Source organism: Phacochoerus africanus, chromosome 3, assembly GCF_016906955.1.
Source record: "Phacochoerus africanus isolate WHEZ1 chromosome 3, ROS_Pafr_v1, whole genome shotgun sequence".
In the NCBI taxonomy this organism is placed as follows: domain Eukaryota; kingdom Metazoa; phylum Chordata; class Mammalia; order Artiodactyla; family Suidae; genus Phacochoerus; species Phacochoerus africanus.
The window spans coordinates 11,005,862-11,148,569 of record NC_062546.1 but is presented as its reverse complement, the minus strand read 5'-3'; the positions used below and the strand labels follow the sequence as shown (position 1 = coordinate 11,148,569).

General features: G+C 46.8%; 2 protein-coding genes across 6 annotated transcripts; one reads left to right on the top strand and one right to left on the bottom strand.

The window, feature by feature from the left end:
* Window positions 1–32,203: 32,203 nt before the first annotated feature.
* On the top strand, window positions 32,204–101,849 carry PTPN1 (protein tyrosine phosphatase non-receptor type 1). Of its 4 annotated transcripts, none has more exons than XM_047770877.1 (10): window positions 32,211–32,437; window positions 77,680–77,770; window positions 82,132–82,232; window positions 85,913–86,011; window positions 92,162–92,299; window positions 95,465–95,674; window positions 96,080–96,241; window positions 96,620–96,843; window positions 97,763–97,813; window positions 98,386–101,849. In XM_047770877.1, exons 1-10 carry the CDS (start codon window positions 32,375–32,377, stop codon window positions 98,570–98,572), a joined length of 1,326 nt encoding a protein of 441 aa, XP_047626833.1. In that variant the 5' UTR covers window positions 32,211–32,374; the 3' UTR covers window positions 98,573–101,849. The 4 variants fall into 4 exon arrangements, with proteins under 4 accessions (XP_047626835.1, XP_047626833.1, XP_047626834.1 ...); XM_047770880.1 differs by having other exon boundaries at window positions 32,229–32,437; window positions 77,680–77,750; XM_047770879.1 differs by lacking the exon at window positions 97,763–97,813 and having other exon boundaries at window positions 32,204–32,437.
* A 1,332-nt stretch (window positions 101,850–103,181) lies between these two features.
* RIPOR3 (RIPOR family member 3) lies at window positions 103,182–136,392 on the bottom strand. 2 transcript variants are annotated; one of them, XM_047770875.1, is made up of 22 exons: window positions 136,279–136,392; window positions 132,108–132,226; window positions 122,892–123,038; window positions 120,770–120,848; window positions 119,996–120,019; window positions 119,629–119,682; window positions 118,874–119,023; window positions 118,644–118,707; window positions 118,260–118,303; window positions 117,949–118,074; window positions 117,723–117,868; window positions 116,259–116,388; window positions 114,226–114,798; window positions 111,152–111,282; window positions 110,246–110,369; window positions 109,597–109,732; window positions 108,805–108,966; window positions 108,000–108,161; window positions 107,321–107,523; window positions 106,292–106,375; window positions 104,650–104,740; window positions 103,182–104,226 (listed from the first exon to the last, which is right to left on the bottom strand). In XM_047770875.1, exons 2-22 carry the CDS (start codon window positions 132,215–132,217, stop codon window positions 104,123–104,125), a joined length of 2,844 nt encoding a protein of 947 aa, XP_047626831.1. In that variant the 5' UTR covers window positions 132,218–132,226; window positions 136,279–136,392; the 3' UTR covers window positions 103,182–104,122. The 2 variants fall into 2 exon arrangements, with proteins under 2 accessions (XP_047626831.1, XP_047626832.1); XM_047770876.1 differs by lacking the exons at window positions 132,108–132,226; window positions 136,279–136,392 and adding an exon at window positions 127,726–127,840.
* Window positions 136,393–142,708: the final 6,316 nt, after the last annotated feature.

Genomic DNA, 142,708 nt, shown 5'->3' with positions numbered 1-142,708 from the left:
CTAAGGGAGAGATGAGGGGGACTGGACCTGAAGGAAGCAGTGGAGATGGTGGGGAGAGGATGGGTTTAAAAGAAAGTTTGAAGTTGGAATCCATGGGTTGATACGGCATCAGAAGGGGCAGTGAGGCAAAGGGAAGATCATGGGGTGGGGGGAGCACTGACTTCAGGCTCAGGTACCATGTGGGTGGCGACAGTGTTGACTGAGCTGGAAGACTAGGGAGAGGGCACTGAGGTTGGCTTATGATAGGGTACACTCCAGGGTGGGGCATATCAAAGTCGAGGGGTCAGTAAAACGTCTAAGTGGCAACATCAAGTAGGCAGTTGGGTACTTGAGCCTGCGATGGGGGAAGCCAATAGGAACTAAATGTAAACAGAACCTGTATGGATTCCAAATTGGGGCCCCATGCCTACCCTAGAGACTTGGGGGTGTATGTCCACCAAAAGGCATGTTCAAGAATATTCATAGCAGCTTTATTCATAATAGCCAAAGCCTGGAACTCACTCAAGTATTCTTCAATAGCAGACGGATAAATAGTGATGAATGCATAGATGATGGATAAAAAGAAATAGAAGGTATATGTTAAAATAATGAAAAAGAATGAAATACTGATACACACAACATGAATGAATCTCATAGACATTGTATTGAGTCAAAGGAGCCAGACACCAAGGAATACATGCTGTGTAATTCAATTTACATCAGGTTTTGGAATTGGCAAAACCAGCTTATAGTGATAAAAGTCACAGTAGAAGTTACTTCATGTTGGGGAGTAGAGGGAATAGGCTGGGAAAGAAACAGAAGAACTTGGGAGAGAGGGTTTTGAAATGTTCTATATGTGCATCTGGGGGAAGATTCCCAGGCATGAGCGTACATAAAAAGTATTTTAGATACGACTGGAAATCAACAACAAGAAAAAAACTGCAAAAAACACAAACACGTGGAGACTAAACAACATGCTACTAAACAACCAATGGATCACTGAAGAAAGCAAAGAGGAAATTAAAAAATACCTGGCAGCAAATGACAATGAAGATACGACACTCCAAAACCTATGGGATGCAGCAAAAGCCGTTCTAAGAGGAAAGTTTATAGCAATACAAGCCCACCTCAGGAAACAAGAAAAAGCTCAAATAAACAAGCTAACTTTTCATCTAAAGCAGCTCGAGAAAAAAGAACAGACAAGACCTAAAGTTAGTAGAAGGAAAGAAATCATAAAGATCAGAACAGAAATCAATGAACTAGAAACAAAGAAAACCATAGAAAAGATCAATGAAACGAAAAGCTGGTTCTTTGAAAAGATCAACAAAATTGATAAACCCTTAGCCAGACTTATCAAGCAAAAAAGAGAGAGGACTCAAATCAGTAAAATTAGAAATGAACAAGGAGAAGTAACAACAGACATCACAGAAATACAAGGGATCGTAAGAGACTACTATATGCAACTATGTGCCAATAAAATGGAAAACCTAGAAGAAAAGGACAAATTCTTAGAAAAATGCAATCTTCCTAGACTAAACCAAGATGAAATAGAAAAGATGAATGGACCCATCACAAGAATTGAAGTTGAAACAGTGATTTAAAAACTTCCAACAAACAAAAGTCCAGGACCAGAAGGCTTCACAGGCAAATTCTATCAAACATTTAGAGAAGAGCTAACACCTCTCCTTCTGAAACTGTTTCAAAAAATTGCAGAGGAAGGGATACTCCCAAACTCATTGTATGAGGCCACCATCACCCTGGTACCAAAACCAGACAAAGATTCCACAAAAAAAGAAAATTACAGGCCAATTTCACTGATAAACACCAATGCAAAAATCCTCAACAAAATACTAGCAAACCGAATCCAACAATATATTAAAAGGATTGTACATCATGATCAAGTGGGATTTATCCCAGGGATGCAAGGGTTATTCAATATCCGCAAATCCATCTGTGTGATACACCACATTAACAAACTGAAGAACAAAAACCATATGATCCTCTCAATAGACGCGGAAAAAGCCTTTGACAAAAATCCAACACCCATTTCTGATAAAAACCCTTCAGAAAGTGGGCATAGATGGAACCTGCCTCAACATGATAAAGGCCATATATGACAAACCCACAGCAAACATCATTCTCAATGGTGAAAAGCTGAAAGAATTCCTGCTGAGATCAGGAACAAGACAAGGATGTCCACTCTCGCCATTACTCTTCAATATAGTTCTGGAAGTCCTAGCCACAGCAATCAGAGAAGTAAAAGAAATAAAAGGAACCCAAATTGGCAAGGAAGAAGTAAAACTATCACTATTTGCAGATGACATGATACTATACCTAGAGAATCTTAAAGACTCTACCAGAAAACTGTTAGAGCTCATCCACGAATTTGGCAAAGTCGCAGGATACAAAATCAATACTCAGAAATCGACAGCATTTCTATATACTAACAGTGAAAGGGCAGAAAAGGAAATTAGGGAAGCAATCCCGTTTACCATCGCATCCAAAAGAATAAAATACCTAGGAGTAAACCTACCTAAAGAAACAAAAGACCTATACTCTGAAAACTACAAGCCACTGATGAAAGAAATCAAAGATGACACAAATAGATGGAAAGATATACCATGCTCGTGGATTGGAAGAGTTAATATCATCAAAATGACTATACTACCTAAGGCAATCTACAGATTCAATGCAATCCCTATCAAATTACCAAGGACATTTTTCACAGAACTGGAACAAAATAGTTTAAAGTTTGTTTGGAAGCACAAAAGACCCAGAATAGCCAAAGACATCCTGAAAAAGAAAAATGGAGCTAGAGGAATCAGGCTCCCTGACTTCAGACTATACTACAAAGTAACAGTCATCAGAACTGTATGGTACTGGCACAAAGACAGAAATATAGATCAGTGGAATAGGATAGAAAGCCCAGAATTAAACCCATGCACCTACAGCCAACTAATCTATGACAAAGGAGGCAGGAATATACAATGGAGAAAGGACAGCTTGTTCAATAAGTGGTGCTGGGAAAACTGGACAGCCACATGGAAAAGAATGAAATTAGAACACTCCCTAATACCATACACAAAAATAAACTCAAAATGGATTAAAGACCTAGATATAAGACCAGACACTATAAAACTCTTAGAGGAAAACATAGGCCAAACACTCTCTGACATAAACAACAGCAACATTTTCTTAGATCCACCTATCAGAACATTAACAACAAAAACAAAAATAAACAAATGGGACCTAATCAAACTTCAAAGTTTCTGCACAGCAAAGGAAACCCTAAACAACACAAAAAGACAACCCACAGAATGGGAGAAAATCTTTGCAAGTGAATCAACTGACAAGGGATTAATCTCCAAAATTTATAAACACCTTCTGCAGCTCCATACCAAAAAAAAAAAAAAAAAAAACAACCCCATCAAAAAATGGGCAGAAGATCTAAACAGACAGTTCTCCAAAGAAGACATACAGATGGCCAAGAAACACATGAAAAGATGTTCAACATCAGTCATTATTAGAGATGCAAATCAAAACCACTCTGAGGTACCACCTTACACCAGCCAGAATGGCCATCATCCAAAAGTCGACAAACAGTAAGTGCTGGGGAGGGTGTGGAGAAAAAGGAACCCTAGTACACTGTTGGTGGGATTGTAAATTGGTGCAACCACTGTGGAAAGCAGTATGGAGATTCCTCAGAAAACTAAAAATAGAACTACCAGCAATCCCACTCCTGGGCATCTACCCAGAGAAAACCACAACTCACAAAGACACATGTACTCTGATTTCATTGCAGCACTATTTACAATAGCCAAGACATGGAAACAACCTAAATGTCCATCGACAGAGGAGTGGATCAAGCAGATGTGGTACATATACACAATGGAATATTACTCAGCCATTAAAAAGAATGAAATGCCAGCATTTTTTGCAACGTGGATGGACCTATAAACTATCATGCTAAGTGAAGTCAGCCGTACAACGAGATACCAACATCCAATGCTTTCACTGACACGTGGAATCTGAGAAAAGGGCAGACTGAACTTCTTTGCAGAACAGATGCTGACTCTTAGACATTGAAAAACTTATGGTCTCTGGAGGAGACAGTTTGGGGGGTGGGGGGATGTGCCTGGGCTGTGGGATGGAAATCCTGTGAAATCAGATTGTGATGATCATTATATAACTACAGATGTGATAAATTCATTTGAGTAATAAAAAAAAAATTTTTAAATGCATTTTAGCTCCTCCAATGTGCATGTTATACCTCAATATTAAAATGCTGTTTGGGAGTTCCCATCGTGACGCAGTGGTTGACAAATCTGACTAGGAACCATGAGATTGCAGGTTCAATCCCTGCCCTTGCTCAGTGGGTTAGGGATCCGGCGTTGCTGTGAGCTGTGGTGTAAGTTGTAGATGTGGCTTGGATCCTGTGTTGCTGTGGCTGTGGCGTAGGCCGGTGGCTACAGCTCCAATTAGACCCCTAGCCTGGGAACCTCCATATGCCACAGGAGCAGCTCCAGAAAAGGCAAAAAGACAAAACAAAACAAAAATATTGTTAAAGAGTAAATATGGGGAATTTGGGATTAGCAGATGCAAACTATTATCTATAGGATGAATAAACAACAGGATTCTACTGTAGAGCACAAGGAATTATATTCAATATCCTGTGATAAACCATAATGGAAAATAATCTGCAGAATATATATGTGTATATATGTACACATATATATGTATAACTGAATCACTTTGCTATACAGCAGAAATTAACACAAAGTAAATCATCTATGCTTGAATAAAATTTTTAAAAGCTGTTAAATAACCAAAAAAAGGATTAATTTCATCTTTGTAAAAATTAGCATATTCATTTAAAAACAGAAATAAATAACCAAAAAATAATATTTAAAGCATCTTAGTATTTTCATAATTACTTTCCTTAACTTTAGGAAAAAAGACTTGAAGTAAACTAACACTTTTAGGAATGGAATATTCTTTTTTGAAATTTGAAGATTCCTTTAGGTTTTTTTTTCATTTCTTTTCCACCTGTTAAGTGAATGTAAAATTAAACTTAAGTATTTCATTCAATCATGTCTACCATTTTAAAAAATGTCTTGGTGGCACCAGATGCCGCTGAGGGTTGGGGAGTAGGTTGGGGCTGAGCACAGGGGCCTTGGTTGGAAGTTGGTAAGAAGGCCCACAGGCCCCTCTGCCGGCCTGAGTAACTAGGTGACTGCCCCTCCCACCCTGGCAGGGGCTGGGGGTTACTTTCAGGAGACATTGGGATAGAGAGGAGGTGGATATTAGGGATATCAGATATTGCAGAGGCTGGGGATGAAGCAAGGAGCTAAAAACAAAATGGTCAGACCCAGATCCTTTCCCTACCTTGGCTTCCAGAACACAGGCAGCCTGGAGCAGGCAGGACCCCTGGAGAGTCCTCTATAGAGAAGTAGAAGTGGACCACCTTGGCAGAAAGATGGATTGATAATGACATGAGTCCCAAAATGAAAAAGCTGGCTCACTGCCCAGCCACATTACAGAGAAACACATGGAGCTTCCAAATAGTTGTTTAGTGCCTGCCTCTCCAATATGACTACAGGCCCAAAGAGCCCCTGACATCTGAGAAACATGTCCAACATGAAACACAGAGACGAGCATCAACCACCGTAAAAGAGATCTGGGAACAAACTGAGATGGTGCAGGAAGCAGATGGAGAGGCATCCAAGTGGGAGACTGGAGACCACGATTTTTGCATCCCAGTCCTGTCACTAACAGGGCTGCCCCATACAGTTGTGAAGGTTGTGGACTTCCCAACTCTAAAAGGCGCCCTTCATTTTGAGGTCTGTGTAGATGGTGCCTCCTGGGGTTGTACAGCGTACCATCATATATGGGACTTTGGCCCAGTGTCTGCCCCTGGAAAGTAATAATAACAGACCCTCACACTGGAGGGCTCCTGGAGGGCAGACAACCTTCTTGGCTGTTTTCATGGCCCCCAAGTGTAACATAAGCCTATGTATGAGTTGGCTCTTAGTAAGTATTTGTTGACTACATAAGGGAATTAACAGGTGAATGAGTAAGTGAGTAAGACGGTGACTACACCCCACAGGAGCACAAAAAAGCCGGCAGCACAATGTAGTGACCATGAGTCCTGACGCTGGAGGCAGACTGCCTACTCCAAATCCTAGTCACTTAATCTCTTTGAGTCTCTGTCCCCTCGTCTATAAAATGGAAGCGATAGTGATGATGCCTGCCTAAAAGGGGTGTTGGGAGGGTTAACCAAGGTGCATAATAAACGCTTAACATGGGCTGGCCAAGTCTTGTCAGTCAGAATTAGATTTGGCTACGTAAAAGAGAAAATCCAAATAAGTGACTTAGACAAGATAGAGCGCCCCTCTTTCTCTCCCCCTCTTCTTTTTCTCTCTCCCTGCCCACCTCCCATGTTTCCCTGTGCGCACTTAAGAAATCAAAAGGTGTGGCATCCAGGCTTAGAATGGTGAATAGACAAGCATCAGGGTCCTAGATGTCTATCTTTTTGTTCCACCAGCCTCAGAATTGCCTCACAGACCAAAATGCTTGCCAGAGTACCAGCCATCATGTCCACATTCTAGGCAAGAAGCAGGAGGATGTGAGGGGGGGAAACAGGGTGTACCTGCCAACTACCAGCTCCACCCAACAACCTCTGCTTGCTTCTCCCCTCACTGCTTGGGAGGCATATTGCTGCCCAGAATAAAATCAGGGTCTGTTAATAAAGAATAGATATTGGGAGAGCAACCAGTCATCTCTGCCACATGAGAACACAGTAAATGTTAGCTGTTATTTTATTATTATTGCTAACCCAATTTTAGAGAGAGGAAGAGTGAAGCTTAGAGAAAACTGGAAAATTTGCCCAAGATCTTTATTCAATTCATTTGACAAGTCTTAACTATTTGCTTACCATGTGCCGGCCCCTTAGGACACAAATGCTGAATAGGATGTGGCCTCTGCTCTCAAGGACATGAAATCAAGTAATTTCAATGAGCACTGAATTTGATGGTCCAAAGGAAAGGGCCCTCAGCCTGGGCCGAGGGTATGGGGCCAGAATCAGGGAGGGCTTCCTAGAAGAGGTGGAAATCCTTGTCATGAGGATAATAACCATACCTACTACCTAAGGCTATGGAGAAGGCTAAATGAGATATGCTAGTGACAAGCTTAGCATGGTGCCTGGCACACAGTCGAGGCTCAAATCAAGGTAGCTCTTACGCTGCTATGATCATTACATCCTCATCATTATTATCTTCACCATTTTGCAGCAATAAAAATGACCACTTCTCAGAGTTCCCGTTGTGACGCAGTGGTTAACAAATCCAATTAGGAACCATGAGGTTTCCGATTCCATCCATGCCCTTGCTCAGTGGGTTAGGGATCCAGTGTTGCCGTGAGCTGTGGTGTAGGTCGCAGATGCGGCTCGGATCCTGTGTTGCTGTGGCTGTGGTTTAGGCCAGCAGCTACAGCTCAGATTAGACCCCTAGCCTGGGAACCTCCATATGTGGCGGGGGCGGCCCGAGAAAAGGCAAAAAAAAAAAAAAAAAACACTACTTCTTAACTTTGTATGTTGCAAATGAAATTATTTTCACAGAGTGCCACTCTCCAATATGTATTTGAAAAGCAGAACAACAGGAAACAAAAATTCCTCATCTTCCGTTGACTCCAGGCCAGAAACTGACCTTGAGAATGTTAAATTTGTACCCTCTCAGGAAGAACTGGATTTTAAGAGCTGGCATCTTAAATTTTTATCTCAACCACTTAACTGTCATCCTCTCTACTCAATAATATGAAAGAAACAGTAAGGGATTAAGAAAAAATTTTTTGCTTAAACATCAAGAGAGTTTGGTTCTCCTGAAAAGGCCGGAATTGAGGGTAATTCACATTTTCCTCAAGCGACCCCAGGAGAAACCAAGTTTCCTGGGAAATCAAAAGTCAAGGCAGGATCTGTTGAAAAGCAAACTCAGAGTGAAATCAAATTATGTGGGGGGTGCAAGGCAACCTTTAAGCTGAACCTCAAAAATAGCATCTGTCCCCTGGATATTTTGGGAGTGTCCTTGGCAGAGCACGGTAGGAACCCGGGCCTGTTTGGACATCTCCTCCGAGGGCACACCTAAAGAATGCATCACCCGGCCTCTCCTTGACCCCAAACCCCACCCGGGCCCCACAGAGCTGGGTCAGCCGCAGTATAAGTGGTACAGAGATAAAGGGAGATATTTAAACACCCAGAAATCATCTTCTAATTTAGGAACCAAGCTGCAAAATATCCTTCTCCCTTAATGGCTTGAGCTGAGAATTTGGATTTTGAACCTCTTCTCCTGCCAGGCCACCAAAACGTCTTCGTGTATTAACAGAAGGCAAGTGTAAGGCTTCGGGGACTGGAGGGCCACGGGTCTTCGATTGTCTGGCATCAGAAGATTACGACCATCAGAGCCCTTTCTGGGCCTCTTTGTTTACTCCCTGCTTCCGCTGGGGCTTTTAATCACCTCATCGTTGCTGCTATTGTTGCAGTAATTATTAAGCACTTGAATACTTGCACAAGGAGTGTGCAATCCTTTAATTACATTCCTCCCTGCATCATTGTTGGAGGCGAGTTGGAATTGTTCTCCCTGTTTTGCACAAAAGAAAATGAAGGCCTGGGTGAGTGAACAAGTCCAGGGTCAAAAATTAGTCAGCACGAGGGAGATGCAGGATGTGGGTGGGAATGAGGCAGGCACTGGTTCCAGCCCAGCTTAAAATGCTTTCAGGTCTAAATTCAAGATGTATGCTTTATCCTTGAAGAAGTGGTTGAGGAGTGTGTGTGTGTGTGTCTGTGTGCTGAATGTCTGGTGCGGTGTTTTCTGAGGAGGTCTGTATGTCTGTGTGTCTGTGTGTATTCCTGTGTTTGTGTGTTTGTCTATGATTCCATGAGTATATCCATATATCTGTCTCTGTCTATATGCGTAAAAGGAGGGACAGGGGTGGGGGAGGGAGGGTGTCAGGAGATAGGGATCAGTTAATAAAGCTTAGAATGGCAAAGCTGGGCACAACCATAAAAATCATCTGACCAACTAATATCTCACTGTTAACTTTGGTAGGTATGATAATAGCTTGGGAAATTCATTTTTTTAAAGTGATTATCAAGTATTTACTGGGGAAATTAGAGGCCTGCAATTTGATTTAAAACACTCTAGCAGAGTTCCCGTCATGGCTCAGTGGTTGACAAATCCGACTAGGAACCATGAGGTTGCGGGTTTGCTCCCTTGCCTCGCTCAGTGGGTTAAGGATCCTGCCTTGCAGTGACCTGTGGTGTAGGTTGCAGACGCGGCTCAGATCCTGTGTTGCTGTGGTTGTGGTGTAGGCCGGCAGCAACGGCTCCGATTAGACCTCTAGTCTGGAAACCTCCATATGCTGTGGGTGCAGCCCTAGAAAAACAAAAACAAAAAAACAAAACAAAACAAACCCCCCCCCCCACAAAAAAACGAAACAAAACAAAAAATACTCTAGCAAAGAAAGCAATTTGAAGGAAGATAATAAAATGAGATTCACAAAACATGGGTAATTGTTGACAATGGAGTCCCAGGTACTTATATGTTTCTCTCTTATTTTTGTACATGTTTAAAAATAAGTTTTTAAAAAATCCTATATACCAGTCATTGCAAACTAGCATCCTGTAGGTCAAATATTATTCATTAAAATCTTTATAAAAATTGAACTCATTGCCAATATTTAGAAATGAGAGATTGCAGAGCAATGTCTCAATTTTCAGCTTTTCTTGAGAAATCAGAAGCTCTAGTAACTCCAGTCCTACAATCCTTTTGGGTAACAAAGCTGGGAAGCAGCTGAAAAGCACCCGCTTTTGAACTCTGCCATAGTCCCCACCATTCTCTTTTACTCCTGACACTAAGACTGTTTATCATTGCTCTTGGGTCACTGTTTCATTTTAGTAGGAATACTAGGAAACTGAATGAGTTCTCTTGGAGCAAAGATTGTTATTTGCCATCCAAACGTATCTTCTCTACTTCTTTCTTACTAATAGAAACTCCTACACCAGTGGGGCTAGCAATATATTTTTAAAAATCACATTTCCCAGCTCTTCTTGAGTCTGAGTACCCTAATATTTTCCAGTCAGGGGCAATTTTGTCCCCCCAGAGGACGTTTGGCAGTATCTGGAGATGCTCTTGTCTGGAGATGGAGTCGTAGATCTACAACTAGAGCGGGCAAGTACTGCTGACATCTAGTGGGTAGAGGCATGGATGCTTCTAAACATCCCGCAGTGCAGAGGACACCCTCCCACAACAAAAGATTATTCAGTCCAAAAATCTCACTAGTGCTGAGATTGAGTGGCCAAGGCATTGTAAGTGAAAGTTGATGGTGGGGCTTCCAAGAAACTTTTTATTTTTTGGCTATGCCCATGGCACGCAGAAGTTCCTGGGCCAGGGATCGAACCTGACTATAGCAGTGATCCAAGCCATAGCAGTGACTGACATCACCAGATCCTTAACTGCTAGGCCACTAGGGAAACCTCTCAAGAAAGTGTTTTGGTGCCTTGCCATTCTCCTTCGTTTTCCCTGCAATGCAAACACAATGGCTGGAGCTTAAGTAGCCATTTTGTGACCTTGAGGAGAGGGGGTTCTGTACTAAAGATGGAAGGAAATAGACTCCCTGACAGCATCATGGCACTAAGGTACCTGTCCCTTGGAATGCCAACCTCCAGACTGGTTTTATGTGTAAGAAATAAATCTCTAATGTGTTTAAACTGCTGCATTTAAAGCTCTTACTGTCAGACAAGTGAAATTTCAAATGATTTATCTCTGTGCCTAGTTCTCTATGATAGTGAGGAAAGGAAAGATAGACAAGGGGGCCAAATCCTTAAAGTAAAACAGGGGAAAGCATATTTCTTTGTGGCAATGACACAGTCCACATCCCCTATTTATGTCAGTTTTTGTCCGCAGTCATTTGAGCTTGTAACTCTTGGTCTGGTCCAACCCCTTCACCAAAAATATGAGGAACTGAGGCCCCCAACAAGTTAATGATGTCCTGGGCGATAATCCACAACCTCATACTTCTCTTTTCACATTTCTAAGAAGCCAAGGCCTGTGCGGTAATAAAGAATGTGGTTTCTGAAGTCAGACTGCCTTGGTTCAAACACGGGGGCCACCATCTACTAGCTCTGTGACTTTGGGCAGCTCACTTAACCTCTCTATCCCTCAGTTTCTCATCTATAAAATAGGGACAATGATGAAGGCATCTATGACCTTTGATTGTTAGGAGGATTCACATCAGGTAGGGGCCCAGCAGGAGTAGTTTTATGAATGGACTGTTTATAAAGGTGTGGGCAGAGTGTAGAACCCACAGAGGCTACAACACCACAAGGTTAGTAACAGAGGGGGTGTTACCACTAGGTAGTGGTAACAGGGGGGCATTCCAATCTCTAAATAGTAACAGTGGAAGAAGTGATAAGCCTCAAAGTGCGAAGCCTCAAAGTGCAAAGACGAAAGTAGTTGTCAGATCTGGAGAAAAGAAGCCCTATGAAAAATCTGTCTGAAAGAGCTATGACCTTCAGTCGAAGGACATAGTGGCCCAGGGTCCCAGCAGAAGAGCTAGGGGAATAAACAGGCAGACCCACTCCACTCCCTTCGTGCTGTCTCCTGCCAATGTCTCTCATTGGTCAACCCCAATCAGAAGCCAGAAGGCAAGAGAGCCTTTTGATGATGTCCGCATAGGTCACAGTGGCTGGAGGAAGCAAGAGAGGCCAGAGATCAGGGCTCGAATCCCCAACTCTGTGACCACAAGCTTCTGGATTGCACCAGTGGAAGGAACGGAAGGGCCCTCTCCTCTTTTCCTCTTCCCACTTGCAGGAAGGAATATGGTAGGTCCTAAAACAACACATTTTAGACTCAAAGTGGAAGCCACATGTTGAGGGTGCCAAGCAACAAGATAGTAAAAGTTTGAATCCCAAAGTGGAACCACCATGGCCAAATGGATGCTAACCCTTGGGCTGTTCCATGAACAATTAAACTTTTTTTTTTCAAGCCAGTTATTTTGCTTTTATTACCGCAGTTGAACTGATATGCTGATCAATATAAGATTTAAATCAGGGATTTGCTCAGATTTTGGAACTATTTTAGGCTGAGCTTTTTAAAACAAGCAAAAGTGACGGGAAAGTTACAGACTCTGCTCAAAAATACTGGTAAGGAATCTGCTCTCCAGGGAAATTCAACATAGTACAATGGGTAGCAGTGTTTGGGGGAATTTTTTTTTTTAACATTTAAATTCCTGTGGAATTGAGATATTCAGTTAGCCAAGTTTATTTGTCTGTGACCCAATCACTTGGAGTTCATGAAAGTCTGTAAGACAGAGCTTCTTCCTAGCTGCTACCAAACAAATCCTGAGATGAACCCTGATTGGACTAATTTGTACCACATGCCCATTCCTGAACCAATCATGGTAGCCACTGTACTTTGGCTGCTCTGATTGGCTAGTGCTAAGTCACATGGTCTTTGTCAGGGAGAATATCACTGGAACCTCCTGGCAGAAGGTGTGGTCCCAATGGAAATACAGTGTGCCTGGCACAGAACAGAGTGCAATAGATGCAGGAGGGCCCCAAATTAGCAAACATCGTTTATACTCACCAGTATGAAGGGAAAGGAAATTTAGAGAATAACATAGAGTGTCAGGTTCCCCAGGGTGGGGCATAGGGCTGTAGGATTTCTGATCAGCTACTCTGCAAAAAAATTTTGGCAAGTGAGAGACTTGAGCCAGACTGATTGTTCTCTGACGACATTCAATATATGTGACTCTCCCCAGAAAGTAACTAAATCAATGAGAACAAGAAACACCCCCCCCTCCACACTGGAGACCCAAGGGCTACTTCTAAAGCTGCTAACAGAGCATCCTCTGTGTTTCAGTTTGTGAAAGACAATAAATGGATTCAAGTGATTATATACCAAAGAGTAGGGTATATTTCTTGCTAATGCCATGAGAAAGATGAGGTCCTTCCACCCACTGAATAGGAGTCATCTGCTTTGGCTTCAAATGGAGTCATTACAGGAATGCTGTTTAATTGGACAATAGCATGTTCTCTGGGGATGGGGGGGGTTAAAGCTAGACTGCAGTTGGATTTAATTGATATCTTAGTTTGGAAACCCCCTATAGCCAAATTTGTATCTTAGTTTGGGTTTCCCCAGAGGCAGAGCCTGAGATAAAGATTCAAGGACAAGTATTTTATTCAGTAGGGAAGGAGAAAGGAAGGGAAGAGAGAACAACTGAAATTAAGCAAGTTATCAAGACAGTTACTGCCACGGGTAACAGGAGCTTCGCCTCACCAGTGTAGAACATGTGTTTCAGAGTTATCCTACCTGAGGGACCAGGGAGCTGGGGTATTTATATATCACCTCTTACTAGGCACAGGTTGATGGCTGCATCTGGGTGGAAGGGAGAGAGTCCTAATTCTCCAATACTTCCAGTCTGCGAGGGAGGTCCAACAGCCAGGAAAAAAAACAAACTCATACAAAAAGATGAAGACGCTAGCGGCTATTAGTTGGGCAAGTGAAGTTGGGAAAATGATAAAATCTGAGGCTCGCAAACTCAGTAACAACTGCTACTCCCTAGGTGCAAGTAGTTTATTTGGGAGACAACCCCAAGAAGAAGAACAAAGGAGTGGGAAAATGAGGTAGGGAAGGGAGGACCAGAATAAAGGGTATGTCAGTGAGTTGGTTCCCTTTATGTGCAACTGGGGCCCAATCTCAGTGGGAACCTCTGGGACATTTATCCACAGCACCCATCTCCCAGTGGTTGAAGGTACTGCCTAGGGCTATCAATTCCCAGGCATTTCCCTTGTGACCTGCTGCGTACACACTGAGCACACGGGCCCTGGGCAGTGATGCAGATGCTGGAGGTTGGAAGCCATAACCATGTACAAAACTGTCCACCAAGCTTCAGGCAGTCCTCCAGGATGGGCTGAAAGCGACGATCATAGGCACCAATGCTGGTCAGGAAACTCAAGAAAGAGGGAACAGAGAAGAAGGTACAAAGCCAACGTTTACAAAGTACAGGGCACTGACATGCGTTAGTACATTTAATCTTGTTTTTATAATTCCCATTTTACAGATGAGAAAACCGGGTTCAGAGAGGAATGTGACTTGCTCTTGGTAATGTGGCAGTTAACTGGCTGTGCTGAAATTCCAGCTCAGATTTAGTCTGCAAAAACAATGTCTACCAGCCCCCCACCCCCACCCCACACATCTACTTTTTCCTAAATGATGTTTAGGAGGTTATCAAGACTGAGGTTGAGAGAAGCCTTATGGTGTCCTTAAATTTTTTTTTTGGTGTCCCTAAATTTTAAAGATACTTTACGAATTTCATTTGCACTTTTCATTCATTCAGTACATTTATTAAGTAGCCAATATATGGTGAGACAAGACAGACAAAATCGTTTCCCCTTAGAGTTTATGTTACAGCAGGAAAAGAGACACTAAACAACTAAACAACACATGTGGGAGGCATGGAAGTATAGATCTTTAGAGTGGGAGCGAGAGGGAGAAGAGAAGGCCACCAATGAAAGGAAATTATTTGATCACAGCTGAGATGCAGATTCTCAATCTCAGCCTGATGGATATTTTGGGCTGGATTTTTCCATTTTTGAGGACAGTCTTATGCAAGTAGGATGTTTCATATTGAAGAACTGGACCCTAAATATAGACATTACTATAGATGATGTCTTCATGAAAAAGAGTTTAAAAAATTATTTCAGAAGACTCTACAATAGGACTATCAGTTGGACATTCAAGGGGAAATCAAGTTTGGTCAGAACTTAAACAGTTTAAGTTTAAGAGGGCGTGAGAATCCAGGATGGGTGGGACCACACTTGCATGTAAGCAAGTGGGAGAACTTTATGGAAATGCAGGTGTTTGGTGTTGGAGGTGAGGAATGACAGTTTTCTACACATAAGCAAAAGATGGTCCAAACAGGTCAATGCCAAAGCTGTCTGGAGACAATGCTGTACTTCACACCAGTCTGTGTGAGCTTAGTTCATGGATCAATCAACCTTCCCCTCAGAGGGGGAAATTCCACTAAATAGAAAAGAATCTTATTTGCTCATACTCTTGGCTATCTTCAGATTATAGATGCCTTTAGGGCCCATTTAAGAGGTCTTATAGCGCTTCTTTAACTGTTATTCAAACCAGGCTCAAAAGCAGGAGATTGACATAACAGTCAAGATTCAAGCGTCCTTCAAAATTACATCTGGTCCACCCAAACCCCAAAGTGAATTGGGATTTCAACTTTTTAAATGAGACACTTTAGTGCCAATAGCAATAAAGACCAATGAGTCAAAAGCTCATGCAATTTCAAAACTGTGGTTTTCTTCTGATGGCTGCTGGGGACTTCCACAGAAGTCACGACGTTAATACAGGAACAAACAATGAAAAAAAAATGGCAACATGACAGAGGCATAGACCAATGTCTGTATGTTTACCTGAGTCCAAATAAATCCTATACTAGTGGTATTTATATGTGTAACCATAAATGGCAGGGCCAGTGTGGGTCCTTGACTCTGCCTTTTAGTAGCTCTGTGACCTGAGGAAGTCCCTTCGGCTTTCTGAGCACCAGCTTCCTCATTTCTAAAATGCAGGTGGTAGTAGAACCTGCCTCAGAGAGTTGTTGTGAAAATTAAATAAGATATTGTGTGTTAAATGCTAAATAAGGTGCTATGTTAGTTTCCTATAGTTGCTGTTTCAAATTATCACAAACCTAGTGGCTGAAAGTAATGCCAAGTTATTGTCTTATAATTACAAAGTCAGAAGATGGGTCTTATGGAGCTAAAAAAAAAAAAAAAAAGGCGTTTGCAGATCTCCATTCCTTTCAGAATCTCCAGGCAGGAATCTGTTTCCTTGCCTTTTCCAGCTTCTTGGCTCATGGCACATCCTCCGTCTTCAAAGAAAACAGCATGGCATCTTCTGACCACTCTCTTAGACCCTGAATCCCTATTTATATATTTACATCGTTTTCTCTGATTTGACCCACCTGCCTTCCTTTTATAAGGACCCCTGTTGCTCCATTGGGCCCACGGAGATAATCCAGGATAATCTCCCCATCTCAATATCATTAACCTACTCACGAAGTCCCTTCTGCCACATAAAGTAACACATTTACAAGTTCTGAGGTTTAGAGCATAGATTTCTTTGTAGGGACCATTATTCTATCTACTGTAAGTGGCTATTTATAGCATTATTCGTATGGGTTGCTGGTTACACATACTTGAAGGCAATGTAGAGTAAGGATGACATATTGTAAAGGGGGAAAGACCCAAACCCTAACCCTAAAATCCTAAGAGTGGTTGTGATTGATGTTAATTCGATGTAACTAAGATGTTTCTTTTCTCCATTTTTGGTAACACTTATATATTACTTTTATTTTATTTTATTCATTGTCTTTTTAGGGCCTCACCCATGGCATATGGAAGTTCCCAGGCTAGAAGTCAAATCGGAGCTACAGCTGCCAGCCTACACCACAGCCACAGCAATGCAGGATCCGAGCTGCACCTGCCATCTACACCACAGCTCATGGCAATGCCGGATACTTAACCCACTGAGGGAGGTCAGGGATCGAACCTGTGTCCTCATGGACACTAGTTCACACCACTGAGCCATGATGGGAACCCCTTATGTTACTTTTATAATAAAAATATTTTTATTAAAATGTTAGTAAATATGAAAATAGAAATCTCAATTTTATATGATAGTATTTTTATGTATTGTTCTAGCTATCGGGTGATGCATGACAAACCAGCCCCAAATTTAGTGGCTTAAAAACAGCAGTTTATTATTCTCATTGACAGTTTTATGGGTTGACTGGACTCGGCTGAGTGAGTCTCATGCCGTTGCAAACAGATGGCTACTGGGCTTGACGTTATCTTGACCTGAACTGGACATTGCAGATGGCATCTCAGGGCTCTCCCACTGGAGTAGCCTGAACTTCCATGGTGGCTCAGGGCTACACAAAGCATGAAGCCTAGAACTGGTCCAGCAGCACTTTCACCCTGTTCTATTGGTCAAACAGACACAAGGTCAAGGCCAGTCCAGATTCAAGGGGGCAGAACAATAGAGCCCATATCTCAAGGGAAAGAATGAATAACAGCCATCTTTGAAGTCAAGCTAACAAGTATCCTGCTCTTTCTCCACCCACTCCTCCCCAATATCATCCCGGGATGTTGCATGCTTCCCCCTGCCCTATTTCATCCTGGGATGTCTCTCTCTTCTTCTTTGAGGGGAGTATCACTGCAAAAGCACATCACAGTTTTATGGGTTTTCAGTTAGGACATGAACCTTGCCCCCCCCCACCCCCCGCCAGCAGCATCAAGAGCTTAAGCTCCTCAAGAAGTTGAGGTGGACTTTCTTGTTTTCTTCTGCTTGTTTAACATCCCTTCCCACTTCCTGTGCCAGAATCTTCCTGTGGGGGAACTACTGGTCAACCACAATGCCTTAAACTCTTTTAGCCTGTGAGTGGCTAAGTCACCGGGGCCAAGCCAAACAAACCCTCTCTGAAATCTAAATTTCCAACAGAGTGACAAACTAATTCTGAAAAATGTTTGCAGTAGACATTGTGACTCCCCACCAACTATTACACCCCAGGGGCAAGAAGGCCTAATTAGTCTAAGCCAGGATTTTTCAACCTCTGCTGACACTTCAGAACACAGAATTTTCCTTTTTTTTATTTTTATTTTTATTACTCAAATTAATTTATCACATCTGTAGTTGTATAATGATCATCACAATCTGATTTCACAGGATTTCCATCCCATAGCCCAAGCACATACCCCCACCCCCCAAAATGTCTCCTCCGGAGACCATAAGTTTTTCAATGCCTTAGAGTCAGCATCTGTTCTGCAAAGAAGTTCAGTCTGCCCTTTTCTCAGATTCCACGTGTCAGTGAAAGCACTGGATGTTGGTGTCTCATTGTATGGCTGACTTCACTTAGCATGATAGTTTATAGGTCCATCCACGTTGCAAAAAATGCTGGCATTTTGTTCTTTTTAATGGCTGAGTAATATTCCACTGTGTATATGTACCACATCTGCTTGATCCACTCCTCTGTCGATGGACATTTAGGTTGTTTCCATGTCTTGGCTATTGAAAATAGTGCTGCAATGAAATCAGAGTACATGTGTCTTTGTGAGTTGTGGTTTTCTCTGGGTAGATGCCCAGGAAGAATTTTCTTTCTTTTTTAAATTAAGGTATAGTTGATTTACAATATTGTGTTAGCTTCAGGTGTACGGTGAAGTGGTTTGATTACATATATATATGAATGTATATAATGTATATAATCTTTTTTCAGATTCTTTTTCTTTATAGGTTATTACAAAATACTGAATAGAATTCCCTGTGCTATACATAGGTCCTTGTGGTTATCTATTTTATCTATAGTAGTGTGTATAAGTCAATGCCAAACTCCAAATTTATTCCTCCCCCACCATTCCCCTTTCAGAATCAGAAGTTTATTTTCTATGTCTGTGGGTTTATTTCTGTTTGGATATAAATTTATTTATTTAGATTCCTAATGTTTGTCTTTGTCTGGCTTACTTCATTTAGTATGATAATCTCTAGGTCCATCCATGTTACTGCAAATGGCATTATTTCATTTCTTTTTTATGACTGATCCATTACGGTTTATTACAGGATATTGAATATTGTTCCCTGTACTGTACACAGAACAGAGAGTTTTCTGTAGCACATGAAGGGGTAAGCCTAGGCATTGTAGCTGCAGCTCTGACTTCTACCCATGAAATGCCACTGACATCCCCCTAGCTGCAATACCCTCACATGTCTTGTGACATTGCCAAATGTCCAAAATCACCCTCCTGTGCCCCCTGCTGATGACTGGTTCAGGGCGAACAGACCCAAGCTACTTTTCCTGGGGACAGATTTCCTGGGGGACTTCTGGCAGCCGCACTTCCTTACTCTCAAGAGAGAACCAGGGAAAGCCACTTTCTCTCTTTCTTCTCCCTGAATGTTAACAATTTAATAGCCTGATTACTACTGCCACCGCTTTGTAGCCACAGAGGGAACCGGCTTTCAGTGGAGGCCAACATGCAGATGGCGGAAGGAAGAGTGAGAACCTGGGTTTTCAATTACATTCTTGAACCTCTGAGTCAGCCCACTGCAGAGCTGATCTACCTGCCAGCACCTTCCTGCCGAAGCCACCTTGAAGAACAGAAACTGTTCTCTGCTACTTGCAGCCAAAGTGTCCTAAGTGACACATGGTCAAAGCTAGAGAGGACACTTGCCAGCTTAATGCAAGCAAGATCCTGGGCCATCCTGTTCCCAGTCCTTTTCGAACTTGCTTCTGGGTCCTTCTCTCTCCATCTCTATGAAGTGCCTTACATTCTTTTCACAAATTCTTCTTCTGTTCTGCTTGGCCAGAACCAATTTCGTGATTTGCTGTGGGAGAATTCTCTTACTTCAGTTGACTAATTTCAGCCCCATAAAAACCAACATTCCCAGCTACCATACCACGACTGCAGGGCTACCTTAGAACCTGTTTGCTGAGTATGACTGACTCATCTGGTAGTTCATAAAGTGCTGCTTATGAGACCTGCAAGAAAAATTGAGCCTCATGTCAACAGGTCGATGAGAAAATCAATACAGAAAACATTCCGGTAAGTTCTAAAGGCAGCACCACATGGGGGAGGGCTCATGCCAAGGGCAGCCCGGCAGGGTCACCCCAATGCATCCTGAGGACTATGAGATCTAGAAGGGATGAGAAGTAGGTAAAAGGGCAAAGAGAAGCGCGGGATTCCATGGTCAGAGAGGCCCCGCTCCACCACCGCCTCCGTCTGTGACCCCAAAGGTCACAAAGGAGCTGCTTCTCCCTCCGAGACTCGGCTGCGTCATCTGTCACATAAACGGGATCATCCTAACCTCTCAGGGCTGATGTGCGCTTTACCTGAGGCACACGCCTCACTGGTTTAGGGCTACGTCTCAACTAGTCGAGGTGCAACTGTGAAATCATTTTATTATAACAACTACTACCAAATAGCCTCTGTTGAAACCTCCCCTTTTCCTTCTGGGTAATAATACAGAAGAGCAGAGGTAGTATTCACAGTAGAGGCAGCACATGCTCTCACAGAGCGCCCCCCAGGGGCCGGGCCCTGCGCTACACTCCCTGCAGACATTAATTTAGCGAATCCTCACAATGACCTTGGAAGTAGGAATCTCTACTCCTAAGACAGTAGACTTACCTAAGTAAGTCGAATAGGTAAGACTACTGTCTTAGGAGCCGTTCCTCCAGACGGCAAACTCTGAGGCAAGGGTTTGAACGCAAGTAAGCGACTTGGGAAGAGCTCTTAGGAAGCACCAGTCCAGCAGGGGACAAGAGACAGGAACAGGAGCACCTGGAGCAGCTGGCCTCCATGGGCAAGTGGCACTCAGTCCCACTGGGGACATGCAAGAGCCCGGGAAGAACAAGACCCCAGCTACCTGAGGAGCAGGAACTGAGGTTCACACCCCCCAGCTTCCGCTTGTCATTGGTCTAAGGCTGCTTCTGAAGGCACACGTCCCTCGGCGCTCCCGGAGGGACCCTGAAGGGAGCCAAGCCCACTCTGGTGGCCAGTGAAAGGTTTCAGCCAGAGAGCTGCAGGTGTCAACACCGCAGGCTGAGGGGATGCGCAGGCCATCAGCCTGATGAGGGAACATCTGTCCCCAGACTCCCCGTCCTGTAGGGGAACGAAACGCTGACCTGCTGAAGCGTCTTCAGCTTGAGTGTTATGCTGGGCAGAAAGCGTTCCTATCGGATGTGGGAAGAGCAGGGGAAGCTGGAGCTCGACTGGAGTAACCGTTTGGAGCAAGAAGAGACAAGTGATAACTAGAGTGTGAGGAAGCGGTATTCAGATTTCTCAGAAAGTGTTGCGGGGCCAAGAACTCGATTTCCTGCTGCATCATGAGATGGGAATTAGATCATGCTGATTATTTATTAAAGGGGGGATGACCCCCTCTGAGGGTGAAGAAGTCGGAAGCATTTACGCTTGATAAAGGAGAGACAGAGACCTAGAGAGAGAGAGAGAGAAAATGTGAATATGAGAAGGGCTGAGGTAGAGGGGAAGATGGAGGGGGGGACGAGACAGAGACAAAGCAACGAAACGTGGAACTAGGCGCACCCAGTGTCATCATCATAAGCAGTGAGACTGAGACAGTAAGTCTTCTCTCTTTCATATGTGCTTTTCGAGAGTTCGTCATTAAACATGTTTTGCTTTGGTGATTGGAAAAAGAATTGAGAAAAAAAAAAGGTCCCACCTCCCATGCTAGAATTCCTAACTCCGAGTGGAGAGAATGCCCACCTTGAGTCACTTCTCTCTTTAGTTCTTTTGCGTCTCTTGAAATGTTTTAAATACAGTTTCCTTCCTTCTCTCCCTCCTTCCTTCTTCCTTTTTTTGGAGATCTGGGTCAACTCAGGCCTGAACCAGAGTTGAGGCTGTCAGTGGGTGGATTAAAGGTAGTTTGAGGAGAAAAGGATTAGAAGGTGCTTTGCAATTGAGAATTGGATATGCTTCTTTTTTCCTGGCTTTACCCCTGCAAGAACTGTCTTGTCCTAGAGTAAGGTAGGAGGGCAATAGGGAAGGAAATTGGCTCTGTTGAGGAAGGTGATAAAATTGGGTTTAGATGATTCATTCTTTCAGATATGTATTCAACAAGCGTTCTGGGAGCACCTCCTCTTGTCCAGTCCTGAGCGACCTTGGGGATATACCAAGATGAAACCACACAGGCCATGTCTCAGAGGAGCTCCCAGTCAACTGAGAGAGACACACATCCGGACTGATAAGACCAATATAAGAGGATCAACGTGTGCCCAAAGAGAAGTTTGCACAAAGGCTGAAGTTCTGCTTTCACCCCACCCAGAGAGAGATCTCAGTCCTGAAATGAAGAAGTAAGAAGTGACAAGGGAGATTCTTATTTAGAAGAAACGTCGTGATAAGTTGACTCAGGTGGATTCCAAAATCTTGACTTCTAAAGCAACTGGGGCTCTGCGGAAGGAATGAGGCAAAGCTTGAGACCCACACGGCTGGAGGAAGGTGGAGACAGAAGACAAAGACAGGGTATCAGTTAGCATGCTTTTGGCTGCAAGTAACAAAAAAGCATACCCAAAGAGGCTCCAACAATTAAAAAAAAAAAAAAAAGATCTTTACAAAGTCCAGAGCTGTGTGGTTTCAGGGACAGTTCAGTAACTCAGTGATCTTTCCCCAGACTCAGGTGCTATCTCTGTGCTCCTGCATCCTTAGCCTGTTGAGGTGGAGGCATAATCTCTTCCACATGTCTTTCTTACTCAAGGGAGAAACCTTTCCAAGAAGCTCCTGGGCAGATTTTGCCTCACATCCCATTGGCCGGGATTGAATTATATGTGCATGCTCTAACTGCAAAGGTGGCTTGGAAAAGGAATAGTCACTTTTCCAGCCTCCATTATAATGGGTGGGTTGAGTCAGCCAAGAAGAAGGGGGAAGAGAATAATGGGTAGATAGGCAACCAAAATATCTGCCTCAGAAGGGAATTAACATTCTCTGGGCACTGTTTCTCACCCCAGCTGTCCCCAAAATTTCCAGCTTCCCCTTTAATATCTAACTAACAGTCAGACCCCATGACTCTAACAAGACCAAACATTTATCAGGTTCTTTCTGCAGGATATTACTCAGAATCTCTGGGGGATGTTCGCATGTCCCATGGACCATACTGTGGCTGCTTGGCAACCACAGTGAGCCACCTTTCCTGGACTTCTACTGCCCTTGTCTGCCTTTTCTTAAGCAGAAGTTAAGAGAGAAGACAGACAAGAGCAGTAGAACACCAGAATGCTGCTCCTGTCCCCAACACTGTCTTGATCTGGAGGTGGGACACAGTCCTCTTCCTTAACAGTGCCCCCCCCCCGAAAAAACATGGCTGTGTTAATTAGACTATAGATTCAATTGCTGTAACTGAGACCCCCCCCCCACTAACAGTGGCTTAAACAAAGCAGATGTTTATTTTCTTTTAATTTTTAAAATTTTGTCTTTTTAGGGCCGTACTGGTGGTATATGGAAGTTCCCAGGCTAGGGGTCAGATCAGAGCTGTAACAGCCAGCCTATGCCACAGCCACAGTAATGTGGGATCCCCAACCCACTGAGCAAGACTAGGGATCGAACCTGCATCCTCATGGATACTAGTCAGGTTCTCAACCTGCTGAGCCACAATGGGAACTCCAGAAATGTGGTCTTTAGCTGCACAGCCACAGCCCAGGTACAATCCTATTTCTATGAAGGGAGAGGAAAATTGGTATCAGGGACAATTAGCATCTGACCCCAAAGCTAAGATGAGCCCATAGCAGGGAACAACATTTTATTGAAGCCTTGGGGATAACTGGTGGGGATTATGATGCAGAAAAGGAAAACTCAAAGCGAAATGGTAAGCAAATAGTTCCTAGAGCCCATGTACCTGCATCGTGCTTTCCCTTGTGCCCGTCTCCATCCTTCTTTCTCTCCAGCCCACCACCGTGTTGTGGGAGAGAGGCTCTCTCCCATGGAGGGGGGCTTCCTGACCCCTTCTCTCGATAATTTAGAGCCCTACCCTTCCTCGCCTACCCTAGATGTGGACAATGGGAACATCCAGGTCCTTCAGAGGAAAGCTCCATCCACTGTGTGGTTCCCCATTGCCAGGTGAGGGCAGCGTGAGAACTGTAAACACATTTCCCCAAGTCTGGCTGCCTCTGCTTTCAGTCACTGCAAGTGTGGGTTCTCTCCTTAGATCTCCCTCCGGCACAAGGAGAGGGAGAGTTCAGGCCAACTCCTTAGTCTCTGCATGGTCAGTTTTCAATGGAGGCCCATGTCCATCTTCAAACACAAAACTACTAGAACAAATACTTGATCAAAAAGACAGACGTTTGGGGGTAACCACTGTGGCTCAGTGGAGACGAATCCATCTAGTATCTGTGAGGGTGTAGGTTCAATCCCTGCCCTTGCTCCCTGCGTTAAGGATCTGGTGTTGCTGTGAGCTGTGGTGTAGGTTGCAGACATGGCTTGGCTCTGGTGTTGCTGTGCCTGTGGTGTAGGCTGGCAGCTGTAGCTCCAATTAGACCCCTAGCCTGGGAATTTCCATATGCTGCGGGTGCAGCCCTAAAAAAAGAAAAGAAAAGACACATGTTTCTCCCCAGGATTCCAGGAACACTTCTATTTAAATGTAAGCTTAGAAGTTAATTCCTTTTCTCTAAAATGCTGCCATCTTGCTGCAGAGCCACTCAAGTCATAGGCATTATGCCAACCCTGCTGTGTGATAGTGGGTAAGTTACATAACCACTCTGTTATAAGGTTAATAATAGACCCACTCATAGGGTTGTTGGGAAGATCTAGAAGAATGATGGTGCTAAAGTGCTGGCTTAGCATGGAGTCTGGCCCATTGCTAACATCCAATACATGTAGCAATTATAATTACTATTACTAAACAATAGTATCAGCTCAACCTGGGAATCTGTATCTGAATACTGTCACTGTTTTAAGACTTCCCCCAAGAGCAGTAGTTCTTCCCAGAATAAAGGGGAAAACCATTTCCATCTTCAAAGACAGAAATTGCTTCTAACTCACTTTAAGGTTTTGAACATCCAGAGTCACTTTCAGAACTGGTTATATAATTTGCAAGATCCAGTGCAAAATGAGTATTCAGGGCCCTTTGTTCAACAATTAATAAGAATTTCAAGATGGTGACAATAGAGCCTTAAACCAAGTGCTGGATCCTTCTGAGCGAGGGTCCCGTGTGGCTGCACATGTTACAGACATACCCACAAAGCTGGCCCTGCTTACCTCCACCAGCAGGACAAACATTAGAGATGTAAAACAGGAGGTTGCAACATACACTGTGAAAATATCTGGGGGCAGGTGGTAGCCTGCTCTTTCCTCTTAGCAACCTACACAATTGTAATAACAACAGCCACAGTTAGGAAGTCCTTGCCCCGAACTAGAGACGAGGCCCAGAAACCATCTCATTCAACCGTCACATCCCCATCTTAACGTAAAAGACAGTAAACTGATGATAAGGGAGGCTAAGGAACTTGTCCAAGGGCACATAAACCCAAGCCGGCCAGATTGCAGAACCTACGCCCTGAGGAGTCATGGTGTGTGCAACCCAAGGGTCCCCCCAGCCCCTGAGCTGGAGGGTGGGGAAGCAGCAGCCTCTGGAAACCCTTCTTTGCTGAAAGCATGGGGCCAGGTCTCATTTCCATTCTTGAGCCAAACTTCCTGCTTGAAGGTTCCCATCTTGAGCCTTCCCCCAAGCCTCTGACCTTCCTTTCTCAGAACCCACGTGATTCCCCCTAGTTCCCCCTGAGCGCCCGCTCCTCCCTCCACCAGGCAGTCACCCTTGCAAGACAGGCAGCTCCAGATCAGAATTACGTATTTTTTGTTTTTACTTTTAATGGCTCGGAGTTAGGTCTAGAGTATTTGCTGGGGGTGGAGGGGCGGGAGAGTCTTCACGAGGATGGAGAGGGGCCCTGTGAGGCTGTGAGTGATGAGCTTCTGGGCTGCTGACTTTCCTGTGAGTTCTGAAACAGTGCAGAACCCACATATATTGATAGACTGTTAGAACTAGGAGCAGTTCTAAAACTAAACTGGGTTCAGATGCTGGCTCCACCATTTCTTAGCTGTGCGACCACAAGCAAGCTACTGAATCTTTCTAAACCTTAGTTCACATAGGGAGTAGCAGTAGTAGCAGCTTCACCCTGTTGTTGTAAGTGACAATTATTATACTATTACTATGTCTTCACTGTTGTTATTATTTGTTTAGAGCCCATGGCAGTTCTTGGAGAAACTGTGTAGCATCATGGCTGAGAGCAAAGATGCTGAAACCAGACTGCTTATATCTAAATCCTACCTCATACTTACAGTTGTGTGTACGATTAAGAAAGAAATTGCCCTCTCTCAGCCTCAGCTTCTTTGTTTGCCAATATTTTCCTTGGTCAAAGAGACTGGCTTAGAGATGGCATGTGAGACTCAGTTGGACCAATGAGATTCGAGGCCTGGACTTCTGTTGGGACCATGGGGAAAAGAAGCACTATTTCTATGGGAGTTGCTAGGCTGGCAAGCTGTGAGCCTGGAGCTGCTGGGGCCATTCCAGTTCCCTGGGGAGGAGAGGCTGCCTGAGAATGAAGCTAACACAGGGAGAAGCACTAAGACAGCTGGAGTGAGAGCCATGACAACACTGAGCCTTTGGACGCAGCCATGCCTGAAGCAAGCCACCTTTGGTCTTTGCAGTTTCATGAGCCAGTGAATTCCCCATTTTGCGAAACCTACTTTCAGTTGGGTTTTTCTCACTGGAAAGCATCAAGGCTGACACTAGGAGGTTAGGCAACTTCTCCGTGGCCTGAAAGCTAGTAAGTAGCAGACCCAGGATTTAGAAGGTTCTAATCTGCTGGGCCTGGACCAGCGTTCTGTATTTGGGTGTTCACTGGTTTCACCTCTTTACCCATTTTCTCATTTGCAAAGTGTGCTAATACCAGGCTTGTAGGAAATATAAAATGCGAGATCACACCTAGTGCACTGTCTGGGGCTAGAGGCTGAAGCTCCATTTATCCAGGTTCCGGTGCCATGGGCCTGGGTGTTGCCCCTGGTTAGTTCCTCCCAATTGAGCCAACCAGTCACGGTGCTCAGACTTCACTAGGAGACCAGGTTGGATCTCAGAGGGAAGGGCCATTTCCTTTCCTGGCTGTGTGTCCTCCCTGGTAGACAGAGGGAGCTAGGTGACCCTGAGGACCCTCGAGGTCTGAGTCTATGAGGCAGAAGGAAGCCCTGTCATCTTGATTTCTAGAAACTTCCAGGGACTTTTGGGCCCATCTGGGAATGACCTGTGGCTCAAGGAAGACAGCATTGAACCAAATCGACTCAGTCTCTTTTCTTCATGAAGTTTATATTCGGTGGTAGAGACGGATGATAACACACAAAATAAATACATAACATAATGCCACGTGCTAGCAGCAGGGAGGAAATGTGTCCTCAGATGTCTGATGAGTGCTGAGAAGGAAAAGCACAAGAGATTTGGGAAACCGTTCAGAAGGGGCCTCTCCAAGGAAGACATCAGAAGGGGCCTCTCCAAGGAAGTGACATCTCAGCAGAGACTAGTTTGGTCTCCCTCTGATTCCCAAGCTCTTGAGGTAGTGCTGTCTCCCAGAAAAAAGACCAGGATGGATTTTTTACCAGGAAACTTGCTGACACTGCTAAGTTAGGAGTCGATGATCCATCAGAGGTTTGATAAACAGCCATCCTTCTCTACTGACAACTCTTTAGGACATTTTAAAAAGTTTAATGGGTCATTGATTTCCTCCATTAGCTAAATATGTAAAGGGAAGGCCTAAGAAACCACGTGGGACCACTCCGCAGTCAGGCCTGCCAGGAAAAGGCTTTAGCTGTCATGACACATGGTCATCTGTTTATTTTCTAACCAGTCATCACTAAAAGATTCCCAGTCACCACCATCACATCTCTGAGGGATACCACGGCTTGACTGGTTCTAGGCCAGGACTTGGCAAGGAACTGGCAGAGCTTTACAGACAAGAGCCATGCCTCAGAGAGCCCTGGAAGATTCCAGCACCTCGAGTCCCTCCTCCTGATCCAATATCCGGGGCTTGGGACACAGACAAGAAGCTGAGGCCCCTACTCTCATGGAACATTATAGTGGGGGCAGGAAAAGGAAGCAAGCCAAGAAATAAAGAGGGGGGATTTTAGCCAGAGATAAGTACTGTGACGCAAAAAACAGGGGCACTGGCAGAGGGTGACTGGGGGCTATTTCTTAGAGACTGTAGAGGTGACATCTGACCTGAGACTTGAAGGGTGAGAAGATGTACAAGAAGAGTGGTCCAAGGAGCAGGAACAGCTGGTGCAAAGGTCCTGAGTTAGAAACTAGTTCAGGAGTTCCCGTCATGGCTCAGCTGTTAATGAACCCAACGAGTATCCACGAGGACGTGGGTTCAATCCCTGGCCTCATTCAGTGGGTTGGGGATCCGGCTTTGCCATGAGCAGTGGTGTAGGTCACAGTTGTGGTTTGGATCTGGCATTGCTATGGCTGTGGTGTAGGCGGGGAGCTACAGCTCTGATATGACCCCTAGCCTGGGAACCTCCATATGCCACGAGTATGGCCCTAAAAAGAAAAAAAGAAAGAAACTAGTTCAATGTGGTGGAGGACTCATTGAGCATAGAGTACAAGGAGAGAGGGGAGGGAGTTCCTGTTGTGATTCTGAGGGTTTTGAACCTTCTAGCATCCATGAGGATACAGGTTCAATCCCTGGCCTCGCTCAGTGGGTTAAGGATCCCACATTGCTGCAAGCTGTGGCAGAGGTCACAGATGCATTTCAGATCTGGCATTGCTGTGGCTGTGGTGTAGTCCAGCAGCTACAGCTCGGATGAGATCCCTAGCTGGGAACTTCCATATGCCATATGTGCAGCCCTAAAAGGAAAAAAAAAAAAGAAAGAAAGAAAAGAAAAAGAGAAGGGGAGTTCCCTGGTGGTACAGCAGGTTAAGGATCGGGCATTGTCTCTATAGTGGCTCTGGTTGCTGCTGTGGCATAGGTTTGATCTCTGGCCTAGGAACTTCCACATTAAGTAGGCGAAGCCCACCTGCCCCCTTCCCCCCCCAAAAAAAAAGAGAAGGAGAGAGGTTGGGGAGCTAGGGTTAGGACTTATTTGGGTTTCATTCTAAGAAGCATGGGAAGCTATTGGAGGGATTTTCATGATCCAAAAATTAAAATGGCACTCTGGCTGCTTCTTTGTAAAGACTGGATATGATGGTCATTAGCTGATACCTGAAAATAGGGGTTTCATTCAGGATCAATATTTGTGACAAATTTTACCCTCTGCTACTATAGTAGGTGGAGTGGGGGCCCTCAAAAATGTATGTCCAAGTCCTAACCCCCAGAACCTGGAATATAACCTGATTTAGAAAAAGGGTCTTTGCAGACATAATTAAATTTTTTTTTTCTTTTTAGGGCTGCACCTGTGGCATGTGGAGGCTCCCACACTAGGGGTCCAATCGGAGCTGTAGTTGCTGGCCTATGCCACAGCCATAGCAACACGGGATCTGAGCGGCATCTGTGATCTACACCACAGCTCATGGCAACGCCAGATCCTTAACCTACTGAGTGAGGCCAGGGATGGAACCTGCGTCCTCATGGATGCTAGTCAGATTCATTTCTGCAGAGCCACAGTGGTAACTCTGCAAACGTAGTTAATTTAAGGATCTCAAAATGAGATCATCTTGAATCACTTGGGAATACCGAATCATCCTGGATTAGAAAAGGTCCTTACCTTACCTGTCCTGGATCAAATGACAGGTGTCCTTGAAAGAGTGAAGCGGGAGGAGATTAGACAGCAGGAAAAGGAGCCACAGAGAACTGTGTAAAGAGACAGGGACTGGTTTTATGCTACTGGTTTTAAGCTGAGGAATGATTGAAGCCACTGGTCAAAGAGGCAAAGGATTCTCCCCAAGAGACCTCAAAGAGAGTGTGGCCCTGACAACACAGTGACCTCAGACTTCTGGCCTCCAAACTGTTCAAAAATATGTTTCTGTTGGTTTAAGCCACCAATTTGTGATTGATCATTTGTTATGGCCACTCTAGGTAACTAATACATCCATTGATTACACATGGACCCTGCTCTAGCCTCCTGCACCCCCCTCCCACTCCTCCACCAAGATCGTGTGCATAGCGTTGGCCCCATTCAAAGCCTGGTCCAGTCACTGGGTGGCACTCCCTGCAGGCATGAGGGCCACTTGGGCTCCAGATTAGTGTTTGATTTATTTACTTACTTAGCTCAGCTCACAGGGAGAGGAATGGACCAGCCCTGTTCTCTGTCCCCCTCAAGGAGCTCTCAATTCTGTGAGTTCCAGACAAACTAGCACTCGAAGAAATAAGGGCAGAAAGAGTACATGAACCTGGAGAGTCACTTAAATGGCTAAGACTTTAATTAGGCAGCTTCAAAGTGTGAGGTTTCCAAACTTTTCACCCAAATGGGCATCTCTTGTTAATTTCCCACTCCTTGGAATACTCAGTTTCTAAAGACATTGTCTGTCAAACCAATTGCATTTATCCAATAAGAATGTACCTCCTTGAGTTCCTGATATGGCTCAGTGGGTTAAGAAACTGACTAGTATCCATGAGGATGCGGGTTCGATCCTTGGCCTTGCTCAATAGGTTAAGGATCTGGCGTTTCTGTAAGCTGCAGTGTAGGCCAAAGATGGGACTCAGATCTGGCGTTCCTCTGGCTGTGGTGTAATCCAGCAGCTGCAGCTCTGATTCAACCCCTAGCCTAGGAACGTCCATGTGGCACAGGTGCGGCCCAAAAAAAAAAATTTTTTTTTTAAGGTTTTTTTTTTAAGAATTTACCTCCTGGAGTTCCCTGGTGGCTCAGTGTTTTAAAGACCTGACTTTGTCACTACTGTGGTGCAGTTTCCACCCCTGGCCTGGGAACTTCCACATGGTTATTTATTTATAAATAAATAATTTGTTAACTTAAAAAAATGTAAAATAAACTGGCCTTAAAAAGACTTAAAAAAAAGAATTTATCTCCCATTTGCTGTTAATTGAAGGTATATAATAATGAAGGGTCATATTAATTGATCAACTCATTATACTGAAAGCATTATAAATACTCTTTCAATCTTCACACCACCCTATGAAGTAGGTACTTTTTTTTTTTTTTTGTCTTTTTAGGGCTGCACATGTGGCATATGAAGGTTCCCAGGCTAGGGGTCATATCAGAGCTGTAGCTGCCCGCCTACACCACAACCATAGCAATGCCAGATCTGAACTGTGTCTGCAACCTACACCACATCTTGCAGCAACGCTGAATCCTTTAACCCACTGAGCAAGGCTAGGAATCGAAGCTGCGTCCTCACGGATGCTAGTCAGATTTGTTTCTGCTGAGCCACGACAGGCACTCCTGAAGTGGGTACTTTTATTATCTTCATTTAACAAAGAAGGGAAAGAAGGCAGAGAAGGGGTAGGTAATTTGCCCAAGGTTGCACAGCTAGTGTTTGGTTGGGTTGGAATTTGGAATCAGCCTGGCTCCAAAGCAAGCACTGCCCTGGAGACTACTTAGAATCCTGCCTTCCATACCAATATGCAAAGCTACACTGGACAAGTGATTTTGCCTCTCTGCACCTCAGTTTCCTCACCTGTAAAATGGGAATGATACCAGTGCCTATATTGTAGGGTTGTTGTAGAGATTAAATGAGAAAGTGTACTTAGAATGCCAGGCACAGTGCCTGCCATAAGCATTCAAGGAATGAGCTGGAATTCAACACAGCTGCTTCTTGGGAGGCTTGAGATGGGAAGAGTGAACAGAGATAATTCTGTCCTCCTCTAGGTCTCTGACCCCATGGAATTCGCAATCTCCACATAACGTGTCAGGACCAAAACTGGATGGCTTAAAGTAGAATCTGTGGGAAGGAAACCTGACCAGCCCTTCTCATATGTGCTTCAAAGATCATAGATATAGAATTAGCTGGAGTTGCCCGTGAAAAATACAGATTCCTGTATCCGAATCCTTTGGAGGTGGGCCCAGAAATCTGCCATTATTCAACACCCGAATGCACCATGGAATTTGTGCTCCACTGAGTCCAGTCTGAGCAGGTTTTCCTTCCTACTTTGGGAAAAAGTGAAAATCATTACAAGACCCCAATCCATTCATTCTTGCAATGCCCAAGATAGGAGACTCCAAACGGAAATCTTGAGTTTCAGACTAGGATAGTACATTCAGAGAGTAGGGGGCACCAGCAGCCTGGTAAATCAGGAAGCTCTAAGTTGTCATGAAAAAAACGCGCATATCTTGCTGGAGGCGGGAAGATAGAAGGGGAGCCTTCAGCGCCCCCCCCCCCCCCCAGCTTGGAGCACTTAGGCCTGGGCCCTGGAGCTGCAAGAAACAGGGATTATGCTTCAAAGTCACTCTCTGACTCAATGGACCACGTGGAGGCTTAAACTTTAAATCGGTGGGGGCTTTGCAAACCCACGCGCCGTGGGCGGGGCTCCCGGGGGTCGCCTAAGCAACCGGCGCGTGCCACGCCCGAGCCTGGAGCCCAGGATGGGAGGAGGAAGCGCACGCTGCAAGATATCTCGCGGGGCCGAGGCGGCTCTCCTCAGCACCTCCCCTGACTCCGCCCTGCGGAAGTGCTCGATGACGTTTTGAACTTTTATTGGTTCTTCCGCTTGAGGGGCGGAGCCCGCGGCAGCGCTGTGCGTACTTCCGGCTGCCGGGTTGACATGAAGAAGCAGCGGCGGCCGGGGCGGCGGTAGCGGCCGGAGTCGAGGTTTGCAGTGGGACTCCGGGCGGAGTGTGCGAAGCGGCCGAGAGAAACAGACGGCGCAGTGGGCCCAGGAGGAGGCGCGGCAGCCGCCCTGGCCGGTCATGGAGATGGAAAAGGAGTTCGAGCAGATCGACAAGGCCGGGAACTGGGCGGCCATTTACCAGGTGCGGGAGCTCCCCGGAGCGCGGCAGGCCCTTCGCTTAGGCCTCGTGAACCTTCTCTTCAGACCCCAGACCCCTTTCTCCGCCTGGGTCCCGCCCTCCGCTCAGCCCTACTGCTTGAGGATTCGGTCCGACGGCAGCGGAGGCCGGTCCCCTCTCTTTGTCCCCCGGGTGGGTCTGCGTCTCTCCCTGGCTTCGCAGTCCCCTTTGATTTCCCACCTACCTCATATCCTCCAGCCCGGGTGACCTCTCAGTCCTGGGCGCCGCCCGCCTCTGCTCTCCCTTGCACCCCGACCCCGCCCCCCTGCCTGTCCAGTCTTTGTCCCCAGGGGTTGATAGAACACCCCCACTACTTCCTTTTCTAAACTGGACCACCTCAAACTGTCTTCCTTTGTCTCTCTGGGGGAAAGGGTTGCTCTCCCCTCCCTCCTTTACATTTCCTTTCCCCTAGTGTGTGTCAAGTCCCAAGGATGACAGTCCCTTCCCCCTTCCTGTTCATTCATTTAATGGATCTGAATTGGCGTGCCTCTTCCGTGCTAGGCACTGCCTAGGCGTTGGAGGTAGTGTTTGCTGGACAAGACAGACAAGATCCTGTCCCCCGTGGAGCTGCGAGTCGAATAGGACGGTCAAACACAGAAGCAAATAATTTCAGATGGCGACAAGTGCTGTGAAGAAAACAAAACATAACGGGGTGAAGAGTAACTTTAGGGGAAAGTGGGCTACCTCAGAGAATGGGATCAGGGAAGATCTGTCAGAGGAAGAGACATCTGCTCTGTGAGCTAAGCCCTGAGAGTGTCAGACTCTTGCTTTCTAGCGGGGAAGCCTGTAGTACCCACTCCACTGGGCCAAAATATTACCCTGTGTCGGACAAGCACCAGGGAAGATTAACCTTTTTTTATCCCTCTCTGAAATAGTATCTTTCCTCCATGAGCATCTTATCCTTTGATCATGGTTGAGATGATCGTGTCTTCCCAGTCCTCATCTTCTTGTGGGTTCTGGTGGTTCATAAATGAAAAGTTAGGAAGGTGGGGGTTCTCACATATCTCCACATCTTCAGATTAAAAAGACCCAGAGGTCTGCTTTCCCAAACAGCTAAATCCTCTGAAGAAAATACGTGCTGCCTATTAAATGTCATTGTGGGGGTTGTGAGGATTAACCAAAACCACACTCGATGTTTTAAATAAGCGATGTACAGAATAGAGAGATGTTGTTACTTGTGTAAAGGGAGAAGGCAGTTTATTCTGTTTGGGGCTTATAGGCTCAAAAGGCAAATTGTGAGATCCATCAGCTGGTAGTATTAAAGTCTATTTTGAGCTCCACTTAAAAAGGAAAAAAGCTTTAAGCAGTTCTTTGGTATGCTTGACTAACAAAAGCCTTTTTTTGGCAGGCTTGGTTTCATGTGGATTTGCATCAAGCTTATTTGACAGGATTCTCTTTAGTTGCACTGTAATGTATATTAGCTTCTGATAGGCTAATATTTCTAACCACTTTAATCTGTATAAGTACGATCAATCAATATATAAAATTTGTATTCCGTGTCTAGTCTCTCTGAGTTAATCGAATGAATTCCACTAGTGACTTAGAGAATGTGTAGACAAATTTACTGCATCGCATTTAATACAGTAGACTCTAAAGTGGTTTAAATGAAACAATTCTCTGTCTGAAGTGTTGGGGTTGATTATGATATTCCGCATCACATCTGGGGGTGGCCTCCAGGAGGCACTGGGCAGTGTGGGAGACCAGTCACTCAAGCATTGTTAAAACTGTGTTCAGCAGGCCACTAGCATGGAACATGGTCTTCCCTTAATTTCCCTCATTGTTCTTATGTTTGTCTATCACCTTGGAACCCCAGGAGCTAGTTGAGGTTGCTGTACAGTTGATTTCTCTAGATTCTAGAGGTAGTTTCTTTTATCTTAGAGAATCGTACACCGTGAGCTTTCTTACCTCTGCAGTACAGATATTTTTCTTTTGCAGAGTTACAATCAGAAGTTCTTTTCTTTCTGGACATAAAAAGTGGCTTCTGGACATTAAAAGTGGCCAACTGTGACATTTTAAAAAATGAGGGGTTCAAACGACCTTGAGATCTAAAGTGGCACTTTTCCAAAGTGTGTGCCAATTTACCAAAACCATTATTTTTTAGGAATTCACAGAAATGTGTTTATGGTTGGTAGAAAATGGAAGTTAAAAAAATTAATATTTTATAGCATGTCACAGTGAGGGCAGCCTTATATAAAATCATTTTGAGCTTGCTGAGTCTGATGATTTTAAAAATAATATGTAATTTTTGCTTGACATTTTGTAAACAAAGCAGTGGTTATTTCTCAGTATACTAACTTCTTACTAGAATGAAAAGATGTAAAAACTTGGGAACAGTTGGGAAAAGAACAAAGGATGAAGTAGACTTGAACTCTGAGGAATGTGGTGGCTTAGAAAACAAATGTTTCAGGCAAAGATCCTCTGTTAGCTCCATTTAATAAAGTGAGCATAATTGTTTTTAATTGTTAATGCTTATGAATAGCATAGATACTAATACGCGTTTAGGTCTATAAAAAGTCAGCTTTGATAGCATGCATAGATGGTTTTAAAAATTGTTTTCTATCATTTAAACAATTGTATGTCTGGTTTGAAAAGTGGAAGTAATACTTAACAAGCCTGAAGTGTCCAGAAGAGAAGAGAGAACACAGATAGGGAAAGGTATTGGTTTTTGGAGCTAGAAAGAGAGAGGGGCGGGATTGAATGAATGAAAATAGAATAAACTACCCTCCATTTGTAGTTTAAGATTTGGGTCAGGTGTTTTACTGTTTCTCTCATCTCCAGTTCTTTGATTCTCTGACACTGTTCACTACTTTTCAGTGTGAATGATTTGATTGTTTCAGATAAAGGAGATTGCAACAATAGCTTGTGACTTGAAGGCAAGATTTATTCTCTGTTAGAGGCAGGCTTTGTAAAATGGGCCACTCTTCCAATTGACATTTGTTTTTATAGCTGCCTTCATTATGAAATACGACCTAATGCCTGACTACGTTAAAACCATGTTGTAACAATAGTTCACTAAAATCACTAAAATTCCTTACGGCTTATGTTGTTATAGTCCAAGGTGGATATTTTAAATATCCCAATGATTTTTATTTAAATACCATTCTCATCAGAGAAAACCTGTGTTTTGTGCAGAGGAGAAAGATCTATGCCCTGTGACTCACTTCACTTTAAAAAAAAAAAAAAAAGAAAGACAGACAAACGGAAATGACATGGAGAGGCTGGGAAGTTCTCGTCATCTTGAGTGACCCATTAGATCTAAATGTTCTTGTGTAGCCCTGGTTTAAGTAAACTAAATTTGGGTTTCTGATCCCTGCCTTGGAAATGATGCAGAGATATTTGGACTCAGATTAACTGGGGGCACAAGTAGAAATATTGAGGGAAGGACTTTCTTCTATCATTATTTGTTTGACATTACTGTCATATTTATACAAATACATAATGAAATGTATCAGATGGTTCCAAAAAGTCAGTTGGGGCGTACGGGTAATGCAGATGATTTTTTGGTTGCCAGTTATCTATGTACCTTTGGGCTCCATGAATTTCATGATAAGAATAAATTTTAAAACATTCCATAGGGTTTTTTCAGAGTATAGACTGATAAAATAACTTTTCTTTTTTCCCTTTTTTCTTTTTTTTGAATTGTCTGTTTTCTGATCTTTTAGATTTGCAGAATCCTTTTGGCAATTTTTGTCTCATGCTGTGGTTTAATTGGTACTTTTTCGTAAGCCTGCCTGAGCCCATGCTTTTTTGTTTGTTTGTTTTGTTTTGTTTTTGCACAAGCTAGCATCCCTCCCTACGGTGTTGATGTTATTTCATTCATGGTAATCAGTTAATACACACTACAAATAGGCTGGGCATGTTTCTTTATACTGCCCATGTTCAAGAAAATGGGAAGCCTAGCTGGGCCGTTGTTTCCAAGACGCTATAGTTTGGTACCAGTCATTCAATGTGCATGTTTTAAATATCCAGGAGGGAGTTCCCGTCGTGGCGCAGTGGTTAACGAGTCCGACTGGGAACCATGAGGTTTCAGGTTCGGTCCCTGCCCTTGCTCAGTGGGTTAACGTTGCCGTGAGCTGTGGTGTAGGTTGCAGACGCGGCTCGGATCCCGAGTTGCTGTGGCTCTGGCGTAGGCCGGTGGCTACAGCTCCGATTCGACCCCTAGCCTGGGAACCTCCATGTGCCGCGGGAGCGGCCCAAGAAATAGCAACAACAACAACAAAAGACAATAAATAAATAAATAAATAAATATCCAGGAGGGCTGGGAACTTTGGAATGGTTCTAGATTCCCTCTACCACATCTCATTGATTGGTCACCATGGTGTCCTTTCTGCCATCCTAGTGGTCTAGGTTCTCAAATTTTGCCTCTGATATCATGGTCATTTCTAGTTTCACGCTACAGGAATGAGTGAAACCAGAAACATATTAATATGGTCCCTCAACAGTCTCTCTACATCTACCCCTCCGTGTATATTCTTCACATTATCACTAGAGTAATTGTGTTAAAAGCAGACCTGAGCCTGGTAGTCCTGTTTAACTACTTTGTTTTCATTTATCTGTAAGGTCTAGGCTCCTTAGCAGCCAGATTCCAGCCATGTGTACCTTTTGTTCTAGCCACACTAGAAGGTGCAGAGTTCTTCAAATTCATCCCTTAGCTTTCATTCCCCTATGCCTTGTCTCAACACTTTATCTCAGCTGGCGTTCCCACATTCTTGCTTGTGGTTTCCAGCTCGAAAGCATGCCCTGTCACGCTGGATTTTGGCTCTCCTACTTGTGTGCTTCTGTACACTTTCCTGTTAGCTCTTTTAAAGCCCTGCTCTCATGGGAGCTGTTCCTTTGTTTCTGGGTCCATCTCCCATAAAGCCCAAACTGGAAGTCAGCTGTTGCATCTTCTTATTCATCTTGGTGTCCTCTGTACCAGGCATAAAGTGCCTAAGAAATGTTGGGGTTGAGTTGATTGTCAGCACTTTACCCAAGTCCTGACAACAGAAAAACAAGCCATGGTTCCCAAGGCCCATTCTGGGGGGGCTGGTAGTATAGACACACTTAGGTTAGCCTGCGTTAGTGCTCACAGCAGAGACACCCCACTCAGAGAAAACAGGCACTCTGAGCCATGGCTTGACCAGGCTGTTTGGTGTCACCTGCTGTTGTGGCTTGGAAGAGAAGTTTGGGTTCTTACCCAGTAGGAGTTAATACCACCAGTTTATTTCACAGGAACTTTAAATTTAACACCAAATTTGTACTTGGCCTGAGGCGAACTTAATAGCAAACTTGGCGGTGATATATCTCTAAGAATTATTGGATTACTCTGTTCTCATCACTCTTGACTTAATCTCACATGCCTTCTGAAAGAAGGGCTTTACATATAATTGGTTTGTAGGATTTTTGTTGTTGTTGTTATGGGATAAAGATATGGTTCTCCATAAAGTAATAACCCTTATAAAATCTGTGGTTTTCTTCAAAGTATAAATAGGAAAGGCAAACATTTTTGGCCTTTGATCAGATCACCCTTTCTGCCAGGAAGTAGTTTAATTTTTTGCTTTCTGTCTAGCCTTAGCTCTAACACTAACTACGCTGAATAAGTCCCTTCCTTTCTTTGGACATCAGTCCCTTCCTTCGTTAAAATGACCCTCGACTAACTGATCACTAAGTTCACACCATGTAATAGGAATCTTTAATGTGCTCACAAAGAGAATGTAATGTTCCTGAAGTAATCCTTGTAAACACTGCAGCGGTTACTCAGTTTTGTAAGGTGTGTGGGTGTCAGTGGGTACAGTTAGGCTCAAAAATGTATAGAAGTTTTGTGAGTGTAGTTAAAGATTAAAAAGAATTGAGCCTTTTTTTTTTCCCCCGAGAGGTATTGAACATTTTCAATAAGTAGGGTTCATTTGGTTTAGCATTGTGGGAAAATGAGTAGCGCTGACATATGAGTTATGCTTGCAGTTTTTCTCTAAGTAGCAATTGGGTGGTTTTTCCTGTAAAGATAGAGGAACTGATTCTTGAGAATTTACGAAAGATTCAACCCCAACTAGGTACATAAAGAGTAGCTGCCCTTTATGTTGTAATTTTAGAAAGAAACCTACATCTGGTCTAAACTTCCTTTGAAGACTATGATGGTTTACACAGCTGCCATGTTTGAGAAGAAAGTACCTAAGGCTCCAACATTTTTGAAATAATGCTTCACTTTGTAGAAGTGGGCTTCCTAGTTTTCTAGCTGCTGCTCTCTCCTTTTACAAGGCCACTTGACCTAATCACAAGTAACTTACTGACTGTAAATTTTGAATGTCTGAAAACTAGAAACAAGGCCATTTACCCTGGAAGATTTTTTTTCCCTAGAAATAAAATAGCCAAAGAGAAGTCGAGAGCCTCCCCTTCCCCCCAGAGCAGTCGGATCTTGGGAATGTGCTACACAACAAGTCACAGTGCAGGCAGAAATAACTACTGATAAATGATTTTCAGGTTTTTGTTTTTTTAAATGTGTGACCTGATTCATTTTGCAGTTCTGAATGCTTATGATTCTACCAAAGCTGTAAAGTTTTATAGATACCCCATGGTAATTAGATAGAGTTGGTGCTTAAGAAGTTCTACCGCATGCAGTCACACAGTAAACATGGCTTATTAGCAAAGGGACTCTTGAGGTCTGTATTTTATCTGGAAAATATACCTACTCTGTGTTACCCTTCGTCTAGTATTGGGCCAGGAAACTCTGAGTCTTTATTGAGGGTTAACTGCTTGTTGAAACAAACCTTTGGGCCCAAGTGGACTTATGTCCTGTGTTCCTTTCTCTTTTACTTGCAGAGCTTTCTTCCCAATGCCTGAGTAAGGCATGTTTTCTTTTACAGATGAAGAAGGAAAAGCCTCGGTTGTGTTTGTGGCTTTTGTGGGCAAGCGATACCACTTGCAAAGATAAGATGAGCATAGCAAAACTAGGTTTTAAAAACTGTTTTTAAAATGTATTAGTGATTAGAGAAGGAAAACTCTTCCTTAGTCTGTTCTGAACCATCCCCCCCCCCCAACTTTTTTCTCTTACCTAATGGCTCTGTTATTGGTGCATCTCTTCCTTTTTGAAGAATTTCATTTAAAAATTGCCATGCTAAGTTCCAGGGAACAGCTTAGCTAGTTTTTATTCCAATGAGTACTAATTACTCAGAGAATTTATACTATTGCGAATTGCTTACAGGAAAGTGAACATCAAGTAATTATTCCCAGTAGTTGGAGTTCTGTGAAGAACAGGGGGTTACATAAAAATGTCTGCACATGAAATCACTTCTCAATATAGCTTCACTCAAGAGAACAAATAGGCAAGCTGCATTTGGCCTAATACAGTAAATTAGCTTTAAATTCCCTTGGTGGTTAAACATTTGTCATTGTTATATTTATCTCTTAGATTTTTGTATTGCTTCACTATTCCAGTAGGGCTTACAAGGATAAAGGCGAAGTATGCCTCACTGGGTCATAAAAATTTGTGGCTCCCTTTTGCACAGAGAGAAGAGGCCTCTAAGAAGATATTCAGTGGTCTTTTGCAAGGGATGATATTTTGTTCTCTGTTTTTTGCTGTTGTTATTCTTATCTTCGTTTTGCTTTATTTTTACCATGATTCGAACTGTATTTTGACAGCATCTTAGAGTGAGAGCATTGCCGTTAATGTTCTCTGCTGCCTGGATACCACCTCCCTTTTACCAGGGTCATCCTCGGAGGTGGAGTGAGGGGGTGAAGCAGAGTGGTGCAAGATCAGGAGGTTGCATTAAGCCACATCAGGTTGACAGGCACAGAACCACATTTCTAGAGCAGTCTCCAGTACACCACCGAGCAGTTTGGCCATGCCTGAGGATCAGCTGGTCCACATCTCATGAGCGTCCATATCCCCATGATGTGCTGCATTTTAATAGGTCCTTTATTTACCTATCATGGTACCATTTCTAAGTGTATTTAAATATTCCTTCATGTCCTACTAACAGTTTTTCTTACTATATCCTAGGAATATTTGTGTCATTAGCAGGTTTTATTTCATCTGTTCTCATCATAGTACCCAGTCTGCTACTTGCCCTTGGTTTTCTACCTACTGATAAGAATACCTTTGAGAGTTTGAATAATAGTATTGAAGTATGCACAATAGCAGTTGGTAGGTGTTATAGATACATCTTTTCTTAACCACTTGTTTCATCCTTTTTGTGCTTGAACTTTCCTCAGAAAACTTACCAAAACATAGTCATCATGCAGAAAGAATCACTGTAAAAGCAGTTGAAGTTTAACAGACTAGTACCTTTTTTTTTTTCATGAACCCATACTTGTCAACTAAGTTTCCTTTTGCAACTTGTTCCACTCCTTGATGACAGCAAAGTTTTGTGTTTCCCAACAGACTTTGTTCTTTGAGCTGTTGCTTTTGAAAATAGGAAATAAATGGCTTGAGGAGATGGAGGGAAGCTTTGGTTTGAAGTAGGAGTCTGGTCTGTCCCTAGCTCTCTGTGTGCAGTGCAGCTGGAGATGGGTGTGGTCCATCATCTGAAATTTCCTATCTTCAGTTTGAGGAGGTGGTTACCATTCTAACCACTTAAAAACTGCACAGTGCATGCTATTTTATTTTCAGGGCAAACCTTAGCTCTAATGATTTCCCTTGTACTTGCCTTCAAATTAATAAAACGTCATTCTTTGGTAATGTTTACATGCCAGGTCCATTAAGAAAGAAGAAAGGATACAACTGAAATTAAAGGATTAAATTGGCATCAAACCTTTAGTTTTGTAAATGCCTTTGACGTTTGATTTTTGTAGGTTGATCATAAGGAAGTGATAAGTATGTTAGGTTATTTGTGGTTTGAGCTAATTTTAGTCTCCTGTTCACAGCTTGCTTTATATTCTTTGACATTAAAACATACTTTCTAGAAAGACAAACTTTGAATGTAGGACTCAGTCTATATTCTACCCTTGGCTACTTTTCAAAAAAATATTTTCTTGGCGCTTTGGTAGTTGGACAGTTTGAAGCATAGTAACATTCTTTTAAAATCATTGATTCCTTTGCTTAATGATGTCTCTACTTTGCCAGCAAGTAAATTAGATTTTTTCTTAGAGGCTTGGAACTCTTGCTCCAGGCTGGGGGCTGAACGACACTGTTGATACTAGAGAGTTTTTAAGAGTCTGACCCTGAGATGTACTGAAGCGAGGTTTTGATTTTGACGGTATAGAAAACCTTCCCCACCCTGTCCCCTTAGTTGATAGAGCCTTTTGCTTTTCAAGACTGGGTCTTTGTCTGTTTCCATTACTGATTAGTTTCACACAGAGTAATTTTATTTCAAAGCTTCAGTCCTGGAGCTGCCCTGCTACCTACCCTTAACCAGCCACCCTGGACACGAATCCACTCAGGGACTTGTGTGAGGTGATGGAAGAAGAGGATAGGGTTTGGGTTGTGAGTCTGCCTTTGACTTTGTGGGACCTTGAGGAAGTTAATGTGCAGGATCTGTAAAATAGCATGACTGAAATCTAACATCCTATAACTGCATGGTCACATGAGAAGCCAGGAGAGTGGGGCAACTTCTCTGGAAAAATTGGGGCTTCATGTCCCACTCATGCTAGATTTGGTAGCCTTACATGTTCCTGATACTCTTTACCTAAAAGTGAGACAGAACTTTAAATTTTCATATTCAAATTGAAACTTAAAAAATCCATTATGTTTTTAAAGATAATAAAACACCCTGTGTGGACATAAGTCGATTCTTTTCTAAAATGACTGAAGGCCACATTGATGAATGCAGTTTCCTGTTAAATTCTTCTCATGTCTAAAGAGGATTATTGGATTTTGTAATTGGACTAAAATTTCCCATTCAAGGGAGAGACACACAGTCTGATCCATGTTCTACCCTCATTCACAGTAAAACCCTATAATAGCTAACATTTATTGAATTCTGTTACGTGCCCCAGGCATTGTGCAAAGTGCTTTACATGCAGTGCCATTTATTACACACCATAAATTGGTCTTTAATAGCAGGAAATGTTTTAAGAGAACAATTAGGTGTCAGAGCCTTGATGTTCCTCTCTGCCCGAGATCTCCCATGTCCTGAATCCAGCTTTACAACGGCATTGTGGCTGTGCTCACACTGGTACACTACTGCACGGAGAGACAAGGAATTGCGCTATGCCTCTTGATTGATTAGGACGTGGGAAGAGAGAGTTTTTGAACATTTCCCATATTTCTGACCTTTTACCTAGATGTCGAAAATTGGCCACCCAATTATATTTTGCTTGGTTCACACAGTGCTTTTAAAAAAAAAAAAAGTATAATGCCAACTCACTGGAATATTTATATAATTCTGATAATTATTTTTTCTTAGTCATAGTATTTTAAACACAGCATATCAAAGCTATATTTCAATACTGGCTTTTATATCTCAAAAACCTAGATATAAATGATTTGGGAACTAAAATGAAATATCCAGCCAGAGGCAGGAGGAAAAAAGTGGATGCGTTTCTCAAGTCCCTCAATTTAATTTCTTTACTTAAACAAACAGCTGGGGTACCTTGCACCAATCCATGTATTAAAAGGATACAGTATAAACAAAACTTCCGGATATGTGACTGAATAAAATCAAAATACAAAAAAAAAAAAATGTTTAGCAGTTCTCTTGTGGTACAGTGGGTTAAGGATCCAGTGTTGTCTCTGCAGTGACTTGGAAGTTCCTGGCCTGGGAACTTCTGCATGCTCTGGGGGCAGCCAAAAAAAAAAACCTCTTTTGTCATTATTTATAAATCAGGAGAAATCACACACAAATCCGGATTTCTGGCTTCACTTGAAAAATCTGCAGCTCACAGTGCAGTCTGAGCCCACAGTGGCAGCCGTCTGCCCAGCAAGTGGAGGGGCACCGTTCCTGCTGGACAGACATGTGTCTGTTCTTCATACATGCAGCTCCACAGCAGTCTCACTGTCCTCCTTATATGAACCACCCAGACTTTGGACACACTTGAGTTTGTAGCCTCCACTCTAGGCTGGGTTTTTTCTTGGATTTCATTATTATCATTAGAATTAAGATGATTTTTAAATGATGTTTAGTCTTATAAGTAGTTGCTGTACTATCATTAGATAAATTCAAAGCAAGGGAAGGCTAGCTGGAGATATGGTGGCCAGTATGAAATGAAAGTGCCTGAGGGAGTGCCCTTGACTTTTAAATCTGGGATAAAATCATTAGTCCTTCTTTCCTTCCTGCATTGTCATCCTTAGCCCCCTTCTCCTGTTTTGAGGAAGTTGGAAGCTACTACCATTTTTTTCCACCTTGAGCAACTGAGTGTTCAGTGTCCTATGTTCAGTTATTTCCGGGAACTATTGTTGATGACCAACTTAGGAATTAAACAGCTGGTCCATATGGGCCTGGATAAGAAGAATGACTTGCTCAGATATGTTTGCACTGAGAAATCTAAGAAGTGTTTTTAATCATTTTCTTTGTGACCTGGTTGGGAACGATACCGTTTGCTGTGTGTCACAATTCATGATTAGATGGTTTCTCTGCCTTATCCTCTTTATCAATGGATGAAATAAATGATGGCCATGATATTAAAAAATATATATGGTTACAAAGAATATGTGTGAAAGGTCTCTATCCCTGTTTAGCAACAGAAGTATGCATTATATTGTAGGAGCTGCTGTTTCTTTGATCCCTCTTGCACATCTGTTATTCAGTAGAGGTATGTTGTATATGACAGAGCATAACAAGCAATTAGGAAGATTCTTTACCATTATAAAACATTCAGGATCTTTGTCCTAAGTTTTGTACTTTTTCCTTTCCTAAAGCTGAATCCCAGGAAGACAAAACCACCTCACTGGTTTATTTAGCACTCCTGAATCATGTGACATGATGACATTTGCCATTTAATACTTTTTTATATTTTTGAAACTAAAATCAAAAGCTGAAGATCAGCTTCTCCAAGAAGCCTTTCATCTATCTTTTATTTCCTCTTCTATTCTAGATTGTAAGCTCCTTTCAGGCAGAGTCCATTCATCTGCTCGTTCAAGTACACAGCAGCTGCTGGGTGCCAGACACTGCTAGGCATGAGGATAATTGGTGAGCGAGAAAGGCACAGTTGGTCCTTGCCCTCAAGAAGCTTAATAGTCCAGCCAACAAAGATGTTAATTAGAGACAGTACCAGCTCAGAGTGATGAGAGCTCTCATAGACCTAGGCCTGGATACCTGGGGACACTCAGGAAGGGAGAAGGAAAAGCAGGCAAAGGAGCTGTCAGGTAAAGAGAGTCTGTAAAAGTAATGTCCAAGTGGAGATTCTATGGGCAGGCAGGAGTGAGCCCCTTATGTTCTCTAGTCTCCTGATCTGGGTTCCATCCTCCTTGCCCTTCTCTGTTCATGTTCAGTGTTAAATCACCTAAGCTTGAAAGCGTGGGAGCGTATTGAGCTTTCTTCTTCTTTGGTCTTAACCCTCTTCCTCCCATTTCCCTTCCCCCCCAGTTCATATGCATTGTCTTTTATATTTTTTCCCCTCTCTCCCTTCTTTTCTCTTTCTTCTGCCACTGCTTCTCACCTTGACTGTGATAATGACCTCAGAACCCTTCTAATAGGATGACTTAGTAATGGCTACATCATGTCATTGATCTCTTGTCACTGTGATGTCATCTGTGTAGGTGTCCTCTCTGGTAAGATGATGTTTCTGTTATGCTTAGTAGGCAGGTGGTATAGTATTGATTGCAGTGAAGAATGATAGCTGTTATATAAAGATACTTTACAACCTACGTAGTCTGAATTATAGTATATTTTAATATACAAAGTAAAGAACTTTTAAAAAGAATCTTTAATATAAGCCCAACTTACTAGAACAAATTGAAAATATGTGGCTCTCCCTCTGATTTGCAGATGACAGTATGAGAATAAAGGTCTCGTTTATTCATTGTGAATTTTTTGTTTGTTTGTTTTTGTCTTTTTAGGGCTGTACCCATGGCATATGGAGGTCCCCAGACTAGGGGTCGAATCAGAGCTGTGGCTGCCGGTCTACACCACAGCCACAGCAACACAGGATCTGAGCCGAGCCTTTGACCTACACCACAGCTCATAGCAACACTGGATCCTTAACCCACTGAGTAAGGCCAGGGATCGAACCTGCGTCCTCATCGATGCTAATCAGATTCGTTTCCGCTGAGCCATGCTGGGAACTCCCTATTCATTATGAATTTTAAAGGGTATTTTTAATGGTATGGGCTGGCTTATCCCGTTATGTGATCTGTTCATTAGCAGTTCTTGATACATAGATAGCTTTGTTCGAGTAATTCTTTCAAGTCAAGTACTTTGCAAAATAGCAAGTTTACCAATAATTACCCTAATTTTGAATGACTAAGCGACAGGCTTTAATTTTTAGGCATTTTAACATGTTAAAATATGGTTACAAATTCTGAGACTTTATGATTATTTAAATTTAAACACAAAATTATCATCTCGAGTAATTCTGAATGATTTACTGATTGCTGCCTGTTTTCCATTCATATACTTACTAAACTCATTCCTTGCTGTGTAGAAACAGTAGGAATTCAGTATCTGCAAACCATTAAGGTTGTGAAATATCCTCTCTTTTTTTCCTTTTTCTAATTCTGGCTATGAAGATCATGTATAGAAGCAGTCCCAGATTCAGTTTTTTTAATTGTTGATTACTAGTCATTAAAGATTTGATAAGAGGAGAATTTTTTTTATCAATGGATGACAAAGTAGAGAGAGGAGAATTTTTCTTATCAGTGGATGACAAAGTAAAGAGGCTTAGACTATTTTTCTTTTAATGGTAAGGGAGGATGTTTAAGTGTGGGTTTTTTTGTTTTTTTTTTACCTTCTTCTGGTTTGGTTTTAGAGTCATTTACATGTCACTGAAGGGGTACTATATAACATTCATAGCAGAGGTAGATGTAAGGAGTTCACAGGCCTCTCAGCAGAATCACTAAACATAGCTATTAACTGGGCAGAATATTCTAGGTGGGGAAGCATGTTTTTAAGATGGAAGTGATTAAGAAAGCATTATAAAACGAGATCCTTTATAGAAGTCCAGACTCTGGATAAGACCGTGGTTCATGGATTATGCTTTGTCTTCAGATTTGCTGAAGAAAGCAAATGAAAGCACTTAGAACTGGAGGGGAGATATAGGTATGTGTTGGGGGTGGGGTATGTATCTTAGAGAGGATTCCAGCAAGCATTCCTAGTCAGTAACATGCTGGGGAATTGTTTAATTACTTGCCTGTATTGTGCTGGCTGTATTGTAGGTGGGCCCCTCTACATCCGTCCCCCTCATCTTAGTTTACCTGGCTCACGACGTGTCCTCTCCTCCACAGCTGCTGTCTCCCCTGGGCCATGTCAGTGTTCATTGGGGCAGTCCACCCACCGTCCTCCCCTCGTCCCCTGGAAATTTCACATCTCTCTCCTTTTTCCGTCTACCTCCCTTAGGCTCGCCCTGGCCCTTGAGATCTTTTGTCACTGACATCTCAGTAAACTCAGACCTGCCATTCTGATCACAGCCTCCTATGCGCCCACATTCTCTCACTCAGTACTTCAGTCCCCTGGGTTTACTCCTTCAGCCAGATTTCCAGCTGCTCCTCTCTAGCCCAGGTCCTCCCTTCCCTCCTTATGCAGCTGCTCAGTCCCCTTGAACTGCTGCCTCTCCAGCATTCCTACCTAGACTGCTGCCTCTCCAGCATTGCCACCTAGTGCCTTTGCTCATCTCTTGCCATCAGCATGCCAGACCACCTCTACCCTGGACCGGGCCAGCAGCCTGCCTTTCCCTCCCTGGGCCCAGGTTCCTAAGTACTGCTGGAGAAAATCTCCCAGTTTTACACATTTGAGCCACTAGAAGTCTGGTCAGTAACCTCAGGTCTGTCGCCCTCAGCTTCCGGCTGTCAGATCTGAAGTTTGCCTACCATCTTTTCTATCTCATTTCTCTCACAAGGGGGCGGCGCCGGGGGTGGAGGGGAGTCTCTATTCCTGTCTAAGGCAACTCTCATAGCTGTGCTTTGCACACCTTCCCATCAACCTGTTCAAGGCGTCTGGCCCTAACAGCTTGTGACTCTTTTAGGTCTGTGTCCTTAGCCTTCTTTCTGTGTTACCATCTTTCTCGAACCATTTAAACATTCTCAGGCTTCCTCCCTCTGCCTGCAACTCCCCCTCTAATCACTGCTCTGTAATTTCCTTCTCCAGTTGAAGTGTTTGAAATAAATAGGTCACTGTGTCCATTGTTTGCCTCCCAGTCACTCCTCAAACCGGGGAAGCTAGGCTCCACCCTACCATGCTACTTTACAAGGTCGCCGTTCGCTTCCTTGTTGCCAAATCCAATGGATTCTTTGCATCCTTATCATAACACCATTTAACATAGTTGACCTCTGTGTGCTTCTTGAATATTCTCTAATCCCACTTTCCATAACTCCCTTTTCCTTTTTCTTTCCTTCTAGGTCTCCTTCTTTCACTGATCCTAGCTGTCACTCTTGGGCTCCTCTGCTGGGGGAGTTCCCAAGCTGCACCTGCCGTCTGATTCTTGGTTCTTTCTGGGCTGTTGCAGAGCATGCTCATACACACGCTTGCACTCTGTACAGCTTCCAGAACACTTTTGGTTCCTGAAATGTAAGGCTCTCTGTCTCCCACAGAGCCTTCGCATATGCTTTTTCCTATGCCTACTCTTGCCAGTCCCATCTTATGCATCCTCTTGTAGGATGGCTTTCTCAGATTTCCCCTTCTTCCAGGTCCAAGGTAGATGCCTCTTACAGGTCTTCCTGTGGCCCCTGTTCTGCTTTTGAAGCACCTGTATTAAACTGTAATGATATCCATTGTTCTGTAATTGCCTGTTGACTCACCCATTGCCAAGTAATCTGTCTTAAAGTCTCATAAGTCTTGAAAGGGGCACCACTGCTTTTGTTTGAGTCCTTTCTGTCTCTTAGTACCACCCAATAGAGTGCCTGACATATAAAAGTACCCAAAAAGTAGTTCCCGAATGAATAGATGAGCTATGTTGTTTAAGTTCATGAATTGGAAACTGGTTGATAGGGAGGCGTTGAATTTAGTGTATTATGCAAACCATGTGTTACTGACCCCCCCCCCCATCGATTTGGCACACACGTTTTCTCTCTTACCCTTTATATTACTCTTCTGTGTATGGAACGGCTCCCTCCTCCAGTGAGATCAGAAGCTCTTCCTGAACAGGAACTGTGTGGAATTCTTGGTGTCTCCCTCACAGTGCCTTGCACAGAGCTGGACTTTATCTCAGTGGGCCTGATCCCAGATAGACGGACACATGTATACACACGATGGGAGTACGTTTCATCTGTAACCCAGCCGGCCCTACCTCTTTGCCGTGCACAGCCTGTGCCACTGTGGAGGGGCAGTTTCCCTGTGGTTTATTAGCTCTTGTGTTCCAGCGTGCCAGCCAAGTGGAGAGACGGTGGAATGAGAGTCTCTCTCATTCAAACTTGATAGGTTTGGTAGCTAGGACTGACCAATGCTGACAGGAAATAGAGACATTTATTAAAAGCCAGAGTTGTCACCTTGCAGGAAGCAGAGCTCTTGTTAGCATATGATTTTGTGGTTGGTTTGGTGCTCCTCCACTCAAGTAAAGAATCGGACAAAAGTGGGAGGAGGGTACTTAGGTCTCAGGTTCAATCCTTTTCCCTAAGTAATTTGCTTTTGGAGTTTCGTTTGTTTGGAATGTCCTAAGATTTTGATCTTGCTAGAAAGTTTCCAGCAAAACGAAATTCTGGGCAGGTAAAGCATTTGCATGTGAAACAGAATCATTGTTTTTGTTTTTAATTCTTAATGTATTATCCTTGGCCCAGCCCTGAAGGTTATTCTATTTTTTGTGGATCTCAACTTTTCCCTCATCTTCTGGCTCTTATGAAAGGAGTGGTATTTTTTTCAATGGAGAAGAGGAGGAGAAAAATAAAAATACATGTAAAAGCCATGGTCTTGCCTAGGCAGGCTTGGCTTTATAGCTTGGAGCAGAATGACATGTCTAGTCTGGTGCAGGAGGTATATTTCAGGTTGGTTTGGTTTCTTGTTGTATTTGATTTTTTTCCCCCAAAGGTTTGTCTTTTAACCTGGAATTTTTATGTGACTGTAATTGAATTTAGATAAATGCAAGTTAATTCCACAATTTACAGAGCACAATTCTGTTACATCTATTAAACAGGAGTCCTTGTCTTGAGTGACTTGGGGCAAAGGTTGTTTTTCAAATGAACTGAGATCTAGCATGATTAAATGTTCACAGAGCAGACCTGTGCCTTGAAGAGAATTCTCTTCTTCCTGGTCTAGTGTCCATTCCATCAGACATGCTACTTTCCCAGAGCCTTGGGATGCCTTTCATCCCAAGTAGCTGGGTTTAAATGGAATGGAGGTTTCCTGTTGGACTGCAGTTCTTGCCCTACTTCATTCTGTTCATCTTAGAGCAGGGGTTCTGAATCCTCAGTGTTATTTACTAAGATTTTTTAAAATATAAAAGTGCTTTTTAACAAGTTTGGAGGCCAGAAGTAGAACAGTTGAGAACAAAGTAGAAATAGTTAAAGACAGAGTTGTTGGCAGGAGTCTTAAAAAAAAATGTGTTGAAGACGGTGTGGGAAGAGTAAGCATTTGTATTCCAGTGTGTTGGGTTCAGACATACTTGCTTGGTCCCCCTGTTGTGGTCTCTGTGTACGACTGAGCTGCAGCTCCACCCACAGTCGTGCTCTTTGTCTCCTTTTCTCCCTTCCTTGCCTCCCCTCCTCACCACCCTCTTCCCCACGGCCGCCTCGACCACCACTAGCAATTACTGACGTGTTGGATCTTGAGACTGCTTCCCTAGAAGGATATGGGGCAAGTGGTGTTGGCCCTCAGCGTCATAACCAAGCTCTGTGGGTGTCCCTTGTGATGTTTGACTGGCTGCAAACTAGCAATAAACTGCTTCTGCTACTTAATCTGTCTGTAGTTGCTTTCTATCTCTGTATGTAAGGTTCCATCTATTGTCTGTCAATCCCAGTTGAAGAGGATGGGTGATAGAAGCAAGCATATGCTTAAGCAAGTTGGGAGAGGTGTTAAAGAGCCAGAAAACTAGCTACAGCTTCCCGTAAAATAGAACAGGCTCAGTTGTGGCAAAACTTGGTATTCGAGAGTTTTGGTTTTTGTTGGTTTTTCAGTGTTCCTGTATTGTCCTTTTTAAATTGACAGGCTTCAGATAAAAAGCTGTGGCCAATCTTGTATGTCATCTTGTCTTGTGTGAGGCTCAAAGTTTGTTACTATCCAGAGCATCCCCTTAAATCTTATTTGGGTTCATAGGAACAATGTTCAGATGGACTCTCTGGCTAGCAGAGAGTCAAAGTGGTAACCAAGCATAAAGTACAGACAGTCCCTAATCCATAAATATGTCTGCTTCACAAAGTTGAAAACTGTCTAGGACTCTGAACATATTTTCTATGGCATCAGTGCTGTGAGTGGTGGTCAGGTTCCAAGTGTACCCATGGTACCTCTTTGGTATACTTGAAGTATTCCTATTAATATGTAATTTTCCCATAGAATTACTATATATGGTAATGATTGCCATGTATAATATTTAATATTATACATAATAGGAGTTCCCTTTGTGGCTTAGAGGTAACAAACCTGACTGGTATCCATGAGGACGCAGGTTCGATCCCTGGCCTTGCTCAATGGATTAAGGATCTTGCTGCGAGTTGTGGTGTAGGTTGCAGACACAACTTGGATCCTGCATTGCTGTGTCTGTGGTGAATGCTGGCAGCTGCAGCTCTAATTCAACCCCCAAGCCTGGGAGCTTACGTATGCCGCATGTACAGCCCTTTAAAGCAAAAAAAAAAAATTACATATAATAGATTTTATGAATAAAAACTATTCTGAATTCATCTGGGGCAGTAGCGTGTGTGAGAGAGTGGGTATCTGTGTATATTAATACACCCCCTTCTTGGAGTTCCCACTATAGCACAGAGGGTTAAGAATCCAACTGCAGTGGCCAAGGTTGCTGTGGAAGCAGAGTAAGTTAAAAGATATGGCATTGCTGCAGCTGTGGCTCAGATTCAATCCCTGCCTTGGGAACTTCCATATGCAGTGGGTATGGCCATTAAAAAAAAAAAAAAAATCCCCTTCTCGTGCACCTTGGCATTGGAAGTGGTTTTTCTCCTAACTTCCAAGTAAGTATGGATTCCCATGGATTTTGGAGGAGAGTCTGGATTCAAGGGTGCCAGGAATAGGTTAGAGCCATGAGGATTGATTAGGCTGGTGTTTCTGGGGCTGGAGAGCAATGACAGCCCCCAGGATACTCCTTAGGCCTAGCTGTCTCTTCAAGACCTGCTTTTGTTTTCTTCTGGGGTCCCAGGCATTGGCTTTTTTTCCCTTGGTTGCCTTTTTGTTTGTTTGTTTGTTTGCTTTGACGAGGGTTTTTGCTTTTGGTCTACAACTGAATATCCTATCAGAGGCTCCTGTTTTTGAAATAAATATATAATCTTTTTGAGGTTTTCTAAATTAAATATTGTGGCAGAGTTATCACATGTTAATTTTGCTGTGAGAAATTGTAGACTCCCAAATGACTAATCTTTGTAAACTGTACCTATATTTCAATTTTGTTCTCCCCTGTTGCCATCACATTGCAGAAAATAATGGCTTTTTAATTAACATTGCCTCCCTTGATTATATTTCTCATTTAAGATTCATTTTCATATAAGACCTTTTCATGACAGTACACAAAACTTAAACCCTCTGAAACTGTCCATGGCTGTATTTCAGAGTCCAGGAGACTGGATAAACTTTTGGGTCCATCATCTCTGTGGTTTCTCATGGCTTAGTTTGCGCTTTACCTGGTACAAAGAAATCTTTTAGGGCAAGGACGGGCAGCATAAAGCGACCATAGCAGGCGGGACCTAGGAGAGCATCTGAATGGCACAGCAGGGCCTGGCCCTGGCAGCCTTGTAAAAAAGGGTTTGCTTCTAGGGCTATCATCTCCCCTAAATATCACATCCCTCTCACAGAACCCACAGGCTCTCAGCTTGTACCGCATTTTTATCCTCAGCCAAGCACTGCTGAAATGCTGGGGCATTGGACTCTTAGCTGGTGGAGATTGTTGGTTTGGTTGTTTCCATTTAGCAGTTGGCACTTTTAAAGGGGCTTGTGGAGAGCTGTAGGGCTGCAGGTTTCCTGGCAGTTCACATGCGGCTTTTGTCCTTAACTTGATGGCTGCTATTTCACTTGTCAGCTGAAAGGGACACTGTGCACACCCATACCCACCCAGAAAGGAGGGTTTGACGTGACACTTCTGAAAGGTTCAGTCTGGCATCATTGTAAACAAGGAGGTAGGTCAGCTGGGTTTGGGGGTGGAAACTGGCTGCTCCCCAGAACTACAGATCGTTCTGCAAATGCATTCTGGCATAGTGTGATGGAAGATTCTGGCATTTTATTCCCCTTAATAATCATGAGTACAGAAGGGGATGGGGGAGTGGGGTTGTCTGGTCATAGAAGCTGTCATATTAAATAGTGCTTTCTGCTTTTAGTGGATTTTATTCAAATTAGACTTTAGATTTTTCTCTTAAAATTAGAGAAAATTAGTTCTTCTGAAAATGTCTAATTATTTTGCCAGATAATCATTCAAGCCCTTAAGCCCTTTTCATTAACCTGTGCAAATATGTTGCATTCTTTTAAAATATATCAGAAATGTGTTACCATAAGATTTTATATATTTTCTAATGCATTTGTTTTTATTAAAGTGTTCTGTAGACTTTCTAATGCTTTTCTTTAGATGTATTTTGTAATATAGAGCTCTGCTTTATCTTGTCTATAAACTTGATATATTTTTTCCATTTTTTTCTGTGTTGTGAAATCCATTGAGTAATTATAAAATCAGTAGACGCTGTTCACACGTTAATAGGTGTATCTGTTCTTAGTTCATATATGTATCTATCCTTAGTTGTGATTTCTCCTTACTTCCAATTGATTGCCAACTCCTCCAACTTTATTCTTGAGATGTGGGTCTGAACCTCTTTCCGTCTCTCCTCACCCTCTTCCTGTGCCTCTGTTTAGGCCCTCCTCAGCTCTGGCCTTTTATGGTCACCTTCAGCCAATTCAGCTTAGGTTATGTCACTGTCCTACTTGAAAACTTCCAATGGCTCCCTGTTGCTGGGCCTGTCGTCACCAGATTCCTTGGCCTCACCTCACACAGGCACACAAAGCAGGTCTGGATAAAGGTGTTGGCCCAGCTCTGCTGGCCAGCCTGCCCCCACCCCCCACCCCCCACCCCCTCCCTGCATGTTCCAAACTGGGTCCTTATCAGGGCTGCCACCATTCATCCCCCCTCCCTTTTCAGCTCACAGGCCCTGCCTCAGTGGAGCATGTGCTTCCTGCCTCTGACACTGAGCTGACTTTTCCATTAAATTCTCTTTTTCTTGCACTATGGGAAATATTAATCTTCTTTCTCTGTTACCTCTGTGAACATATTAATTTGCCCAAATCCACCTGAGGAATCCACCTATCTAGGGGAAAATAAGGCTGCGGATGCAAGAAGAAAGCTACTAGAAAGTGCATATTCTCTCTGACATGTCAAATAGTATTTTTTTGCACACATCCTTTTTAACACTTAATAACGTTTCAGCTTATATATTATTTTCTTCTTAGCCATAATATGAATTCTCTAAGAATATGGGATTTGGGTCTTACAGATCTTTGTATCCTCAGTACCTAATGTACTGTAGTTTCTGGCTTAGTGTCACCTTGTGGACTTGTATCATATGCACATTTAACCTTGCTTAAACTAGCCATACTGCCGTGAAAAAAAAACTTCCCTTAACTACCACACTGTCCTATAAGACCACACCTTGATATCCTCTGTAGGGAAAGGGAGGCTACAGGTGAAAGAGAAACACAAGTTGAGATCGGGCTTTAAAATAGCTACGGCTTTGATGATGGCAGTTTAAGGTATTTTTCCTAAGGATTTAATCTTAATTGCATGCAATTTTTGCCTCATAGCTAACTGTAGAATTTAGTTGCCATATAAGATGGGATACTTCTGTAAAGTCTTCAGAAATGTTTGTGGAATTAAATAAATCATATTAAAGACTCAGTACTTGAGAATCTACCTAACAAATACTCTTGAACATAGGAGTGCTAATTTGCCCTATAAACCATTTTGATGGTCATCTATAAATTCATATAAGTTATGTTGGCACTTAACTCATTTCAGCTTTATTGGGTGCCTGTGGATGCCAGGCGGGGTGTAGGCAGTGACAAGTGCAGGGGTGAAGGTGATTGGGAACACCCACCTGTGTCTGTTTTATAGTCATAGGAGAGAGATGACACGAAGCAGTGACACAAGCAATGAATTTTACTCGCAGAGGAAAGAAAAATAAAAGGTACAACGAGAGCGTGTTGAAGAAGGGGCTTTAAGCTCATGTGAAACAGTCAGTGAATGCCTGAGCGAGGCCTGCAGGGTGGGCTGGGCTTAGCAGTTTTCAGGAGTGCAGGGAAGGCGTTCTTGAAATGCCTGGACACCAAGCATTGGTGTCTGTAGAGTGTGTCACCTCCTGAGATAATAACTCTCAGAGGTTACTCACTCACAGAATATAGTACTTTCCCTTTGTTATATACATTTTAAGAACTAAGGTTTTGTCTTCTATTAGAATCCATGATTTGTTGAATGGTCCTGTATTCACTTAACTCATATTCCTTGAGATTTTATAAGACATTATAAAAATACCTCAGGTCTTATTTATATCCATTCAACCTTTGTTAAAAATTCTTATTTTTCTAATTTATACTTTACTTCATTATACAGTGATATGTTTACTCTATAAAACAAGAAAGAGTAAAAGTTTTCTTTATCCCTATCATTGCACAGTTTAAGTACAATAAACATTTTGTCTATGTGTTGCCAATCTTATTTTTAATTGAAATTTTTATTTACATAATTGTAGATTGATGTGTGGTTGTGAGAAATAATTTACAGAGAGATCCCTTGTACCCTTTGCCCAGTTTCCTCCACCGTGATAACATTATGTAAAACTAGTATACTGTCACACCCTGGCTGTTGACGTTGATAGAGTTTGTCCATCTTACTCAGAGTTCCTCACTTTTACTGCTGCTCATTTGTGTGTGCATGATTTATTTTCCATAGGATCTTGTGTTAGTAATGTTATTTTTTGATGTTGTTTAATTCTAGTTTTTTTCCTCTTCTTCCCTCAAAAAGCATATCCTCTCCTAATCATGTATCTCTCTCATGCCCTTGTGTGTTTTCTCTAAATTTGTTTTAAAAGCAGCTACCTGTATAAGAAATAAATAGACTGCTAATAATAGAACCACCTGAATGTACCTTACCAGCTTGCTAATTGTTCATAGACAAGTTTAGCCAGTTTACAGTTGCTGGCCTAGCTGCTGAAAGGTACTCTTGGGTGGTTTCTAACCAACAGAGAGCCATTTAATGCTGTTCAAAATGGACTGAGCATCAGCAGTGTCTGAAAAAGATGTGATGGTGATGTAAATGTCAGGTTGCCTCTGATTTAAGCAGGACAGAGTAAGTAGAAGAATCAGCGTGCGGGAAAAGTACAGGTAATAAGGCAGGCTGTGAAATCTTTGCTCTCACTTCTTGAGTGAGTGTCCTTCTCGGGTGATAACAGATTGCCTGCCTGTCTGCTGACTGCCCTCTGTGGAACAAATAACCCAGAAGGTGTCCACTGCTTGGTTGCTGCATGTGTGGTTCATTGATTTTTCATGGGTTATATATGGTCTGGTTTTCTCAGTGAGAAAATAATACCTTTATAATCAGAAAATACCCCTAATTTTCAGTTTTGGAGTAGAAAGGAAAGAAACAGTAGACATATGAAAAGTAAAAAGGAAGTTGTTTGAAAGTAATTGAGCTCCGAAAGCATGAATAGAGCAGGAGTGAAGCCAGGATGCTAGATGCTAGTCATCAAGTTCCACGGGGTAGGTAAAGCTCATCCACCAGGTAGTCAGCTTGAAAAAATCGAAAAGCAGGAGATAACTGCCAAGAGATGGAAATGGAAAGGACAGGAGAAGAAAAACTTGTTAGGCATGATTGTCAGGTTAGAGTTTGGATAGTGAGAGAAGGCAGCTCTTTGTGTCCAGAATAGGCTTTCTCAGTGGAGATTAGGCTCTCACTTACGAAAAGTAACTGCCAGGTTCTGGCTGGCCTTATTCAACAGCTCTCTTAATAATTGATTTTTTTTTCTTTATGCCTTTTAGGGCTGCATTCACAGTATATGGAAGTTCCCAGGCTAGGGGTCAAATTGGAGCTGTAGCTGCTGGCCTATGCCACAGCAGTGCGGGATCCAAGCTGTGTCTGCAACCTACACCACAGCTCATGGCAATGGCAGTGGCAATGCTGGATCCCCAACCCACTGAGCGAGGCAGGAATCAAACCCTCATCCTCATGTATACTATTCGGATTTGTTTCCGCTGTGCCACGAAGGGAACTCCCAATAATTAAAATTTAATAGCATGAGAATAAATGGAAGCTACTTCAACAAGAGAACCTGTTTCTCAAACCTAGCTGTTATAATGCTAAAGTCGTTTTTAACTTAACCCAGCTTTTATTGAACATTATTTTGGAGTTTCTAGATAAAGTAATAAGATAAGAAAATTAAGTTATTGCTAAACACTTGGGAGAGACAGATTTGTTCTTTTTCCCAATGTGATTGATACACCTAGAAAACACAGTTAAAATAAATTATGTGAGTAAATGAAGATAGGTTAGAGGCTGATAACAAGATTATATTATAGAATAATAAAGGTGTGAGCATTTCTACATAAAAATAAGTAGTAATAATTCATAAATAATGAATTTGTTATTTAAGAATTCATTATTTCGCATGTTTGGAGGAGTAGACACTCTAGACTGTTTACATTGGTTAAATTTTCTCATTAGGGAGTTCCCGTCGTGACGCAGTGGTTGACGAATCTGACTAGGAACCATGAGGTTGCGGGTTCGGTCCCTGCCCTTGCTCAGTGGGTTAAGGATCCAGCATTGCCATGAGCTGTGGTGTAGGTTGCAGACGCGGCTTGGATCCTGCGTTGCTGTGGCTCTGGCATAGGCCGGTGGCTACAGCTCCGATTCGACCCCTAGCCTGGGAACCTCCATATGCCGCGGGAGTGGCCCTAGAAAAGGCAAAAAAAAAGACAAAAAAAAAATTTTTTTTCTCATTATGTCTTGGTATTGTATGCACTGGACATATATTATTTTTATAATTTTAGAGGAGGAATTTTATAAGTGATTAAGTTCTTTCCATGCTTAGGAATGTTTGTATTTTCTAATGATTCTAAGATTTACTAATGTCTTTATTACGTAGCCTTAGTACCCTCAGTTTTTGGTTATTACTGCTGATTCCTTTCTGTGAGCAGTGTTGACATCATCATCTAGCCTCCTTCCCTTCCCTCTCCCTCAGCATCTGATTTCTCAGTTGATATTTGAGGAGTCTCAGTTGAGATCCATAAAACTGATATTAGCAGGATTATTCTCCTTTTCAAAAACTTTCCCCAGAAGTTCCCTTCGTGGCTCAGCGGGTTAACAAACCCGACTAGGATCCGTGAGGAAGCAGGTTAAGGATCCGGCATTGCCGTGTGTGAGTTGTGGTGTAGGTCCACAGATGAGGCTCGGATCCCGCAGTACTGTGGCTGTGGTGTAGGCTGGCAGCTGCAGCTCAGCCCCTAGCCTGGGAACCTCCGTATGCCATGGGTGTGGCCCTAAAAAGCAAAAAAAAAAAAAAAAAAAGGCAACCTCTCCCACTGTGCCTTCCACTCCCTTTGGTGGTTACATTATGTAGTACACGGTCTCCCTCACAGCCATCCTGTTATCTTAGATCTACTAGGAAGCATTAACGTTCACTATCACTCGATTGCTAAATTTCTAGTCACTTTGGTTGCCTGATGCTCATTCTCTGCTATATTCCTCGGGAATGGTTTATAGAAACAACATTCCATGAGTTAACAGAGTATTTTCATAACAGTTTGTCTGCAGCCTTTGTATTTGAAGGCCATCGGTATATAAAAGTCTTTGGATCATGTTTTATTTCCTTAAGTAATTTAAATAGATTATTCCATTGTGGTATAAAGCATTGCTGTGGATGTTTGATGGTCTAATTTTTTGCCCTTGAAAATGACTTATCTTTATACTAGATTCCCAAAGGATTTTGTTTTAATCTTTTATTTCAAAGTGTACTCATTTATTAAACCATGTCTTGGTGTTAGCCATTTTGGGTCAAGATCAGTGTGTTCTTTCAGTGTATAGTTGCAGTCTTTTTTTTTTTTTTTTTTAACTTCAGGAGAGTCTTAAATTTGAGTTTTCAGCATTTCTTTTGTTATATGGCTTTGATTTCCTTCTCAGGGACTCAGCCTATTGTGGGTATGTTTGATCTTTTCTGCCTATCATCTGTTTCTTTCACTTCCTCTCAAAAATGTCAAAATCTTTCTAAATTTACTTCAAAAATAAATGGAAAATTATTAAATATAATTTCAGGTTAAAAAAATTAATTTCAAACTTACAGAACAATTGTAATAGTACAAGGGACATACTTCTGTTTGGTTATTTCTTTGTGAAAAAAATTTTAAGCTCCTCCTTAATCTGTTTCTTTTAAGGCATTAAATGTGTCTATTTGCTCTTGTGGTCCTCCTTCTTTTGTCTTCATTTCAGAAAATATTTTCGTCTTTTCTTTTGAATTCTTTCCTGATTTCTTTCACTTCTCTTTTCATATCATTCATTTTTCCAGTTGCCTTGTTTATTGAGTTTTCATTCTCATTTATATTGTTCTTCCATAGCTTCTACCATTTTCTTAATTTCTTTTAGCTTAGTTTCATCTTTTGTAGGCCTCTTTCTAGCTTACTTTTGTTTTCTGTAGGGATATTGTTTGTTCCTTCTTCTCTTTCATATATTAATGCTGTGTAGAACGCACCTGTTCCTTGTCTGCTGATCATTTTAAACTGAGTGGTTTCCCTGTAGTTTTAGGAAGGAAGAAGTGAGTCAGACATTCTAACCCAGAGCTCTCAGGCTCCCTCTTCAGTTGACTCTGTGAAGTGATTTTTAAAACCACCTTATGCTTTCCTAGATCTGCTTCCCCAGTTCCTCTCATTTTTGCCTATTATCTCATCCTTCTCTTTGCTTTGTCCCTTTTGTCCATATCTTGCTCAGTTTGTACTACTCCCAGAACCTTCTCAGGGCAGGCATTATCCTAGAAGGTCCTAGTTTTGAGAGTCTGTAGGGCCTAGGCAGTCCCAGCACCTTGGTGAGGAGAGCCTGGCAATGCCTGGGAACTGAAGCCTGTGGAATCTGCTCCCTGTTTGGCTGCTAAGAGGTTGGCCTGTCACACTTTCCAGTGAGACCTGATGGTGATTTCGGCTTCTCCTGATCCCAGCCATCAGAATGCCCAGTTGTTTTGATTTTCCTTCCTCTCAAATGCTAATACCACATGGGTCTTAATAACTGGTGTGTCCCCTGCTTACTTGAAGAATCACAACACAGCCTCGTGCGTGGTTTTGTTCTAATGTCTGAGGGGTTGTCTGTTGGTGTTGCTATCCTGTTGCCCTGTTTATTTTTACAGGGGATCTTAGGGAGAGGGAGAAACTGTGCTGCCACTGCCACCATCTTCCCAGGATCATAAAGCCAGTGTAATCTCTCAAAAACATATATCCATTTATATCATTTCTCCCCCCTTAAAAAAAATGAGTCGCAAGACTCCTTTATGAAAACTTTCAAACATATAGAAATAGATTAGTATAATGAACCCCTCTGTATCATCACCCAGTTTCAGTAATTAGAAACTCCTGGCTCATCTTCTTTCCTCTGTACCCCCTGCCCATTAACCCCTCCTAGCTCTAATTTATTTTGAAGTAAATCCAAGCATCATAACAAATACTTTTTTAAAAAATTAATAAACGCTCAGGTCTGAAGAGCCAGATCCAAGTCTACTTTGGACTTGGAAAATGAAATCTCAAAGCTGACAGCACCATCCAGGGTCTGGGCTGAGGGACCAAAAGCCTGGAAGTATGTTCAGAGTGCAAATGGGAGCTGATCATCTTGACAAGCTCTGCTGGGCACAAGGAACAAGGAAGACAGCACTTGCCATTCCTACTTGAATACTGTTTGCAGCGGCGAGGAGCCGTGGGTTTTGATTTCGGAGTGCTTCGTACTGCGCCGAGTCCATCCTCAGCCTGGCTCCAGGGCCCCATGTAAAAAGCCTTCCTAATATTCCAGCCATTGACCTGCTCCTCCCCTACTTTGTAGGGAGAATGGAGGGAGCCTAGATTCCACCTCAGATGGAATGTTGCCTTCTCCAGGAATGTATTGCATCAGAAAATCGTGCTGCCTGCAGGAGAAGTAGAGGGGAAGGGGCACCTCCTTCCAAGAAATGTTTCTCTCACACCCAGCCATTCCTTGGGTATCATAGCAGGAGATTACTCATTACAGGAAAATCACCCCTGAGCGTTCTGTTTAGGAGGTCAGAGGGAGAGAGCAGAGTTCTCAAGGTTAGTTGGGTCACTGGTGCTTTCTTCTTGTATTCATAATTTTATTTTCCACTGCCATCCTCATGCTGTCTCTGTTTTCTTAATTCCAAATTCATCTCTCTCACCCTGGTTCTTTCTCTTTAGCCTGCTCACTCAGCGAATCCTTATTGAGGGCCCTGTGTCTGCAGTAGTGGTACTCTGTTGGTGAGGAAGTTAGAGCTGAGGAGACTTAAGTTTAGGAAGTGTTGGAGTTCCCGTCGTGGCGCAGTGGTTAACGAATCCGACTAGGAACCATGAGGTTGCGGGTTCGAGCCCTGGCCTTGCTCAGCGGGTTAAGGATCCGGCGTTGCCGTGAGCTGTGGTGTAGGTTGCAGACGTGGCTTGGATCCCACATTGCTGTGGCTCTGGTGTAGGCCGGCGTCTATACCTCTGATTGGACCCCTAGCCTGGGAACCTCCATATGCCGTGGGGGCGGCCCTAGAAAAGGCAAAAAAAAAAAAAGACAAAAAGTTTAGGAAGTGTTGTATATGCCCTGTGCACCTCCAGGAGTCTGAACACACAGACCTGGGTCGCAGGCCAGTGTTCTGCAGTGTAGGCCCATGCTCTCCTCTGACCATTGGTGTGATGGCAGGGGCTTGAAGAGTGACATAAGCAGTGGGCTCCTGGGGTTGCTCCAGTGGAGAATTGCCATCCTTTCTCCACCCCAGCTCTCATTGCAACCGTGCTGGAACAGAGGACGCAAAACAACTTGGACATAGCTGTGTGACTTATTTTGTCTCATTAACACCAACCAAAGTCTGCAAGGAGAGGTGATAGTTCAGCAATGCCAAGAAAGTCTCTCTTTCCTCTGCACCAGATATGGCTGCTCCACAGTTAACTCTGGAATGTACTGTTCTCATTTTTATCAGCTCTCCTTGATGCCTTTCCCTTCTTCCTATAGAATAGATTTCCCCTGTGAGCAGCGCTTTTGGCTCAGTAGCATTCGTTTGTGGCCATAGGTGGTCTTCCCCCACTGAGCGGGAACTCACTGAGGACAGGGACTCTGACTGCGACAACACTTGGCACAACTTGAAATGCAAGGGCAAAAAATGGCTGCAAGTACAATGATATATTATGGTCTTGATTCTGAAGGTGATCCTAAAAACTTGACTGTGGCATCTGTTCTAACAAATATACTTGTGGAGTTCCCGTCATGGCGCAGCAGAAACGAATCCGACTGGGAACCACAAGGTTTCGGGTTTGATCCCTGGCCTTGCTCAGTGGGTTAAAGATTGGTGTTGCCATGAGCTGTGGTGTAGGTCACAGACATGGCTTGGATCTGGCGTGGCTGTGGCATAGTCCGGTAGCTATAGCTCTGATCAGACCCCTAGCCTGGGAATCTCCATATGCCACGGGTGTGGGCCTAAAAAGCAAAAAATATATATATATATAATTTATATATATTATATACTTATATATGTAATATATGTAATATATAGTATATATTATATATTTATATTATATATATTAATGTATTATATTTATATATATTATATATATTTTTATATATATATTTATTTGAGAGGTAAGACCAGTTGCCTTAAAAGAATTTTAAACTTGGTTTTTTTTTAGCTATTCTCTTCTCTCATGAACCTATCTCATTGAAACTTTACACTGCTCTGAGTAATCTTGTGAAGATTGCTTTTCAGCACAGTAGGAAAACATTTTAATGGTGAGGGTTTTTTGTTTTCGTTTTTTAGTTTGTGCCTTCCTGTTACCTGAAAATGTCACTAGGCTTAGTGTCTCTAAAGTTCTTTATACTGATTTTTGCAAAGTGTTTGATTTATTTGGTCCTAGGGATTTATTTTCCTGCTAACCCAATGTAGATGTCATCGTTTTGTGAGCCTTGGGAAGAAGAGTGTCTAGCTACTGTAATATATATATTTAAAGGATATTACTTCTACAGTAGTGGCTTCAGTTATTAATGTAATAATAGTGATCCTGGCTCTGTGTCTAGCAATATGTATATGGATTTTGGTTCCTATATAGTTTAGTTGTAGCGTTGAAATATTGAGCAAATCCCCTTGAGAAAGGATTTGGCATCAGTCAGCCTTCAGAAGCTTCTAAAAATTGATCATATGTTATTAGCAAAGGTTTACTACCTCCTTCCACTGTATAGAAAATGTATTTTTTTTTTATTTTTGTCTTTTTGCTATTTCTTTGGGCCGCTCCCGCGGCATATGGAGGTTCCCAGGCTAGGGGTCTAATCAGAGCCGTAGCCACCGGCCTACGCCAGAGCCACAGCAACGCGGGATCCGAGCCGCGTCTGCAACCTACACCACAGCTCACGGCAATGCCGGATCGTTAACCCACTGAGCAAGGGCAGGGACCGAACCCGCAACCTCATGGTTCCTAGTCGGATTCGTTAACCACTGTGCCACGACGGGAACTCCTAGAAAATGTATTTTTTATGTATCCACTTCTAAGAAGGCAGATGACCAAAAGATGGTGTAGCTCTTGCCTAAGGCTTCTGATTGGAGAGGAGGAGGGGATAGAACCCTTTTCAAACAATTGCATCTCCCTAAATATGTTGAGGAGGTGGGAAGATGTACTACCTTAATTTGTTGAGATACAGCTATTGTCTGCTGGATATTGTTTGAAGTAATTACTCTGAAAGTTGCCCTTTTTTTTTTGTCTTTTTGCCATTCTTGGGCCACTCCCACAGCATATGGAGGTTCCCTAGGGGTCAAATCAGAGCTGTGGCTGCCGGCCTACGCCAGAGCCACAGCAACGTGGGATCTGAGCCACGTCTGCAATCTACACCACAGCTCACGGCAATGCCGGATCGTTAACCCACTGAGCAAGGGCAGGGACCGAACCCGCAACCTCATGGTTCCTAGTCGGATTCGTTAACCACTGTGCCACGACGGGAACTCCTGAAAGTTGCTTTTTAATTAAATATACATATGAAAGTAAATTTTGCTTCAAAGTTAAAAAGTTAGAAGTCAAGTAACTGCCTTTAAAAAAGTTAGAAGTCAAGTAACTGCCTTTAAAAAATGGATTGCTTTTGAACGTGGTGAACAGAAATAATTTATAATTATCTTTCTTTCCTGTAGTTCACTATAAGGCTATACACATAGTAATACATACCAGATAAATATGAGGGGAAATTTTTGTGCCAGAGCCATCCTACCCACTCTTTCCTTGTAGAAGAATACAGTAACAATATTCATTTTAACTACAGAAATAGTATTGTGGGTTTTTTTTAATTCCCTGTATTTTAATCTCCTGTGTTCCTCCTGATTTTAAAATGCTAAATAGTTGCAAAGAATGAATCTAGCCTGCGTTAATCTTCTTTAAAAAGACAACCCTACCTAGTTGTAATGGTTCTCTGAAAAATTAAATAATGATTTGTTCATTCTGCAATCTGAATTATCAGATGCAGCTGCATTTCGTTACTATTTGAATTTAGGGAGAGGCAGGAAGAGCTCTCTGTAATTTTCAAGAACAAAGATTAGCATTAGTGGAACTATTAAACTGATTGAACCAGAAGAAACACCTATTCTTAGCATAGCTGGAGATTTAAAGGCAATATAATGGGCATAGTTGAAAATTGTAGAAGGAAAATAAGCCAGATGGATTAGGATTAACTTTGTTTTCTAAAGTGTTATTGCTATACGAGGAAGAAGACTTTCTACCATTGGAAGCAGTAAAGGAAATTGCAGAGGAAAAGGTCAATAGGTTTGAATACTTAAAAATTTAAAACTACTTTTAAACTTTTTATTACTTAGGTAATGCATATGCACTGTAGAAAAAAATTGGAAAGCAATAGAAAATAAAAACCACTTATAATACTGCCAAGTAGCCGCTCTATTCTTAACCATATTGACAGTTTTATGATCATCCTCCTCCACTTAAAAAGTTTTTTTTAATGTGGAGGAAGTTAAATTTAAATGTGCAAACAAATAAGTTGGAAAAGTGGTTTCCAGCATAGACAGAGTTGACGGCTTTAAAATATGTACAAAGCTTATATGAGTTTAAAAAAGAAAACCCCACTAAGATTCTCAAAGATTGGTAGGCCAAGGACAGAGACAAATCACTCTGTGTGTTTTGTTCAGCAGACATGGAGTGTCTGGTGGTCAAGTTAAAGTAGTGCTTACTGTGCACAAAAACAGTGTTAGAAGGGACAGACGTCAGATTGTTGTCTGTATGTTTTATTCCAACATTTTGAGGCATAATCAAGATACAAATGAAAATGTATGGAAAACATTTTCCTTTTTCAGTTGAACTTTTAAAAAGAACGTGGAAGCATATATTTATGAACTTGAGGTGGGCAACTTTCTTAAACACGATACCCCACAAAAACTAACAACAAGGGATAAGACTGATAAATTAAACTGCGTTGACATTAAGAACTTCTCTTCATCAAAAGGCACCATTAACACTGGGTTGAATGCAGAATTCCTCTACCCCGTCTTCATGCCCCCCTGAGGGTGACTCTCACCGGGAGGCAGAAAATCGCTTTTGAATTTGTGCTTTACTGTGTGCCTTGCTTTAGCTGATAGAATATTGGCAATCATGACACAAGCAGAGGCCTAAAAAATATGGGCATACATACCTCATTTTGTTGCACTTTGCCTTTTGGTATATTTTACAAATTAAAGGTTTGTGGCAACCCTGCGTCAGATAAGTCTGTTGGCACCAGTTTGCCAACAACATTTCACTTTGTGTATGTATGTCACATATTGGTAATTTTTGCCAAATGTTTTTATTTTACCATATTTATTGTGATCTGTGATCAGTGATCTTTGATGTTACTATTGCAAAATGATTGCAGCTCACAGAAGACTCATTTAATGGTTAGCATTTTTTAGCAATGAGGTGTACTTTTAATTAAGGTATGTACATTGTTTTTTCAGACATAATGTTATTGCACACTTAATAGACCATAATATAGTGTAAACATAACTTTTATGTGCACTGGGAAATCAAAAATTCTTGTGACTCATTTTTTTGTGATATTCGCTTTATCGTTGTGATCTGGAACTGAACCTTCAGTATTTCTGTACTTGCATATTGGGCCTTGCCCTCTCTTGCTGCTTTTCAACTAACATGTCCTGGCATGGTAAATAGTAAGTGTTTACTAAACTGATCATTTTAGTTTATGTTAATAAGACCTCTCTCACCAAATTGGCCCAAAGAGATTTTTCTTCTGAAGCTCTAAAGTTTCTAAAACCTTCGCTGTTTACTTGGCAACATCCTAAGTTAGCTTTGTATCAGTAGAGTTGCATCTCACTCATGGATTTGGGACTAAAAAAAGGTAAGGCGCAACGGGATTGGCAGCATCACTGCAGCACCAGGACAGAGGTTTGATCCCCAGCCCAGCACAGCGGGTTAAAAGGCTCCAGTGTTGCTTCAGTTGCAGCGTAGGTCGCAACTGCGGCTCTGCGGTCCTGGAAACTCCATATGCTGTGGGGTGGCCAAAAAAAAAAAAGAAAAAAAGAAAAGGTAAGAAATCTCTGCACAGACCAGGTTATCCTTATTTTACCTGTAATATATGGTGCATGTGGTTTTATGCATTTGGCAGGGTACCATTGTTCTCAGGCACACTTCCGTGCTAGAACCCTTAATCTAATCCAAAGGAGGAAGCAAAAAGAAATGTAGGTGCAGATAGAGGTTGAGGCTCCTGAACCACTCATTCTGCCTTTCCAAGAAGAGTCAGATCCTTGGTGGTGGGGTGGAGGTTAGAGGTAGAGAGACCACTTGCTCGGGGCTTTAATTCCGTTTGTTAATTCTTGATGAATAGTCATGAATGTGTTACATGTGACAGCACTTAGCTCGGAACCTAGCATCTGTTTACCTGACTGTCTCCCCTACTGGAACACAAGGTCCATGATGGCAGGACTCTGCCTCTCTTGTTCATCTTCATACCCTTAGCACCTGCCACATAGTCAGTGCTCAAGAAATATTTGGATGGGAGTGCAGCAGAAACAAATCCAACTAGTATCCGTGAGGATGTGAGCTCGATCTCTGGCCTTGCTCAGTGGGTTGGGAATCCGGTGTTGCCATGAGCTGTGGTGTAGGTCACAGACACGGCTCAGATCTGATTTGACCCCTAGCCTGGGATTTGATCCCTAGCCTAAGAACTTCCATTTGCCATGGGTGCAGCCCTAAAAAAAAAGAAAAAAAGGAGGAAATATTTGGATGAACTGAAGGGACTCAAACATTGATAGTAAACCTTGCTTCCTTAATGCACATACACAGAGATCTTCGGAAAGCCAGGCAAAAGAGCTTGGTCACCTATTTCCTGTCTTTCCCAAATTGTCATTTTATTTTTGTAGCCTCACTAAGGAACCACCACGTCATAATGCTTTGGGACATTGGTCATGTCTTCCTTCATCATCCCTAATCCCTGAAATGGTCTGTAGAAAACTACATTTACATCTAGAAAGTATATAGAACACTCATTTTGTTGATAACAATAATGCAAAAGCCTTTTCTTTGGTTATGGTAACAATCTTGTACTGTTCTTGGAATATTAAAGAAATTCTTAACCAAAACTAGTTTCATTTTGACACTATGCTTCCCTCCCATTTACACTCCCACATTATACATAGAACATCATCCGTTTCATAAGTGTGTTCTCAGTTATTTCAGAGTAGGAATGTCGTGTGGCTTCCTGCAGTCCCTCCCTGTGACCGCTGGGCTTGGGGAAATTAACCGTGGTGGGAGGAAGCTGGTGGTTGGCAGTCTGGTTCCTTGTTAAGAAAGGTGTAAACCTTCCACTTTCAGATGTCTGCCAACTGCTTGTGTCCTTAGTCAGTGTACCACTGGCCCCGGCAAAGTGCCAGAACCCCAGGACCTCAACACTTAAACTATCCTTATGGAAAGCAGAAGGTAAACAAAACAGAAGTGAAAGTGGATTCAGTTTTTAAAACTGTTCTCTTACAGGAATGGTTTTGTGGTTCTCAGCATTTAAAAAAATACTTGTTCCAATATGTTTCATTGACATCAATTACTGTAAGTCTGATTCATTTTCTGCCTATTGATTTCTGCCCAAGGTGAAAGTCATGACATTTAACAGAAAACATAAGCGATTTGAAAAATACAAAATAAAAGCAGATACTTTAAGGATTATAAAAATAAGGTTTAAAGACAAGTGATATTTGAAAATGCAGTTTTTGTATTTCTTTGTTAACTATTCAGCTATATATAACCATAGAGTTGTTAAAAATTAAGTAGATGGGAGTTCCCATTGTGGCACAGTGGAAACGAATCCGACTAGGAACCATGAGGTTGCGGGTTCGATCCCTGGCCTTGCTCAGTGGGTTAAGGATCTGGCGTTGCCCTGAGCTGTGGTGTAGATCGCAGATGTGGCTCGGATCCTGCGTTGCTGTGGCTCTGGCATAGGCCGGCAGCTGTAGCTCCAATTGGACCCCTAGCCTGGGAACCTCCATGTGCTGTGGGTGAGGCCCTAAAAAGCAAAACAAAAAGGGGGGGGGGACGACAATGTTCAAGGTCTAGGAAGCTTCCAAAAGATATTAGAATTTACTTTGAATATTTTTTTATCTTTAATATTCTGCAGCTTTACTCTAACCCTGTTGTGTCTGGGTCCTGATTTATTTTTTAGGAGTGTGCTGGGCCCTCTGCATCCTGTGTCCTCGCACTGCTCTTTCACATCTCCTCTTTCTTCACGCTGGGTCCGCTGTACTAGCTTTCAGAGTACCCACCCTTTTTTCAGTGTTGAGTTTATCTTCGTCTGCTAAGTTTAGTTGTTGTTTTTTAAATTTCACTGTCAATTTCATTTCCAAGATACAGTTCTTCACTGGCTACTGACTTTGACTTCATTCCTTCCTATATCTATAGAGTACTTTTTTATCCATGATTCCTTTATCCCTAATCTCAAATCTATTTCTCTTTAAAGTGCCTGACAGGCTAATGATAAATTTCATGTGGAATAGATTTGTTTTTCTAGTTGATTTGTTGGATAACTTTTTCAGAACGAGGCATCTTCTTTTTTTTTTTTTTTGGTATCATGCTTGCAGATCATTTTGAGTGGGAAGCCTGTTTTGCTCATTTGTTCTTGTTCTGTTTTTTGAGCCTAGCTGTGCCGTTTTGTTTTTCTCTTATGTTTAATTGACTATCACTCTGTATTCAGAGCAGAGTGTATATGTCAGAGCGTGAAATTGGTGCCACCATCTTCAGACCAGTTGTTCCCCTTGCCGACTTTGTGAAGGGTACACCACACCTCGAATTCCTGCCCTCATCCTTTCGTTTGTGGGGAATTTGTAAAGCAGTTTGATTATGCTTTTTTCCATCTTGTTTTCCAAACGTACATGATTGTTCTGTTAATGTTTTGTAACTCCATTATCTTTTAACTTTACCCCGACCAGTGTCCAGGATGACCAGGAGAGATGGTTATTGTAAATCCTGCTGCCTTTGCTGACCGGTTTCGTTCCTTCCTCCCTCCTCTCCTTCTCTTTCACCCACCACAGAAGACTCAGGCTCTTGGTTTACTTTTCAGCATATTTTTCTATTCAGTACATATCCATTATAAATTTTAAATCACAGCAGGCTTGGTACTAGTTAGCTAAACTTTAAGCCTTTTCTTTATTATCTAGGCATTGTAGTTTTCCACATTTAACAATATCAAGTATATGACTTATTTTCCTAAGGTTTTTGTAGTAAATTATATTTGCCCATTAACTTGTGTAGGTAAAGAATACAGCATTGCTTTTCAACTTGAAAGACACTGAACTTCTGACTTTGATCATTTATATTTCTCAGTATACTTCGTTATAGAAAAATTTTATACTCTTGTTTAAAATGAGATTTAGAAGTAGCAGAGTTTGTTCCACACATGTTCTTTAAAGATTTGGTTTCTAACATTTTCGGCTCGCCGCCCCTCCCCCATGTCTGTATACCTCTCCCTGTTCAGTGGTGATTCTGCTGCCCCAGTTCCAGGAAGTGGACGTCCTATATGTTCACTTACTGTACTTTAAGCTGTTGCCTCTACTGTACTTCTGCATTTCCCTTCAGTCTAGCTCTGCCTCTCTGTTTTTGAGAGCCAGTAGCTTCCCTAAAGTACTAGGTGAAGAAAGGCTGGAATAATCAAATTAGGCAACCATTTGTTACCCGGGATGTGGGGGCAGGGGCGCATAGAAGATGTCGAAGGTGCTGCAGGACTTGTACCGCACTGCAGTTCCGGCAAAGGAAAGGTACCAGTAAAGTCTTTCAGACTTTTAAAACAGAGTGCCGGCTGAAGCATCTAAAAATAACTCTGCTTTGAATCCGTGTTTTAGTTAAGTATTTTTGGTACTCTCTTGTCAGAAGGTTGTGTGACTCAATTGCAAAGTAAAATAATATGAAAATTATTGGAAAGCAGGATGGAATCAGATATTTGCTTAAACAGATTCCCTTTCAAGAGCATTTCTGTTCCTAAGATGAAACATTCTGGTATAGAGTTAAGGACTTTTTGAGCTTGGGGACTTTAGTTTATTTTTAATTACTCAATGAATTTTTATTACATTTATAGTTGTGCAGTGATCATCACAACCTGATTTTATAGCATTTCCATCCCAAACCCCCAGCCCATCCCTCCATAATGTCGCCTTTGGAAACCATAAGTTTTTCAAAGTCTGTGAGTCAGTATCTGTTCTGCAAAGAAGTTCATTGTGTCCTTTTTTTATCATCCACATGTAAGTGATAGCATATGATGTTCACTTAGCATGATAATTTCTAGGTTCACCCATGTTGCTGCAAATGTTGTTATTTCTTTACTTGGGGACTTTTGGAATCATTCGGTAATTCAATCATTAGAATTAGGTTGAGTGCCTACTCTGGGTCTGGGCCTGGGCCAGGAGGGGTGAGAGAGGTGAAAGGCCAGGCCCTTTCCAGCAGACTCCCAGTTTTAACGCTCTGCTGGCTCCACCTCATCACTCACCTAGTAGTTTTAAGAGAAATAGTGTGTTTTACCATGAAGCCAATAAGAGACATTCACCCTTTTGTGAGACTGAAGAGAAAAGGGCGCTAAAACCAAAATCAGGAGGTTTAACTTAGCAAAGTGCTATAAAACGTGCAAATATTTCTGCACGGCTGGACTGGTTTTTATGCCTATGTGTTTTCAAAAATAGAAATCTCAAGTGGAAAATGATCGGCTTTGGAGTTCCCATTGTGACTCAGCAGTAGGGAACCAGACAAGGATCAATAACACGGGTTCCATCCCTGGCCTTGCTCAGTGGATTAAGGATCCAGTGTTGCTCTGAGCTATGGTGTAGGTTGCAGATGCAGCTCGGATCTGGTGTTGCTGTGGCTGTGGCGTAGGCCGGCAGCTACAGCTATAATTCAGCCCCTAGCCTGGGAACTTCCATATGCCATGGGTGCGGCCCTTATTAAAAAAAAAAGGAAAGAAAAATTATCAGCTTTTCACCCAAGTTTGACTTTTTCCCTAATTGAATTTGGGAGGTATTTGAATAATGGATAATGAGCTTTCCCATAAATACAGAAATTGATTCACTCTGGGCCCTTGTTCATTCTGTTACCAGAGCTTTATAAGGATGTTACCCTCTGTACTCACTGGGAGGTCAACAGTTATCTTGTTTAGTGAGTGTGGGAAGATGGGAAATGAAGAACTGGCTTGAGAAATTATTCCGGTAATGTCAGTTTCTGCCCTGCTCACTTCCTTGCCTCTTGAGATTACCAGTTCATATATTGTGTTTAAACTTTATCAGGCATTTGTAGCCCAGGTAAATCATAATTATGGAAGAACTTGCTTTTTTCCTCTCATAAAAATGAGCCATTACAGAGATGATTCAGATCATTTGGGGTGCCCAATGCCTGTATAAAATGATACAGTGTAATTTAAACCTGTAATCTTTAGTCAAACTTGAGCCCTGCTTCGGTAGCACGTTACCAGATTGATTATCTAGGAGAGCATGAACGTTTGACATCTGTTACATAGGTTGTTTAATTCTATCACATTTCTGAAGTTTACACTAAGAATAGGAAGTAGACTCTTAGAAAGCCAGTAAAGAACTAGCCGAGGGAAGGAGACGGATAGGTTGTCTATTTGCTGATATATTCAGTTTCCCACTGGTAAAATTCTCATTGCATGTGATCCCGTCCCTGAAGTTATGAGGTACCATTTGAATGATCCTTGAAATGTTCAGTGGTTTAGTTTCTTTGTTTGCTCGTTTGTTTGTTTTTTTAGAGGATACTTCTGGGAATATGTTTCATGGCAAGTTTATCATTTCCTTTTTGACTTGGCTTCTAAATTTACCCACTGTTCATTTTTTCATCATCAGCTTTATGACCTTTATTTTATTTTCTCTATGTGGAAATTTTATGTACTTTGGATTATTTAATCTTTGAGCAGAAGTAATAAGAGATGTTGGGATACTTTATACTTGTGATAGAAATTTCCTTAAACTTGTTCATTAGTGATCTGCTTTTTTACAGCTGTTAGAAAGTTAGCTTACTTTTGATACAGTTTTAGAATATAGAAATCTTGTTTTGCTGTAATTTTGCAAAGTTTTATGGTACAATAGTCTGTCTACTTTCTTCTAAACCACTATTGGTGGTTACTTTTTTTTTTTTTTTTTTTTTTTGCTTTTTAGGACCGCACTTGTGGCGTATGGAAGTTCCCAGGCTAGGGGTCGAATCAGAGCTATAGCCGCTGGCCTACACCACAGCCACAGCAATGCAGGATCCGAGCCGAGTCTCTGACCTATACCACAGCTCACGGCAACACCGGATCCTTAACCCACTGAGTGAGGCCAGGGATTGAACCCGAAACCTTATGGTTATTAGTCGAATTCGTTTCTACTAAGCCACTACGGGAACTCCCCGCTATTGGTACTTTTAACTTTAAAGGTACTTTATCACTCCACAATTTTAAGACTATAATCCTGGCATTTTATTTTACTGAATGAAATTTGACATTTGTCTTAAGAGCATGCATATATTTCTCTGTGCCCTTCTGAAATACTTCAACTGGGTATACCATATGATTGTGAATTATACTTCAGGGTTGGTATAAAAAAAAAACTAATTGAACTACACACGTAAGATCTGTGCATTTTACTCTGGGTATATTTTAATTTTACAATGTATTTTTTAAAAAGTATTGTGTGAATAACTACTATTTTCCCAATACTTTCATTAGATAGTTCCAAGTTTTGCTATGTTCTCTTTCTCACCAAAAAGGTTCAGATTAATAAATCCTTTGGCTGGATAAAATCAGTTACACACGAATGTTGATATTTTGGCCTTTATTTTCTCAGGATGAGTATTTGTTAGTTTAGTGGTTTATCCATGTCGATTATTTCTCTTGTCTTCATCCATTTACACCAGCTGGACTGATGAATTGTTTCACCTCACAAAGCAAAATTTGTACCTGTTGCTAAATGCTTCCAAATAATAAGTAGAACAAGAAATTTAAAACAGATTTTTTTTCCTTCAGGTCATTTTTCTGTGCTGTGTATCATTTCCCTTGAAAGCTTAATCTCATCCATAAATGATGTGATGGGTATGTTACCACTGGACTAATTTGTTTAATCCCAAATGGGTTTATAATCTATCACACTGCTTATAAATGATTGGCTGGTCTCTGAGTCAAAAGTCAGAAATCCCTTCTTGCCACTTTTAAAATAAGTAGAACAGCAGAATGTGGGCATTCATTCTTTATTTTTTAAATCTAAGTTGAATGTATATATGGTTTAAGAAGTTAAATAGTACAATGACAGGTTTATAAGAAAATACATCCTGCTGTACAGCCCTGGGAACTGTATCTAGTTACTTATGATGGAGCATGATAATGTGAGAAAAAGAATGTACATATGTATGTGTGAATGGGTCACTTTGCTGTACAGTAGAAAATTGACAGAACACTGTGAACCAGCTATAATGGAGAAAATAAAAATCATTTAAAATTTAAAAATTAAAAATAAACAATTTAAAAAATTTTAAAATAAAATAGTTATTTGCTTCCCACAGTGCCTGGCTCCCCAGTCTTTCTCTTCATGGATAATTATCCCTTTTTTGGCTGTAACTATGACATGGAAGTTTCCAGCCAGGGATCAAACCCACCACACAGCTGTAACCAGAGCCATAGCAGTGATGACTCTGGATCCTTAACCCGCCGGGCCACCAGGGAACTCCCATGGATGACTGATTTGAACTCTACTGATTCTAGCTTGTATTTATTTCCATATTTCTAAAGAAAATCTTTATCTTTTGATTCATTAATCAAATGATAAATTTGGAATTAATCTTTCCTAAAGGTAGAGAATTTAGTTTTCTTAAATAGCCATTCCCTATTGTTTGCTTCCTCCCTCCCCATTCTCCCAGTATGTTATATGTTTTGATTAAAACAATATTCATTGGTTAACAAATCCGACTAGGAACCATGAGGTTGTGGGTTCGATCCCTGGCCTTGTTCAGTGGGTTGGGGATCCAGCGATGCCGTGAGCTGTGGTGTAAGTTGCAGACGAGGCTCAGTTCCCTCATCACTATGGCCGTGGCGTAGGCCAGCTGCTACAGCTCCGATTGGACCCCTAGCCTGGGAAACCTCCATATGCCACAGGAGCAGCCCAAGAAATGGCAAAAAGACAAAAAATAAAAATAATAAAAATAAAACACTATTCATTATTTACATTATTTCCCTTTGCACATAGTCACAAATAGTGTTGTACTATTTCCTTTTAAATAAATTTTCCTGTAGTTAATTGCCTTGTTTTTTTCATTTGCATTTGCATAGTTTTCTTTCTACCTGTTGCCAATTCTACCCATACCTTCTAGTAGCCTCTAGAACAATTTTCTACAAGGTCAGGCAGTCCTATCCAATAGAAGTACAATGCAACTCACATATGTAATTTTACTTTTTTTAAAAATGATTTTTATTTTTTTCCATTATAGCTGGTTTAGTGTTCTGTCAATTTTTTACTGGACAGCCAGGTGACCCAGTCACACATACATGTAATTTTACTTTTTCTAGTAGCCACAGTAAAAAGGTAAATGATAATCATAGTATGATTTGCTTAACCCAGTGTGTTCAAAATGTTATTTCAACCGATAGTTAATATTTCAAATATTTGAGATATTTTACTTCCTTTTTTTTTTTTTAGCACTAAGTCATCAAAATCTGAAGTGTTTGCACTTCTACAGCATCTCTTTTCAGACCAGCCACATCGCAAGTGCTCTCAGTGTCACATGTGGCTCATGACTCCTGTACTGCACAGAGCAGTTTCAGGCGATTCCTCAGCTTCAGTTTTGGTCTTGGAGGTCTCCCTGCTGGAGACTTCCATTCTCCTGCCTGGGCCAGTTGGTCTATAAGCTGCCACACAGCTACCATCTTGAGACTTCTTTGCTTTGCTTCTCAGTTGGATTCCCTGTTTTCTGAATTTGAGATCGCCTTGTTTCTCTCTGGTGGTTTCGTTGGATCGCCGTTGGTACTGTGGACCAAGGCATGTGGTTGACACATCCATCCCTTGAGTCTTTCTGGTCCGATCTGGCTGCTGGCTTCCTAGGGTGGTACAGAGTTATCATCTGGGTGCTCCCCCGTCATAGCTTCTATGGAAATTTCCTGTGCCTTTGCTCTTGTGTTGGATTCCCCCCCACACACCACCCACTTTTTTCTGTATATCTTACATCTTTCTTTTTCTTGGTTAATTTCTTCACTCTGGTGGAAGACATGCTCCAGTGGATTCCTGAAAAAGGGGGGCAGGGGTGGTAAAGTTTTTGAGACCTTGCATGTCTAGAAATGTTTTTCTTGTCCCTTCTCTTGATATTACTGAGCTTTATATAGAATTCTAGGTTGAACATCATTTTTCCTCAGAATTGTGAAGGCATTGCTCCATTGCCATCCAGTTTTCAGTGTTCTTACAAAATCTGAAGCCATTCTGATCACTTTATATTTTGAAAGTGAACTGTTTTTTCTTCCTGGAAGCTTACAGAATATTCTCTTTGTCTGCAGGATTCTGGAATTATGATTAATGTGCCTCAGTATGGGTCTTTTTTTTTATCATTTTGATGAACACGTGATATATCGGGGAGGTTTCCTTGAACTATTTTTTCATGTTTTCTTTCCTTTTGTTTCATTTTCTATTATTGTTATTTATTTGTTTGTTTAGCCTTTACCTTCTGGGAGGATTTTTTTCTGCCTTTATCTTCAGACTCTGGATAAGCTTATAATTTCTGCCATCTTGTTTTTACATTCCAAGAGACGTTTTTATTTTATGTAACGTCCTTTTCATAACCTATGGATACAGTATCTTATCTTTCTGAGTATATTAATAATTTTTAAAAGTCTTTTTAGGGCTGCACCTGCAGTATATGGGAGTTGCCAGGCTAAGAGTCGAATCAGAGCTACAGCTGCCAGCCTACACCACAGCCACAGAAACATGGGATCCGAGCTGAGTCTGAGACCTACACCACAGCTCACAGCAACCCTGGATCCTTAACCCACTGAGTGAGGCCAGGGAATGAACCTGCGCCCTCATGGATACTAGTCAGATTCGTTACTGCTGAGCCACAATAGGAACTCCAATAATATGTTTTTTGAAGCTCTCATTTCTCTGTAGTTTATTTCCTCCAAGGGGCTTCCCCCCCCCCCCCAGCTTTGTTTTTCTTTTAAATCTCTTTTGTGTTAGAGACTTTCTTTCCTCTGACATCTTATAATCAGTGGTCTGTGCAGGATGAAGAGTAGGGGCTTACAGGGCCCACAGCAAGCTCTGAACAGGTGTAAGGGGCTTGTCAGCACAGACCTGGCCATGGGGCCTTTAAGGTGCCAGGGGGACTGTTAGTTACATACCCTTACGATAGCATCTTTTGGTCTTTTCCTCTTGTCTGCTCACATCATCTGGAGACCACTCTACCCCCTGATTTATATTTTCCAGAAGATCAGCCTCCAGATTTCTGCAGAGGTGTGAGGCAGCAGTCACCCAGCAGCACAGAAGGGGTGGGGGGGCAGCAGAGATCCAGCTGCCCTCAGACAGCTGCGTCCGTCCATGCAGTAGATCTGCTCTCCCTCCAGAGAAGCGTACTTTTAAGTTGTAGTAAAATACACATAACGTAAAGTTTACCGTTGTAACCATTTTTAGGTATACACTTTAGTGGCATGAAGTTGTTCACATTGTTGTGCAGACTTGTCTTTTAGTAATAGTAAAATATAAACTTAAAGATTTTGAAATGTGACTATGGTATTGATTTTGGAGCGCAGAATTAAATATGTGAGCCGTCTAGCAGGGGCACAAGGCAGATCTCCTATGAGTCCAGGCACTTGCTCTTCCTGACACTTTGGTACAGTGGGATTTGTTTACGTCTCCTAGGAAAGCATTTGGATAGTTTGTTGGCTTAAAAGGGCGTTCTCTCTGCTCTTGATAACAGTGGCTTTACAAAAGGTTACAGGCGGAACTCCTAGGCCTGACCTTGAAGGCTCTCCAAGACCCGGCCTATCCCAACCTGTGCACTCTGGCCAGCTGTCATTCCTCCCACCAGCTCACTCACTGTTCCTACAAAAGATGTGAACTCCCCTCCGCCTGCCCCCAAGCCCTTTTCCTTATCTTTCCAGCTCTCAGCCCCATGCCCCTTCCTTCCACCCCAGGCGTGCAGTCGTTCCTCTTCAGTTTTCCTCCCATGACCTTGTGCCTCTGAATTAGCACCTTGCATTTCCCACCCTGCCTGGCTCCCTTTGATGTCTGGTTCTGGGCTGGGTCTTCCTCAGTGCCTGGCACATGGCCCATGCTCAGTTAACCATCTAGATGAATTCCTGATGCCAGAGATTTCAAGAGAGAACGCTTTATCCTTTTTTTGTAGGATATCCGACACGAAGCCAGTGACTTCCCCTGTAGAGTGGCCAAGCTTCCCAAGAACAAGAACCGAAACAGGTACAGAGATGTCAGTCCCTGTAAGTATCCACGTCGCTGTTCCCCTGCTTCCACTGCGGCGGCCCTTCCTCAGCTGCAGGGCCTCTCAGTCAAGGTTCCTTTAGCCCAGAGTTTGGTAATAAATCGGCAGCAGTAAAGGTTTATGACTTGATTGTTTCCTATAATAAAGGCATTAGAGACTTATAGTAATGGTTCATTTTTCCACCCTTGTAGAAGGGGTAAGGTTTCAGTTTCTGGAAAATTCAGCTAAGTTCAAAGCACTTTTTTTTTAGCTTTGACTGTTTCAGTGATGAATCATTTTCCTACCAGCTGAAGCAGAGTGTAGCAGGCATAATAGAACCCCTTCTGGATGACTCAGCAACAGTATTAATAGACCCTGAGCATTGTAATGAACTATAATGGTGCCCTACAGGCATTAAGGGGGGGGAGCATTTCACCTCCTCAACTAAAGACGCAGCTCTGCTTGTTGACCCGACACCCACTGCCTGCCGCCATCGTCATTTTTCTGGCTCTTTCCTGCTATTAGCTCTCAGTGTGCCTGCTGGCCGCCTTTTCTGCCTTCTGTGTAATTGGTTTTCAGTCCACTGATGGGAAAAGTAAATAACCAAATGTGTTAGAATTTGTATCAAGTAAGAAAAACTGGAACTGAGTAAAGGACATGAACTTTGCCCCTTTCTCTAGGCCACAGAAGACTTTTTGACTCACCTCCATGTGGCCGTTATCAGTCAGCAAGGGATGTAGTGCCGACAGCTCCATGGCAGTGTTCTCTGCCAGGAACATGGGAGATACAGCCGGTCAGTCCTCAGCCAGGCACCTCCCTCAAGCCTGCTGAAGCTCACTGTGCCTGGCTCTGGTGGCAGCTCTTGGTGCCCGCCTGCAGGAGAGTCAGCCCTGAATTGTGCAATGCCCAGGCCCCTGGAAGGGGAGTAAATTGGACCTGCGTGGGCACAGAGCAGGCTGCCTCCGACTGCTAGCCTGGAGGTCCCTGCTTGGCTTTGTGACTCCCTCTCCCCCTCAGAGCTGAGAGGCCTCAGGCCAGTTGACCTTTCCTCTGATCTTCAGTCAAACAGGAGTCACACAGATCTCAGGATTGTGTAAAGATGGAATAAAGTAACATCAGCCAGTTAGCCCAGTGTCTTGCTCATGAGTGTTAGCTGTGGTTGTGACGGCTGTTATCTGAAGGTACCCGCCAAGTATAGTTCTAGGTCACGTGACGCATGATTTTGCCCCAGTGCCCAGTTCTCTTGATTTACAGGTCATTGCACCTCATAGGTTTTATTTAAAAATAATGCTAGTAACCTCTTCTCAGGTGATTCTGCTGTGAAGCTCTGGGCCAGCTGCTCTGAACTGGAAAGAACAATCACTGTTGGAATCTTTGATGCACTGCCGGCGGGGCCCTTGGTCTGCAGCTTTTGCTGTACTTGCTCTGAATTAGGCAATGATGTTGTCTTTAATATTCCTTTTCAACGTTTTTGATCAGTGCTCATCTAAATGGTTTTATGAACCAGTTTTACAGAGGAAAAAAAACAGCATTTAAAATATTCTTCCAGAGATACAATTGAAAAGCTTTTTCACCCCTATCCAGTCTCACTCTTTATATTTTTCTTTTTCTCCCCTTTCTCCATCTTCAGTAGAAAAGGTAATTTGCTTTTAAGGTTGTGGAGGAAATGGGGAAAATGTTTCAAGGGACAAAGTGATTGTTGTTAGCTTCCATTTGGCAGGTGGAAAACCCAGCACTCAGACGATAAGTTGTTTGCCCAAAGTCCCCACCCAGTGCTGTGTGAGTCCACTCACATAACCACCAGTGCCAGTCATAATTTTTTTGAGATCTCTTATCTCCATGACCCACTTAAATATTACCCAAGTGTTTCAGTTTGTATTAACCCTCTATGATGGGAAACATTATTCCAAACAGTGACTGATTTTCAAAAACATCTCTTTGAGACCCTTTAGAACAAAGTCTCAAACCGCTTATTCCCACTAACTTTTCCTTTTCCACTGGGCAGGGGGAGAAATTTATGGATGATCACCTGAGTTCATCATCCCTTGTGTTGTACCAGAAATAAAAATAACCACCTGCTTTTTTGGTTTTTTTTAGGTTTGGTTTTTTTTTTTTTTTTAGTTTTTATTATAGTTGATTTACAGTGGTGTGCCAATTTATGCTTTGTAGCAAAGGTGACCCAGTCATACATATGTACACTCCTTTCCTTATATTATCTTCCATGATGGCCTACCCCAAGAGATTGGATGTAGTTCCCTGTGCCATACAGTGGGACCTCATTGCTTATACGTTCTAAATGTAATCCCACCTGCTCTTTTTAGCTATACTAGTGGGATGAGGAAAGTGGCCCTTAGGAAACCATAGCTTTTATAACAAAGTCATAGTAAAAGGGGAGAAAAAAAGTGCTGGGCTTCTTCAGTAACTTGGGGCAAATCTTTCCAGTATGAATTTATTCCTAAGAACTGTTCTCGGAGTTCCCATTGTGGCTCTGTGGAAATGATTCTATCATCTATGAGGAGGCAGGTTCGATCCCTGGCCTCGATCAGTGGGTTAAGGATCCAGCATTGCTGTGAGCTGTGGTGTAGGTCACAGATGTGGCTTGGATTCCACGTTGCTATGGCTGTGGTGTAGGCTGGCAGCTACAGCTCTGATTCGACCCCTAGCCTGGGGACCTCCATATGGCACAGTTGTGGCCCTAAAAAGACAAAAGTAAAAAAATAAAAAACGGGAGTTCCCATCGTGGCTCAGTGGTTAACAAATCCAACTAGGAACCATGAGGTTGCGGGTTCGATCCTTGGCCTTGCTTAGCGGGTTAAGGATCCAGCGTTGCCGTGAGCTGTGGTGTAGGTCCAAGATGTGGCTCGGATGTGGCGTGGCTGTGGTGTAGGCCAGTGGCTACAGCTCTGATTAGACCCCTAGCCTGGGAACCTCCATATGCCGCGGGAGCAGCCCAAAGAAATAGCAAAAAGACCAAAAAAAAAAAAAAAAAGACAAAATAAATAAATAAAGGAGTTCCCATCGTGGCGCAGTGGTTGACGAATCTGACTGGGAACCATGAGGTTGCGGGTTCGGTCCCTGCCCTTGCTCAGTGGGTTGACGATCCGGCATTGCCGTGAGCTGTGGTGTAGGTTGCAGACACGGCTGGGATCCCGCGTTGCTGTGGCTCTGGTATAGGCCGGAGGATACAGCTCCTATTTGACCCCTAGCCTGGGAACCTCCATATGCCGCAGTAGCGGCCCAAGAAATAGCAAAAAAAAAGACAAAAAAATATATATACTTTCAGTGTTTTGGATTCAGAGTTTATTTTTTCCACTTAAACTCTTTTGTCTTTGATTATTACATTTATGTTATTCTTGAACTTAAAAACAAAAACAAAAAATCCCGTGCCAAGGAATTCAAGGTATAACCTTTCACATTGCTGTTTACTTAGGCCATTTAGTCTTCAAACCGTTAGGCATAGGTTAGGTTGAGGTGTGGTCCTAAGTCTTACCTACTCAGCTCATTTACTAACAAGAGCTCTGGGGACTGGGTGGAATTTGGGGTGGATTTTGTTCCCTTTTAAAGATTGAAGCCACTGTATTTTTTTTTTTTTTTAGGGCCACATCTGCGGCACATGGAGGTTCCCAGGCTAGGGATTGAATTGCAACTATAGCTGCTGGCCTACTCTAGAACCACAGCAACGCCAAATCTGGGCCACGTTTGTGACCTACACCACAGCTCATGGCAATTCGGGATCCTTAACCCACTGAGCGAGGCCAGGCATTGAACCCGAAACCTCATGGTTATTAGTTGGGTTTGTTAACCACTGAGCCACGACGGGAAATCTGAAGCCACTGTATTTTTTAACCTTTAAACGTATGTATGTAATAGGCATCAGAATACAGATCCCTTGACGTTCCCTCTTCCCAGTCTTCTGGAGTTGTGAGGACAGTGATAAACATCATTACGTTAAGACAATATCGCCTAAAAACAGATTTCCCAAACAGTACATAATCTGTGTTTTAGTGTAGTTTGTCTCTGTTGCTATTTAGTGTTAGGTTTCAAATACTTCCAAAAATCTTTGGGAAAATACCAGCCGTTCTGGAAGAAAATAGGAGAAAAAGAATATGTATATATATGTGTGTGACTGGGTCACTCTGCTGTACATCACAAATTGATAGAACCTTGTGAATCAACTATACTTTAATTAAAAATTACGAAAAAAGAAAAGAGTGCTCGTCATTCTCATGATGATGACTGATCTCAGTGAGGCTCGGCCGCAGCCAACATGAACGCGCCTGGGGCCACCACCTCGCCTTCTTTGCTTACCCTGTGGCGCGTGCTGCCTGTGCAGACAGTGTGAGTCCTCCGGATTAACCTCAGTTCTGGTTTGCCTTTCAGTTGACCATAGTCGGATTAAACTCCATCAAGAAGATAATGACTATATCAATGCTAGTTTGATAAAAATGGAAGAAGCCCAAAGGAGTTACATTCTCACCCAGGTAAACAGATTGTGTGAATTTTTCTCTAATAGTTTTGTGTTTGTTGGTGTTAGAGTGCTGTTATCTAAACCTCAGTTAAAATCTGCCACTTCTTGTAGAAGATCAGGTTTTAAACAACCCAGGAAAACAACAAGGAAGGAAAAAGCCTTCTTTCAGAGATTCAGTCTAGTTGTGACATGAATCTTTTCTGGGAAGCATGGCATTGCTGGGTTTGTAGAAAACAGCAGTAAAATGCCAGGGGTGCCTGTGGGCTGTTGACAGGGGCTGCACCTAGAGAAGAGCCTATAACCCACCTCAGGGCATCAGGAATCTTTGTCTAGATAGCCATTCAGAATTCCTCTGCCTGGTGCTCCTTCTTTGGCAGTGGGAGCAGGCGAGGGGCGGGTGATTAGATTGTGTAAACAAGCGTGCAAAATCACTTGACCTTCCCATTGGCTTTTGGCATCTTTATGGAAAAAAATCATAGAAGTGGTTTAATAACTGACCTTTTGCGAAACACTTACTGGTGTATGACCTGAAGACTATGCATGGGAAAGGGGATAAAAGAGTTTCTTTTTAATTAATGTTTTCAAGTCTCAATCTAATCTGTTACCTATAAATAAATTGGTCCAGGTTTTTTTCTCTCTCTCTCTTTTTTTTTTTTTCTTCTTTTTTCCTTAGGGCCACACCCTTAGCATGTGGAGGTTCCCAGGCTGGGAGTCCTATTGCAGCTACAGATGCCAGCCTACACCACAGCTCATGGCAACACCAGATCCTTAACCCACTGAGCAAGGCCAGGAATTGAACCCACAACTTTATGGTTACTAGTAGGATTCGTTTCCACTGCTCCATGACGGGAACTCCTTTTTTTTTTTTAATCATAATTTTCATTTTCTCATTCCATATCACTTTTATCAGTCTTACATTTGCTTTGGGTTATAGGGTGATTGCAAATATCATAACTCTGCTTAATACTTGGAGACTAAGGAATTCCCGTTTTGGCACAGTGGAAGTGAATCCAACTAATCCAACTAGGAATCATGAGGTTGCAGGTTCGGTCCCTGGCCTCACTCAGTGGTTTAAGGATCCAGCGTTGCCATGAGCTCTGGTGGTGTAGGTCACAGACTTGGCTCAGAACTGGGGTTGCTGTGGCTCTGGCGTAGGCCGGCAGCAACAGCTCTTATTAGACCCTTAGTCTGGGAACCTCCATATGCCACAGATATGGCCCTAAAAAGACAAAAAAATATATATATATATAAAAAAAAAATATATATATATATATTAGGAGACTAAAAAAAAATATATATATATATAAAAAAAAATATATATATATATATATATTAGGAGACTAAAATGACAGTGAAGTCAGGAAGTACATTGAACAAAGTATGCTTTGGAACAGGGCATATCCCCCATGGCCCTTCTTTACTGTCCCTTTTGTCCTGCCCCAGTTCCTCTCTGCACATGACCAGAATCAGCCAGACACCTTCCAGTGGGTGTACGGGACATGAGCAATGCTGTGTGTTCAATTCTGGGGGCCGCTGAATAGATGCCCAGGGCCTCACCTGTAGTCTTCCCGACACCTCTGGGGCGGGGTGTAAAGGAAGGATGCCCTGGTTGTGGCGAGCTGGTGGGAAGAGGTCTGAAGCAAAAGTGTCTTCTTGGGAACTTCTCTTAAAAAAGAAGTAGTCAAGTTTCTTACTTCCTCATTTCAGCCATTCAGCTTTGGTGTGGGGTCAGGAAGCCAAAGCAAAGCTAGGGTGTGTAAAGTCACATGGAGCATTAGGAAGTCACCATGGAAACTTTGACACCACGCCCCCCCCCACCCCTCACCCCATGCCCTCGCAGTTACTCAGCACGTTCTGTCTGTGCCAAAAGTTCTGTGCCCGAGGTTCTGTCTGCCAGATGGTACCATGGATGTCAGAGGATATCCGGAGGGATAGGTCTCCCTCTGTCCTGAGATTTACATAAGGGATCGAAGCAGCCAGACCCCAAAGAGGCACCCCTGGTCAGTGAAATATGTCCCAAGCCACAAAGTCAGGCAAACCCTACCCATTTTTTATTTTTAATGTTATTTAACGTTATGCACATAACACATGCGTATAGTCTCATTTTTTAAAATTCAGGTAGGTTGATTTACAGTGTTGATGTCTGCTATACAGAAAAGTGATTCAGTTATATATGTATATATACACATTCTTTTTTACATTCTTTTCCATTATGATTTATCTCAGGATACTGAATACAGTTCCCTGTGTTATACAGTAGGACCTTGCTGGTTATCCCTTCTGTATGTAGTCTGCATCTTAGAGTCGTGGTTTTTAACAGCCAGAAGTATAGAAGTACAGGGATTAATGTCACAGATGCCAGCCTTCACTCCATCTTCAAGTGCTGGCTACGTTTGGTGTGTATGCTTTCACATCTTAGGTGATTTTTAATCCCTCAGACCCATCCTAAACTGGGGTGATACTGGGAGGCAGGGAAGTAACCAGTGGGAGCCACAGCTGTAGGGCCCTGGCCACAGGCTCTTCATGACTAGGTGGGAGGGTCAAAGGCCCAGGGACCCCATAACTCCTGCCTTCCCGAAGCCGTTTCTCTGTTGGTTTGCTGGAAGGGGTTTTTCGCATGTTATCCGCTGCTATCTGAGGCTCTGTGGAGCATGGATTTGTAGCAAATCCCTGAAAAGTTCAGAGAAGAACGTGAGAGGGCTCACATGGTCAAGGGAAGTGTTGTGAGACTTAAAGGGAGAAGATGCAAAGAATAAGGAGATTTTGGATGAAAATGTATGGAAACGATTCTAGAAGAAGTTGTGCTGGCCAGAGATGATGGGTGATGTCCCTTCTGGGCAGTACTAAAAATTGAGACAAACTCAGTTCATAGCCTGGCTTTCATACACTGTATCCAGTAAAGATCTGTGCCCATTGCCAGGTGGGCTAGAGTGAGACAGACCAACTGCTTGGCAGACACCACCACCCCTGATGCTCCAGTGACACCATACCCCTTGGGCCACCCACCTGACCATTTGTGTGTCCACGTTTCTATGTTCCGTGGTTCTTCTTGATCCAAAATGAAGGCTGTCTTGGTCAGGTTAGCCATTACTAATAGTAATAACAATAGCTAACATTCTGTTGGGTATTTACTGTGTTCCAGGTACTGTAGTAAGGCTTTTATGTATATGAACATAGCTCATCTTCACAGCCCGGTGACTAGGTGCCCTGATGAGGCGAGTGAGGTTAGGTGGAGAAGCCGAGGCAAGGAGAGGTGAATTAACTTGTCTGCGGTCACACAGATGGTACGTGGTTGGAGCTGGGGCCAAACGGACAGGAGCATCACAGTTGTCCTCTTCCCCATACCACCTCCGACCTGCAGCCAAGATTTTGTTCGTTTCCACCTGCCCTGAGGCATGGATCCTAGTGGAGCCCCTCAACCAGCCAGCCCCAACTGGAAAGCAGAATCAGTGTTTTCTCTCCTCCGTTGCTCAGCTCTGAACCAGTTCTGAGATGCGGAAATGACCTTTTACCCTGTGGTAGGAAATAGAATTGTGGTTACTGTCTGCCAGGCAGGGAGAGGAGGGTCCCTGTCCCAGCCAAGGCCACCACATTGCCTAAGGGCGCTGTCATCGACTAACTGCCAACAGTGAGCTCCCACTGGAGTGTGTTTATGTGTAAAATGCATATACTCTGTGAATTGTGTGTTTGCAGGGCCCATTGCCCAATACCTGTGGTCACTTTTGGGAGATGGTGTGGGAGCAGAAGAGCAGGGGCGTTGTTATGCTCAACAGAGTGATGGAGAAAGGATCGGTAAGTCATAGATTTCTCTACCGTTTACGCCACTGTCTTTGTGGTTGCCAGTCCATAAAGTTGATATTTCTGTCTATGTATTTCCTTGAATTGCCTTTATATTTCTTTTACTTGGTCTTTTTTATTAGAAAAATATTTTAAAACTCTCTCTCTATATATACATGTTTATTGTGACCAAGTCAGATGCATAGGTGAATGTAAAAGGGAAAAAAGTCAAATTGCCCTTGACCTGTTCCCACCCCACCATCAGTCTCTCCAGAGTGGGCTGTGCGTGCCCTGCTGTGCTTTCACCTAGGCCTCCTGTGCCGCTGCACCTGCCTTATGCAGCTGTGGAAGCAAGCGTTTTATTTTGAAAAGCAGCTTCCTACTGTATCGTCATCATATCTGCTTTTTCTGGCTGGTGAAAGTGTGCCTCCCTGCACCTGAGCTGAGGAAGAGCTGGACCCTGGATTCCCTCCATAAAATCCCCAGACCTTTGGCTCCTGGCCACGCCTCTGTAACGTGGCTGTGTCTGCTTGTACGTTTATTTCAGGATGTGTGTCATCCTTTCTTCTACATTGTTTGCAGCGTGGGCTAGAGGTGTCTTTGTTGAGGCCGCCCCCTTCCTTTTGACTCACTCTCCTCAGTCCTGCACCCTGCATCCAGAATGATCTTTAGTCAAAACCAAGTCTCCCCACACCTCTGCCCAGCGAAACCCTACTGGGGCGCCCACTCCCTCCCAGGATATACATTATGTGGCTACAGGACTGGGTGTGATTGGACCCTCATTATCCTGGACCCCTCATCTCCTCCTCCATCTCTAGACTCCAGCCAGAACAAACTTTTTTTTTCTTTTTAGGGCCACACTTGTGGCATATGGAAGTTCCCAGCTAGGGATCAAATCTGCTCTGCAGCCATAAGCAACCAGAATCCGAGGCTCATCCATGACCTACACCATAGCTCACGGCAACGCCAGATCCATAACTCACTGAGCAAGGCCAGGGATCGAACCCACATCTTCATGGATACTGGTTGGGGTCGTTACCACTGAGCCACAGTGGGAACTCCATACAGTTTTATTCATTTTGTTTTATTTTTTAATTTTTCAATGTTTCTTGCCAGTTCTTTGGGTTGAAGATCTGAATCGCACTTGCCCCACCTCCAGGCATCCCATGTTGCTTCCCACAGGCCCCCCGAGGTTATGTTCTGCCGTCCCGCACATCTTGGGGTACAGTGTGGTCCTCACATGGTGGAGTAGATGCCACATCCCCACCACCCTGGCTCCCCTGTTGCCCTGACTCTCGTGCCAACACAGCTAGGGCTCTGCAGCCTCAGAGGCAGAGGACCCAGGAGAAGGTGAGCTGAGGGGTATGGAGCCCAGTAGGAACGTGTCGCCTGACCAGGTGCTGGTACTCTGGCCTCTGGGCTTGGCACGGGCACGAGGAAGAACAGAGGAACGCAAAGGCTCCAGAGATGCCACCCCTCGGAAGAAAGCACCGTCATGGCCCTAAAGGGAAAAAATACAAGTGCACAGAAGTAACACATCAAAGGAAGCTTGAGTGGTGAAAATCTAAAGCACTAGAACTCTCCCCACAAAGCCTCTTCCCTCCTCCGCACAGAAAGAAATGGTCTTGCTTACAGCAAATGGTTAAGACAGCACATGTTTAAAATCACATTTTTGCCTCTGCCTCCCTTTTCTTAAAAGAAACTTTTTATTCGAAGGCTCCATAGTAACAGGTAAAGAGCTTAACCTGAGTGTTCAATTGATGAAATAATGCTTCTTAGCTTAGGAAAAAGTATTTTCAGTGAAAGTGGTTTTTAATTTTCTCTGCAGTGGCTTGATTAGTAAAATGTGAAATTGCAAATGTGAAGCAAACCTGTCACGCTTTTGTCGGCAGTTTCGAATAAAGAAACAAAATAGGAGGTTCCCACAGCACACAGTCTGCAAGGGAAAGTGAAACACGGTGGCCAGTGCAGGTGCTGAGCATAGTAGCCTTCAGGTCTCGAGCCTCGGCTCTGCTGACGAGTCAGCCAGGTCCCTCTCTGTCACAGGAAGCTGGCCTGTGCGTTGCAGGGTGTTTAGCAGCATCACTGGTCTGCACCGAATGGATGCCGGTAGCACTCCCTGTGCCCTTTGAAGCCATCACAACTGACTGTAGACATTGCCCAGTGTCCTCTGGGAGGCAGAATTGCCCTCAATTGAGAACCACTCTTCTGGTGGTATGGAAGGTTGAGAATTTTAAATCAATACTGTGTATTCAAAACTCATCAGATATGGTAGTGTTTGCCTTGTTTGTTACTAAATGTTCAGGTGAGATCTCTTCACTATTTGTGTGTGGTTTGCTTTAGCTACTGTTGTCACAGCCCAACAAGGAGGGGTGTCCAGGTACTGCAGTCACATGTTCGTCACCAGGCCCTGCTCTTGGTTGTCTGCCACCCAGGCTGAGCGTAGATGGACCACAGATCTGCTCTGGCCTTTCCCCTTGGACTGCTGTGCTGGCCATTAAGAACAAACAAACAAAAGACTGCTTGGTTCTTATTGTAGGTCACTGTGGTAATGTGACAGTAGTCCCTGTTTTCCTCTGTAGCTCTTCTTTTTATTCTTGGTCATTTGGGTATGCAGGTTGGCATGGAAAGCAACACATGGTTTGAGATTTTTAAAGTTTCACCGGGCCTTGGAGTTCCCATTGAGGCTCAGCAGAAACAAATATGACTAGCTGAAGGTTTGATCCCTGGCCTCACTCAGTGGGTTAAGGATCTGGTGTTGCCGTGAGCTGTGGTGTTGGTCTCAGACCCAGCTCAGATCCTGCATTGTTGTGGCTGTGGTGTAGGCCAGCAGCTATAGCTCCAATTCGACCCCTAGCCTGGGAACCTCCATATGCCGTGGGTGTGGCCCTGAAAAGACAAAAAAAAAAGTTTCACTGGGCCAAATGTTTATAATTTGGCATCAACATTATCACCCACGTAAGGGCTGACTGGGGAAAATGATAAGAAATTGCAGTGTCTTGTTTGCTCAACTAATGTAATTATAAATTCTCCACATAGCCCATGGTGAAAAACCAGCTTGCAGAGTGTTTTCTCATAATGCATATTTGTTTTCTGGTTTCCTTCTTTTGCCAAATAGTATAGGGTGTTCTCCCTCTTATTTTTGGCAAACCTGCCATTACCCTTTTGGGACTCCCTGCTTCCTGGAAAGTGGTTGCGCAGAAGATGATTGTGTGTGTTAGACTGAGGTCGTCCAAAGGGCCAGAGTTCTTCTTGGTTCGGTTTTAAACTTGCATTCAGACACGACCTGGAGTGCGTGCATGGGGGGGGGGGGGGGGGGGGGGGGGGGCTGGGCTGCTTGTCTAGGCAGGGAAAATAGTAAGAAGCCCATGGTTCTCTCTCTGAAAGTCCTACTAAAGGTGCCGTTTGATTTTCAGTGCTTTTGGGCCCGAGGTGCTGGCTCTCGCATCGTAGGTGCTTTAGGCTTTGTCCATCTCTCTCATAGTCTGCTTTTAGTTCTCTGTGTTCATCCCTCTTTCAGCCAAATCACCCTTCCCAGGGTCACCCCAGATGATTTTCATGGATTTTTCTCCAGATGGCCTAGCTCTTTGTTTTAGAAAGTCCCAAGGACTCTCTCCACCTTCATGGTGGCAACAGTAGGCAGGACAGATGCCAGCATGTTGGCACTGCCACGTGGGTTTTGGTGCCAACCCAAGACATGCCCAGTTTTAACCCTGGTGAAGGACTGCTTTCTAATAAAATAAACCTACTCTTCCAGTCACTATGTATCGGTTTAACAGGATGGTGGAAGTCGTGATCTTGTGCTTATTCTTTTGTTTTGTTTTATTTTGTGTATTTACAACAAAAATTTCTATAGGAAATTACAGAGAGCAGACTATTGCATGTTGCTGTTGATGCCTAGAGTTCTTTTAAGAATTACTATTTTTAAGGTAGTTCTCTTGATGTAGTCACTGCTGTGTCTCGGGTTCGATCCCTGGCCCAGGGGATCTATATGCTTGAAGGCACAGCCAAAAAAATACTTTCGAATAAGTATTGGTTGGTTGACACATAGTGTGTTCCAGAGTTCCTCAGTTACAGAGTTCCAAAGTCTTGGTCTTTACCCAGATTACAGAGATTTGTAAGGCTTTATATTCTCTTTTGAAGGCGAGCGCTTGCTGTGTGGAGATGAGATTTAAAAGACTTGCTTTTCCTGTCCACGAGACCTGAACACATCGGCCTCTTCTTTGGTAGTGTCTGGCCATTCTGCACTTCCGCTTCTTTGCTTCATTCTGTGCTCACTGCATTGGGGGCCACTCTAGCACACGTGTTTTTGGACCTACCAGGACAGTCTCTTGTTTCCAGGGTCTCAAAGCATCACACAGATCTAATTATTTAAAGTGTGGGAATTAATACATCCTTTAAGCATCTTATAAAAGTCTTGCTCTCAGCTGCCTCACTCACTTTGGCTAAGCTTGGGATAGTGCCTTGCCGTTAATGCTTCTGTGTCCTGAGTGGCAGAATCACTTCCATGGTGACAGATGGGCTCTGCTCCAGGGGTTCGTCTTTGGCAGCTCCTCCTTGGTGCAGGGAGGTGACCTGGGTGCAACTGGCCAAAGCTTCCCAACAGGCCTATGGCCAGGCTGTTTAGAAAGCCACCTTGGCCTTCTCTTTGGGAACCATTAAGTTGTGTTGGCATCACAATCTGGTGTTTCTCGATTTGTTTCTCCCTCTTTTCTGTTGTTTTGGTTTTCATTAGCAGGACTGATGGGCCTTTGTGGTTCTACATTCACCCTCTTCAAGAGCCTCCTGGCTCCTTATCAATGTAGGTGATGCTGCAGATTCCTGGACTCACTGCCAGCATCACTGTGGCCTGGTCCTCATTCGGGCCCATCTCCCACTGCTCTTCCAGGACTGGCTTCTTTGCAGTCACTGCCTGGAACGTCTTAGTCATCCTTCGGATCATGCCCCTGTCAGGAGCCACCTCTTTATTACAGAGTTTTCTCTGCGCTCTCTTTGCCTTAACCTTGGCCATCCCGTAATGCTTGCCTCTTCTGAGTTCCCATGACACTTGCACAGTGTTTGCTCCTCACCACTTCCCCCAGGCTTGTTATCTTGTCGTTACTGGGCATGAAGAGTCTCTCCCGACATAGCGGCTGGCCCTGGAAGGGTTCCTCCACCTACCGGGTGTTTCAGACACAATCATCCTTTGCCTCAGCAGAGGTATTGAGTTGAATTACAAGTGTCTTGAACTTATACCATTTCCCAAAGAGCTGTTTACATGCACTGATACCTCATCTGATGGAAATCATACTGCCTCTGAGGGTCCCTCTGGGCACATGTCAGTCCTGGCTTGTAGACCTGGCAGCTTAGCCCCCATCTGCCTGCTGTTTTTGTCCAGAGTAGTCATCAGCAACCAGAACTGTCTGACATAGAAACTTAGCTCAAGCAAAGCATGCCACTGAATTTGACTCAGATTTTCTTTCTTGAACTCTAAACAACACCCAAATCTTTGGGAGTTTGCTTACTTTTAGGAAAATGTTAATGAGCTACATTTAAATCAAGACCATCAAATAGTTTCTGAAATTATTAAACTAGAACTTCAAAAGGATTTTTGTGAATTGAATGAAACCAGGATAAAAGGTGGGATGGGCACTGAGTCATCCCCAGCCTTGGAGGACCCCTCGCCAAGCCTGCTCTAGATTCTGGTTTGCATTTGATTACAGCTCTTCAAGCTCTTCACAGTATTTCGCGTGGTCTCTTCGAGTCTTGGTCATCATCCCCAGCGGAGGGGTCTGCACTATGCCAAGAGTACCGATCAGGTCTTGGTCATCTTTGAAAAGCCTGGCTGCATAAAGTAGTTGGTGAGAGACTAGACCAAACCTTGATGCGATCTGGCTTCCCTCATGGGCTATAGGGAGGAGGTCAGACCGCTGAGCACTTTGCTGCATGGATAACTAGGGGCAGCTGGCTTGGGAAGGCCAAGTCTTGTCTGCCCAACGAGCCCTTCACAGGCCCCTCGCCATCCCCAACAGGAGGCAGGCAGGTTACATTGATGGCAGCTTCCGAGGTCAGAAAACCCTGGGTCTTTGGCGTATCATAAAGCTCGTGAAAGGTACTCCAAACCTCTGTTTTTGTTTTATTTTCTGTCAGTTGCTCACAATAATTCAGTGTTATTTTCTCCCCCAGTTAAAATGTGCACAGTACTGGCCACAAAAAGAAGAAAAAGAAATGATCTTTGAAGACACAAATTTGAAATTGACATTGATCTCTGAAGATATTAAGTCATATTACACCGTCCGACAGCTAGAATTGGAAAACCTCACGGTGAGTGTGGTATGCGCTTCAGTACTGCAGACGGCTGCTGGTTGGGGTGTCTTTTCACTTGGGTGACTTCCTGAACCCCGATTGTTCCAGGTTTTGTCTCCTCTGAGCAAGGTGTGGTTTTAGCATGTGGTGACTGGAGCTCACCTTGCCTAGCAGTGACCTGAGGTGCCTGGGGGTGGGGGGGACCCCGGGGAGGATCTTAGGTGCCTAGTTCTCCCCAGAGCTCTCTGAACCTTAACGCTGGCTGACACTGGTTCTTACTGGTTCTTAAGGGAAAAGGAATTCTTACTGAAAACATAGCTGTTCCTGCCTTCACAGCTGCAGAGGGACTAGAGTGACGGCCTGGAAGTTAAATAGCAGCAGACCTCGCATCCCTCTTTGGTTGTCCACAGTCTCTGTGGCCTGCAGTGAGGCAGGGCTGATGCCCGGTTCCCCATCGGTCTAAGGTCCAGGTGAAGTCTCAGGATTGTTTGCGTGGGGAGAGTTGATAACACCAGCTGCCAGCTGTCGTTAAAAGGTGGTCCTGGAACATGTCAGGGCACCGTGTGGCACTGTGACAGCACCACGGAGACCCTGCCCTGGGGATTCTGGACAGTAAGCCTGGAGCCCTCACTCTGGGGAACCCACACCAGTACTGGGAGCAGTGGGAAGGAGCTCGCAGCAGCTCCTGGAGACACCCTCAAACATAGTGGTCGACCACTGTCTTCTGGAACAAACTGCCTGGGCTTGATTCCTGACCCCGCCCTGCCTGACTGTCAAACCTCGGGCCAAGGGCACCATGTCTCACTGCGTCAGAGTTTCCTCTTCTGTCAGGGCTTTGTAGAGGTGCCAGAAGGTGGTACATGTGAAGGGTTAGAGCAGCACCAGTCAGGGAGCAAGCAGGGAAAGGTTAGCAGGCCCTGTGGGGTTGAGGGAGCTCAGAGTTGTCCGGGGGCTGTGAGGTGAAGGCGGGGGTGGTGGGACTCCGCCGAGAGGCAAGATCTGCCACTGCCTGGTATTCATGTCTTGGTTTTTGACTTACTGCTTTACAGTCATCATGACGCCTGTGGTCAAGGGGAGACGGATGGCCCAGCTCAGGTGATTGAGGATAGAAGAGGTTAAAGCCGCATGGCTCTGGAGGGATGCAGCCCCACAGTGCGGCCGTGCGAGGGCGCTGGAGCCCTGGGCCTGGCTGCAGCTGCACATGGGCTCTCTGGTGTGATTGATGGAGGGGTTTGATGGAGGATTTTCAGGGATAGTGTTGGCAACGTCTTGGAATGTGCCTGGAGGATTATATGTAGGCTTTCTTTTAAATGCTTTTTAGTGTTTGCAGGCCTCACCTTACAAGTGACTTCTGTAAACTCTTGAGAAAATTTCTTCTGCTTGTTGAGGGAAAAGGAATTCAGAGCAGAAGAGGCTTGTGCTGTCGGCGTGGCGGAGCACACGCAGCAGCTTGGAGCTTTGGGGAAGATGTCTTTGCTCTGACAGACTTGTTAGAAAGTCGTTTCTCAAACGTGTATATCCGTTCGAGCGCACGTCGAGAATGAACTCCTCAAGGAAGAGGAGGGCAGGCGTGAGGGAGCGAGTAAACAGGAGACAACCCACACCTTTTTAAGAATTAGAAGGAACTTGCTTTTGGCATGTTTTCTTATTCTGTGTTCTAAATCTCTTTTCCAGTGCTTTTCTTTTCCCAAAAAAATGGAAGACACATTTCTCTTTTAAGCCACTAAAGTCTATAAGGAGATCATTTTCTAAAGGGGAAAGTATGGAATTGTTCCGTGTGGTTCTATAAAGTATCCTAATCTCATATGCAGGTCTCTTCCAGGTCTGCAGAAAGATAGCAGCGTGTGTAATAGCTGCTGCAGGGTGACCTGTGCGTGTTCTTTGCTGAGGTTAGGTTTATCGTGGGTCCTTTGACTTGGTCTCATCACTCTGGGATCGGGAAGGTTGTTAGAACTAAGCTCTGAGCTCTGGGGGGATGAGGGCGGGGTCTTCACCTCATCTAGCCTGGCCCACGGGAGGCATATTGTGGACATTTGCCAAAGGAAGGGCTTTGGCTCCTTAGTGGGTCTCGGACCCCGAGCGCTTCGCCATCAGCAGCTCTGCAGGTGACCCCGGCACTGCCTTGGCCTGTGGTGCCGCACAGCTGGTGTGGTTCCTGTCTGCAGGCCTCAGTCACCCTGCGACTGGCTCCCATGACCGTGGGCTCTTAGCTTAGTGCGATCTTGGGTGCTCTCCTCAGCAAGAACCACATTTTGATCGTTGCTACTGGAGACCGTCTGTCCATCCTGGAAGCAGCCTCTCATAGGCTCTGAGGAAGGAGCAGAGCTGGAAACAGCATCAGAGGCTGCCTTCTTTCTGTTCCACAGGGAGCAGCTAGGGCCTGGGGAGAAATAGGGGCAGGGGCCAGGGTCTGCCTTTCATGTGTACCTGTATCAGTTGCTGGACGTGGGCTCTGGAGTCAAGCAAGCATAGATTTAAACTCCTGCTCCTCCACCTAGTGGAGGGTTGGCTGCCAAGCCTCAGCCTCCTAATCTCGAAAATGGGACTAATGGGACTACATGCTGCGAGGGAATGGTGCGAGTACTTGGTGAGCTCTGTGCCCAGCACTGGAAGACAGCTTGTGGGGCCAGTGCAGCTGGTCTTGCTGCACCCTCCTCCCCATGGACCATCCGTTTAGCCAGGTATTGAGCCTTACATGGCACCCTACCAGTTACCAGTTGGTAACTTTTTTCTGTAAAATGACAGTCCTCAGAGGGGTCCAGATAGTCTTGTAAAGCCCTGAGATACCCAGAGCCGGGGCCTCACACATGCAGTTGTTTCCACACTTTCGTGAGAAAACCTGAGGCATTGATGACCAGCTTGTTGTGGCTGGCAGTCAGCATCACTTTGACTTATGGGAAGGAGAGAAATCAGTCATAACCATGAAGACAGCAGCAGTGAGAGGAACACCGGAAACGAGAGCTCTTGTGGGCGAGACTTGGCATCTTAAAGGAGGTGACATTGAAGCAGGAGCAGCCTGGGGTCCACGTGGGGCCAGGTGTTTGCTGACTGGGCTTGTGGACTTGGGGAGAAAATCTGAGAATCAAGTTTGGTGGGCGGGGAGGCACTTCGTGCTTACTTGAAATGAGTGATTTCTGAACAGGCGAATCTCTTAGAATCATCACGAGTATGTTTCTCTTTCAGTCTCAAGAAACTCGAGAGATCTTACATTTCCACTATACCACATGGCCTGACTTTGGAGTCCCCGAATCGCCAGCCTCATTCCTGAACTTTCTTTTCAAAGTCCGTGAGTCGGGGTCCCTCAGCCTGGAGCACGGCCCCATCGTGGTGCACTGCAGTGCCGGCATCGGCAGGTCGGGGACCTTCTGTCTGGCTGACACTTGCCTCTTGCTGGTAAGAAGGCCCTTGAAGACCCAGGGAAGAGAAGGGACCACACTTGAACCTCCACTCTGGCTTGGCCAGAGCCTCTCCGTTAGTGTTTCTGCAGTAAACTAGCTTTGACCTTCACTTTTTAACAGCTTCCCTCCTGTGAAAGGAGCCTTTCCCCAAATAGCTTCGTTTGGAGGGATGCTCTTAATTTTATTGTGGAAGCTGGGAAGATCCAAAGAATCCCCTTCCCTCTGATTTTTTTCCCCTTACATGGTCCCAGATTTACTGCTCTATTTTCTAGACTTCTGCCAACCTCACTGATTTTTCCTAAGGAGGAATTGGTATACTCTTCCCTTTTGAAAGAATATACAGTCACATGGTGCTTGAGACTTGGACCTCACTGGCCTGTGTCTCCTCTCTGGCTTTCAGATGGACAAAAGGAAAGACCCTTCTTCTGTTGATATCAAGAAAGTTCTATTAGAAATGAGGAAATTTCGGATGGGACTGATCCAGACAGCAGACCAGCTCCGTTTCTCCTACCTGGCTGTGATCGAGGGTGCCAAATTCATCATGGGAGACTCTTCAGTACAGGTCAGCATTGCTTTTGCTTTAACCCAGGTGTGTTGGTTTTAAATTTTTGCCTCTAAATAAGGAGGCTATTCGTTGTAAAAAGTTCAAAAGTATCCTGTGTCAGAGGAAATAGCTACCCTTCATATTTAAATAGCTAGAGTTGTGGAAGTTTTCACCACGTTCCAGTTTCTGCCTTTGAAGAGCTCACATAGAGAGCATTAGTAGGCAGAATAGACTTTATTTGCAGAACACCTCATCTTCCAAGGACGTGGCTGGAGACCCGAGAAGCTGGGAGGGTCCCTCACGAGCCCTCACCTCTGCCCACTTAAAGGGGAGCATTCCTTGATAAATCAGCCAAATGTGAAATCTCATGAGACTTCTCCTTGCTGCTTTTTCAAGGAGCAATGGAAGGAACTCTCCCACGAGGACCTGGAGCCCCCACCAGAGCACGTCCCCCCGCCTCCTCGGCCTCCCAAACGAATCCTGGAGCCACACAATGGGAAATGCAAGGAGTTCTTCCCAAACCACCAGTGGGTAAAGGATGAGACTGAGGAGGATAAAGAAGATGGCCCTATCAAGGAAGAAACCAGAACCCCCTTAAACGTCTCCTGCAGCCTAGAAAGGTAATGTGAGAGGGTCCTGGCATACTGGGGGCTGGGGAAGTGGCCTTTTGTTCCAGAAATACATGTTGATATTGAAACCTGTGGATACAGGCTTCTTTTAGCAAGCACCACTTCTTTGTCCTTGGGGGATGGGGTCCCTGGACCATCACTGCTTCCCAGGGTTGGGCCTGGTGACTGACTGACTTTAGTGTGGGTCTAGCACCACCTGCTGGTGCTTGTTGGAATCATGTCTGGTGCAGCTGACAGCCAGTGCTGACAGAAGCCTCCCCCAGGCTCCAGGCCAGTCCTGAAACTGATATCCAGGCTTGAGCATGTCCTTTCAGCCCCCACTGGTTTTTGGCGAACTTACCCTTTTCGTGTAGCCTTGATTAACCTGATCACCATTTTGCTTCCTTGCAGTTCGACAAAGATTACCGAGCACCTACTGATGCATGTCGAACACTGAGATAACTAGACCATGGCCCCTGGTCTGTGTTCTAGATGGTTTTGTCAGGAAGGGAGCAGTAGATTGTGGTGGGGGCCTGTGGACAGTATTGTAATGGAGGTGTGCGCTGAAGTGGTCAGCCTTCGAGAAGGGACACTCAGCCTTCTGTGGGTGGTCAAGGAAGGCTGCCTGCAGGAGGTGGTGTCATGCAGAAGCTTGAAGGATGAATGAAGCAGAGTTAGCCCAGGCCTGAGACTGGAGGCAGTGCCCTTGTCTGCTTTTTTGGAGGGTGGTTTACGATTGGTGCACGGTCTCGACCCCCCATTTATCTACATCTAGAAATTCAGCCTGCAGCAGTTCTCAGGCAGGAGTGCAGAGATGTATAGCTATGTATAGAGATGTCATCATTTGTAATTGTGAAAGACTAGAGAAGAGCAGGTTATATATCCAGGGAGCAGATAAATTTGCCTTTTCCCTGTGTTGGCTGTTTTATAGCTGTTACCGTGTGGAGTCAAGATGTAGCGTTGTGGCCAGACGTCAAAACAGGTGTGCATGATAAAAGAGGTTACCCGCGATGTGTGCCCCATTGGTTCTGTGGCTAAATTGATCATCAGAAATCTCACCTGGATACTTTGCCAAATGCTGGTTTCCAAGTCCCAGTCTTTCATGCAGCTGCTCCTCATCACAGGGCCAGCACAGGAGGTGCATGATGTCCGCGTGTCCGTAGCATCAAAGGCCTCTCTGCGTGTCAGTCTGCTGGGGTCCCGGGGAGGGAGTGGAAGGCTGGGGGCCATGCCATTGCCTTCCCTGATCTGAAGGGTACATTCTTTCAGCAGCCCCAGGGCAAAGTTGGCACCTGTTTGCACCACTGGCTGTATTTTTCCTTAGGCCCTTAGCCACCCTCCATCTCTAGGGAGTCCTGGGGCCTCCAGAACCCTACCCTGGCTGTAGGGCCCTGAGGTGGAGGTAGTAACAGCAGGCCTCCGGTCAGTGTCAACATTGCCAAGCTCCGTTTGCATGTGGCTCATCTTTTCCTAGAATGCCTTCCATAATAATAGTGTCCTTGCCATTGTTTTCCCCAGAGTGAGTAACCCACCTTTGCCCCCCTCATTCCTCAGCGCGAGTCAAGACACTGAAGTCAGAAGGCGGGTCGTGGGGGCAGGTTCTGCCCAGGGAGAGCCATCACCACCCGAGGAGGAGCAGGACCAGGCGTTGACTCCCTGGAAGCCCTTCCTGGTCAATATGTGCATGGCCACGGTCCTCACCGCCGGCGCGTACCTCTGCTACCGGGTATGTTTTCACTGACGGACGTGCTGGCCAGACCGCGTGTACAGAAAGCCCTGGCCACCAGCCCGGCGTTAGCACTCAGAGCAGGAGGCTCTGAGCCAGTCTCAGAAGAAGCAGATCAAAGGTTTTCAAAGTCTGGAACTGTGAAGGGCTAACAGGAGAGAATTAAGGATTGATGCACTGGGGTTTTAAGGAGCCCTGTGGTCCCAAGAATATAAGAGTCTAATCTCAGGGCCTTAACCTATTCAGGAGTAAGTAGAGAAAATGCCAAATATGTCTCGCTCTCTTTTTCTTTCTTTCTTTTCTTTTCTTTTCTTTTTTTTTTTTTTTTGGTTCATTTATTTTTGAAAAAAAATAATAGAATTACAACACATTGTTGTTTTTAACCTTTATAAAAAGCAGCTTTTTGTTATTTCTAGGGGAAAAGAAAAATGACTAGGCACTTATGAAACTCTCTTGTACCCTTAGGTGGTGTAACCAGATACACAATTTTTATTTGATTTCCCAGGGAAAGACTCCCACACTTTGACGAATGTAAACTCCTTTGGAAAAGAGGGTTTAAGGGTTTCGGACACTGTCTCGCTCAGGCACCTCCTCTGCTGCGCTCACACGGAGCTGGGACAGTGCCTGTGAGCTTTCCCATTTTAAGGAAGACAGCAAAAGGCCGTCTGGAGAAAACAAGTCCGCTTCTGCTTTTGCTCAGGGTGCCACGCTGGTCTCGCATTGTCTGTTTCTCCACCCATCCATCCTTTCTCGTTATAGCCGTCCTGCACGTGGCCTGCCCCCATGGCTCCATCCGCCTGCACAGGGTTCCTCGGGGCCCCTGCCTCAGGGTCAGAGGTCACCACAATGTGGCCACCAGCTTTTCACCCTGCCCTTGAGATCCAGAAGGAGCGGTTTCCACTTCGCTTGGAATATAAATGCTGTTTCAGTAGAAATCCACACATTAGAAGTGTGTCGCAGTTAAAGTTGAGGAGGAGAATAAGGATTAGCCTCAAAACTGGTCATGGATACCACCTCACAGACCTTTTTTTAATGATTTTCAATATTTTGCCTCTTTCTAAGCAGCCATCTTTGAGTGCATCAGATGGTTTAGCAACACGCAAACAGATTTTTCCTTAGGGGTGATTTTTGGAAAGGGGGAGCTATTATTTAAAAAAAATCCAAACCCCCTTCGCTGGGGTGGGGCTGGGGGTGGTGTGTGAGTCCACAGCTCTGCAGGAGTGGGTCCCAGCCCACCTGAAAACATTTGGTTTCAGTCCAGTTCCTGCTCAACAGCAACACATAAAATGACCCACCTAGCAGGCAGCCTGGTAGGTGAGGGCCGCCGGACCGCGTAGCCAGCCGGGCCCGACAGACGTGTGGTCTACACTAAAGCCTCCCCAGGCTGTTGGTCTCACCTACGTCCTTTAACTTTTCTCCCTCCCTGTCCTTCGAGTACCAGATCCACACCCCCTTTTTGAGGAGGGCACAGGAGAGCACTGTGAAGGTGGCAAGATGGAAGGCAGCCTGGGCAGGGGAGGGGGCTGTTTGTGTCCCCCTCGGCTTGTCCCCAGCAGGCAGCACGCAGCATCCTCCCCACAGCCCTCCACAGAGCCCGAGGGCAGTGAGTCTCTCCACTCCATATTTATTTTTTATTTTTTTCCCCCAAAGGTTTCCGTAGTGCACTAGCATTTTCTTAAACCAATAATGTATTAAAGTTTTTTGATGTCAGCCTTGCATCAAGGGCTTTATCAAAAAGTACAATAATAAACCCTCAGGTAGTGCTGGGCACGTAGGACTTTGCCATGAGCTGCTGCGTCAGACCAGCACTAGGAAGGAGGACGGTTGTAAGCAGTCGTTATTTCCTGACATTGTGGTAACGTGAGGAGAGGTTTGCATATGTGTGTGGAACAGTGGGCTAACATATAATGAACATTGGATATTTAAGACACATGGTGTGCGATTTCTTTGTCCTGGTTACTCCCCTCCCCGGTTATCTGCCAGAACCTTGATCTCAGTCAGCACTCTCCCTGTGTGTTATTAGGATGCATGTACAGTCTTCTTGTGGCCCGATCAAATACCACGTGCTTGAAATACTTAGATCTCTGCTTACTAACGTGCCCCCTGTACAAGTCCCATCTGCCTTTGCATGATCTGATCATTACGTGGCTGTGGTTCCTAAGACTGTTGCTGAAATAGTCGCCATTCAGCAGTGGAGTGATGTTTTCCAATGACAGATATTTTGCCTAATTCCTGGCATGACACTCTGATGACTTCCTAGTGAGGCCCGGCCATCCTGGTCCAGCTGGGTCCCACTGTAACTCAGACATTCCAAGGGGAAGGGAAGCCATAGCCACACCTCGTGCTCTGGACATTTCGACAAGCAGGGTCCCCCCGACACAGCTTTGGGATCAGCCTCCACTCTCCCAAGTTCACACTCTTCTGGAGCAGAGACCGTGATTTGGAATCAAGGCGACTGTTGGAAACCACACTTCTGGAAACAGCCTGGACAACGGTCCCTTCAAGTCTGCCTGCTGCCCTTTAGGTCTGGGGCCCTGCCGAGAGAGGCCTCTGCCCCCGCCCTTGAACCCTGGGGACTGATGGTGCTCACGACTCTTCCTCCGAGGGAAACTTAAGACCTCCACATTAAGTGGCTTTTTAAACAAGAAAAAAAAAAAAAAAGGCAGCTGTAGCTCACGAGCTGCTCTTTTGCCAGCATTTTCACATTTTGCCTTTCACGTGTCAGAAGCTCGTGCAGAGAAATTCCATGGTGGGAACATCTGAGGCGTCCCCGCGTAGAGCCTTGGTGAGGTGTGGATAAGGCCGAGGTGCCAGGCTGGGAGCATTTTGAGTTGGGCTTGTTTGTCTGTTTTTTAAGTCCTGTATATGTATGTAGTAGTTTGGGTGTGTATATATCGTAGCATTTCAAAATGGATATACTGGTTTAACCTCCTATCCTTGGAAAACAGATGGCTCTCCATCTTGTCACACGTATGTTAGAGAAGTAGCGAGCTGCTCTGCTATATGCCTTAAGCCAATATTTACTCATCAGGTCATTATTTTTTACGATGGCCATAGAATAAACCATTTGTAGAAAAATAAAAACAAACAAAAAAAGCAAGGTGTTTTGGTATAATACCTTTTCAGGTGTGTGTATATGTGGATGCATGAGGGGGGGGGCGGGGGTGGGGGCGCGTCTCAGGGTCTTCTGTGACCTCACAGAATTGTCAAACTGTACAGGTTTCCAACTTGCCATATAAATGATGGGTTTGCATTTTAGTTGCAACAATAAAACTTTTTTCTAAAGAACATGGATTTGGGGTGCTTCCCATTTCTTTGCTTAATGGGCCTAAACCAGGCTGGGCAACCCCTGTTTCTTTCCGTCCCTGCTGATGCTAAGCAGATGTTGTCTGTCAAGAGGGCTTAGAGTTTTTCCACGTCTGAGGATTGCTCTGGCCTCCTACAGTCGTGGGTGCCCTCGGGCTGGGGAAGCTCTCCCTGCTGAGCGTGTTTACTCAGTGCATCAACCCATTTCCTTCAACAGCAGCAACAAAACTCACCTTTTAACTGTATTAGGGACCTTGGATAACTCAACAAATTTATTCAAGTTGTTTGAAGAACTGCTCAGACCTCCAGCACATGTCCCTCCCCAGCTGTCTGTAAGACACAGTGGTGGCCATGTCTCAGCACCTCTGCCAAGTCTTCATGTAGAACTGACAGAGAGGAGTTCCCGTCGTGGTACAGCGGAAACGAGTCCGACTAGGAACCATGAGGTTTCAGGTTCGATGCCTGGCCTCGCTCAGTGGGTTAAGGATCCGGCGTTGTTGCTGTGAGCTGTGGTGTAGGTCGCAGACGTGGCTTGGATCTGGCGTGGCTGTGGCTGTGGTGTAGGCCGGCAGCTGCAGGTCCGATTAGACCCCTAGCCTCCGATGGAACCTCCATGTGCCTCAGGTGCAGCCTTAAAAAGACAAAAAAAAAAAAAAAAAGAACTGATGGAGAAATAACAATGAATTATAAAAAATTCATGTAGTCTTCCTTTCTTGTACAAAATTAAATCTAAAGCTCTCCTAAAATGATTTTTTAGCTTTTTTTTCTGAAATAATTTCAGACTTGCAACATAGCACAGAAATAGTACAAAGAATTCCATTATGTCCTTCAAGGTGTTATGACTGTTTCGGAGCTGGGTGCTGTGTAAACTGTTTATGCTGTGGCCTCCTGGCAGGACCCATGGACCCAAAGAACAAGAGACAGACACTCTGTGGTCAGGTGACCACACAGTGCCTGTCGAGGACAGGGGATCTGGGCAGTGGTGATTGCATCTCGGCTTTCATGAAGAGGTGGAATGCCAGTGTAGAAAACAATAACTAAATTTGTAACTTTGGAGCAGAAATCGGATGGGGCCCAGGGGCAGAGAAGGGCCTGGTGTCTAAGGAGAGGGCAGTGCACATGCACGGGGGCTGCCCACCTTCACCCGGCTCTGGTGGGAGAGGCCGCGTCCAGAGTGTGGATTGGAAAGCGGGCACAGAGGCGGGGGTGGCTTCTTCTCTCAGGATGTTTGGGAAAACAACCGCTCCTTTCCACTCTTCAGGCAGAGTGAAACACCAATAAAAAGTTTTTTTAAATTGAGATTTCAGAAAGCAACATGTGGACAAGGCAAATAAATACTGTTAAACCAAAAAGCACAAAATACATACAAGAAACGTAAGTGGGCGTGTTTAAGTGACAGAGATTTCCAACGCCAATGCTGACAGATTCACGCCCCAGAGTATCTCCACATTTGTTTAATAGACTTAAATAGGAAACTAATTTTCTTTCTTTAAGCGTGATCTTCGGTGAAATCTTTCTTCAAACCAGCTTATGGCTTCTGAAGCAATTCAATAAGCCCTAAGTTGACCTACTTCAAAAATTGGATTCCACTTTGATTAGTGCTTTTACTGACATGACATTCAAGGCTTCTTGGCTGATGGCATGTTCTTGTTTCCTTGATGCTTCTGAACCACAGTGAAAATGAATTCCACGGTCAGCAGGCCGCCACCCAGCTCCACTTGTGGCATTTGGGCTGCAGCTTGGGTCACAGGAGTGAATCGTGGAACCCCTGACTGCCCTCCGACCTTCCCCAGCTTGCCACAGTGACATCACGCTGCTGCTGCTGCTGTGATTCGACCCACACACGCCACAGCAGGGTCAGTCGGCCTGCTTGCCTCCTCCGTCCCAGTCTAGAAGTGCTGAGCCAGCCAACCTGCTTATGCCAGGCCTCAACCCACCTGGCCTAGGCCCCTTTGTGGCATGGCTGGCTGGCACTGACCCAGCTCTGCATTCTGGGGAAGGTCAGATTCTCAGAGCTGAAGGCTGATTGATTGAAGTGCAGCCCTCACAGCACCATGCCTCCCTGTGTCCTGCTCCTGCACAGGAGTCTCACTTGTGCCTTGGGGCTTCTTTACGGGCCCAGAGACTGGGGGAGCAGCTCTGGCCAGCTCACGCTTCCAGGGGAGAACACCGCGGACCCCACCCACAGCTCTCCCTGGATCAAGGCTGGGCAGCAGCAAGACCAAAGATGCCAGATTTGAGCTCATCAGCTGAGGCTTTTTAAAATACTGTGATTTCAACATCTGCCTCCTGGCCAAAGCCGCCTTCTCTTTGTTCTGAGCAGAGTTTGTCCATCTTCTCAAAAGCTAAGCGTCCTTTTTCACCTGAAATATTAAGGTGGTCTGTCACTGAATTGTCCCCCCACCTTGCTCTTTTCTACTCTGGTGACCCAAGGTGGCCTTAGTACTTCTAGATGCTTAGGTGGGAAGGCAGGGTGGGGACCATTTGGGACCAGCTCACGTGGACCCAGTGGCCTTGCCCTTGGGTCCGAGACAGAGTCTGCTGACCTTTAATCCTGCCTTGCATCTGGCTTTCATTCCCAAGGATTGGAAACTGAAGTTGAAGAGGTTCATAAAGCACCTCTTGGCACCTCAACCATAAAGGAGACCTCTGGGTCGCTAACAGCGCCCGTCCATTGTGCTATTATTGCATCTTTTGAGAGCTGGCTGTGGCCTCTCTAGCACAACTTTTCCAAGGGCCCTGTGGGAACCCCACTACTCAGCGGAATGTTGGATGCTGTACTTTACCAAATGACAGCGTGGTTTCCCGGGCTGCCGCTCGCACAGCCTCCAGGTCGGACTGGCACAGGCTGGCGATCTGGTCAATGCTTTCGATGCCCTATATGAGGGTGAGGGAAAGAGAGTCCATTAGAGAACATTTTAAATAACAAGTCCCCACTACTATAAACCACACAGACCAGCCCTAGCATGGTCTCCGGGGCCTCAGCACCCCGACAGCTTCCAGCTTTCTCACATGGCCTCGGGTTCATCAAAGTGCCTCTGGCAGCATCTCATCTTGGCTGACACGTGCCTGCAAGCTAGGTCATTCGCAGAACTTTATGGACACCTTTGAAAGGCCCCCATCTTGAAAATGAGAAGACCTGCTTTCCTCTGGACCATTCTCCCTCCTGTGCTTCTCCCAACCCTACCCTCCAGGTCAGGCCAGCAGAGGAGTGACAAGGGTTCAGGCGCAGTTGACCCCACCTGCTCTGCTCCAGGGCCAAGGACCAGAGCACTGTAGCTCCCTCTAGTGGCACCCTTATGCTCTCACTGGTTATTCAATTATAACCAGATGGTCCTGACAGAATTTCATGTCGGTTCATTCCAGAATGAGTAAGTGAATTTAGTTTGTATCAGACCCTTTTTCATCAAGCAAAATGGCCATGATTTTTTTTATTGTTTAATGATTGTTATTTTTTTTCCATTTAGCTGGTTTACAGTGTTCTGTCAATTTTCTACTGTACAGCAAGGTGACCCAGTCACACATACACATATGCATTCCTCTTTCTCACATTATCACGCTCCATCATAAGGGACTAGATATAGTTCCCAGTGCTGTACGGCAGGACATGATTTTTTTTTTTTTAAATGAGAGTTTCACATGCAGGTGGGGTTGCAGTAAAATGGGCATCCCTCACTTCCGCTTTGGGGAGGGTAAGTGGGTATGTTGTGTCAAGAGTCTTAAAATATTATGAATATTCAGAGTTCCCATTGTGGCTCAGCAGAAGCGAATCCAACTAGTATCCATGAGGATGCCGGTTCGATCCCTGACCTCACTCAGTGGGTCGGGGATCTGGCATTGCCGTGAGCTGTGGTGTAGGTGGCAGATGCTGCTCAGATCCCTCGTTGCTGTGGCTGTGGCGCAGGCCAACAGCTGTAGCTGATTTGACCCCTTGCCTGGGAATTTCCATGTGCCACATGTGCAGCCCTAAAAAGCAAACAAACAAAAAAATACTCTGAATATTCAATATATTCTCTGGCCTTGAGATAACGCTAAGTCTAACCTAAGGAAGTAACTCAGAACCCCCCCCCCCATATAATTTTTAAAAGCTTTATGCTCAAATATTAGGATGATGGGTAACTTTTACATTTCTATATTTTATCCTTTTTTTCCTGCAATGGACTTATTGTGCAGCATAAAAGTGAGTCCCTGGGGCCACCTGTTTGTTCACATGGAGCCAGGGCAAATGTTCACCACTGCTGAGGGGTCTCTGCCTTTGGAGCTTTTGCTGGTGGAGCTGATGGCCATTCCTCTACAGCCAGCTCTTTACAGTGCTTTTGCACTGGCAATAATTTTCTTTTTTGTTCCCAGTGGAAACATTTTGAAAAGAACTAACTTCAGCCACAAGCAGGTTTCTCTCCATCTCCCCTGAGGACAAGTTAAACTCACCCTGAGATGTTTCAGCGCCATGCATGCCGCTTGCTGGAGTTTTGCGTCATTCTCGGTCAGGGCATTGGTGTAGAAGAGCAAAGCCTAGGAAATAAGGCTGCTGTGAGTTGGGGGTCGGGGGAGCTGATGAGAGCAGAGCCCACGGTGCCCACAGCACCTCCTCCGAATGCTAGTGTATACGGTGTTGAGTTGTAGGCTGCAGTGTTGTTTACCTAAAAATGCCGCCCCTGGGCTGAGGGTAATCAAATAAGAAAGTGCTTTTTCTCTCATAAGGTTTACAAAATGCATTCTGAAACTGCCATCTAGATAAAATGCAAAATCAGAGAAACCTCCTGTGCAGCGGGGACAGAAGAAGGACTGAACACAGAGGGAGCCTCCGCGAGGTTGCTGCCTTGGCCAGCAGGAAAAGCATCTCTTCCCTTCATCCTGCTTTTCCAGTCACAGCTCTGACTGGCGCCATCAGTCACACAACCCTGGCTTCGCCCACTTGTTGTAAGGGCTAATAGGAAGAATGGGGGGGTGGCTAGTGGGGTTGTGCCTAGCACTTGAGTGAGCCGTAGACTATATGGTAAGGCCCTGGGGTTGCCCTTCTCCCACTCTGGTCACTGGTACCCTAAATCTAGGATAGTCACAGGTCCAGGAACCTGAAAGGCCAAGAGGTCCAATCTCTTGGTTTTCAAGGGAACCAGCCACACACGTTAATTGAAAGTAAACAAGGATGACGGTCCGAATTCTAAGACATTCTCCATGCAGGTGACATCTCAGAGACTGAAAAGAGAAGTTGCTCTAGAAACACTGAGATGAATGAGGTGGTAAGCGTGTGCCATGTGGTTCTGTGGGTTCCTCAGGAGATGGCCTGACCAGCCCCAGCTCCCTCCATCCTCAGAGCTGGTGCTGCTGGAGGGCCGCATCCCTGTCTGGAGCGTCTCAAAATCAAACTGCCTGGCAGGGAATGCAGCTGCCTGTCACTATTTTTCCAAGAGAAAGCCTCCCTCCCTCCCTCCCCCCTCCCCACCTCACACGTCATACCTTCTCCCGAAAGCTCTTGTTCCTGGCTGCGCTGGCCAGGCGAGTGCTGGCCGCCCTGGACACCCGTGGGGTGCCATCCAGCTGGAGCAACGCCCAGGCCCTCAACGTCTGAGGCAGGGGCTGGAGCTGGCCCAGCCGCTTGCCCTGCAGCTTCCTGACCGTCTTGGCCTGGCCCACGCCCTGCAGTTCCTCAGCAAGTGTTACTGGAAGAGACAGAAGAAGGTGGCCCGGGGTCCCCTCTGATTGTGGCTGGGCTGGACAGCTCCGGGCCCTGCGTTAGCCATGGAGAAGCAAAAACCAGGACAGGCCCCAGTGGGGGCTGGTGTTAGAGTGGCTTCCTGGAATCTCCAGGAAGGCTTTCTAGCAAGGGGTCAAATACGCTCTGAAAAAGAGCAAAACCTCAGTTCATAGTCAGGGACTCTGGCCAGCCCGGCAGCACCCTCGTGTCCAGTTGTGGTCTCTGCTCTGTGCTTTGTAAAGCCTCCTGCTCTTGGAGCTCATTTCTATGTGGGCTGAATGTGGAGTCTAATGAAATTGGTCATCAAAAGAACAGCTGGAGGGGAATCTCCGTGATTCGGAAAAGCTGGCTTCCCAGAGCCGAGACAGGCTTCAGGACAGACCCTTCCTTTGTTGGTACATGCTGCTCTGAGGCCACCTGCGCCCCGATGCCAGCTCCTACCTTCCTTGGTGAGCTGGGCAAAGTGCTTCTCCAGGTCAGAGACACTCTGCCTCCGCAGGTAGCTGTGAAACTGGAACCAGGTGACAGTCTGTTCTTCGGGGATCCCGGCTCCAGGCAGCAGCCCGCCGCAGCTGACCACCTGCTCCAGGAGCCTGCGGCACACTGGGATACACAGGGAAGGCGTGAGGGGAGACCGAGCCCTCACCCCCGTGACGCCGCTCAGCCGGCACAGCCCAGTTGATTTAAAGGCTCTCTGATGGCACGTGGGTGGGTAACCCTCCCCATCCCCAAGGAGGAGCCAGGCCCGCGGTGGGCGTCTTCAGTGTATCCACTGCCCCACTGGCCTTGGAATCTGAATTCCGGAGCTAGGGTCTGGGAATATGCAGGTGGTTAGAACCTCCTGAGGTCCAGAGCCCCGCCTGGAGTGTGACTTATCACTTCAGTTGTCAACAGAGAAAAAGGCTCTAGGTCTGCATTGTGGGGAAGAGGCCAGCGAGATTCAGGACACCTCCGTCAGGCAGAGTCCTGCCCACCTTCTCATAAAGCTTCCTTCCCAGCCCCTCTGAGGTTCTGGGGAAGCTGTGGACTCTGTCCCCTGAAAGATGCACCAGCGCACTAATGTCTGCAGCTTCTGGGTTTCACAGACCCTCCCTCCTCTCCCCAGGAAGGGGAGACGCCTTGCTGTCAAGCTGAGAAACTCCTCCACTTGATGCTGTGAGGGTATTCGCAGAGGTGGAGATGGGGCTAAAACGAGGCTGCTGCGACAGTGCTGAAGGGCCCAGAGGCTCCACGCAGCGTTTGCTACCTATTTCCAGTTGTCCCGGGTACTTCCCTCGGACTCTGTGCAGGAACATCTTCTTGAGCTGGTCCAGCAGCACTGCACCAGGGCAGGACAGGACCGCACCGGGCTCCGTGCAGCCCCTCCACAGCCTCAGGCAGCCCTTCCTCCGCGTGGCCTGCGGGATGACTGAAAGCCCAGGCTCAGAAACCTGTCCAGCAGTGAAGAAGAGCAGGCACCAAGGAGGCCCAGAAAGTTCCTTCCACTAGGTAGAGGCCAGGAAGGCAAGGGACGGCCTGGCCTAACGCAGAGTCCCTTTTCCACATGCCGATGTGACACGTAGAGAACAAGCAGCTTTGGCTGTGAGCACCTTGTCTGGGTTACAACCTGCAGGCCTTGAGACAACCCTGGGGCTGCTGCTGTCACCAGCCTGTCCTCATGGACAAGGGGACGTCTCACGGGGAGCAGAGACAGAACTGAGGTCACAGCCACTGTTCGAGTGCAAGCTGTGTGCCTTAAATGTGTCCTGGGAATTCCTTCATTGATACCCAGTGGCCTCCCCGTTATACAGGTGGGGAAGCTGAGGCTCAGAGAGGCGAATCATTTGCCCAGAGTCACACAGCTGACTAAGGCTAGCTGGTCTCCCGTCCCACCCACCCCCAGAGTGTGTCCGGTCCCAGCCCAGTCATTGCCCCCACTCTCGCCCCATGGCCATTTAACTTGGCGTGTCGGGAAGGGCGAGGAGGCCCCATGGGCTTTCATCCTCATCACTTCAAGCCATTCACGTGGGCAGCCCGTGGGTGGAGGGCAGGGACTTACTCTCTTCAATGGATGTCGCCTTGCTGACCTTCTCAGCATCGAGCACAGAAAGCATCTCCAGAACCTGCTTTTGCTGTGCAGCTTCTTCCAGAAGGCACTCCTGGACCATCCTCGACAAGTTAGGAGAGTCCAGTTTCTGGGAAGCAGCCCACGATGCTCCAGGTTAGCACAGAACATGCCCTCTGAGGTCAGCCACTGTGACTGTGGCTGACCCTGCCCTGTGCCCATCTTTTCCATTCCAACGGTAGCTCCCCGATGGTCATCTGGGGATTCCTCCTTTGCCAAGGTGGCTGAGATGATAGTGTGCAGGCTAGCGCTACAGGAGTGCCTTTGCCACTGAAGGAGCCAGCCTGCCAGAAAATGAAGCTAACCAACACAGGAAAGCAGAGCTGAGAGAGGGAGAGACCCAATCATGGTGACCTCTGAAACCCTGGATCCATCTGGGCCTGAAGCCCACTTCTGGGCCTTTCACTTCTGTGAGCCAAAAAATTTCCTTTTGGTTGAGCCAGTTTAGATTGAAGTTCTGGCACCTGCGATTGAAAGAGCTGCACCCACCACCCTCAGTTTAAGGCTTGGGCTGTATAAGGACTACATGATTATTCACCCGACCTTGAACCTTCCACCCCACCCTCCCCAATTCCTCACCCACCTGCAGCAGTGCTTTGCAGATTTGGAGGTGAACCGTGAGCAATATGTCTAGCTCTGGGGCACCAGCTGTGAGTTCCCTGGTGGACACTTTCAGTGACGGTGGTGGAGGTGGGGTCCTGTCCTTTCTGAATTGAATTGAAAAGAACTGAGTAATCGTTCAGTTAGCGGTTCGGCTCCCTCCAAAGGTAGAGGAGTCCCTTCTCACTGGAGAGCTCTGCAGGGAGGCCAGCTCTAGGTCTCAGGGAGTTAAACTTAGGAGAAACAACTGGCAACAGGTCAAAACAGGTGCTGAGATGGCATTCCGCCCACCCCACCCTGCCCGCTTCCAGGACGTGTGATTTGCAGCGGAAGCCTGAGGTTCACACTAATTCCTGGCTCTGTGACTCTGCCAAGTCTGCTTCCCTTGGCCTCAGTTTACCCATCTGTAAAGTGGGGACAGGAATCTCAAGCTCAGGGCAGTGAGGGGTGAGTGAGACACAGGGTACCCAGCATGGTGCCCACCTGAGCCCTTGGTGGAAAGGCCACACCCTCCCCATGGACTTTTGAGAGGAAGAGGGAAGTATAGCCTGTTTATGTGCTTCCGTGCAGCTGAGATCTGGATGCTGGTGGGCAGGTGGGGGCTGCTTCACCCAGAAGGAAGGTGATCATGCAGGTTGGGGGCGGGGGTTGTGCAGAGGGAACAGGAGCTCCACACGGGTCAGAGGTTCTATTGCTTGTGCCAGTGGTATTATTATTGGGGGGGGGGAAAGCCCATTGCTCAGAGCAGAAGGCTCAGGTTCAGGTCACAGTATCCTCTTCCGCTCAGTGGTCCCTGAGGACCTGTTCTGTGCCAGGCAGGGCCCGGGCCATGGGAGACACTGGCTCTGGGGGCTGGTCAGCGGATCGGTGCTAGGCGGGGTGCACTCACCGGGGGCCCTGGGAGCCCCCAAACAGGGCCAGCTCATGCGGGGCCATGTGAGCGTTGAGGAAGGAGAAGCTCTGCAGGATGCATTCCATCAGGCTCTCTGCAGAGGCATGCTCTAGGCGGGCTCCGTGGGGCTGTGGATGGAAGGACGGACAAGCAGCCAGACCTCAGGGCAGTCTGGCCACCCACCCAGCACAGCAACTCTGACGGTGTCCCAGTCAGTGTCCCTAGTGGGTCTGCCCTCCCCCAAGTCAGGAATGGGCCGGGGGGGTGTGTCCCCAGGGTCCTTCCCAAATGGCCTGTGACAAGGTCTGACGCTACAGCTGGAAGGAGATGGATCTGAAAAACCTCAGGGCTCACAAATGCCCACAGGGACAGGGCAAATGACAGGAGGAGGCTAGCGCCCGGGGTTGCCAGATTGTTCAGCATTATACACAAAACTGGAAATCTAGATTTTTTTTTTTTTTGGTGGGGAGCTGCCCAGTTTTTAAATATCAACAACTAATTCCAAATTATTTTTAAAATATGTCCTCAGTTGAGCCAAGTAACTCCTCAGGAGGCTCCAAGGCTGCAGGGCGAGCCTCTGGATTCCAGGTCCTCTTCTCCCAGGGAGACATGGAAGGAGAGGAGTCTGGAGGCAGCCCCCATGGAGGGCGCGGTGGGGGTTCAAATCATCAGAGCCTCCTGGGGGCAGGTCCCACGGTGGTGGGACCCCGAGGCTGATGCCCATGCCCAGGGGCCTTGTCTCACACAAAGTGCACCCAAGGCACAGCCTGAGCAGATGCTGCCCTCTGAGCCAGAACTGGGCTCCTGAAAGTTGACCCAAAGAGAAAACCTTGAGCAGCAAGAGAAGAACAAGGCTAGTTGCAGAATTTCCTTGCCTGATAGGAAAAAAAAAGTGTGTGCATGCACACACACACACACACATGTATACACACAGAGTGGGTTCTTGTTATTCACAGGAGTTGTGATGTTCAAAGTCACCATGACCACTGGATTTGAGTCCCAGGGGAAATGATAAGGCCGTGAGCCTCTGGTCACACATTTTCACCAACCCGTCAATATGTGACCTTGTTTTACGTGTGTCTGTTTAAAGCCATCTTATTTAATATAGACACTGTATTGTTGATGCGTCAACACCGAACTCAAGGTCAACGGCATTTTAACTCACGTCTAAACAAGGCTTATCTAACACACGTGTTTTCTCTACAAGGCTCATCAGGAACACTGGCCAGCACCTGAGCCCAGCACTTGGGGGCTGTTTCAAACCGCCTCATCATCAAAATAAGTACCAAAATGTGGAAAACATAGCACTAAATAGATGAGGAAAAGGACACCTGGTAAAATATGAGCTGCGACAAGAAAGAAGAAAGAAGAGGCCTTCATTCAGCTTCAACTGGGAACGTGCACATCAGGTGACACCAGTTTTTTGCCCCCCTACAGAAGCCCCCGAATGACCATGCAAGCATCAGCAGCAGGTTTCAGCGAGTAGGTGAATTCGCAAAAGCAGGATCCGTGGCTAGTGAGAATCAACTGTGTATATATATTTATATGCACCTGTATATAATTAAATCCTCATATATACACATACATAGATGTATTTATGCACACATACATGTGTATAATTTCTCTTGAAAAAGTCAAACTATTAAGACCATAGCCTATAATCATTTTTATTGTTTTAATTTGGTTTGTCCCCTAAAATTTCCTCAAAGCTGTGTTAAATTACTGTCTTATTGTGGTTATTTTATGATGTTGATGTAAAGTGTGTATAATTTTTCAAAGTACAGGTTTGTTGCAGAAGCTGCATGCGTGCCGACTCAGACAGTTCTACATAAAAAGGCTGCTAGGAATTACAGAAAAGGTGACGTTACTTCATAAATTTTTTTCCTGAAATTTTCTGGCAGGTCTTTTTTAAGACCATAGCAGCGGTAAACAGCAAACATGTTTTTAAAGTTACTGGAGGAGTTCCCGTCGCGGCGCAGTGGTTAACGAATCCAACTAGGAACCATGAGGTTGCGGGTTCAGTCCCTGGCCTTGCTCAGTGGGTTAAGGATCCGGAGTTGCCGTGAGCTGTGGTGTAGGTTGCAGACGCGGCTTGGATCCCGCGTTGCTGTGGCTGTAGTGTAGGCGGGCAGCTTGAGCTCTGATTCAACCCCAAGCCAGAAAACTTCCATATGCCACACCTGCGGCCCTAAAAAGCCAAAAACAAAACAAAACAAAACAAAAGCCCTATGCTGAGCTGTAATGTTGTGGGGGGAAGGGGGAAGTTAGTGATTAAACAGCCAAATCTAATTTTTGAAGCCAACAGTTAGACTATTTCGGTGCCAGTGTGTATCCTACACAATAGATAGTGGTTTCATAAGCTTATTACTGTACTGTACTGGTATCTTATTTTATGTACATCTAAATTTATGTAAACCAGACGTGTCCGCTGTAGCTCAGCAGAATTGGTGGCATCTTGGAAGCTCCGGGATGCTGGTTAAATCCCTGGCCTGGCACAGTGGGTTAAGGAGCTAACGTTGCCACAGCTGTGGCTTGGGTCGAAACTGCAGCTCAGATCTGATCCCTGGCCCGGGAACTCCATATGCTGTGGGGAGGGCAAAAAAAAAAAAAAAAAAAGTAAATTTATGTAAACTAAAAAAATAGAATAATCTGCCTAGGCCAGCTCCTCTGAATATCCAAGAACAGCCCCTGGCGTGGGCCCTGTCAAAGTTTCAGCGTTGGGTGTGTGACCGTGAGGGGCCTTCACGGTACCGGCTCTGACCCTGAGACTGCCCCAAATTGAGGATTCTAATGCTGAGCCACAGCCCCACCGGCCAGGGTCAGAAGAGGGGAGATGTGGCTGGGTTGTGGCCCAGCATGGTGCAAGTTATGCCCTCTGAGCCCGGACTGCCTCTTTATAATCCTCCTCCCAGCCTGGTGAGGGGCACTGTTATACCCATTTGACAGATAAGCAAACTGAGGCCACAGGGGAGGCCAGGATGCTGGCCTAGGCTGGCTGCCCCTCAGGGCCCACTCCCAGTTGTTACATTATCAGCAAAGCAGGGCTTCTGCCCAGCAAAGAGTGCCCATACCTTCAGCCGGTCCCTGAAGCTGAGGACCTGGTACTCCAGCTCCCGGAGCTGGGGTGGGGCAGGGTCCGTGGACCTCAGTAAATCCAGGACCTCCTGCAGGGGCCTCTCAAGGGGCACCCTGAGCCCGTCCACTCCATCCTGGGTGTCTCCTTCAACATGGCCTTCCTGACTCCCCGGGACCCTGTGGTTGTTGAAGGGGGAGCCCCGTGGCAGGTCGGGACTTTCTACTCCCAAATTTCTCCAGCCAGGCTGCTCCACAAATGAGCCTCCCACCAGGTGGAACATCTCTGGCAGGAGACCCAAGGGTGGGGGGTCCTCCTGGGCCTCTTCCTCAATGGAGGTGTTCGGGCCGACGGCCAAGGGCAGAAAGCCCACGTCTGAGGTGGACGCCGATGTGCTGGTCTCAGTGTCTCGGGGGTCCTCGGAGCTGAAGGAGTCCATCTCAGGCAGCTCCTGACTCCGACTCCGCACGCCAGGGCCCTGAAGGTCACTGTCGGATAGGCAGCTGAGGATGGAGGTGGCCCTTGGCCTGTCCAGCAGCAAGGCCTGCTGTGCTGGCTGCTGCAGGACAGACTGGAGAGGGGGATACAGGACTGGCCTCACCGGCTGCACCAGGAACCACAGCGAGGCCCCCAGGGGCTTCCTCCCACAGACCCTGGCTCCACACACCCACATTCTCCGATGACTGAGGCCCACCACGGTGACTGCCACCCGGAAGTGCTGACAAGCACCTGGAACCTCTCTGCCCTTCTCCCTCATCACCTCTCCTACTCTCTCCTTTCCAGCCCCACCCTATTCCAGGGGCCTCCAAGTCAGACCTCATAGAACCCTCACCACGCCTCCCTGAGGGTGGCACTGTTCCAACCTCAGAGAAACCGGGCACCGGCGCATCCTTAGGCCACACAGGCAGGGATCAAAGTTAGAGACTCTTAATCCAGGCTTTTAATCCACAAACCCTGGGCCCCTCTGCTCTACCCTTCCCTTCCCCCATCAACCAGGCCAGTGATAATGGGGGCTGCTCCTACGGCACCGTCTGTTTTTGCCAGGTATTCTTGTAAGCGCTCCTCATTTTCTGCCTTATTTAACCCTCACCATCAGGGCGCTACTATTATCTTCACTTCTCTGAAATTGAAGTCCAGAGAGACTGAATGACGTGCCCAAGGTCACACAGCAGGTGAAAGGCATAGACAGAATTTGAACCCTGGGCCGTCTGGCTCTAGAATCCATGCTCTTCACCATAGATGATTTTTTTTAACCAAAGTACACTGGGATCACCATGGCCAGACAAGTTTCCTCTGACAGCACAAGCTGCCAAGCTTATACAAAGCCACCCACCTCTGGTCCAGCTCATTGACCCTCATGGGGACACCTGCTTTGAGAAGATACTTGAACACGTGTAGGATGCCATGTGTACCAGGTTATTCACTGCCCGGTTGTTGGTAACAGCAAAAAAACTGAAACAACTTCAGTATCTTGTTAAATAAAGGACCATTTTTGGCCAAACGTGGAATGCTGCATGGTGCAAACAAAGAAGCGCTCTGGGAACGACAGAGAACAGACTCCAGAGCATTCGGTTAAAGACCGGAGGAGTTGCATCTGCTCCCAGAAGCACAGAGCATCTCTGGAGGAATATGGAGGAAGGTGACAACTGTAGTTGGTGCTAAGGAGGGGCTCCAGGTCCCTGGAGGTCACAGGAAAGAGGTATTTTACTATACATGATGTCAAGGTATTACCTACTGGAAACATACTTTAAAGTGTAAGACAAATTGGAGGCCAAGGCCATGGCTGGGATGGTAGAACCATCCAGAAAACCCCATCCCAGGCATCAAGGAGAACTTGCTGAGTTCAGAACCAAGTCCAGAGGCCCTGGGATGGAGGGGCTGGTATCGAGAAAGAAAAAGTACAGAAAAACACCCAGGGTAACCCCAAAACGAGGGAGGCTGAGCCCAAAGCTTGCTACATCTGAAGGTGCCAGGCTGCTCAGCCCCCATCCCAGCGTGACACGGCATCCCTGCCCTGTGAGGCTCACTCACCAGGTAGTATCTCTCCCGGAAGCTGGGGGTGCTCGGGGGTGTCCAACTGTACAAAGAGCCCTTCCTGCTGCCCATGGAGAACTTGCCTGCGGGGCTGGGCGACACCAGGAAGCTCTCGGTATCAAATGGGCTGGAGGAGAGCAGAGGCCAGGTGTCATCTATGGCTGGAGGACATTGGAGCACAGACAGGATCCAGGGAACTTGAGATGGAGGCTCGGGGAGGGGCAGGTGCTGCCTAGGGACTCCAGGGCCCCATCCTCAACCCTCATGGAAACATCTCAGATGCACACTGCCCTTAGCGGACCAGTGGTGGACACCCAGTTCTGCCATCTTCTGGGTAAACCATATCACCACCCTCCTCAGAGTTGTCGTCGGTCAGGGGTGCCGGTCATATCACAGGGGAGTCTGCAGACGCATGGTGAAGTAACAAGTGGTGCTTCCTCCTGGCCCTCACCAAGCCTGACCTCGGAGCAGGCAGGTCTGGGTCCACCCTCCTTGCCTTGTGGAAACCTGCTGGCTTGTTTGCACATAGGCCTGGCTGACAGCATCTGGGGCCTAGCCAGCCAGGAGGGCCTGAGGCTCAGAGGCACTGCCTGGAAACACTCCTGCCTGCCCAGGATGCCTAGGTCCTTGGACTTGCCCAGCCAAGGACTGCATAGTGCTGCGCCACCCCGCCCGCTACACTCGAGAGGTGTGCTCAGACCCAGCAGATGGAGGAGGACCCTGAAGCTGGGTGTCTGAATTCACCCTGCTCACTGGGGAGAGAGCAGCACCCTAGTGACCTGGGCTCAGACTCCACCCCAGGGAGAAAGGAGACACTGGCCCCAACTGGTCAGGACAAGCACCAGAGCAGAGAAGTGCATCTCAGCCCCTTTGCTCCTGCAATACCTGCCCTGGGGAATAAGGAGAAGGGAATTCCCTCGAAACACTTGGGGAAAAGAAGAAAGTTCTGCTACCAAAAAGCAAAACCTGTGGAACCCACCAGCAATCACTGAAATGTGAAGCTCAGTGGAGATCCCAAAGTGTCACACACCCCCATCCATTGGGCTGTGGCCCCAGGGGGACTTAAGGTGACCACTCAGCTCTATGTCTGTCTGATGGGTGGCAGGGGTCAGCAGGGAAGGAGGTAGTGGGAGCAGTCAGACAAGTCCTCCTGGACAGAGGCCAACCTCTCCTGGGAACCCAGCCCAGGAAGCTGCTGTCAAGGGTCCTGGCCAGCCCAGGGCTCTTATAGCCACTCCTTCAAAACTGAGAAGAGACTTAAAACTCAGCACTGCAGAGAAGGGTCTGGACCCCAGCAGGTCTGGGGGCAGGACGAGGTCAGGGCTGCCCAAGGGTGGAGGCCAGGGCGCGGATAGGCCACCAGGGGGAGCCAGTGAGGCCCCTCTGCTCATCCTTGGGTGGGAGTTTGGGGTTGGCTCCCCGCCCCCGACAGAAAGGAAGCGGCTGCCCCGACTGACTCACTTCCACAGCACCTCCAGCTGTAACTTGATGGTGCCCAGCTCTGTGATGTCCACCACGATGACCTGCGGCCGGGTGGTGAAGAAGTCGGCGATGTCACAAGTCACTGCGCCGACCGCCAGCGAGCTCAGGCCCCGAAGCTCTGTCACCTGAGGAGGTGAGGACTTGTGGGTGGTATCAGGATGGAGCCCCTGGCGCCCAGGCCCCGCCGCCCGTAGGCACCACCCACCTTGATCTCAAAGTTCTCATGCAAGGTGGGGATGAAGGCCTTCTCCTCCTCGTCCCAGGTCTGGCTGTCGTCAGACTCGATCCGCCCCCTCAGCTTCCAGCGCTGGCGGCCCAGGCGCAGGAGCACCTGTGAGCCAGGCCCAAGAAGGGAGGAGTGAGCCGCTCCAATGGAGATCTCACCTGCCTAGGGGCCTCCCTGCCAGCCAGCTGGGGGTGGGGACAGAGACCCAGCTGGGACGCTGGTTCCCAGCAGCTCTCAACCCCCAAAGGCCCAGGGGGAGTCGGGGGAATGATCCCAGAGGGTGGCCATACCTCATACTGGTCTCCGGGACAGAGGCGTGCGTAGCCCACCAAGCCTGAAACACAGAGACAGGCTAATGTCTTCTCCACCCTCCTCTGTCTTGCCCCGTGGGTCACAGAGCCTCCCATGGGAGCCCCCCACCACGTGTGGCTATCAGCTTCAGGGAGGGCTAAGGCATCATGATGACAGTGACCAGGCCTGGGCCCTCACTTTCAACTCAGGGAACAGGACTTGCCCAAGGTCACAAGTCATAGGAGTGGAAACCAAGGCTGGACCTGGAGCCCAGGGATTCTGACCAACCCCTCACCCTCAGCACAGCCCCAAGGCCCACAAGAGGACCTGACGCTCCACCCAAACTGGCCTCCGCCCCCCCACTCTCAGCCCTGTTCCGTTACCTTTCATCCTGACGTGGAACTCGCCCAGGTGAACCTCCAGGGCCCCCTCAATGAGCCACATGTCCTGCAAAGCCCCACACAAGGTGGCTCACGGCCGGCCCGCGGGCTTGGCCACCAGAGCCGCACTGACTCTGCCAGAGGCCCCAGGGCAGAGAAAGACGCTCCCCTGGGGCCCAGGGAGCCCCCAAGAGAGGGCCCGACCCTCGAAGCACCCGCCCACCGCCGCCCACCTCGGTGCACTCCTGCAGGCTGCGGCCCAGCTCTTGCAGGCTCTCTCGGGAGGCGCGGCTCGGCGGGCACCTGGAGAAGGCCCGCTGCATGTTGGACGCGCCATCGCGCAGGCGGCACTGGATGCAGTAGCCTTCGTAGAGCTCGTCCACCTGCGGGGCACAAGGCCAGGGGGCGGGGTCCCGACCTGCCTGTCACTCCGCCCTGAGCCCCTGACCCCACCCCAGCCCCTGCACTACTGCAGGGGCAGCGCCGGGCGCTTGCTGGGGAGAATGGGAGCCCGCGGGGGCAACGGCCGCGTCGGTCTCATCCGCTCTGCCTCCTCAGCACCTGGCGGCGGCTGGCACGCAGCTTGTGCACAATAAAAACTAACTGGACGGGTGAGTGCAACGCTTCCCCTCTCCCTGCCGTTGTGAAACTGGGGTGGTGGGTTTGTGATATTCTCTCCACCCACTGGGCTCCTGGGGTTGTAGAATGAGGTCACGGAAAAGTCTGCGGGATATTAAACGTAAGGGACTTGCTGTGTGACCTTGGACCAATCCTTGGCCCTCTCTAAGCCTCTGTTCTCCCATCTGTGCAATCAGGTGATTGGACTCAGCGTTCCCAGCCTCATCCCCACCTCAGGGCACAGCCCCTGCAGTCTCGGCTCCTCCTGGGCTTTCTCCAGCCACCTGGCACCCGTTAACCCAGCACAGGCTCAACAAGCTGAGAGACTGAGCCAGCCCCACCCTGGGACACCCCCGGGGGCCAGGCTGACCTTGCTGATGTGAAACTCCATCTTCCGAATATGCCTTTCCACAGAGCGTGTTTGCTTCTCCCAGAAAAAGTGAAGATGTTTTAAAAGTAGCCTGGACCACCCCCGAGCGCCCCCTGCCCATCTCATCCCCCAGCCCCTGCCCTCCTCCGCCAGGTCCTGACACAGAGCTGGGCTCGAAGCCCATCACCATCCCCGAGGAAGGCTCATCACTGAGCCTCAGTTTCCCCATTTGTAAAGCAGGAAGGAAACCCAAGGAGTCCTCCCGGAGGATGGCTGGGAGGATGGAATGTGGGCAAAGACGCGGTTCTCATCCAGCCAGGCCCAGCCACGGCCCACCTTGCTTACCACATGCAGAAGTGTCCCTCACCTTGTCCAGGTCGTAGTAGAAAGCCTGGGGGGTAGGGGGAGAGCAGGCGTCAGGGCTCCAGCTCCTCCAAGACCCAGGAGGCTACATCCCAGGGGCACCTGAGCTCAGAGGACAAAAAGCCAGTTGCCACTCCATCCTCTGAGGCCCACAGTCAGCAAGCTGTGGTCCAGGCCAAGGAGAAAAAGCGATTGGACACATGGGCTTTGGGTGAGGCAGCTCTAGGCCTGACTCTGCTTCCCAGCTGTGTGTCCCAAGCAAGTTACTCAACCTCTCTGAGCCTCCATTTCCTTACGTACCCCATAGCGTTGTTGTGAAGAGTAAAGGACAGTATAGACACCCGACAAGAGGAGGACCATTGTGGTTTGATTAAAGGGTGACTTCAGCCAAGACCAGAGGAACCGAGAGTAGGGAGAGGCGGTGGCGACACCCAGGAGTTCAGCCTAAGGAAACTGCAAAGCCAGACTGCTCCACAGTGAGGCCGATGAAAAGAATATATTGTCGGGCTGGGAGACTCTCTATAAAGGGCTAGACAGTAAGTTTTTCAGGCTTTGCAGGCCAGGTGGTTTCTGCCATTGGAGCATGAAAGCAGCCACAGACAATATGTGATTGATGGGTGTGGCTATGTTCAGAATAACTTTTATTTCCAACAGGCCCTGCTTTGCCCATGTGGGTTAGAGTCAGTCTATCTGAGCAAGGGCAAGGGGGTGAAGGAGGGTCCGACTTTGAACCGGGGCCAAGGTTGCTCAGCTGGGAAGGGCCGGGGAGGGGTCTCACCAGCCTGGAATTCCTGCGGGTGTCCTTGTGGCGTCCTGACAGGTAGTCCAGCTCAGCCTGCTGGATGCACAGATACTCCCTGTGAGCAGGACAAGGAAAAGGGGTTTGAAAGGGAACAGAGAGGAAAAGAAATGATGAGCAGTGTTCTGGGGCAGAGGCAGCCACAGCTCTGGCAGCGGAGCGGCAGTGCTTCTCAGCAGGCTTGGGGGCCAGACGGCAGAGCAGCCCACCATACGGGGGCCTGGGCCCGGCTCGCTCGGCCTCCAGATCCCACACACCGAGGTCTGTGTGCCCAACATGGGGCAAAACGGGGACTCTTAGGTAATTCCCCAAAGAGCCCTGCAAAGAGCATCTACTGTTACTACGGCTTTTTGGGGTTGGGCAAACTGACCCTCAAGCACCTCAGCACAGGGTCACACGGCAGGGAAGAGGTCGAATCCAGGTCTGAAACAGGCAGCGGCCTCCAGAGGCCAAGATCGTCATCCCCGGCCACAGGGAGGTCAGTAAGAGCACGCCTCCCCCGCGGACAAAGACAGGCTGTCCTGCTATCTGGAGGCCTGGGACCAGATGGAGGCCCAGAGAGCACAGGAAAAGCCGTGGGCCCAAGGGGACTTTTCATGTTGTGATTTCCAACCCAAGGGACTCAGACACAAAACTCCAGGTCTAAACTTGAGAGGGAGGCTGGGGGCCACATCTTGCACCGCCATAGATTTGCTGATTCACCCCAGGAAGGCGACTTGCCCTCTCTGGGCCCGCTTCTACCACCTTCTGGCAGCCACAGAGCCCTCAGGGGTTGGGCTCTGCAGGACGAAGGGGACGCCATTGACCCCAGACAAGTCCCTCACAGAATCACCAGAAGCTGTCTGGATGAGGAGCACTTGGAGACAGGCCTCCAGCCCCTGGGCACCTCCCACCCGGCCCCTCTCAGCACCAGTGCTGGGGGCACTGTGAGAGGAGGGCAAGGGATGTCCCCTGTGTGGGAGCCAGGCCCCAGCATGGTGGGGAGGTGACGTTTACCCAGAGCCTAGGGCACAGCGAGGCAGACGGCCATGGCCCTGCAGCCCCACACCCTACTCCCTGGCTGTGGGATCCTGGACAAGCCGCTTCTCATCTTTGGGACTCAGTTTCCTTGCCTGGAGAGGGTGGCTGAGAGTCTCCCATGGCCTTCCTTAGGGCCATGATGTCAGTGGAGCACCAAACAACTTGGAACTGCTGCTCTTGTTATTATGATGATTAATTAGTGAGGCGGAGGGCAGGGCAGGGATCCCAGGAAGAGAGACAGCATTCAGTTCAGCACAGGCACACGACAGACTGGAGTTGGGCATGGGGGCCGCAGCCTCCGACTCTCCACTGCCCGGGAACTATCTAGTAGGAGCCAGGGCACAGACACGTGAAGAAGATGGTCTAGGGAGTGAACAGTGAAGTTCTAGAAAGATCAAAGGTCCATAGGGAGCCACAGGAGGACTTCAGCAGAGGAGGGAGTAGCAGGATGGAGAAGGGGGTGGGGACAGTGCTGTGACAGCGGCAGGAGGCTGCCGCAAACAGACCAGGAGAGAGAGGAAGGGGCCTGAGTTAGTGGTCAGGGGAGGAGAGAGGGTGGAGTGAGAAACGCTGAAGGGGAGCTACTGGTAGGTTTGGGGGGGGTTCCACCCAAGCTCCCACCTCAGGGCCTTTGCCTGTGCTGTCCCCTCTGCCTGAGGTGCTTGTCCCCCAGCATGATGGCTCCTCCTCTGACCATTCAGGCCTCCAAAACCATCAGGACCTCCTCAGTGGGCCGCCCTGTATGACAGGCTCTCTACATGCTGTCCTCAGGGCTTGCAGAAGTTACAGTATTGATCATGTTACTTCTTTATCTCCCCCCTGCTCCCCCTGCTGCCCCGCACAGTGAGCCCCATAAGACCAGGCTCCTCCTGCCATATTCACTGCATCCCTAGTGCCCAAGGACAGGGCTGAGCATGTGGCTGCATCCAGGACATGCTGGTTGACTAAACAAATTACCAGGAGCTCCCTCTGTGGCCTCCTATAGGCAAGAGCCACCCGCATTCCCCAGGAAGAGGCAAGAGGAACAAGCAGGCAAGGCCAAAGGATGCACTTGTTAAAGGCAACAAATAGCCATCCTTACTTGAGACCTCTCTTCAGTGCTTCGAAGATCTTTTTCACTTGCTGTGGCTTGGGGTCCGAGCAGACAGACCCCTTTCCCAGTGTGCCATACATCTTGGAGGATTTCGCAGGCATTCGAGGCCTCACTGAGTTCCTGTGGGTGGACTTTCTGTGAGAAGGGATGACAGGGTCAGAGTAGGGGTCTGGACAAAGCACTTCTCAGGGACAGGCACTTTGGGAAAAGTGGCCACAGTTCCAAGCACTCAGGAGACCTGGTTGAGTCCCACCCCACTGCCACCAAGCTGCGTGGTCTTGGGAAAGTTGCCAAGTCTCCCTGGGCCACAGTTTCCTCATCTGTAAAATGAGGGCTTAGAGTTGAGGATTAAAAGAATAATAACACTAACCTGATGTAAGACCTTAATTTACAGGGAAAAATACAATCAAGCAGCCCGAATGCCAAGGCTGTCTGTGCTCTTCAACAAGCTCTGTCTGTGCAGGCAAAGCAACATGGGATGCCAAATCATAGTCCTGTGGGTACTCGTGGGTCGGGTACCTGTTGCCTTTGCCTGTCCAGCATCCATTTCCCTCCTTCTGTTAATAGCACCTTAGTGTTCCTCTGGGTCATCTCCCCAACCCTGTTCCTTATACATTTGGTTTGGAGGAAGGTGGCCTGACAAATCACACACACACACACACACACACACACACACACACGGAGAAACACAAGCACATGCAGATGCATACACACATGCATTCATGGGCCTTCTGAGGCAAACCTATGTCCCAGACCTGGATCAGTCAACATATTCCTCTCCCTCCTCCACCTTCTCCCCCACGCACCTCCTCTTCCCCAGACGTGCTGAGGAGCCAGCTTCAGCCATGCGCACGGGGGTTCCCCATGGGGATGGCTGAGCAGCAAGAGAGAAGGAAGAAGCCCTGCACAGTCTGAGGAGCAGAGCACCCATGAGCGCTACACTGTAATGAGAAAGAGGGAGGAATAACTGGTCTTATTTAAGCCCCTATTTTTTTCTTTTTTTTTTTTTTTTTTTTTGTCAAAGCAACTTCACTTCGGAGTTCCCATCATGGCGTAGCGGAAACGAATCTGACTAGGAACCATGGGGTTGCAGGTTCGATCCCTGGCCTCAATCAGTGGGTTAAGGATCCAGCATTGCCGTGAGCTGTGGTTTAGTTCTCAGACGCGGCTTGGATCCTGCGTTGCTATGGCTGTGGTGTAGGCTAGCAGCTGTAGCCCCGATTTGACCCCTAGCCTGGGAACTTCCATATGCTGCAAATGAGGCTCTGAAAAGCAAAAGCAAAAAAAAAAAAAAAAAAAAGCAGCTTCACTCCTATACTCATACACTACCAAGCATCAGCTTTTTCATCTGTAAAATGGGGAAACAAAAGAACCTAAGTCAGAGGGTGGTGGTAAGAATTCTATCAGATACCAGGTCAATCATTTGGCACAATGGGGGCACTTTGTAGGTGCTTAATAAATACCTGTTATTGTTAAAATAATCATATCCTGTTGGTATCTTTCCCTGTACCATAACCTGGAAAAGAGTAAGTGCTGGGTAAATACCGAGCTAAACTGAAAGAAGGAAATATAGCATGTCAAGGGAGATCATGGGATCTGAGATGCTAGACTGGACCTTGAAGGAAGAGCAGGACAAACGGTATCTCAAAGAAGGGTTCCAGGACAGGGGATGCAGAGTGAGCAAGGATGGGGAGGAGAAGCTGGGAGAGTCCTGTGCCATGATGGCATGGGCAAGGCTTGACCAAAGCAGAGTGGGAAGACAATGGAGAGGCTGTTTGGGGACCCTGGGGTGGGTAGGGGGAGGAGAGGGCAGGTCCCAGTGGAATTCCAGCTTCAAAGACCTTGACAATGACCAAGATCGCCACAGAGCAGGGAAATGAAACTGCAGCCACAGCTATTGGGCTTCTGGATTCACCAACACCATCCAGCCGGAGGGCCCTGGGGAGCTTAACGATAATAAGCAGCAGTAGAAGCCATGTGCAGCCTCTGCTGCTGCCTGGCGCATGCTAAGAGCTTTATATAAACAGCGACTTCCACAACCATCCTAAGAGGCAGTAGTATTTTTAGCCACATTGCAAGATAGGGAAACTGAGGCTCAGATAAGTCACTTGCCCCGGATCATGTAGGCAGCAGAGCTGGGACCCCAACCCTTATCTCAGCAGGTCCTCGGCCCGGAGTCTCAACCACTGGCTGGGAGCAGGGCACAGGATCCCCTCACAGTCCCCAGAACCATCTGGAGGACTTGTTAGACTCAGACTGCTGACCCCGTCTCTGGACCTCCTCCCGACCAAAGTTTCAGGTTCAACAGGTCTGTGTGGGGCCTGAGAACCTGCATTTCTTTCTCTTTCTCTCTCTCTCTCTTTTTTTTTTTTTTGTCTTTTTAGGGCCACACCTGCGGCATATGGAAGTTTACAGGCTAGGGGTTGAATTGGAGAGGAGCTGCAGCTGCCAGCCTACACCATAGCCACAGCAACAGGGGATCCTTAACCCAGTGAGTGAGGCCAGGGATCGAACCTGCATCCTCATGGATACTGGCTGAGTTTGTTACCACTGAGCCATGACAGGAACTCCCTGCATTTTTAACGTGTTCCCAGGCACTGCTGATGTTGGTCCCTCAGCCACAGTAGGGGGACCACTTTCTCAGGGGAATCACCATTTCTCCTTCCCTCCGGAGACATCCTCCTGCTAGAAACCCAGCTCTGAGTCTCCCTGGGTGCCATTGTGGGGTTTAAAATCAAGGACACAGGCTCATTATTCAGTCAAGCACTCAGAGTGGGGCTTCCTCCGAGTGAGGTGCTGTGATGGGGGCCAAGTGGCCAGAGTTCTACCCTCAAGGGCTCACAGGCCATGGGGATGGCAGAGGGGATTGTGATCTGGGAGCCAGGCAGCAGGCAAGCGGGACACAGTTCTAGCTCCTTTGCCAGGCCTGGGAGAAGGGCCACTGGGCCACCGCCAAGCACTGGTCCCTAAGAGGCCTGGCAGGCAGCTGGGCTGTATCTCCAGTCCAGCCAGCCACCACCCATTCCACACATGGTTAGAGAGACCTGCGATTGACTCAGCAGTGCTATCCTGTCCACCCCTGCTGGCAGGGACCAAGCCCCAAGCCCCATGGATCCCCAGCATGGATACAGATCCACACTACACACCAACATGCCAGAAATACAGATCCCGGCCCTTGCCCAGGCACAGTGAGAACTGGTGCTCAGGATGCTGCAGCAAGGAAGGATCTGGAACCCTGTCCTCAGGGGCCTCCCCACGCTGGAAACTCCTATCATCTCACAAGACACAAGTCCTTGTCAGTGGCCCATGTTCAAGTTCTAGCCCCAGAGGTCAAGGTGCTTAATCTGCAGGAGCCTCAATGTTCTCATCTGTAAAAGGGGGATAATAAGAGTATCTGCCCCATGGAGTTGTCGTAAGATAGTCATTCACACAGCAAATATTGACTGAGCTCTTCTTCTTTTTTTTTTTTTTGTCTTTTTGATATTTCTTGGGCCGATCTGCGGCATATGGAGATTCCCAGGCTAGGGGTCTAATCGGAGCCGTAGCCACCAGCCTACACCAGAGCCACAGCAACGCGGGATCCAAGCCGTGTCTGCAACCTGCACCACAGCTCACGGCAAAGCTGGATCGTCAACCCACTGAGCAACGGCAGGTACCGTACCCGCAACCTCATGGTTCCTAGTCGGATTCGTTAACCACTGCACCACGACGGGAACTCCTTGACTGAGCTCTTATTATGCACCAGCCACCATTCCAGGAGCCGGGTTAGAACAGTGACTAAAACATACAAACCCCCTGGCCCCGTGACCTGCCCTGCCAGCCAGCAGAGACCATGGGAAGTGGCAGCAAGTGCAGACTCTGGAGCCGGACGCTGAGGACTCTATCCAGCTCCCCTACTGACAAGCTGTGTGACCTGGGTGAGTTATTGAACCTCTCTGTGCCTCAGTTTTCTCATCTGCAAAATGGGGATCAGAAAATGTAACACAAGTTAATTAATGTAAAGAGATTTGAGCAGTGTCCAGCAAAGAGTAAGTGCTATATATGTGTTGAAGTTAGTAAGGTTATTTTATTTTATCTATTTTTTGTCTTTTTAGAGCTGCACCCACGGCATATGGAGTTTTCCAGGCTGGGGGTCAAATCAGAGCTATAGTTGCCAGCCTTCACCACAGCCACAGCAACAGCAACGCAGGATCCGAGCCACATCTGTGACCTACACCACAGCTCACAGCAATGCTGGGTCCTTAACGCACTGAGCAAGGCCAGGGATCAAACCTGCATCCTCATGGATACTATTCAGGTTGTTAACCCCTGAGCCACAACGGGAACTCCAATAGGTAATTTTTAAAAGTATGTATCACTTATAAAATATTGTATCGAAACTATACCTCAATTTTAAAAATTATATATCAGAAAGTGCCTAGTGCCAAGGAAGAGAACCAAAGCAGGATACGGAATTTAAATAGAGTGAACAGGGAAGGCTCCCCACACAGGGGATGTTGGAGCACAGGTAACATGCAGAGCACTGGACACAAACCCGCCACCTCAGTGGTGCTCACCCCTGCACCTGCTGGCGCTGTTATTCATCTATTACATGTCAAGTGACAATTTGCAAAGCCCAAGAAGGGGCTGTGCTCCCTCCTCCCCCACCCTCCCCGAGGCCACATCACCCACCTGTTGGAACACACCCTCCACAAAGTTGCCATCTCCAGGCCAGCAGGGACAGGCAAGGCTGCAGCCTTGAGAGAAGCGGGTTTCAGACAGGCCAGGGGCCCCAGCAGGTGGGCAAGCAGCTTGGAGGTGGGGCTGCAGGGGCCCCGCTCACCTGCCAGCTCCCAGGGGCCCTTAGTCCCTGGCAGGTGCGCACCCTCGGCTGGGCCCCCCTTCCGTCTACCTGGAGAGTTCCTTGCTTGCTGCTGGAGCCAGCCCTGGAAACACAGGCTCCTGGGGAAGCTCTGAGCCCAGGGCTTTTGTCTGAGGTTCAACAAGGCAGGTGTGGCAGCCACTTGGAGGGCTGGCCCTGCCAGGGATGGTGTTGCCTGTGCAGCCTCCAGATGGCGAAATCAGGTTGCATGCCTGGCCCCATGTCACCACTGCCAGGGCAGGGAGCAGCCTGCGGGGGCGGATGTTACGCCAGCCATGGGAGGACTCGGTGAATATTAAATATCCCCTGGCATGCCAGATGAGCTTCCAGATGGGCACGTGCAGCCCAGTGGCCCCAGCCCCAGAAGGCCAGGCCTTCTACCTGGTGTCATTGGGAAATGCTGTCAGAGGCGCTGGTGCGTGGCTGCTGCAGGTGCAGAATCTGGAGGCAGGCAGGGCTGGGGCTGGGGCTGGGCATGGGGCATTAAACAATAGGATGGCCTGGACACGTTTCAGGTGAGGACTCAAAGCTCAGGTAAGCTCACCTTTCCTCCTGTGTCTGGTGGTACTAGATGCACAGGAATGTGGACAGACATGCACACGGCACTTGCAAAGGTCAGGCTCTGCCCGGGGTGCTTCCCACACACTAGCCTGTTTACACACACACCTCTGAGGGCCACCCCATCCCCGCCCCACACCCCTCTTTCTCTAGCTTCCTCTCCTTGAAAATCAAGGGCTGCTGCCTAGTTTTCACACCTGCCCCCTCGCAGCTGTCCCAGTGGAGGAATTCCCAAGGTAGTGAGGACATCAAAGCTCCTGGCTCAGGAGGGTCCCCGCCTGACAGCCTGGGGGAAGGGAGACCTGGCTGAGGAATGGCCCGAAGGAGCTAAGAGCAGTCGTGTCGTGCCTGTCAGTCAGGGCAGAATGGGACAGTGTCAGGGCCTGGCCCTCTTCTTTCTCCTCCCATCATATTATATATGGCCTTATGTTATAACATAATATTATAAAGGGCCTTATCATAGCAGTCATTCACACCTTAGTGTAAAATTTACTCACCAGGTTGCTTCCCCAAGTGAATTCTTTGATTATGCAATAAAAAAACCCTGTCCAGAGTCAAAGGGGTTTCCGGTGCCCGGGCAGACATGAGGGTTGGGGACATCTAAGTGGAGCCCCGCTCTCCCCCCACTCTCCTATCTAAGGTTATTTTGCCTGACCCGCCCCACCTGCCAACCCCAAGTGCCTTGGCAATGTGGCCGTGTGTTGGCCTGGTTAGATTACCCAGGAAAGAAGGCCAGAAAATGAGGCCTGAAACCCAATCTAGACTGTCCAGCTCCAGAGCCCAGGGTCTAGCCCTCTGGGAGTTGGACGGAGACGGAAGTTAAAAATAGATGTGCATCTCTGCTGTCATGGGCAGTTTCTTCCTCGCCGCTGGGCAGGGGGACTGCAGAGAGCTAGGCCAGGTGGTCCCACGCAGGAACCTCAGAGCTTGCTCAGGGGGTTGGGCCCAGGAAGAGGGGCTCCAGCAGGGGTTCAGGGCATTTAGGGCCCTTGGGGGCCTCTTTCTCAGACTGGGATACAGGCTCTATGGGACCTGACTCTTACCCTTGCTGATGACCAGTGAGCCCTAGAGTCACAGGTCAGAGCCCTCTGCTTTCTCTCCAGAGTGCCCACCCCAGGCAGCCAGGAGCGGGCAGCAAGAGGTGGGCCCACCTCAGCGCACTCTTTGGATGGAACTCCTGACGGGGGCCTAAAGGTGCATTTCCTACAGAGGAGGGCAGTCCAGAGACCCCAGAAGCCTGGCAGAGGGAGAGCTGCAGGCAGGACAGTGTACAGAATTCCTGAGGCCCAGGGCAAAAGAAAACGCCAGACCCTTTGGTCACAAGGTATTAAGAATTTTGGGGGAGTTCCCAACACGACTCAGCGGTAACGAACCTGACTAGTCTCCATGAGGATGCGGGTTCCATCCCTGGCCTCACTTAGTGGGTTAAGGATCTGGCGTTGCCATGAGCTGCGGTGTAGGTCACAGACTCAGCTTGGATCTCTCATTGCTGTGGCTGTGGTGTAGGCTGGCAGCTGTAGCTCCTATTCAACACCTAGCCTGGGAACCTCCATTCGGCACAGGTGAGGCCCTAAAAAGCAAACAAAAAAAAAGGATTTCTTGATGGCGTCTGCAGAGGGATGAACCTGAGAGCAGGGCCCTATGTGAGGTGTGCTCACACAGCCAGTCATGGCTGCCAGACCACAGGCACAGAGTGCCCCCAGGGCCTTGGTGTGAATGAGAGAAAGGTGCCCTTCCCATCCTGGAGGCCCAGCCTGGGAGGGTCACAGGGGCCGGATACCCCCTTGGCAGGGGGACCCACACAGCCGTCCTTAGTGGCCCTAATTAGAGACCCCATGGGGTGAGGACCCCGATGAAGCCCCAGAAGAGGCAGCTCAGAGGTGGCTCAGTTGAGAAACATCGTCATTTCCCTGGCCAGTTTATACTTAGTCCTCTCAGCAGCGCTTATGAGGCACCTCCTGTGTGCCTGCCTCACAGCGGCACCCACACTTTCTCTTTTTGGAGGCTTCAAGTCAGGGGCGCTGGGTACTAACTCCTTCTGGGGCTTTGGCCAGATTTCTCCCCTCCCTTCCTCAGTTTCCTCTGCTCCAGCCCCTCAGCAGCTCCTCGCACTGTGAATGTCCCCACCGTGGCCGAAGAGTCCCCATAGAGTCCCTCTTCCTCTCTCAACACTGTCCCACAAGCTGGCCGCACACCCACTTTCTGTTCCTCAAAGCTCATGCCCATCTCAGGGCCTTGGCACTGCTGTCCCCTCCGCCTGAACGGCTTCTCCACCCCCCGCCCCCCGGCTTCTCATGATTTGCCTTTGCTTCATTGTGCTCCTGACTCACTGCCCTCCTCCAAGGCCCTGCTGTCCTCCCGCCCCCACCCCCAGCTTTAGTTCCCTCACAGCACCTGCCACCTGTGCATCCATCTTACCAGTGGCTTATTGTTTTCCTGCCCAGGAAGGAGGAACAGGGCCTGACCAGAGTCAGTACTCCATAAATAGTCCTGGAATGAATTCAGAATTCCTCGGGGTGCTTCCAGAAACCGAGACACCACCCCTCCCAGCACACCTCGGAGCTGAGGAGCTGAGCCACCGGGAGACCAGGTGAGTGAGCTGGGAGCGCCTGACCTCAGGGGCCCAGCCTCATGGGTGAGGGTGGGAGGAGGGAGGGCCTATCTGGGGCTCAGCTGGTGCCTGGTCCTCCCCAGGATGGAGCACTGAAGCCAAGGCCTGAAGAAGGTTAAGCAGGAACGGCCAGCGAGCAGGAGTGGGAAAAGCGCCAAGCGGAGGGCACAGCCTGTGCAAAGGCCTGGAGGGCTCAGAGGCCAACACAGCCAAAACACAGGGTTGAGAGTGAGGCCGGCCGGCGGACCATGGCCGCGAGGGGCTGGGATGGGAACCTCTGCAGGGTTTCAGGCAGGGAGTGCCATGCTGTTTGGTCACTGACTGGCTCACCGATCACCCAGGTTGTGCCCTGCTCTGGCTGGGGTCCTGCTGTCCACACAGCTGCTCAGAGTGGCAGACGTTTGGGGCGCTCAGGATGCTTGGAGCCAAGGAGCCAGCAGGCCTGGGCCCACAGGGCTGTGGCCCAGGAGCAAGAAGTGCACCTTCCGCCTGGGGGCTGCCTGCCGCTGGAGGAGGCCCATGCCTGAAGGGGCGTGTTGACCAGGCCTGTCTGCAGAGGCTGCTCCTGCTCCTTTGAAAACGTCCCGCAGGCAGCTGCTGTGCCTGTGGGTGCTGGCAGCCGGCCGTGGGTCACCCCCCTGTACCCTCAGGACACGCCTCTGAGGGACGGCCATTTGCGATCCCCTTTTCGCAGATGAGGAAACAAGACTCTGAGGTGAACTCACTTGCCCCAGGTCACAGGTGGTGCTATTTCCCAATCTCTCAGACAGGAAGAACATTCCATCCCAACCCCGCCCCTAGGAGACTAAGTTCTAATGCCGAACCAGTCTTGCTGTGCGACCTTGGGTGAGCAGCTCTACCTCTCCGAGCCTCAGTGTTCTGATCTGCCAAGTGGGCCTAATAAGCTCAGGCAGATCAACTTCCAGGATCAGCTGCCAGGAACGTGTCAATGATACCTGTTTGGATCTCAAGCAAATGACAGGTTTCTCCCAACACCACAGTGTCAACTCACACATACACAAAGGCACACACACACACACACACACACACACATGTGCACACTGCAGGCCTGGCATGGGAGTGAGCCTAAGGGTCCCTGGCAGTGGAAGAGGATGTCCCCATCCCCCACCCCTCATCCCTGGCCCCAGAACCTCACAGTCGGGGCAGAACTTACGTGATCCTCCGGCTCTGGGCACTGCTGAAGCCCGCGAAGGAGGCACTCCGGCCCATGACCCCCACGGCCCCTGCATCCCCAGAGGACAGGAACCGCACCCTCACCGACATGGCTGTCACCTGCAGGGAGAGGTCAGGACAGTCAGCCTCTCATTGCCACCCAGTGAGTGCTGACTTCAAGCCGGCCACCCTCCACTGTGGCCCCCAAAGTCCTGACAACCACCTCAGTGGCAGGGCGGCTGGCACTGTGTCCAGCTCACAGATGAGAAAACTGACACTCAAGGAGGTTAGAGAGCCTAACCCAGTAGTGATATCCAAACCCAGGTGTCTATACTCTGCACCTGGGTCCTTAATGCCTGAGCACATGCCAGGGAGGGGGGACCAGCAACTCCTGAACTGGCTCTTCTCACCTCCCCTCAGCTACTCCTCTCTGCCAATAACCCTGGCCCCCCTCCACAAACCCTGACTGAGTACCTACTATGTGCCAGGGACTGAGCAAAGCAAGGCAAAGCCCCTGGCCTCCAGGGCTCCCAGCCAGCAAAGTCCATGATGAAATAATGGGAGTACCTGACGCAGGCATGGGGGAAGCAACCAAGAGCTGAGAAGGAAAGTGTAAGGAAGGAAGGAAGAAGGGGAAGGGGAGGGGAGGGAAAGGTATCTGAAGCAGGGGGAACAGCATGAGCAAAGGCCTGGAGGTGCAGAGGACAGAGTATAATCCAGAAATGGAAACAAGTTCAGTAGGTTGGGGTGTGACTCTAGGTGAGGTTGGGAAAGCCAACAGAGTGCAAGCTGGGGGGCCTGGGTCACCCCAGGGAGGACCTTGGCTTGCACTTGGGTGAGGAGAACGGGGAGCTCTGGGAGGTTTTGAGCGGGAGGTGATGAAGTCCACTTCACAGGAGGCCAGGCTGCTGGCATCACAGGCTTCCAGAAGCTCCCGATCCATTATCCCATCTCTGACCCAGGCTGCAAGGAGGCCGGCCTAGAACCCTGGTGGTCCTTTCTTTTTTCCAAACCATCTCGAGAGTGGAAAAATGCCACCACATCCCTTGGGAATATTGCCCAGTGTCTTCCAACACAATCGGAAAGTTCTCCCCCATATCTAACCTAAATCTCCACTGCTACAGTTTCCTACCTCGCTCCCCAGACATGATGGTGTCAGTGCCAGGATTCCAGGGACCCCATTGCCCTGGGAAAGCTTCGCTCCTCCAGCTCTCCCACGTTCCTGCTCGGTGAGGCCCCTGCCTCCCACATCCCCTGCACCTGGCAGCAGAGTCCAGGCTCCATCCTTTTGCCCACACTGGGGCCTCTGCCTGGAATAACATTCTCTTTGAGACCACATCTGTCCAGCGTCCAGTCCTGCATTTCACTTGTGGCTGGCACCTGCCATGGGCTCCAGAGCCCTCGTACGAACCCCCCCCTCCAGCAGGTCTGTGCAGCCCCCACAGCTTTCTCTTCCGACACATCCTGCCGCCATGGGTCCCATGGGTGCTGTGCATAGGTGAGCATCAAAAACAGAAAAGCCAGACCTGGGCTCAAACCCCAGCTATAGCTATGCCACCCACTGGCTCTGGGCCTCCGTGAGGACATCTGTAAAATGGAAATTCACAAAAGGACCAAGGAGACAGTGCGCTGCCAACACGTCATGTCAGATGGACACTGGAAAGCACTGTTGTCCCTGTGCCATGGCCGACCAAGGCCCCAGCCTGGAGACCCCGCTGCTGGGGCAGGTGAGCGGAGGAGCAGCTCCTAGCCTGCCTGGGGTGGGTGGGGGTGGCTAGCGAGAGTTTACTGAGCACCCGCTGTGTGCTGAGCCCCCGTGCCAGGGACTGTCCCATGTTAGAGTCGGTGAACGGCGGCCAGTTGTGTGGCTTGGCAGATCTGGCAGGGGAGGCACCATTTATGAGAGTTCGTGATTAGGTCAGCTGAGAGCCCAATGCCTCATGTAAGTTCCCTTCTTAGATCTACACAACCCCTCAGGCCTAGGAGCTACTGCGAACTTAATTCCATAGATGAGGAAACTGAGGCTCAGAGAGGGAACAAGACAAGCCCAGGGACCCAGCTCGGAAGTGGCAGAGCCAGGCTGAGAGCTCCGTGCCAGCCCTTCTCAGGCGCGTGGTCAGGCAGCCGGCACTCCAGGGGTTTGCGGCAGCCCCACGGAGAGCACCCCCTCTGCCCCCACAGTCCCTACCTGGGCTCTGCTGCTGCCAGCCTGGACCAGCTCACCAGAGTTGATGGTTAAATTTTCAGGAATGTTGGTAGCTTGAAATCGACCACGATAGGATTATGAACGTCGTGGAAATTGGCAAGTGCTACAAATTAGATTTGGTTGTTTTTTTTCTTCCTGCTGGTTGTTGAACTTTTATCAACACACCACTGCCCCCACCACTATCAGCACATGCTCTGGGTGGCACTGGAACCTTCTCAAACTGCTTAACACGCCCCTCCCGCCACCAAGCTGGGCAAGGGGAGGAGGAGGGAGCAGGCAGGGAGATGCCCAAGGTCAGCGGTTGGGACATGGGCTCTGGAGCCAGCCCCGGGTGTCGGGGACCGGAAGCCCTCCCTCCATCTCGCCACCGCCCTCCCTCCCACGCCTTCTGGGTCATTCCTCCGGCCTCCCCCAGGTCCTCCACTTCAGGATTAGAGAGAAAGACAATTGCTAACTAGTTCCTCCCCATGAAGTTCGCTACAACAAACCCACCGTCCTCCTGTCCAGCATTAGGCAGGAGGGCCGAGGAGGAGAACGAAGGTTGGATACAATAAGCCAGCACCTGGCTGTGGACTGACTGCTCACAACAGGTCTGTGAGGTTCAGTGACCCCGCTTCTCATGAGGAAAGAGGCTTGAAGAGGTGAAGAGCCTGGCTCAGGGACCTGCTTCTTCAATGTAAGGTCTAGCTGCCACATGAGATTGGCCTCTTGGCTAAACCTTCCTTTTCCAGCCCAGGTGTCACCTCCCCCAGGAAGCCTTCCCAGACCTCCCCCTGTCCCAGTTCCCTCTAGTTACAGTGGACTGTGAATGGTGACTTGTCTGCCCCTGCTGCTAGACAGACAGTTCCCTGGAGGCAGGGCCAGGGCTGTCCTCCGGGGCTTGAAAGAGTCACGGCACATCGTTATGGGGCCAGAGGATGAGGATTAAAAGACTGGGGCTGCTTCCCCACTTCAGCAGGCTGTATAGGGTAAGAATGAGAATTCCCACTCAGTGCTCGACTCCAAGGCAGCGGTGGACAAAAGTTTTCTGTAAAGGGCCAGATAGTAAATTTTTTTGGCTTCGCAGGCTATATAATCTTTGTCACAACTACTCAACTCTACCATTTTGACCGAAAGCAGCCACAGAAAATATGCAAATGAATGAGCCTGACGAAGTCCCAATAGAACATTATTGTAAAAAGCAGCAGGTATTGAGGGATGACCCCTGGGGAGTCAGCACTCTGCCTGCTACCTGCTCTAAAGGCTTCAAATCTCATTTAATTCTCCCAACTCTATAAGGAGGCAAACATTATTATTATCCTTCCCATTTTTCAGATAAAGAAACTGAGGTGCAGAGAGGAGGAGAGATGACTCATCCAAGGTCACACAGGTAGGAACCGCGAGAGCTGGGATTTGAACCTGGGCATGATGGGCTCCAAAGCCTGGCTACTTCATGCTAGGCTGCACCTGCTTCCCCAGCAGCCCTCCTCTCCCATGAGCCTCAGGGGGAAGGAAGGGAGCCCCAGAATGCAAGCCGGTTCCTGAAGGGACCTGCCAAGATAGAAATGTAGTACTCGGGGTGGCAGAGAAAAATCGAGCCCATCCCCTGCAAGCTTCAGGGTGTGGGAGCCCAGGTCTCTGTGGGCCCCTTTGGATGAGCATCAATCCCAGCAGCGCCCCCTCCTGGCTGATCCCTGGTGGGACCCATCCTTTGTAGCTGACCCCTGTGATCTCACCCAGCTGGCTGCAAAACAACCCCCCTCCGGTGGACTGGGGATGAGACGGCCAGGCTGAGACCCCTGGAACCCTGGGAGCCTTCAGAAGGCTCTCGACAAGCCCCAGTGAATGTTTGCCTCCTTCGACCAAGAGTGACAGCCTAAATGTTTAACTGTGGATACAACAGAGCACTCGGAACCACTCAGAACAGAGGCTGGGCATCTTGGAGACCCCATTCTTCCCCCAGACCTCCCCACGCCGAGGACATTACCCTTTAGCTGCTGGACTGTGGGCAGGCCGGGTGATCCTGGGCAGTCGGTACTCTGCACGGCATTAGCAACAGGCCGGGGACCTCGCTGGGCCCCTGGGCAGAGGAGAGAGGCACAGAAGTCATGCAGGTACCAAATCTTCAGTGGCAGACAGGACTGTCTCTCCCCTGTGGGTCCCTCGCTGCCTCTCTCTGGCCTGGCACCCGGGCAGCCCCTGAGGCTTGGCTCCAGCGGGTGAGCACAGGGAGGCAGGCCAGCTGAAGGGGCGCCTCACCCGTCAGCTGCTCCCCAAGACACTGAAGGGACGTCCCGGACCTCGTCTCTCAAGGTGTGGCCGGAGGAGCCCGAGCCGCACCACTAAATCTGTCCTGCTCACTGCTGCCCAAAGCTGCCCGCCAGCCACGGAAAACCTGCAATTTCACCTCATTTGGAGGTGATGTTTCTAAATTTAACAGCGTGCGCTCTCAGGGCTGGGCAGCTTTTATGCCTGAGTCCCTCACTTAGGGCTCTTTTATATCCGCTCAAATGCCAGCCAGGGATTAGTTTGCTTATAGGAGTTTCCAAAATAGCCCTTTGGTTTAGCATGAAAGGAAATGGCCAGATAGCCCAGGATGAGGATGTGAGTTTACACGGAAGGGGGCTGGGCGTCCCGAGGAGGCTGCTGCGGGAACCAGACTGTCTGCAGCAGAGCCCAAGTCCTCATTTTACCGAGGGCCAGACCCGCCCGGAGCGACCTGCCCAGGTCACCCAGAGCTGAATGGAAGAGCCAGAAGGATCCAACCACCCCAGCTCCCTGCTGCTCAGGTGGAGTCCCCCTCCCAGGCCTTTGCCCTGGCTGTGCCCTTGACCTGCATGCCCTACCCCTGGGTCTTCCATGGCACTCAGGCCTGGACTCCAAGGTCACCTCCTCAGAGAGGCCCTCCCTGACTGCCCTGGCTACGGTGGCCTCACCACTCACCCTGTTTCAAATCCTTCAGAGAACGTCTCACCGCCCCAGACTGTCTTATCAGTTTGCTTGGTGATCATGTGTCCCTCACAAGAGTCTCAGCTCCATGGGGTGGGGACTTCTGTCCTGTTCACAGCTGTGTGCCCACAGCCCCACCAAGCTGGGGGCCCCAGCAAGTGTTGGTTGAAAAAATGAATGATTGAAGAACTGTGTCTGGAGTTCCCTCACATGATTTGCTCACACAACACACATCTATTGAGTGGCTACTGAATACAAGCACGGGCCATGCAGCCGTGAACTAGTCTGGTGGGGAACAATTAGGACGCGAGGTGGCGAGACTGTGCTGCTGTAGGGAACTAGCCGAGGCACAGGGAGCAGGCGAGGACCCCACACCCAGCCCAGGGGAAGAGACCTCTGGGGGAAGAGCTATCATATGTTGAAATCTGGAGGAGGAATTGGCTAGGCAGAGAGCGAGGGTGGGATGGAAGATTGTGCCAGGTATTAGGAACAGCATATGCAATGGCTCAGAGGCAAGAGAGGATCAATGAGAGGAACAGCAAAAAGTTCAGTCGGTCTAGCTGGAGCATCAGGTTACAAAAGAGGATCCTTGAAAGGTGAGTTGGGGACCAGGCCCTACGGGGGTGTTTAAATCACATCCAAGGAGTAGATAGGGCAGGCCTCCAGTCCTCTGGATGTTGACAATGGCACCCCTTTGAGTTCATTCTCTCTTTCAATAAACCCCACTGCCCTTTCGCCCAAGAATGCTGTGTCCCAGTAAACAATGAATGAGTGCCTACTGCATGCAGGGCCCCCACCGTTTATGGGGAAAGCCACACAGGCTGTGTGGCCTCTGCCAGCTTGAGCTGGGTTTTGCCCTCTGCACACCATCTGTGCTCCACCCCTCCCCTGCTTCCCCCACAAAAAGGCCCAGCTATTTGAAGGCACCCAGAGAGGGAAAATCCTGCAGCTGGTCTGCCCAGGACAAAGGCCGCACGGGCTCCCATGCCTGCCAGCTTGGGCCCCCGTCTCTGTGGCCCCCTGGGCCATGCTGGGTGGCTCTCCGGAGCCAAGATGTTTGGGGCCAGGAATGAAAGATCCAGAGAATCAGGAGAAAGTGATTCCACTGCATGTGATCTTGAACAAGATCCCTCCCCTCTGAGCCTCTGTCTTCCGGTCTACAAATGGGAGGATCGGGCTAGAGCTCAGGTTCCCGACGTGCAGCCCACCCTGGGCCCAGGGAGGAATGCACAGTGGACCCCATGCCTCCCTCGCTTGGCGTGTCCTTCTTACTTTAGTCCCCTTTCCATCTGGCTCCCTGGCTCTCTGACACTTGTCACCCTTCCTGTTTAGTAGGGTACAGAGCTGGCCCCAGGCACAGAGCCGGAGACAGACAGAGGAGGGAGCCTGAAGGTAGTCGGGGTTTTGTTAGATTTCACTTAAGGTAACCTTCCATTTGGAGTAAACTGTCTTCTGTATAATTTAAAGTGTGTGGTTTTTTTAAAATAATAGTGTGTTTAAATGAGAGTGACGGATTTGAAGGACACTTAGATTCCACAGAGCACATAGGAACCCACCTTCCTGGCAGCCCCCATTCCTGGGTCCTGCCACCAGCTCTCAGGGACCACCCTTGGAAGTGGCTCTGGCTTCTGCTGTAAGAGAAGAGCAAGCAACTCCTTGGGGACCCCCAGCTGTCCCTCCAGAGTTCACTGTCCCACAACTGCAGGTTAAGTGGAAACTTCCTGATGGCCAGATGGTGTAAGACCAGGCACGGGAGTCAGGATCCGGGATCCAGGAGGGTCCTCGGCCACAGTTTATCATGCAGTCCCCAGCCCCCTGTGTCCTTCCTGCCCAGGCAGGCCTGAGGGGAGCTCCTGTCCTTCTCCAACTCAGGCTCTTTAAGGACCAGTCAGAGAAAGGGACAGACAGGCCATCTCACTGGACCTCACAGCATACGTGTGCCCATCTTGCAGATGGGAACGCTGGGGTGTGGCCACAAATGGCCAGTGCAAGGGGCAGGTTAGATAACCCATACAGAGGAGATTATGTGGCCATTAGGAATGTGGTTTTGAGGAATAGCGACGTGGGAAAATGTTTAAAATAAGATGTGAGTAAACCAGAGCGAGATGTAAACTCTATACAGCCTGGTCTGCTTTATTTTTGAAACGATACCTTACAAATGTACTGCAAAGGACATGTGTTCCCTCGTAGTTAGGAAAAAATGTTAACTTGAAGAAAATCAGGGATTGACCAGACTGTCCTCAGTTGCACAGTAAGCAAGCCGCCCAGCTGACCTCATGTTCTCTAGGGGAGAGCACGCTGCTTTTCAGGATGAACCTGGGATCAAAGGAGAAAATTTCCTCTTAAAAAAAATTTTTTTTTAAGGACCACAGATATCGTCTGCACTCCCAGCTCACTCCACTGGGGTTTTATGAAGTAGAGATGACTCATGGTTTTCTGTGAAATATCCAGAGGGTGTTTTAATTTAAACGGCCCCTGATCACCACCAACGCACTCCCATTGCCGGGTCGGCCAAGGGTCACCTGGAAGAGGCCTTGATTCCATTCATAGGGGAAGGAGCCTCCTGAGGCCAAGGCCATGGGGATGGGAGTTGGGGGGTGTCCAGGGCAGGGGAGGAAGGTGGCTGGGCTGCCCGGAGATGGGCGGTGATGAAGCTGTGCCCCTGGGAAGCACAAGAAGACCAGCTGAATCCCCTCTTAAAAGCCATCCCTGAGTTCCTGTTGTGGCGCAGTGGAAATGAATCCAACCAGGAACCATGAGGTTGCGGGTTTGATCCCCGGCCTCGCTCAGTGGTACAGGTCTAAATGTGGCTCAGATCCCATGTGGTTGTGGCTGTGGTGTAGGCCTGCAGCTGTAGCTCCGATTTGACCCCTAACCTAGGAATCTCCATGTGCCACGAGTGCGGCCCTGGAAAAAAAAAAAAGCCATCCCCATCCTGGTCTGCCTAGGACCAGGGATAACAGTGGGGCTGAGCACAGGGACTGGACACCACCCCTCTGAGCCGGTGCTGTTACCACCCCCATTTTACAGACTGGGAAACTGAGGCTGGTAGCACTGAAGAGGCCTGAACTAGCAAGTGGCAGCAAGAGGTCTTCAGTCATTCACCTTGGCATGCCTGCAGATGGGCAGCATGGCACAGGTGTGTGAACTCCTAACCCACATCGGAGGCGTGAGGAGGGTCGTGTGGAGGGTTACTTGGAGTCCTCGCTCCGGAAGCAGTTAGGGAAGGGTCTCTACCTCAGCACATTCTTTGTGGGGTCGGGGTGGGGGGTCCTATGTATTGAGCAGTACCCCTCCCCGCCATGCCAGGAGCTCTCTGCCCTCCAGTTGTCACAACCGAGACTGCAGACACTGAACTGTCCCTGGGGCGGGGGAGGGGCCGCGGTGGGGAGAAGAATCGAAACCGTGGGAACCTCTGGGTTAAAGGCAGCCTGGCGGATGGCATTAGAGGGCTACATCAGGCGTGCCAAGGAATGGCTAGGGCCACCTTCTCCCTCAGGATCGGGGGCCCAGTGCACAGGCCCCACGAAAATGTGGGGATTACTTTTAAAATCAGAAGACTAAAAAGTGAACTTTTACATCAAAGAATATTTTATTATATAATATAAAATTATATTATCTCTATATTAACAGAATGTCTTTTATTATATATGTCCATCTTTATGCCAACACAGTTGCAATATGCTGTACTATTTAATTTTTTTTTTTTTGAGGGATTGTCCCAGAAGGCCCAGGTGCTTGTGGGGACGGGACCCTGCCCTTGGCCCTTTCCTAAGGCTGCCTCCAGTCTGTCTGCCTCCAGAACCATCCTCCCACTTCCAGCTCCCTCCCAACCCAAACCTTTATTATGCAAATCAGAATCCTCCTTCCCACCTTTCTCAGTTTCATCTCCCCTCTCCACTCCCAATTCCACCAGGCCTGGCCCAGTAAGGTGGAAGAGCTAAGAAAGCCAGGCCAGACTTTGCACTTGGTCCAAATTAGCCCATCTGACCCTCAGCGAAATATGGTTCTGTAAGTTCCCCTTCTGACTTTGGGGGGCCTGGGATCTAGACACAAGTAAGGTTGTTTCCAGTTTGGGCTTTTGACCTATAGGCTTTAATTCCCAGACCTTTAAGACAAACTGAGGTTCTCTTAAGTGGAGTCTTGTAGGTTGTGCTTCTCTACATAGGTTTATTATCCTAAAAGTCTTCTCTTTGGGGGTTTGCAGGTCTGTATTTCTTTGTATGGTTATCTGGCTTGGCTGCATCGACTTCCAGGTATGATTTGTAATTCCTGGACAGTGGTCTTTCCTTGGTTTCCTCCCAGTCCCTCACTTACCTTTTACCTGTATAACTTAGTGGGCTGTGTGCGGCGTGCATGTGTAAAAAGCATCTAACAGAACCTTCGAATATTTATGCGGCCGGATCTGTCAACAGTCCTTCTATGTTTTCGAGTTTAGAACCTGCTTTCCCCACCTCTCCAATGCAGTTTCCAATCTGTTGACCACTGAAGTCTCGTTCCCTGGGTAGGAGTCTTGTCCTCCCGCCAGGCTGAGGCTGAAGCGCCCTCCGTAACATCTCTAGCCTCCATCTCTCTCCTCTGCGGCCTTGGTCAGCAGATCTCACTGTGCGCCCTGCTTCTCAGACACACCCTGAATCTGTTGCCTGTTTCCATCCCCACCCCAATGCCAGGACCAAGCCTTGATCACCTCTCTTTACTGTCTCCTGGCCCCTGTTTGCCCTCTGCCACCACCTGATAACCAGAGTGAGATTTGGGTGTGTGTGTCTTTTTAGGGCCGCACTTGTGGCATATGGAAGTTTGCAGGCTAGGGGTTGAATAGGAGCTGTAGCCTCCAGGCTACACCACAGACCACAGCCACAGCAACTCGGGATCCAAGCCGCGTCTGCAACCTACACCACAGCTCATGACAACGCCGGATCCTTAACCCAATGAGCGAGGCCAGGGATCCAACCTGCAATCCTCATGGATCCTAGTCAGATTGGTTTCTGCTGAGCCACGATGGGAACTCCCCAGAGTGAGGTTTTTAAAAAGTCTATCTATTTCCTACACCCCACCCCAGGCTCAGGGATTCTGGGAAGATTTGGGACTAAAATCTCTCTCTCTCTCTCTCTCTCTCTCTCACACACACACACACACACACACACACACACACACCACACCCGCCCCAGCACACACAGAAGGCCCTGAAGGAGGGAGTGCCTAGGGATGGCCGTGAGCTCCCTGCTCACTGCAGGAAGGCCGGAGCCCCTTCCCACCTCTCTGACGTTAATTACGACCAGGTCTGGTCCTGGTAAAGGCAGGATGGCCAGAGGGATTACAAACCCTTTACACAGTCCACTCTGTTGCAGCCTGAGAGGCAGTCCCTCACCCCACTGGCAGCGCAACACCCAGACCCTGTGCCTCAGTAAGGATCCTCAGCCCAGCGGTGCCGAGTCAACCTCTCGGAATGCCAGCCCCCCACCCCCATC

Excerpts from the sequence above, each read along its gene's own strand:
- RIPOR3 (XM_047770875.1), bottom strand. The coding sequence starts at position 132,217 with ATGTCGGTGAGGGTGCGGTTCCTGTCCTCTGGGGATGCAGGGGCCGTG. Across the intron at positions 118,304-118,643 it reads GTTCCACGTCAGGATGAAAG|GCTTGGTGGGCTACGCACGC; the intron begins GTAACGGAACAG and ends TCTGTGTTTCAG. Across the intron at positions 114,799-116,258 it reads TCCGGGAGAGATACTACCTG|TCTGTCCTGCAGCAGCCAGC; the intron begins GTGAGTGAGCCT and ends CCCCCTCTCCAG.
- PTPN1 (XM_047770877.1), top strand. The coding sequence starts at position 32,375 with ATGGAGATGGAAAAGGAGTTCGAGCAGATCGACAAGGCCGGGAACTGG. Across the intron at positions 82,233-85,912 it reads GGAGTTACATTCTCACCCAG|GGCCCATTGCCCAATACCTG; the intron begins GTAAACAGATTG and ends GTGTGTTTGCAG. Across the intron at positions 92,300-95,464 it reads TAGAATTGGAAAACCTCACG|TCTCAAGAAACTCGAGAGAT; the intron begins GTGAGTGTGGTA and ends TTTCTCTTTCAG.